Source organism: Capricornis sumatraensis, chromosome 3 (genome assembly GCF_032405125.1).
Source record: "Capricornis sumatraensis isolate serow.1 chromosome 3, serow.2, whole genome shotgun sequence".
Lineage (NCBI taxonomy): Eukaryota > Metazoa > Chordata > Mammalia > Artiodactyla > Bovidae > Capricornis > Capricornis sumatraensis.
In genome coordinates, this window is record NC_091071.1 from 169,863,451 (window position 1) to 170,007,629 (window position 144,179).

Below are 144,179 nucleotides of genomic sequence, written 5' to 3' on the forward strand. Positions count from 1 at the left end.
GGTGAAGACTTTGTCAGCAACCTCCAGCCAAAGACCACCAGGAAGACAGGAAAATTATCACCTTGGGTTTCTGACTCATAGTGAGGGACAGCGCCCTCCATGGGGAGCATGGGGACCATGGGGCCACTCAGAGAGCGATAGAAAGGCCTTACTCTAGGATTTGGACTTGGGTTAGATGATTTAGGAGGGCTCCAGGAAGCAGGACTTTCCTATGGATTGGATGCTGTCTAGAGCAGGGGCAATTCTATGACTGGGGATCTTAATGAACCTTAATGAGGAGGGAAAACCAGACCCAGGCTACCGCTGTTATTAGCATGACACAAGTTTTCCTTATGAACTGTAGGGGGATAGCTGTAACAGATTACCACAAACTTGGTGGCTTAACAGAAATTTACTCTCACGGTTCCAGAGGCCAGAAGTTTGCTGTCAAGATGTTGGCAGGGTTGGTTCTTCTGGAGGCTCTGTTTCATGCCTCACTCCTTACTTCTGGTGGCTGATGGCAGCCCCTCGTGTTCCTGGGCTTCCAGATGCTCTTCGCAAGTTTCCCCTGTGTCTCGATGTCTTTCCCTGTCTCTTACAAGGACATTTATCATTGGACCTAGGGCCCACTCTTATCTAAGATTGCATATCAAGATGCTTACTATAATTACATCTGCAAAGGCTCTTATTCCAAATAAGGTCACATTCTGAGTTCCAAGTGGACGTACCTTTTGGGGTCACGAGTCAACCCACTACAGGGATGGCTGGTCCTTTTAGTGGTTTGGATGCAATGTTCTGAAAGTATCAATTAAGTCTAACCGATCTATTGTCTCATTTAGCATCTCTGTCGCCTTATTGATTTTCTGTCCAGAAGATCTGTCCATTGATGTGAGGTGTTAAAGTATCCTACTATCACTGTTTTCCCATCAGTTTCAACCTTTATGTCTTAGTATTTGTTTTAGATATTTGGGTGCTTCTGTATTAGGTGCCTGTATGTTGATGAGTATAAAATCCTTTTCTTGTATTGATCCTTTTACCATTATATACTGTCCTTCCTTATCTTTCCTTAACAGCCTTTGCTTCAAAGTCTGTTTTGTCTGACTTGAGTATTGCAACTTCAGCTTTCATTTGTTTACATGAAATATCCTTTTCCATCCCCTCACTTTTGATCTGTGTGGGTCCTTTGCCCTAAGGTGGGTCTCCTGTAGGTAGCATATTCCTAGGCTCTTGTTTTTTCATCCTGTCTGCCACTTTGTTCTTTGATTGGAGAATTCAGTCCATTGACATTTAAGGTAATTATTCCTTTTCGTAGTTTGGATAACGTTCACATTTTTTCTGTGTTCAGACATGATTGTCTTGACCCAACATGGTCACAGAGCGGTCTTGTCTGGACACTGATGTTCTGTGAAACTTTATGTGCAGGAGGAGAATACCAAGGCCCAGCTGTGGGAGCCAGGCCAGCCACTGGAGGCCAGGGCCTGCTGTCCTCTTGTTCAACTTGAAGGCAGTGAGGGAGGGAGCCATCTCCAGCCACAAGGGCAGGATGGGAGTGTGCCTTTAAGGGCCAGCCAGTCCCTGGGGTGGCTGTGGCCAAGGGAGCAAGGGGGAGAGAAGCAGCGGCACAGAGAGGCAATGGGAGGGGCTGCAGAGCAGTGTACACAGTGGCTCTTAACACTGCAGGAAATAAGGGGCCTCGGGAATGCTCTGAGCAGAGCAGTGAACACCAGGACTGGAGTCATCAGCAGGCATGGTTTTGATAAGAGTGTTAGGACAAAAGCCTGACTGAAGTGGATTTGCGTGCGAGTGGGAAGGTGAAGACACAAGACGAGACAATTCTTTCCAGAAGTTGTACTGAAAAGCGGAGCAGAGAAACAGGAAGTCGCTGGTGAGAAAGTGGAATCGAGAGGTTTTTCACTTTGTTTCTCTTTGAAAGCAGTGACGGTGCATTTGAACGCTGCTGGGGAAAGTCTGGAGGAGAAACCGTCTTGACGGCGTCAGTTGGAGAGGGCATAACCGGAGGGGAGGGAAGACAGGCTCCAAGTGCAGGTGGTGGCCTGGCTGTGGAGGAAGGCCATGGTAATGAGGAGAGGGTCGGGCTGTGGGGCTGAGGCAGGCCGGCCGGCTGGGAGACTTCATCAGCAGAGGCTCTCTGTGGAAAGCCTCCCTCCACATCTCAGCTGCACTTCCTGTCAGTAACCTTGCCCCCAGGCCACGAGTGTAGTAATAGTGTCTGCAGGGGCCCCTTTAGACACCCTGCCTGGCCCAGGTGTGGAGACAGCACTTGAAGCTCCACAGACCCCAAAGGGGACCAGAGATGGAGACAGAAGGGTAGGAAACTGAGAAAGAGAAAAACCAGAAAGGGATCAAAATTCAACCCAGTCTCCCAGACCCCAGGCACAGGCAGGGGCCGCAACCTAAGTCAGAAGCTACCTTGTGCTGTTCACAGCCCTAAGCATCAGGGCCAGGTTTGAATTGCTGAGAAATTCACTTGTCAAGCTGAGCACTCTCTGTGAGCCTCAAGTTCCCAGCTATAAAGGGGGGAACACCACCAACCTCCTCTTGGGTCTTCTGGGAGAATTTAGGGGTTATAAAACACACAAAAGTACCATCAGGGTGCCTGACAAGGAGCCAGATTTGTTTTCCTTCTCCCCGTTCATCTCCCGCCCCGGGGGACCATCCTACATCTTCACACCGGTTCCTACAGCAGCTCGGAGAATGGGAGCAGGGCCCCGCCTGCTGGCTGACTCTGGAACTGCTCCTCTGCCCCCGTCCAGAGGTAGAAGATTGCATGCACGTCCAATTCTTCCAGCAATCTCATTCCATGGCAGCAGATACCATGCAAATTCGGTAGGTGAGCACTCAGGCCTTCTTACCACCTCCATCGTCACGGGGCAGGGGCTTTAATACACTCTGACCCCCTTTATTCCTGCAGCTGCCCCTGCCTGGAGTGCCCCCACCTCCATCTGGAAATGTCAGAGGTCCGGGGCTTTCCACGATCCTCACCTCTTAGCGCCCCCTCACTCTCACAGACAACTACTGGGGAACTTTCCCCCATTCTCTCAACATTTGGACTTAACCTCTAGATTGGCTAAACCGTGTGGAGAGAACTGAAACACCTGTCTCCCCTGCTTTGAGACTCACCCGAGGGCAGGAACTGCCTCATTCATCTGTTATTTTCTGACACCAGAATCCCATCAATCACTGCCCTGCCTGAAACCTCCCCACTCTGGGTGGGGAGGGTGCATGTCTGTGTGTGATGTGTATGTCTCTAGATTTTCCCCATATTTATGTCTTCACACATATGTCCTTCACTGACTTCCTTATACCTTCAAATTCCCCAGCAAAGCTCACAGCATAGGACCTGGCCTCTGTCTTCCTGATTCCTCCCTCCTGCCGAGTAGTCATCCCCTCATCCATCTTCCATGCATCTCTCACTGGTTCCTCTCCCTGGAGAGCTACAGCTCACACTCCTCCATGCAGCAAATCCCGACTTGATCATCAATGCTCAGCGCAAATGTCATCTCCCTAGAGGCCTCCCTGACACCCCAGTCTCGCTCATCTCTGCTGTCCTCATCCCGTCTATCCCTCAGCTGAAGCCTTCAGCATCTGAGCAGCAGCACTGTAAGTGTGCCTGTTTCCCTCTAGAAGGCAGGCCTCTAGCGGGCAGGGGTAGTGCCCTTCCGTACGCCCAACTCACACGTGTTCAATCCATGTTAGCTGAAGTCCCCACTGCCATTGTTCACTCACAAGCAAAATGAGGGATCCAGCCAGGATCTCACAAACCCTTCTGACTCTAAAAATTCTGAGTTGATAACGACAAGCATATTTTAGGCAAGCAGTTACCAAACAGTTGCTCTTGAGCTGTGATCAACCTGTTGTTTTCTGCCAAAAAGTCCTTCTCCATGGGGTTCACCACCCTCTCCCGTCCTGGGGAGGTAAACAGGAGTCATCCCCTCCCTTCTCAGCAGAGGGCCCATCAGGGGCATAGGACGCTGGGGAACCAACAGTCGCTTCTCATCTCTGCATCCCTCACCAGCGATGTGCTCACCGGAGCAATGGAGACCATCTGCCAATCCTGGTGAACAGGAGGGGTTTACCTCCCAGTCATCGGCTAGAGCTGTGTTAGGGGCGAGAGGCAGCTAAGCCCCTTCCTGCAGTATTCCCCTTAGAGGGGCACTAAAACAGGGTTGGAATAAATCAGAAATCTGGGTGCCAGGGATGCCAGGTTTCCATACCATGCCTCTATTTGCTGTGTAAGCACCAAATTCAGCCATTCCAGCTTCCACTAAAGTCAAACGAACCTTTGAAAAGAAAGAGCTTTGCAGGCTCGGATATTCCCTACTGAGCCTTCTTTGAGACACAAATTGAAGTTTTACTCTGCAACTCAAATTCTGAAACCAAATAACACATGGCATAATTTCTTACCAGAAGGATTTTATTACCTAAAATACATCTAAATCCTTTATTATACCTTCTAGTAAGTTGTCCAGTTTGGGAAAAACTTTTCTTTCAATTTCCAAACATCTAGCTCCAATCTATAAAGCCCGATGACAAGCCAACTACGGCTCGTACACTCCTCCCCTTACTTCATCCCGGAGGCTGTGTTAACCTGTGCTCAGGCTCTGGAGTCAGAATCCAGTTCCAATCCTGACTTCACTACATGAAAATCGTAAGGAAGTTTATCTCTGAGCCTGTTTCCTCATCTGTAAAATAGGGATAAAAACAGTATTCCCTAGGGCTATTAAAATTAAATAAATGCTGCAGATGGTTGCTTGACAGTAGGCAGGTACTCAACGAATGATTTTGAACCAGCACTAATAGTAACCTTTGCTATGACGACAGGAAGGTGTCCTCAGAAGATGAGGACAGTCATCATTACAGAAGCCAGCAGAGAAGTTAAACTTCCGTCTAGCTGTGATTTTATAGATCTCTGTTCCTTTTACCAGGCTGCTCCTGCTGTGAGTCCACACTCTCGTCCTAAGGGATTTGGAGCCTCGTTGGCATTTTAGCCACAGTCACGTGCGTTGTCTCACCATGCACAGTGCGCTTCCTGCACAGTGTCCTAGCATGCAAGACACATCCACCCAGCTCAAACTCCAGCTGAGATCCCCTCTAAACGTCCTCAACTTCGCTTGCTCTCACTCCCGTGCTTCCTGAGCTGTAGCTCAAACGCACGCAGCTGCAGCCAGACAGTGGTGGTTACACTGGGACAAGGGCACCCGTCTCTCTGCCTTAACCCACTTTGCTCAGTGAGGCTTCATCAGGGGACTGGAATCTTTAATTAGAATTTCCAATTCATCAGGGGGCATCTTTATTTGTGGTAATAAAATGGGGACACAGCGTCACCTCCCAAGCCTGACAGCTGTACCTCTGACAAATAGTCCCTCATGGCAGCGGAAGTAGGTGATGGCAACTGAATCACAAACTGCACCCAAATGACAAAAGTTACATTTAATTTACAATGTAATAAAGGTTACAGGTAAAAAGCTACACATAAAGCGTGAAAAGGCCTATTACACAAATGTACAAATCTCTGTACAAAGCTCTTATCAATGTGTCCTACCTTCGTCTCCTATGTTTGTTAGCCAGGTCTTCTAGTCTTGGAGCTCTGGGTCGAGTGGGGGAAAGAGCCTCCGAACCATCATCTAAAAATGTCCTCTTAGAGACATCCGTTACTTCAAAGTAAAAATCTTTTCCTTTTTAATTAGAATTGCTCTAACTGGTCATATCCTTTAAAAATTGCCTTCATAACACACTCAAAAAGGAAAGTAATACCTTAGAGAGTAGAGGACAGTACCCTGAAATCAAGTGAGAAACTTCCGCAAGTACTCAGATTTCACAAGAAAAACAGGTAGAGTTCAAACAATACTGTAAGTTTAAAACTATCAACCTGTGTCTATGGCACTGGTCAGATGAAGAAAAATAAAAATGTTCTCATTCGAACAGAAAGGACAAAAGAGAAAAGCCAAACTGCTGGACCTCAAAACCACTGACCCAGGAAAACACTTTTGAGTTTAAATCTTAGCTTAACTGGAGAATTTTAAACCCTCCTGTTAAGCAACCTGGAATCCGCGGCAACTCCTCTGCTACCTGGACTTCCAGGGATAGTAGGTATAAATTAGGCTACTGGGCCCACGAGGCTGGCGGCGCTTCTGTCACCCCCACAGCTCTGGATTCAACCTGAGGGCCTAGAGTTTCTCCCTGGGGTATGTGACCTTAAATAAAAATGACCCTAGAAAGAGGGAGGAAAAAAAAAAGGAGAAAAGGAAAGCCTGGGGAAAAGCCAGGGCAATCTATTTAAAAGGATATATGAAACAGTTCTCCGCAATGAAAGTTTTCTGAAGACAGGTCTTTCTGGGATATTTCAACCTCACCCCCCGTTTTAATATTACATGGTTAGGACCCCAGGAGACATTCTGAAATACGATACTGCACACATGAAAAGTTTTTCTCCCTAATTCATTAGCTCCCCCCAGCACCCTTCCACCCTATTCCCACCCAATCCCACCCTACTCCATTACCAAAAGTATCAAATCAGTAAGGAAGGTGTGGGCTTCTTGCCCGGCCACGCCTCTTTTGCGTATTTCTTCTTCTTGGGTTCGTTGACAGCTTCGGGGTTATAGACGGCAGGGTTTGGTGCAGGGTTCATGTTCACTGCTGACGGCACAACAGGGGTCAAGTCCACATCAGGAGCGAGGTTCGGGTATGGCATGGGCAAGCCACCAATGAGCGCTGTCCCATGGATGCCATGTGGCTGGGAGCCAGCTTCACTGTGCGTGGGGGGCAGGCCCCCGTAGAGTCCTCCACTGAAGGCAAAGTTCTGTATGCGCCTGCTCCCCGATTCCTCCAGGCCCAGCGAGCCAGGGCCCTCCACCCGCTTCTTCTGTGGTTTACAGAGGAGACACAAGTGAGACAGAAGAGTGCTGTTAGGTTCCTCTACTGCAGTCCTAGAAAAGCTGGGGAAGGCCCCTGAACCTCTAACTCGTTTGTTTCCCAAACAACCTATCTCACTGTCCTCAAATCTCAGGGCCTGAAGAGGCCTTACAGTGGTCCTCTAACACGTGGCTCCCAAACACTGCTCCACACACAGTGCTCATCATCCTATACCAAACCAAGAAAAATGAGGCCAGTGTGTGAACTTTTCATAAAGTAAGACTTATCCAGTTTAAGGGACTATTCTTTACCCTAAGGTCATGCCTCTCTCTCTGTTTTTGATGTTAAAATGCCCTTTTAGGAAACAAAGGTGATTAATAGATGGTTGCAAGTATTCTAATTTTTATTTTCTTGGGGGAAACAGACAGCAGAAAATTCCAAAGGAAGAAGAAAGAAGAGAAAGGTGCTCAAGGGGAAATGTGACACAAATTCTATGGAGTTGTATGAAAAAATTTCATCTTGTAGTTTTTCACACTGGACTAAAGTTCAACGAAAGATCTTCCTGAAACAAAGACTAAGCGGAAACTTGACACATTTCTTGATCTAATATATTCTGAAGATTAGGAAAAAAACCAACTCTCTCTAGCAGCTCTGACCAGCATCTTCCAATCACCATTTGAACACCTCTGCCAACAGGGATCTGCTTCCAGGGGCCACTTGTTCCCTTTTGGAGCCCTAGCTGTCAGGTAGTTCTCCATGAGCACTCAGAACATCTCTGTAGCTTCCACTTCTTGGTTCAATAGAGCTATCTTTAAACCTAACCTAATGTGGGCTGGCTTTCCTATCTGTGTCATTCTTGTTCACAAAACAAATCCATGGCAAAAGCCAGAGGTGCCATGCAGAAGGCAACTATGCCTCCTCTTTGCCTAACAGCTTACTCTGAGTTAAGAAGGGAAGGCTAAAGAAACATGGGTCTCTCTGCACCCTACCCTGCTGAGAGGTAAATTTACAGACTTGCATCACATCATAATTTACATGCAGCATTAAGCTGGCTCGTCACCTGCAGTTTCTCTATGGCACTCCAGGATCCCAACACACAGGTCAGGTAAAAGTATTCCCACAGTATGAAAAACAAGAAAGGAGCAAAGAATGTGTTTTAAAATTAAGCCTACATATGGAAGAGTGGGTTTTTAACCCAGATTATATAACATTCCAAACATGCTTCCTACCTTGACTGGGACCACTGCAGTCTGCACCATGTTCCGAAAGCGACCAACCGAGGGATCCACATCCTCTGCAAAAAGACACGAGAGCAGGGTTAATTCAGTAATCAACTGGGCGGATTAATGTCACATGGCTCAGTGTGAACAAAGTCATCACAATAACTCATATTACAACAGTAAAATACAGCTAACACTTCAAGTGTTTTCTGGGTATGCGTTCAATCCTCACAACAACCCTATGAGCTAAGTACCACTGGAGTAAACATGTAATAGATGAGAAAACAAACTCAGGCTTGGAGGAGGAAAAAGACAGGCCCAGTCACCTCGCTGGAGAGGAGCCAGGATATGAAGCTCAGCAGCCTGTGCTCTAGACTACTTTCCCATTCCACATACTTCCCTCTTTTGAGGGGAGATTAAAAAAAAGTAGACATCATCAATCTCATGTTAGTAATAAAAGAGGGACACCTCAAGAGGTCACACACCACGTACTTTGCTAACACCTGCTCATAAGCAAAAAACAAAATCAGGATCCACACCCAGGGCTTCTAGCTTAACTTTGCCTTTTGAACTGAACACAGGCATACCTCGCTTTACTGTGTTTCACTTTATTGTGCTTTGCAGATATTGCAGGGTTTTTTTAAAAACAAAAACAAGTTGAAGGTTGGTGGCAACCCTGCATTGTCAGATGATAGTTTGCATTTTTTAGCAATAAAGTATTTAATTAAAGCACTGTAAAGAAACAAGGACATGGGTTTTTTTAGATATAATGCTATTTTTTAGACATAATGCTACTGTACACTTGTAAATGTAAATTATATATGCACTGGCAAACCAAACAAATCTGCGTGACTTGCTTTGACATTTACTTTATTGAAGTGGTCTGTTATGGAACCCATAATATCTCCAATGCATGCCTGTACAAGGAAGACTCACTAAAAGATCTGAAGGCCCTGCCCAGGCAGGGTGGGAGAGCTTTTCACAGCTTACACACACTCTACTGCACCCTACAAAGCTTCTAGCTTCATTCATTCACTCTGCCAGGAGAAAGCACTAAGATCAAGTAACATCCTTGCCATCAGTCTCTCATTTATTGGACAGAAGTCATGGAAATAAAGAGCAAGACATGGTCCTGCCTTTAAGGAGCTCACAGCTATAAAGCCAGATGGGTCACAATACAATGGAGGTGCTTCAAGGGAAGTATGAAAGTAGTCATCTTGGAGCACAGAGGGGAGACTGGGTTGGATGACCTAGAATGAACAGTTTCCTCACTGAAGACGAAGTGTGGGGAGACAGGCAAGCACAGACTTACTATCAGTACTAGGAAAACCAACTCCCTGGCCCTTTTACCTTAATACAGTGGTAGGAAAGGAGTTGTTTCCCGAGCAGACATTGTACACCTTATTTTAATGTACTGAAGGTGTTTGCGAATCCCTCCTGTGAATCCCTTTGGGATATAAAGTATTCCTTATTTAATTGAAGAGCCCCTGGTTTATTTAAGTCTGGCTTTTCACATATTAGGATGCCTCTAAAGAATATATCCTGGAATTACGTACACAAACAATTGTTGTTCAATGAACGAACGAATGAACAGCTTCTATACGGAAAAAGAAAGAGGAAAAGGTAGCCAGGCTCATCAGGAAGGAGACAAGGTCTCTAAAAACAGGCACCCTTATTTTCTCTCATTACCGCAGGAGCCCTGTTCCAATCAGCCCTTCAGGAAAGCTAAATGAAGCGCAAGAGCAACTGGAGCCCGAGAGGCGTGGCTACAGGGTATGTGCCCCACGAACACAACAGGCCTGTGGAAGTGAGGACGAGGCCATCAAGGAGACCCTGTCCTGTGCTGGCTGCACAGTGTTCGGTCCCCTCACCCTTTCCTCATTCTCGAGCCATTTGACTCCTGAAGAGGGAGTCTACCCACTGCAGGACATCTCTGCTCCTGGAAGATCTACCAAGAAGTTCCTTGCCAGGTCTACTTCTGGTATAGGAAAGTCTGCACAGGTAAGTGTGACAGGGCTGGCAGATGATGACTGGGATAATGGCTAACATTCATCAAGAGCTACTGAGTGCCTGGATGAAGCACAAACTAGAATCAAGATTGCTGGGAGAAATATCAGTAACCTCACATATGCAGATGACACCACCTTATGGCAGAAAGCAAAGAGGAACTAAACAGCCTCTTGATGAAAGTGAAAGAAGAGTGAAAAAGCTGGATTTAAAACTCTACATTCAAAAAAGGAAGGTCACGGCATCCAGTCCCATCACTTCATGGCAAATAGATGGGGAAACAATGGAAACAGTGACAGACTTTATTTTCTTGGGCTCCAAAAATCACTGCAGATGGCGACTGCAGCCATGAAATTAAAAGAAACTTGCTCCTTGGAAGAAAAGCTATGACAAACCTAGACAGCATATTAAAAAGCAGAGACATTTACTTTACCAACAAAAGTCAAAGCTATGGTTTTTCCAGTAGTCATGTATGGATGTGAGAGTTAGAGTATAAAGAAAGCTGAGTGCCAAAGAATTGATGCTTTTGAACTGTGGTGGTGAAGACTCTTGAGAGTCCCTTGGACTACAAGATCAAACCAGTCCATCCTAAAGGAGATCAGTCCTGAATATTCATTGATGCTGAAGTTGAAGCTCCAATACTTCAGCCACCTGATGTGAAGAACTGACTCATTGGAAAAGATCCTGATGCTGGGAAAGATTGAAGGCAGGAGAAGGGGATGCCAGAGGATGAGATGGTTGGATGGCATCATCAACTCGATGGACCTAAGTTTGGGCAAGCTCTGGGAGTTGGTGACAGACAGGAAAGCCTGGTGTGCTGCAGTCCATGGGATCGCAAAGAGTCAGACATGACTGAGTGACTGAACTGAACTGAGTGCCAAGCACATATCGGAGGTATTTTCACTTAATCATTTAATCTCTCCATCAATCCTATGGGGCCATAAGTCTGATAAGTCACTTGACCAGAGGGTCACAGAGCTACCAAGCAGAGATGTGAATTTCATACCCAAGCCCTCTGATCAGAGTCCACGCTCTTAAACACTGCCATACTCTCCCTGAACACACTGCCTTCATAAAGTTCCAGGACAATAATTTTCTTCTTTTTCTTTTTAGCTGCCCCATGTGGCATGTGGGATCTTAGTTCCCTGACCAGATACTGAACCCATGGCCCCTGCATTAGGAGCAGAGTCATAACCACTGGACCACCAGAGAAGTTCCACAATAATTTTCAAGAGAAAAAACAGAACATATCAGACCCTAGGTCTTGAAGGGAGACTTAATGAATTATCTAGTTCAGTCATTCCCATACTGTAGGCTGTTCATCAGTACAAATAAGAGCTTAGTAAAACTACAGATTTCTATGTCCAACCCCTAGAAACTCTTATCTGGCATCCAGAAATAAACTTTCTAGATTAGTCATTCAGCTCCTGACTGAACATTTCCCTTGGACATTCACTACTTTGACAAGTAATTCATTCCACTTCACACATCATCAGAAAGTGAACAAAAGTCACTAGAATGAATGCTTCAATCTCTTTCACAGGAATTCTTTTAATTTTTCTTCTAAATATAAGGATTTGTTGTTGCTTTTAATGCTGAGCCAAATACTTGCTACTCACAGGCTCTGGTTTCGCCCACTCCTTCCTCCCGAAGGTCAGCCTTGCAAACATCTATTCTCAGGGTGCCTCCCCCCAATCTGCTCTCCTTCATGCGCATTTCCCAGCATTCAAGGACCACTGTCCATAGCTGGGAGTCTCCTTCTCCCTTAAGACTACAAAACACATTTAGTATTTTAGTAGAAGTTAGAGCCTTAATGGGCTTCCCTGGTGGCTCAGAGGTTAAAGCGTCTGCCTCTAATACAGGAGACCTGGGTTCAATCCCTGGGTTGGGAAGATCCCCTGGAGAAGGAAATGGCAACCCATTCCAGTATTCTTGCCTGGAGAACCCCATGGACGTAGGAGCCTGGGAGGCTGCAGTCCATGGGGTAGCAAAGAGTTGGACACGACTGAACGACTTAACTTAACCAACTTAGAGCCTTAAAGAGGCAAGTCTTCAATGCAGTTAATAGTGGCAGAAAGTTGTCCAATTTTAAGTTACCAGTCATACACAGATCCCCATGAAGACAACAGTGTCTGCTCTAACCTATACTTAAACTCCACTATGATACAGACATACTGCATCAGCAAAGGAGAACCACAGCCATGCTCTGTATACTGAATGGTATGGGCCCTTCCTCTAGCTACTTCTTTCACACTGCAACTGGATAATGCTTGAGTGTTCAGGGCACTCCATCAATGAAAAGGCATAGCTTGTTTTATTGTACTTCACAGACACTGAGTTTTTTATTTCAGTAAATTTGAAGGTTTGTGGCAACCCTGCATTGAGTAAGTATTTCAGTGCAATTTTCCCAACAGGCTTTACTCACTTCCTAGCTCTGTGTTACATTTTGGTAATTCTCACGTTTCAAACTTTTCCATTATTGTTACAGTTGTTATAGTCGGAGAAGGCAATGGCACCCCACACCAGTACTCTTGCCTGGAAAATCCCATGGACGGAGGAGCCTGGTAGGCTGCAGTCCATGGGGTCGCGAAGAGTTAGACACGACTGAGCAACTTCCCTACAGTGGTATATGACCAGTGATCCTTGTTGTCACTATTGTAAAAAGATTACAACTTGCTGAAGGTTCAGATCATGGCTGGTGTTTTTTAGTAATAAAGTATTTTTTAATTAAGGTATGTACACTGTCTTTTTAGACATAACGCTACCACACACTTAACAGACTACAGCGTAGTACCGGGAAACCAAAAAATGTGTGTGACTTGCTTTACTGAAATTCTTGAACCAAACCCACAATATCTCCAAAGTATGCCTGTAGTGTACAAAAATATCTCCCCTGAATATAGCACTTGTTATTCTAAACCTTGTTGAGAAACAACTGACCTACAGGTTGTGTAAACTACTCTCTAGGATCATAGCCTTTTCATCAGAAAAAACCAGGAGGACACCTCACCTGGGTTGATGATCTCATCATCCTCACTAAAGGTCACCCGTGAGTTCTTCCTCTTCCTCTTTGGTCTCTGAATGTCCAGATTCCCCTCCTCAATGGTGAGAGTGGAAATCCGCTTGTTGTGGGCAGTGTTGAATTCTGTCAGGTTCTGGGCCAGAGTTCACACAGGAAAGACAGGAATGAGTACACAAGGAATTTGAAGGAGAATATTACCAAAGAGCAGGAAGGGATTAGGAGCTAACCTTGACCTCTTCACACAGATGAAGTTCTCCTTGCATCCAGAAAAGATTACTGTCCCTAAATAGCTAAGATCAGCAAGGCTCATTTGACAGGGTGTGGAACATCTTCAGTGACCAGTGATATTCAAAAGGGGCTGAAGGACCTTGAGCTGAAAACAAGTCATCTGTGCAAAAACCCTTGAGTTGAGGTTTGGGGGTTTTTTGAAGAAGGTTATCATGTCTTCATGCTGAGAATTAAACGAATGCGACTGGGAAGAAATTCAAGAACTGTTTAAAGTAACAAAACAGATGAGAAAGAAAAACTGACAGTTTCTTTCCCAGTGGCTCTCTCCTTTAAAACTAGTTAGGACGCTGCCAGTGCACGGAATATTTAGCATTAATATTTTGTCACTCCCCATCCCTGTCTGGCCCCATTTCTATTCATAACTATCCATCCATCTCAGTGATTAACTTGGCCTCAGCACTGCTGCCTGCCTCTTTTCAATCCCTTGGACTTATTCCAATCTGCGCTGCAGTTTGAGACATCCCAGATGTCTTGAGAACAAGACCTAGAGATGACAGGAGGAGGCATGGAAGCAGTCTGGAAAAGAATGGGCAAGAGGGACTGCCAACCAGGCCCCTGGCTATGAGGCTACTTATTTACAACCAAGTAACTTCTGAGTTGTAAGATTTCTACTGTGCTTTTTTCTTCCTACGATCTGGGAAACTGACTCTGTATACAAGAAGAGTAAATGTATGTGGGTGGTTAAGGACAGGCTGCCATTTGATCTACCTGGATAGACTAGTCACACCAATACAGTGACAGGCATGTGAAGACAAAAGCTACGTCACAAACTACTGGGGTCAACTCTAGACAAGGAAAACCTTAACACATTAAAGTTAAATCCTGTAAAATTCAGGGCAGCCAGGTCCAGAGCAAAAGCAGTCTAGTTCTACTCAGAAGATTCTTGGGCTGATTGGACAGTATCAAAAAAAGCTACATAAATGAATGAAAGCTCCAATCTCTGTAAGTCCATGCTGTTCAAACAAACTTTCTGGATGATAGAAATGTTTTCTATCAGAGCTATTTAGTTTGGTCAGTCACTAGCTCCATGTGACTACTGAGCACTTGCAATGTGGCTGGTGGCTACTGCACTGGATGGTAGAGCTCTTAAGAAAGGTAACTCCCTTTGGCTTCTAACATGCAGCAAAGGTGCACAAGACAGCCATAAGGGTCTACTGGCTAGTCAGCCCTGGTTATATATAACCAAACCCACACAGTGCAGACTTCCAAGGGCCACACCACACTGCCAAAGTGGCAAAGGCTTACCACTCTATTCAAGAAAACCTCCAGCTGCTAAGTCATTGGCATTTCAAGCTACACAGAACAGCTACTGCAAAAACCAAAGTCTCCAAGACATAACAATGACATAGACAATAGAATTACATCAAGTTCTGTTTCCTCCTCTGGAAGCCCCAGTAAGCCCTTGAGTTCATCATCCTCTCCACCCATCTTCTCATCTCCTTTCACAGCTGATGGCAATGTCTGAGGCTTCTCACGTAGAGTGTATGCCCTTGTGGATGCACCAAATGAGACCGTGGAGTCGATGGGAATTTGCTGAGGCTTGTGTGGCTCCAACCGAATGTGACCCAAGAAAGTGCCGTGTGCTGGGAATAACCAAATCAGAAATGTAAGAGAGGAAAAGAAAAAAACAAACAAAAACCAAACCTGAGTTGCAGAAGAGAAGCTTCTGCCAGCACATCAGTTTTGCTTTTTAAAACAGAAATGGCATTGGGTCTACTTTGCATCCCTTGTCATGAGTCACACTGAAAAGGAAACTCCTTCACTGAATCCTGAATCACTACAGTGGATTTCTTACACATCTTCAGACCTGGTGTTAGCCCACATAACAAGTACCTCTGCTGTCAGACTGACTCCATTCTGGGTCCAGCAGGAAAGGCTCCAACCCGGCAAAAGCCATGCCCCGCAAGAAGGAGGACAGGAACTGCTGAGGTCTGACCTCTCCCGCCCCAAGCCTAAGGAATACAGGAACTGCTGGATGGGTAGCAGTTATACCTGGGGTTTCCCCAGGATAAGAAATGAGGCTGGCTGAAACACGTGCAATACCAATGGCAAGGTAGGCCAAAAATCCTACTGCAGAGTCTGGATACTTTTCCATGTCTACATTCTGCATATTACAAAATGGAGAGAAAAGATGAGATAAATTTTCAAGTAAGTACTTATGAGACAAGGCTCTCCAAAACCACCATATAACCATACTGGGGTAACGTGTGCATGTGTATGCAGAGGGGGAAAAAAGGAGTAAAACACGATCAACCCAGGAAGGAGATCCTTTACGTTCCATGCTGCAATTAATTATACACAGGTGAAAACGAACAAACTTCAAGGCCCCATGTAGTCAAGTTTCAATTGCATTTCTGAGATTATCTCTGACAAACTTGAAAATCTTATAGTCGGAGTGTGCTCATAGAATTAAAATTGATATTAGTAGTAGTAGTAGTCAAAGCAAAATGTAGCTGAGATAAAAAACCTATTATAAAAAATGAACTTGCTCAAAATAAGGATTTTTTTTTAATGTCCTGTACCCACAACTCTACTACATTAATGGAGCTAACCAAAGCTTCTGCTTAAACTGGATCACAATCTCTCAGGGGCCTATAAACACATTCCCTAGTTCCTAGGTGTTTTTTTGTTCTCTCTATATACCTATTACTCTCTTCAGGAAAGCACTCCCTAAAATCTTCTTCTCTCTCCACTCCTTAATTATTTCAGTAAAATAGGAAATAACACAGGAATGGAGAAGGACTGATTCAAAAACCAAACATAAACTTCCTTGATGAGCAATAAAACACAATTTCAAATCTGAAGAACCCAAAGAGCATCTCCACACTGCCCAAAAGGGAATGTGTAAAATGGGATGGGATATGAGTTACTTACTACTGTTGAGATCTATCAGGAAAACTCTCTTCAGATGCTTGTGGTAGACCAAGGCAGCATGGACCCGAGAGCAAGACTGGTGGTCTATTGTGAAGTCACACAAATCAGGGTTTCGCCCAAATAAGTAATACTTCTTCTCATCGATAATCAGTTTCTAAATAAATATAAAATACTACTTAAAGCTGGTTTCAACAGGGTTTAGCAAAAATTCTTCCAATAAAAGTAGAGCATATTAACGTAAAATTCCTTGTCAAAGTAAATACATATATATATATATATATGTATATATATTTCCTATTATTCTTCAAGATAGAGACCTCAGAAAAATTTACTAACATTTTTGGGGAATGGCAATTTTAATCCCCAAATATAGTGGTCAAATGTTGAGTGCCAATATGAAAAGAACTTTCCCTAATCCTATTAGATGTAAATGGCCTGCAAGAGAGGCTGTCTTCTTTTCATTGTAAATTTAAGATTTCACTTAACTTGAGGTTGAGCAGCAAATAAAAACATAAGGCATGCCTATAAAGGAATAAGACCTCTTTTCAGAAAAATACATATTGAAATGGAGACTATCAACTGGTTTGCAAAGGAAGGGAGGTATAAACACTTACCTATATTCTAATCATGCTGCCAGAGCCCCAAAATATTTTTGGAAGCCCCTTGAAATCAGAATTATGTTAGACATCACCGTATGAGCCTCTAGATCTAACTTTATGGTCTCATTTCATTTTGGCCACAAAAAAGCATTACTCAGAGTTAACTCTAAATGAGTACTTGCTTTGTCCAAATATGGTATGACCTCACAGGGGAAAGATTTTCCAGGTTTGAGGGAAGAGAATGTAGAGATTCACATTTATTGAAGGGCTATTTTTTGCTAGGCATTTTAAGCATTATCTCATCTAATCCTCAAAACAGGTCTGTGAACTAAGTATCACCTTTATTATTGAAAGTGAAAGTGTTAGTTGCTCAGCTGTATCCAACTCTTTGCAACCCCATGGACTGTAACCCGCCAGGCTCCTCTGTCCATGGAATTCTCCAGGCAAGAATACTGGAGTGGGTTGCCATTACCTGCTCCAGGGAATCTTCCTGACCCAGGGACTGAACTGGGGTCTCCTGCATTGCAGGCAGATTCTTTACCGTCTGAGCCACCAGGGAAGCCTATCACCTTTGTTATTAAACATAAGAAAATGAATTCAGAGAGATGAATCTAGTCATTCAAGGCAGTCAGGCTGGTTAAGCAGCAGATGTGGGATTTAAATTCAGGTATGAATAACTTGCAAGGCTACTATTCTCAACAACAGTGCCATAGGTCTGAACCAATTCTAAGAACTCCAAAATGTTTCTAACCACTCCTGTGGAACTGGAAAAAATAGAACTATATGTCTCAATATAATAGTAGAAAAGAGGATTTTGCAGAGCAGCAAACTGTTATTTTAAAAATTGTAGGGGCTGATGTAGCACCGTTAACTTTCATTTTGCCAAAAAAGAACTTTCTTTTAAAATTGTCACCAATCATTTTATAAAAGAAAGGTCATTTTAACAAAAAAGCAGGGAGGACAAGGATAAAAGGCCACTCTGAGTTGAATTTAGCTTTATGAAAAACTCACTACCCTGTCTTTTTCTTTTAATCCTTGATCAGTAAAGCTTTTGCCACATATTGGTTGTGGACTGGGCTGTCACAGATGAAGGACCCTAGGTTAAATTTTTGCTAACACTTAATTCAGTTCTTAAGGTCTACAATTTGAGCCTTTGAAGAATAACCCTCATTCATATACATTATGTTGTTCCTTTACAGTTTTTATTTTTATCTGCACCACGTGGCTTATAGGATCTTAGTTCCCAGATCAGTGACTGAACCCATGCCCTTAGCAGTGAAAGCGCTGCTCCCTAACCACTGGAATCCCAGGGAATTCCGTCTTTTTCTTTAAACAGAATGTCTCACTAAGCTCTAGTTCACATTTCACACTATGCTCCTTCTAAAATCCCTGAAAGAAGACAGCACAAAGCTGAGTAAGGAAGTAGAGTCAAATTAGGATTGTACCAGGCTAGGATTCAAGAGGCTTATTTTTCGTTCCTGGCTATGTCACTGAACTCACAGTGGGCTACTATTCTCCCCTGTGCTTCAGTGTTCTTACAAAACCAGACATGTACCTCACATACTGGTAACAGTTAACAACTGCTGAGTACTTAAGTGCACACACTGTGCTATGAGTTTTATGCTATGTCATTTCATCTTTACAGCCACTCTGTGAGCTAAGTAGGTACTATTACTCCTATTTTTATAGATAGCAACAGTGAGGCATAAAGAAATTAATTAATATATGCAAGTTCACACTGCTAGATATTTATAAACTAGATTAGAAATTCAGGTCTGATTTCACAGAATCTAAGCTTTTATAACCACTATATATTTTTTTCACTCTTCCTGCATCAAAAAATCTACCATATGGCAAAAAACATTTAAGGAGTGAACAAGTAGTATAGGTCACACTCTTAATTTTTTTTTAAACACTTACCCAGTTACTTGCCAGCTTATACTTTAAGGCTCAAAGGGATGGGGGTCACCTTTGGGAAACTGTCCAGCAGAGCCCACTTGCTTCTGGGAGAGCTTGTCCCAGGCCCCTAGTGCTAGGGGGCCTCAAGATTCAACAACAGTCTGACAGCTCAATGCCACAATTGTCCCATGCCTGCTCAGACCCAAATATTAAGACGTGGGTTAAAAATAAGATATTGCTTTAGAATTGAGAGAGCCCTAAAATGTCATCATGTTATTTTCTCTAGGTAATATCTATGCAAGTTGAATCTCATAGATGCATTTTCCATTCGTATCTATATATACATACATGATGTCTTCACAAACTTAAATTTGCTAACCACAGAGCTCATAGGCTGGACTTAAAACAAATCCTAAGACCACCAGCTCTTGGGTTCTAATACAAAATTGATCACCTTTCTATGATTCCAGGCTTCCCTGGTGGCTCAGCAGTAAAGAATCCACCTACCAATGCAGGAGACACAAGTCTGATCCCTGGGTTGGGAAGATTGCTAGAGAAGGAAATGGCAACCCACTCCAGTATTCTTGCCTGTGAAATGCCAAGGACACAGGAGCCTGGTGGGCTACAATCCATGGAGTCACAAAAGAGTTGGACACAACTTAGTGACTAAACACCACCACAAGGTGTCAATACCAGAGATTTAGGTGTTTAGAGAAGAAAGAGAAAAGGCCTCAAAATTAAATATGCACATTCACAATTAAAGGTATCTCAATTATAGAAGTGTGAAAATGTAGAGGAAAAAACAGTATGTCTCAGAAGCAAGAAAATGAGTGAATTCTTAGACAATTTGCTTCTTCTGTCCATGTGAATGAAATAATGCACTGGCCCTTCAGTAGTTACTAAACCACAATTGCTTAACTAGCTATGGCTAATAACATTATCCAGTTGTGCCTCTGAGTTATAACTCAGAGTGTATCTTTACACCCCGGGCTTAAAAGACTCATGGCTTTTGTTTTAATATTGCACTTCTTAAACCCAGCTATCACAACACATCACAGGCCTCTGACATAAGGCTTGGACATAGATAGCTCGGTTAGTATCAAGTGCTGCCTAAATCCTTAAATAATAAGCAGATCTGGAGTCTATTTCTCTCAGAAACAACACAGTGATGCCTAAGGATTGTAACATGACACCTTTGTGGCAACTCAGCACACCTAAGAGCACTGAAAGACAACATTACCAGTTAATGGAAACCAGTAATCAGAGGGATGTTTGACAAGTTAAGAGTGCTTTGAAAATATATATTATTTCTCAAAAGAATTATGATATTATCTTTAAAGCTAGGCTCCTTATCTTTTTCTCCCTACTGCAAATTAAAGATTTATTAAATTCTGGTTAGAAAAATAGACTTCTATATGTCTATTCAGCAACATTTTATATATGTGGGACAGTTTATAGTTAAAGAAAAAAAAGACATTTTAGCTAAATTATTCCCTTGAATAATCCTGATACTTTGTAACCTTTAAGACAGAAGAACCCATGACAAAGTGGTTCTGACTGACTGGCTAAGGGCTTGATGAATTCATCACAACTTCTGCCTTAATGTTTTACAAAATACATGTATCACTACAACATCCTGAAAGTGAAAACAATGTATTTATAGAACATCCTTCAGGAGATCTCACAGACAGTTTTCATTACGGAGTGCAATGTTTTTACTATATACACCAAAGAAAAATAACTGCACTCAATAATAGGGCCTTGAACTTAAATGTCATCTGAGCAAACAAACCTAAAGTTGGTTAAAGACATGGAGACTCACAACTCGATGGCCACAGTGGGCTTAATCCCCATTTCTTGGTAAATAAATGGTACAAAAGAATTTTAAAAAAATCCACACAACCTAAGAGCTAAACAAAATTCGTGTTCTCTTGCAGTTCTATGCGGTTTTCATTCTAGAAACTTGCAGAAAAGCTAGAATTCTGCTACATTTGTTCTTTATAGTACTTACTTCGATTATAATCATGTAAATTTTTGTTTGGTTCTGTCTTTCCCACCAGATGATTCTTTTGAAGACAGGAACCATGTTCGTTTTTTTCACTGCTGTATTCCCTATGCCAAGCACAAAGACTGGCACATAATAAGCACTCAGTACATGTTTTAAATGAGTGAATGAATTTCATCACCATTTCCATTCTCTTTTTTGAACATGTGTCTTAGTTTATGATCTTCTATGAAGGGTTTTAGCTTGAATGTCATAAAAGCAACTTAAAAGTTGAATTCAATCTATATCATTCACTTTCTTCTTCAATTATTGCAGATCTTGCATCTTCCACACAACTCCACATACTCAGAGAGAAGGAATTCACCAAGTTATAGGGCATCCAGTTTCACTGAGGCCTACAGGCCCACAATCTATTAAAACCCTTCATTTGGAAGGTAAGAAAAGTCACAAGAAGAACTGAGTATCTGTAGAGATACACATTGGCATGTGTTTTATCACTATGTGCTTTTAATAGAAAAAAAAATCAGGATGAACAAAAGTAGCATTGCTGGAAAACAAAGCACAGGAGAGGGGGTGGAAAAGTGAGTCACTGACAAGAATCTTTAGTGTGGTGGGGAAAAAAGGGAAGATGTGTATTTCCATACCTCAATTAGCTTGTCTCCTTTGACTACATCCAGATGTAAACCAGGAGGGGGCTTACCTGCCCTGAAAAGTAACAGTGAAAAAATATTTTCAGGATGAGTTTGTAAATGCCATTTACAATCATTATCCCATTGAACACTGCAGCTCTCTTACCAGCCTATAATTAGTTCATGTTCAAGCAGAAATGTCATCTACTTTACTATTATAGCTCCTTTCTGCATTTGACACTTACCTCCCCAGTGATTCAACTGCTCTAAAACATATTTCAGGGGATCTGTATTTAGAGCAGCACCAAAGAAACCTGTATTTTAACACTGAATTATCTACCTTGGAGAGAAAGCAGGACAGAGAATGCAAGTACTATAGTCGGAGTTGTCTGGTCACTTGGAGTTTGAGTCTAAGATTTGCCACTACCAATAATTACCATACAAAGGTAGAATAAATCAGTTGGTGTCTGGGGCTGATCAAGGTAGACTCATCACAGAAGAAAGAGAGGGCATTGTCCTGAGCTCTGAGGTCAAACCAGATACGTAATTTAGGCAGTGAGGGCAATCCAAAAGTATGCCATGAAACCAGGTACCAATAAATACAAGAGATATTTGTTAACTTTGAACAGGTCATTCTACAATGGCATGTATAAGGGAACTTTTCTCTATACTCCTATAATCATGCCATCCAAGGGAGACACATATATGTCAAAGCACCTAACACAATGTCTGGTGCACACCAGAAGTTAAGGAAATGGTAAGTGATCTTATACAGTCTCTTCTAACTATAAATTTACTATCCTGGCCCAGTAAACTTATAGTTAGAAGACATAAGTAAATATTCTGAAATCAATGCGGCAAGGAACTGAAATGGACAAAATTTGCAGACTGGAGCAACTATGTGTTGCAGAAGTGCAGAGAGACCCAGACAACAGCTACACATTCACTTGTTTCCTGTCTTTGCTCGTCTGAAGTCTGAAGAACAATTACCAGAGTCCCAACATCTATGCACGCGCGCGTGCACACACACACAAACACAAATGCATTCATTTACATCTAACTGAAGATACAACACAGTCATCTCACAAGCCTGACCCAACTCCTCTATGGTGGTTGCTGGGAGGACAGTGCATTGGACAAAAGCCCATTTTGTCTGGAAACCAGGGAAAGCCAAGTTACATCCAGAATATGCTTTCTGAACTCCTACTCTGTGTCTGGCTCAGGCCTAGGAACTGTGACTCTAGAGAAACATTAGGCAGCCCTTGCCCTTGAAGGGTTCAATATAACGGCGAACACACACAAACACCACACTGTGATGAGCAGAAATAGCTCTAACTCGGATGGGTCGCCTTGCCAGGCAATTCATATAATTCATCGTGTACTCCACTCAAAGACTAAAATTATTCCATTATTCCCAAGAACTTGCGAAGGCAGGTTAGGAGTTCATCCTAACAAGCAAGGATGCCCTCTGGTGCCCGACTTCGCGCTGGTGGCTAAGAGCACAGGAGTAGGTCAGAGCCGTTCCTGCCCTCAGGGAGCTCCCAGTCAGCGAGAGACAGGCAAGGGCCGCACCAGGCTGCAGTAACAACCGCGGGATGCGAAGCTCTGAGGGGGGATCGGGGCCAGGAAGCTAGCTCGCGCGCGCTCGGGACAGAGAGCGGGGGGCAGGTACCGGGCTCCACAAGAGCACCAGGCACTCAGGCAGGAGGCACTCAGTCAGGAGTTGGGGTAAGTTCGAGACCAAGGCCCCGAAGCGCCCCGGCAGCCGGCTGACTGCCCGAGGGGCTGCCTAAGCCAGCGCCTCGAGCCCCCAACTCTGGGTTTCCTCGGTTTCTGGGCCCGGGCTCCGAGCTCCGGGCTCCTCCACACGCCGCCCGGCCCGACGGACACTTCTCCCTCAGTCAGTCCCAAGATGTTTGAGCCGTCCGGCTCGCTGCGAGAAATCAGCCGCCCGGCCGGCACAGGCCACCGCAGCCAGGCCACTCCAGCGCTGGTCGCCCCGCCACTCACCAGGTCGGGCAGTCGAACAGCGGTAGGCTGGAGCCGGAGTTCGCGGCTGCCGCCATCTTGCGTCTCCCCCTCCCATTTGGCGGGCCCGAAGCACGCTGGGAAACTGGAAGACCCAGAGGGGGAGAGGCGGCTTCCCAGCGACCTGTGCGTCTGCGCGCGCACACACACACACTCCCACGCACGCACGCACGCACGCACAGGGCGCTGTAGTAGCGGTGGAGAGTGGGTTCCCGTTTAGGGGTGTTTATCAGGGTTTGAGAGGGTTGACCTTCTCCAGAGGCCAGAGCTTTCCTCGGCCGGCAGTTGTCTGAGGAAAATGGGCTCGGTTTCCCTGTGCGTTCTTTTTGCAAAGACGCTCCCAGGCTCTAAACTCTTGTGATGCCACCCTTGCTCTGGGCTCGCACCGTCAGCCTTTTGACTCCCAAGATGGAGATAAGCTAGAGGGTATAGGGCTTAGGGATTGGAAAAACACCAGTCTGTTGTGTCTCCTCTAACGGTCCTGAGAAGCTACCTTTCGGGGTCGTATAAACTCTAGACAAACAGGAGCCAGGGACGGATCCAACTAGATGGCAGGCGTCCAGATCATCAAAATGCATGACTGAAAAAGGTTATTTAATCAAGTGGAGGCCTCTTTGGATTTTAAAATTTTGGTCATAGTGACTAGATTGTATAACGAAGACAGGATTCAGGTCTGCTTTTGTCCAACAGCTGGGTGAAAGATCATCAGCAGGGCTTCTGGTTGTAATGGCTTATTGTCTGCTGCTGCTGCTGCTAAGTCGCTTCAGTCGTGTCTGACTCTGTGCGACCCCATAGACGGCAGCCCACCAGGCTCCCCCGTCCCTGGGATCCTCCAGGCAAGAACACTGGAGTGGGTTGCCATTTCCTTCTCCAATGCATGAAAGTGAAAAGTGAAAGTGAAGTCGCTCAGTCGTTTCCAACTTTTAGCGACTCCATGGACTGTAGCTCACCAGGCTCCTCCATCCATGGGATTCTCCAGGCAAGAGTACTGGCTTATGTCTACTGAGTGCTTATTTGGGCAAGAATGTAGTTTATATGGATCATCTCATTTAATCCTTAAAACTCTCTTTGAAATAGGTATTATAGATCCCTGAGGGGAGGCTCAGAGAGACTGAGTTGCCCAGCCTCACGCTAGAAGGAGTGGGATTCAAACCTAAATCTGTATGATGCCAAAGCCCATGCTCTTTAATCATCACTCTCTCTCACACTTTGATGTTGATATGATCATATTTATTATTAGCATGCAACTGAAACCCAACACTTTCTCAGTTCTGTAGAAAACATGAGAGGATTATCCAACCTGTTTTTTTCTTTTAAGGAAACCAAATGCAAAATTACTGTCCACCTATAAAGAGGCATTGCACAGCAGATTATCTCTTTCTGTAGTGGAGCTCTTGTCTTGACTCCCTACTACTGGTCCTTTAGATTTTAAATCTAACATCAACCTGTTCAAAAGATTTTGCCCTGGGTGACATCTCCAGGCATCAAGATTTAACTGTAGCATATTAACTTAGAATTTAAAATTATCAACTGTTAGGAGAATCACATTTTCCACTGGTCTTCAAAAGCATAATAAACTCATCCAGCAAGGATGTTAACTGGTCAGTTTTTTTTTTTTTTTTTTTTTTTGGCTGCATGTGTGGCTTTAAGGATCTTAGTTTCCTCACCAGGGATTGAACCTGGGGCCACAGCAGTGGAAGCACCAAGTCCTAACCACTGGACTGCTAGGGAATTCCCTGAGGTCACTTATCAAATGAAAGGGTTAATATACCCCCTTTTCCAGCCCTGTGATTCCAAAGATAGACTAGGCCAATAGTTCTAAACTTGCTTTCAGGAAAACAGGCTATAGCTTCCTCCTTTGAGCACAAGGACTTGATTCTTAAAAAAAATTAAATCATCTCAAGTGTTTTGAGTATAACAGAAAAGAGAAGGTACTTTTATCTGGAGAGATTGTGTGGGCCTTTGAGGTCCTATGCCCTTTTCAGGCATGAGGTGGTATTGAAGGCATTTCTAGCTGTCAGTGACCTTAATAACATGTCAGCTTTGTCTTTCAATTTCTCAGCTTCCACGGGTGGTCCATTATTTAATCCTTTATAATGCTGAATATACACCCAAGAAACCTAAAATATATTCTTACCCTTATAATTCTTTATTCCTTGGCCATTTCCCCTGTTTTCAGCACAGCTAATATTCACACTGACCGCAGATGTAATGTAATGGCACACTTACCTAGGCCTTATAAAGCAAAATGCTCTTTGTTTGGGTACCAATGATGTCAGTACAGATATGCAAACTAGAGGACAGCAGTCTAGGAGGTGAACCTTTTGAAATGTAAAGACTGCTGGACTAGCTGCCAATGGGTTTTGGTATCTCAAAAAAGATTAGTTTCTTAGACTTTGAGACTTTAGAATAGAATCTAAAGATATAAGGAATATATTGATATTAAAAAAACTTCCTTAGAACATCTTTGATATGAATGATCAGATGGAGACACTGAAAAACAAATGTTTGTATACAGATGGTAGATACATCAGGAAACTTCATTTAGCCGGGTGGTGAACAAAAAATTGACAAGGTGCTAAGGTCCGTCTAGCCTGGTTTTTCCTGTGGTCATGTATGGATGTGAGGGAGGCCTGGCGTGCTGCGATTCATGGGGTCGCAAAGAGTTGGACATAACTGAGCGACTGAACTGAACTGAAGAAAAGATGTTCATGAAAAGTGAATAGAAATTGCCATTACTCTGGATTGTTAAAGCTTTATGAAAGAGGTGGTGGAAGGACAGTTGTATTAGTGATGAACGGAGACAGTGCATAGGTCTAAAGGTATGGTTTTGAAGTCTGTGTGCTTGAGATCAAAGCCTGACTCCACTGCTCCTAAACTGTGTGCCCTTGGCCAGGTCACTTACTATGCCTCAGTTTCCTAATCCATAAAAAGAGGACAAGAAAAATACATCTCTTCAATGGTTTTGTGGCTATAAGATGATAAATGTAAAACGTTTAACATAGTGAATTGTTTGTAGTAAGGGCTTTAATATCACCCCACAAATGACCAATGAGAGCACTTCCACAAGCCTTTAAATTCCTACAGTAGACCACCATCCTTGGCCTCAGCTTCTTCTGCTGTAAAGCGATGGGGCTAGTCTAGATGAGTGATTCAGACATTAGAGATGTCATGGACTAGGGGAAAAAGAAAATACTACAGTGGCATCAACTTTTATTTTGCCAACTAAGGAGATTTTAAATGAAGACTGTGACCTAACATCACCACCTTTTCATTTTCATAATCTTTTTATTTTTTTATTTTTATTTTTTTTAAGAAGTTGAATATTTTATTATTAAATTGTTTATTCTCCTGCAAGGCTGTTACTTCACTGTATAAAAATAGCACCAGCAAACACAGTATACTGCAAAATTAAGATAGTAATATTCTTCATTGGACACTATACAACTAACAAACTTTTCTCCACTGGCAGTTATTTCTAGTGGGAAGATAATTTTGACCCAAATCCAAGGATAGCTGTAAGCAAGTTACAGTGTCATATAAGGTTTAAGATAACCATGTTATCCTTAAATTACATAATTTTTGTAATTAGTTTTACCAGAGATAATTTCAGGAATTCTGAATATTATAACTGGAGCCTAGCCTAAAAATCACAGGATGCTGTGGAAAAGATGCACAGTGTTTATCTGAAGTCATTAGAAAGTTAAATGGTATTTTCTTCAGGAAACATTGTTACAAGTAGTTTCTTTTGCTAAAAGTTGCTTTTTAAATATCTATCCACCACTAATTTAAGACAACTATGCTAGATTAAGTTGTTTCAAAGTAGTTTATTTAGGGGTTCCATTTTCACTCCTCAATAGATTTTATGTATTTCTCACATGCTTCTTCACTCATTAGTTCATCTAGTTCTGAAGGGTTACTGAATGTCATCTTGATCAGCCAACCATCTTCATAACAAGACTTGTTGACAAGTCCTGGATTTTCTGCTAGAGCTTTATTAATTTCAGTTACTTCTCCTGATAGAGGAGAATAGAGTTCACTAGCAGCTTTCACACTTTCCAAAGCACCAAACTCCTCTTGTTTGTTCAACTTTGTCCCAACTTCAGGCAGACTACAATAAACAACATCTCCCAAAGCTTCCTGTGCAAAATTGCTGATTCCCACTGTTCCAACACCATTTTCTGTTGTTACCCATTCGTGTTTTTCTGTGAATTTCCGCACCGACAGCAGAGCAGGGCCGGTGCGCAGCGCCCGGACGGCACCCGCTCGCAGTCCCCAGGGCCGCAGCGAGCAGGGCGCGCTGGGTGCTGAGATGGCGCGGAGGCTGCCGACCGCGGCCCGCATGCTCCGCACCGTGCGCAGCGCCATGTTCGCACGGGTGCAGAGGGTCTCCGCGCGGCACCTAGAGCACCCCGGCCGGCGGGGGCGGGGCGGGACCTCATTTTCATAATCTTTTTAAAAAGTGAGGAAGCCATTAGCTCAAAGATGGCACTTTAAAAAGCCCACTAACATTATTTTTCTCATTTCTTCACGGACTGTAAAAAATTGGTCCTCAATCAGAGTCCCACATTAAAAATTCTATCATTTCAAGTTTATCTCTTAAAATTAAGTACTATTTTGTCAATCAAATTTCATTTTGGATAAGGATTCAAATGAACTCCTCAGTTGACCTAAAAGCAGAAAGGGTTAGAATCAAAATCTTTCAAGCTATTCCCTGGCAAGGTGGAGATTCTGAAGTAGTTGTAATTCATAGTGCTGGAAAGCAATACTGAAAAATTCTTTGAAACCTAGGGATACCCTAAACATGCTTAGAAAAGCAGGGAGGAAGCAGGTGATTCCCACTCCTAGAAACATGATAGAATTGAGTTCTGTCTAACACTGAGTTGAGTTCTGGTCTGCATTTAGTGAAAGTTTCACTCCCATGACTGAGAACTGCCTCTGAACAGAAGAAGGGGAAAAAAAAAAAAAACACACACACAAAAACCAAAAACTGAAGGGAGAAGGCTCAAGGTGTTTTAATTTGCACTGACTGAAGCATAATTTCATTTTGACATTTTTGCTAGTGGTACAAGGGAGTGTATCTCCACTCCTTAACAAAACAAAACCTGTTCAGGGAGCACAGATCTAGCAGCTAACAAGTTCCTGTTCTTGAATATTCACAGAGGAAGTGGCCCGCATGACACTTCTAGTCTACCCTATACTACAGTACTACAGTTTTAATTCACTTGAAGAGAAAATTTTCCATAAAGAAAGGAGAAAGGGAGAAAGAGAAAAGGAAAGGAATAAAGAGAAAAACAGAATTTGTATGTTCAGACTAAACCCTGGTGATCCTTATAATCAGAGAATTTAAAGTTATAAAAGAGCAACTGAGGACACTTGGGGCCTATGGGTTAAGTAACTTGTTCAAATACCTATAGTGAGTAAATAAGAGAGTTAAGATTCTCCAGGCCTTCTGTACCCCAGTCTAGTTTTTGACCTCCAAACCAATGGTTTTCAACCATGGTTATACCTGAGAATTATCTGGAGCTTTAAAAGTCCCTATATCCAAGCTATAACCCCCACTAACTAAATTAGAATCTTGTGGTAGGGGTACCAAGATATCAGTATTTTTTTGTTTCTAATGTGAAGACATAGTTAAGAATATCACTGCCCTAAACCATGGTGCCCTCAAGGTGGGCAAAGCACAGATAAGGATAATTCTGTGAACAGGTTTGTTAGGCCCATTTAGCAGAACCTCTTGGTAACTATTACAAGTCCTAGGCCATTGCAATTCTAGGCCAAGGTCATATTTATGGCCCATGATTACTATTACCACACCACCATGGGATTATATAGTATAACAGAACAGAACTATGGTGGCTTCATTTAACCCAAACTGAAAAGTGTTTTGTTTTGTTTTTTACAATCAAGCCTTTTTTTTCTTGCCTGGAGTATTATAAATGATGTATTCAGGTCCAAGTATAATTTAGAGCTGAAGGGGCAGTGATTGTAGAACCAATGAATTACCTCTGAAGCTGCTGCCTGGGCCTCTGTGACACCCCAACAGCTCTATTCTGTTCTTCAAGGAAAGGGCCTCTTCCACCCCCAAACCAATCCTCACCTGATCTCCAGTTTTCTTGCAGGTCTCAGTTTTTCTCTGGACAGCACATCATCTGATATCTACTGCATTAGGATGTTAACGCATAGAAACTTATAATAGAAGGTTTTAAAATGTTTATTTGTATTATGAGGGTGAAATGATGCAAGAGTGCAAAGAAACTTAAGTATTTAGCCCTTGTTTCCCTGCTGTTCACATTATTTTAGGAAAAGAAGATTAAGGAACATTAAAAGGAATGGAAGAAGTAAATATAAATATACCTAGCCAAATCCTCTAATTCACTAAAGGATGAACTGAAATTGTTGGCCCAATTCACATTTATTGAGAACCTAAAAAAATTACTTCCCCTGTAACTTCCCTAAACCTGCGAAAAAGGGGAGTGGACAACATTTATATTACAAGACAGCAATCTTTTATTGAAACATTTTTTTTGGTCTAAAACTATGCATGGAGAGATTAACCTCTTGTTCATAAATTAGGATAATTCTAACATCACTATTCCAAACCAATATTATTTACAAAAAAAGTACCTTTTCTTTGTTTTCTTGCCAGTTCACAGGACTAAATTCTAAATTTTAAACCAACTTGAGTCTAGCTTTTAAAATTTCCCTGCCACCAAATGCCCAGCAAACCTTATTAGGGTAGGGGGCAGCCTTTTGATGGCAACAGTCATCATTTACCAGGAATGTAGAACCACAACTGAGCAACAACAACAGAAGATTAAATCATTCCAAACAATTTCTGTTTGCTTTCCAAAAGCATGCTTTGTCTAATTCTCCCATTCTATACAGACAGGTGGGAGAGGAACGCCACAGAGCATCGTAATGTTGATTCAATTAACCTCTTCAAAAAGTGGACAAGATGGTTTAGCATATATATGGATGAACTGCAGTCAATGACACGAACAAGTAATAAACTTTAAACCCAGATTAACACATATTCCCCAATAGCTGGCCAGCTCAGATCATTACTTCTCATTTAATCTGGATCACATGTGCAATTTTTTACTCTCTAGTTAAATACATTGCCAAAATTTTTCAAAGCATATAGGGAACAGGCTTCTTAGAAATTCAAATTAAAATGTTAAATAATAAAAATTGCTGGCTTATTATACAGTTTCTGACAAACTCCAATGTGCTGGGTGACCGAAAGTAATTCTATCTCAGTTGCTAGTAAAAAGGTAAATCTTGTATATACATAAAAAGACAATATTACAAGACTGTAGTGTTAGCCTACTGAAATAAGAATATCTAGAATGGAATTTTAAGTAAACACTTGGGATGATGAGCAATCAGAATACAAGAGAAAAGAAAATCCACATAAATTAATTCTTAATTTGAGAAATCAATAAAATGTATACACAAATTGATAAATACTGTCTCCATAGGTCACTAATTCCAAGGACTAGTTAGTAGGTAGTTTCTAACTAAATTATTACAAGACATTCTGGTGTATTCTCTCTTCGTATGATCAGTTTGTTCTGGCAAGACTCCAACAAGCACTTGCCCTTGAAAACAGCTCAGCGGGAGAAGGCTGGAGGCAATCACTTCATTTATTAACTAGCCACAAAATAAATCCCAAGATTACAATAATCACTGACAGGACAAGCACCAGGATACAGATCTTCTTGCGAGATTTTTTCTGAGGAGAGAAATATGTAAAGAAGATACTCATGAAACAAGTAAAAAATGTTTATAAAACTCCAGGAGTGCTTCATCAGTCGGCCTCCTGGTAATGCAAAATTAAACTGTGTATGATTATGCAGACACCTTCTCAAAAATCTCAAGGTACCAGTGCTAGACAGCAGTGCAAGTCCTCATTCAATGCTCCCAAATACAGTTTTGCAAAGGAACTGTTTATGTTGCAAGGTGTTATTTGCCATAAAATAAGTTATTTGTACATGTATATTTGAATAAAGGTTTTATACCTCTTATAAAGTTTTATGTTTACTGTAAAAAATACAGACAAGCAGAAGAGAAAATAATCACCCACAGATAAAACAGCTGACATTTTAATTGTATTTCCTTCTGATCTTTTATCCAGGCACATTTATCTGACAAAACTGGGACCATACTGTATCATGTCTGATGGTTTTCTCACTCAATATTTTAGAATAAAATTTGTGATATTATAAACTCTTCATAAACATCTTTTAATTCCCACATAAAATAACATGAAGTGGATGTAGATAATTTACTTGACTGTTCTTTACTGTTGGATATTAAAGTCATCACTCACTTTTTAAAAGGAAACTACTGTTAAATACGATTTCTTTAAGAACAGTCCCAGGGGAAGTACAATTATCTTAGGAACATGGTAAATGACTAAATGCTATTTGTTTCTAAAAACCCATGCAACACCAGGTTGAGGAGAAATGAGAAGGACCTCATTCACAACATGTGTAAACTGAGGTGAAGACCCAGATAAAGTTCGTAAAATCAGAGTTTCAAATAATATGTAGAAAAATACCACTTTACAGAAAGTAGAACAATTAACCCCTATTTGTTCACAGCAAAATAACCCTCATATGATAAGCCAACTAATTCATACATAAACAGCAGTCCAAGTTGAGCCTCTGTCCATTTTCTGTGGCAACAGTCAACATAAATTATCTGCAAAGTCCTACTTTGTACCTATTACTATCCTAACTGAAACAAATTTCATCTGTTTAGGTTAGAAAATAAGCCTTACCCCAAATTAGGTATCATGCTAGCTTATGGGGATAGCTTTCTAGCTAAGAGGTTTTTATGTCAGTTTATTCAAAGTTTGATGCCTTTTTTCTAGATCTCTCTGCAAAGGAAAATACTAAAAATGGGGCTGGGATGGCAATTATGACTGCCTGCCTCCAGCTTAAGACCAAACAGACGGCTGCAGCTGTTCTCCATGTGTCAGTGACTCTGATGGCCCCTAGAGTCTACAGCAGAGTGACTTTCTTTTGTACCTGCTTTTACCTGATAGTAAGCAGCTCGCTGTAGCTGGTCAGTGGCTCTTTCTACATGCACCTCTGAGCTTTCCACGTTGGCTTCTATGCTGTCTGCAAAAGAGAAGGGCAGAGGATGTTTTACCACAGTCGGATGTTTCAAGACTGCAAACTGAAGAGCATTCTGATGCTAAGGGTCCTGTTCCACCATCACTCCAACTATCTAGCCATGAGATCAAAAGTTACCAGCCCCATAAGAGAACAGCCCTCTTCTTTGGAAATAAACACTGAAGAATTGTTTAGAGGTAGAGGGTTATGAAGTATGCAAATCATCCACAAACAGTTCAGAAAAAAATCAGGTAAATACATAGAAAGAGTGCAAATAAAAAGCAAATGGGGTAAAATGTTAACAAGAAGTAAATCTAAGTAAAGCTTATAGAGGAATTCCTTGTTATTTTCATTTTTGCAACTTTTTGTGAACTTGAAATTATTTCCAAATAAAAAGTTTTTTTTAAAAAGGGTTTCGAATCCCATAGCTGTGCAAGTTTCTGGAGATAAAAACTGAGAAGCTGACAGCTATTTCTCTAAACAGCCAAAGACTTAACATGAGGCTACGGCAAGTGAATAGGCTATTCATGGAAGCCTTATTTTAATTTCCACATTTGACAAGGTAAGAAAATTGCTAAGAAAATGAATTTAGTGATTTTAAATGGTATTCCTAGATTCCTAAGACACAGCTTACTGACTTCTTTGCATACAAAAACTATCCACTCACCTTTATGTTAAAGGTATCAATAATACATACCAATGATATCACCTTGGTCATGGATCATCATGGCCAAATCTTTAAATATCTGATTGACATCCAAAATATCAGCCTAAGGAACACACACACACAAAAATTAACCAATATTAAGTAACATGTTGGAAGATTCATTTCCTCTACTTACCTAAAGTTCTGGCTATTAACATAACACATGTGTTTTTAAAGCTTATAAATCATGCTTTCTCTATAAACAGAAAATGAAAATAAAGTTAACTATTAACACTTACTAAGTGACTTCTCTATGCAGAGTACTATGCTGGTAGGTAATTAGAAGCACAGTCTCTTGAGCCTGACTATCAGTTACAGAGGACTGTTAACCCTCCACAGTCTTGTTCAACCCTAAATTAAGAACTTCTTTGGACCTCCCTACTAAAATGTGGACAATGACAGTACCCATCTCATAGCATTTTCAGAAGTACTAGATAAAAAGTTCTTCAGTCCAGTTCAGTTTAGTTCAGTTGCTCAGTCGTGTCTGACTCTTTGCGACCCCATGAATCGCAGCACGCCAGGCCTCCCTGTCCATCACCATCTCCCGGAGTTCACTCAGACTCACGTCCATCGAGTCTGTGATGCCATCCAGCCATCTCATCCTCTGTCGTCCCCTTCTCCCCCTGCCCCCAATCCCTCCCAGCATCAGAGTCTTTTCCAATGAGTCAACTCTTCACATGAGGTGACCAAAGTACTGGAGTTTCAGCTTTAGCATCATTCCTTCCAAAGAAATCCCAGGGCTGATCTCCTTCAGAATGGACTGGTTGGATCTCCTTGCAGTCCAAGGGACTCTCAAGAGTCTTCTCCAACACCACAGTTCAAACGCATCAATTCTTTGGTGCTCAGCCTTCTTCACAGTCCAACTCTCACATCCATACGTGACTACTGGAAAAATCATAGCCTTGACTAGATGGACCTTAGTCGGTAAAGTAATGTCTCTGCTTTTGAATATGCTGTCTAGGTTGGTCATAACTTTTCTTCCAAGGAGTAAGCGTCTTTTAATTTCATGGCTGCAGTCACCATCTGCAGTGATTTTGGAGCCCCAAAAAATAAAGTCTGACACTGTTTCCACTGTTTCCCCATCTATTTCCCATGAAGTGATGGGACCGGATGCCATGATCTTCATTTTCTGAATGTTGAGCTTTAAGCCAACTTTTTCGCTCTCCTCTTTCACTTTCATCAAGAGGCTTTTTAGTTTCTCTTCACTTTCTGCCATAAGGGTGATGTCATCTGCATATCTCAGGTTATTGATATTTCTCCCGGCAATCTTGATTCCAGTTTGTGCTTCTTCCAGCCCAGCGTTTCTCATGATGTACTCTGCATAGTAGTTAAATAAGCATGGTGACAATATACAGCCTTGATGTACTCCTTTTCCTATTTGGAACCAGTCTGTTGTTCCATGTCCAGTCCTAACTGTTGCTTCCTGACCTGCATATAGGTTTCTCAAGATGCCGGTCAGGTGGTCTGGTATTCCCGTCTCTTTCAAAATTTTCTACAGTTTATTGTGATCCACACAGTCAAAGGCTTTGGCATAGTCAATAAAACAGCTGCTGCCGCTGCTGCTGCTGCTAAGTCGCTTCAGTCGTGTCCGACTCTGTGCGACCCCATAGACAGCAGCCCACCAGGCTCCCCTGTCCCTGGGATTCTCCAGGCAAGAACACTGGAGTAGGTTGCCATTTCCTTCTCCAATGCATGAAAGTGAAAAGTGAAAGTGAAGTCGCTCAGTCGTGTCTGACTCTTAGCGACCCCATGGACTGCAGCCTACCAGGCTCCTCCGTTCATGGGATTTTCCAGACAAGAGTACTGGAGTGGGGTACCATTGCCTTCTCCGCAATAAAGCAGAAATAGATGTTTTTCTGGAACTCTCTTGCTTTTTCAATGATCCAGAGGATGTTGGCAATTTGATCTCTGGTTCCTCTGCCTTTTCTAAAACCAGCTTGAACATCAGGAAGTTCACGGTTCACGTATTGCTGAAGCCTGGCTTGGAGAGTTTTGAGCATTACTTTACTAGAATGTGAGATGAGTGCAATTGTGCAGTAGTTTGACCATTCTTTGGCACTGTCTTTCTTTGGGACTGGAATGAAAACTGACCTTTTCCAGTCCTGTGGCCACTGCTGAGTTTTCCAAATTTGCTGACATTATTGAGTGCAGCACTTAAAAGAAAGGGTATTATATGGTAAATGACTAATAAGTGGTATAGCATTTACCTCAAGCAAAGAAGGAAGACTATTGCAGAAGAGGCAGGACTTAAGAAGCCATATACATAGAAAGGTAACTTGGTTAAAGAACAAACAGCCCAGTTTGGCTATAACATGGATGTGATATTATGATTCATAATAAGAAATATGTATTTGATCTTTGTCTCAATCGGAGCACAGAGCTCCTAAAATTTTTTTCTAAGTGATAAAAGAGATAAAGATGTCCTTTTTAATTCAAAACAAACCCTTTCAATCACTCCTGAGTATGTTAATAGCTTGGCTTTTGTAAAAACCCCTAAGGATGGGGGCTAGTTGCCAGGGGAACCAACCTGGTGTTTAGTTGATTGGAACTTTCAGCCCCAATTCCAACCTCTGGGGAGGGGTGGAGGGCTCAAGGTTAGATCAATCACCAAAGGCCAATTATTTAATTAATCATGCTCATGTAACCAGAAGTTCAAAGAGCTTCTTGGTTAGTGAACACATGGAGATATGGGGAGTGTAGTAGGCCTGGAGAGGGCATGGAAGCCATGCACGCGTGCATGCTCAATCATTTCAGTCATGTCTGACTCTTTGCAACCCTATGGACTATAGCCCATCAGGCTCCTCTGTGCATGGGATTCTCCAGGCAAGAATACTGGAGTGGGTTGCCATGTCCTCCTCCAGGGGATCTTCCTGACCCAGGGATAGAACCCATGTCTCCTGAATCTCCTGCACTGCAGGAGGATTCTTTGCCACTGCACCACTGGAGAAGCCCCATGGAAGCCATGTACCCCTGGCCATATACTTTGCCCTATGCATCTCTTCCGTCTGGCTCTTCCTGAGCTGTATCCTCTTATAATAAACCAGTAACCTAATGAGTAAACTGTTTTCTTGAGTTCTGTGAACTGCTCCAGCTAATTAATCAAACCCAAGGAGGGGATCATGAGAACTTCCAATTTCCAACCTGTTGGTCAGAAGCACAGGTCAGAAGCACCTGGATTTGCGACTGGCACCTGAAGTCGCAGAAACAGGGGTCAGTCTTGTGGGACTGAACCTTCAATCTGTGGGATCTGAGGCTAACTCCAGGAAGACAGTATTAGAACTAAGTTGCACTGTAGTGTATCTTGATGATGTGGCAGAATTGCTTGATGTGGGGGGAAAAAACACGTATTTGGTGACCAGAGTGTGGGAAGGATAGAGTGGGAGTAGAAGAGAAGCACACCGGAGTGTGTTGCTGCACTGTTAGAGCAGGGTTTGCATGTTAGATGCAGGAAATGACTGGACACGAAAGTGCAACAGCTAAGGAATTAGACCTTGATTCTGTTGAACGTGAAGTGCCCATGACACTCCTCTCCTCAGCTCCACACATCTCATTCTACTCTCGGCTGGATGGGATTTCTCATGTTAGAGAATCAATTAGATGATTAGTAGCAATAGATGAAAAAGAAAACACATGACATCTTTGAAGTCAAACTTCAGGCTTTCCCTGATGGCTCAGCCGGTAAAGAATCCACCTGTAATCCAGGAGACACAGGAGGTATGTGTTCAATCCCTGGGTTGGGAAGATCCCATAGAGTAGGAAATGGCAACCCACTCCAGTATTCTTGCTTGGAGATTCCCTTGGACAGAGGAGTCTGGCAGGCTACGGTCCATGGGGTCACAAAGAGTCAGACATGACTAAGTACGAGCACAAGGATGAACTGTTTCATCAAAAAACAGAGGGCAACAACAAAATTCTGTAAAGCAATTATCCTTCAATAAAAAAAATTAAAAAAAAAAAGTATCAAGAAAAAAAAACAGAGGGCTCTAGGGCAGTGTGTCTCAATCTTGACTGCACTTTGTAATCACCTGGGAAGTTTGTAAGATAAAAAATGCCCTCACCCAGGGCTTCCTGTGGATGTTTGTCCATTTTTAACCTACAAAAAAATAAGAAAATCACATGCAGTTCAAACTAGTAATTGGTGGGTGGATGAGAAGAGGTGGGGCATTAAAAAAAAAAAAATCTCCAAGTGATTCTAAAAGTACAGTCAGGGTTCAGAACCACTGCCACAGATGAAGGTCAAGGAGGAGATCAAAGTTTCTCCTCTCTACAACCCTCCTCCCCGCACTGCCCCAAGATGGCAGTCTTCCATCTCCATGGAGAAAAGTACTCAGGTTTAAGGATGTTTTACTGGTCATCATGCAAAAAATTAAAGTTGGAAACTCAGGTAAGAAAGGCCTTGAGACTTCTCTCTCAACCCTCACCTCAAAAATTGTTCCTGTTTCTCTGACTCACAGATGGGATACCCAAAATTTGTGATTGGACTTTCAGATGCACAAAAATGGAGCAAACTTTTTGGCCTGTCTTTACTCTGGGTTATTCAGACTAAGCAAAGGGCTTTCCGTAGAGCCCCACCGAACCTAAAGACTGGCACTGAGGTTTAGGGACAAGGTCTTAATAAAATATTTGTTGGCCTTGTTCTGTTCTCCATGGGTATTCTCATGGAGACCTTATAAAACATGGTGACTGAAGAGGGGGTCCAGGTGTCCTCAGGCACTATGACCAGTACCATCCTAGTGAAGTGTGAAAGTTGCTCAGTCATGTCCAACTCTTTGTGACCCTGAATCCTCTTTGTGGCCTGATTCTCCAGGCCAGAATACTAGAATGGGTAGCCGTTCCCTTCTCCAGGGGATCTTCCCAACCCAAGGATCGAACCTAGGTCTCCCGCATTGCAGACGGATTCTTTACCAGCTGAGCCATCAGTGAAGCCCAAGAGTACTGGAAAGGGTAGCCTATCCCTTCTCCAGCGGATCTTCCCAACCCAGGAATCAAACCAGGGTCTCCTACATTGCAAGTGGATTCTTTACCAGCTGAGGTACCAGGGAATCCTGATATGGTCATAAGAGTAGGTCAAATTCACCATGATTACACTGACACATAATATGCAAACTGTACAACTCATTTCATCCTTTTTCATAATCACTGAGAGAAAAACCAGATTGCAGATACACTGAGTCAAACAAAAAACATGACCTGGCCCTCACCTCCAGCTGCCGAATTGCTGTCTCCCTCTCTTTAATAAGCTCCAGGTCCTGTTCGGTGATGGCCACCTCATCCTCCTGTCTCTGCATCTGGTTCCACTCTTCATGGCTGCAGGGAGACAAGCACATGGGCTGATTCCTCCCCGCAAAGGTGTACCTAAGACATATCATCTCTGCTGTCAGCAGAGCCTGTCCAAAGACGGTACCAGGCCTCCAACTCCTCTGGTAACAATACAAGTCCCTGGGGGTTACATTCTTCACATCCAGAGGCAAAGAACTGGTAACACCAAGAAAACCAAGTCTCAGCTTTCATGGGCAAAACTAAGAGGAGGCAGAATTACAAGGGATGGGACTCCTTGCTGTTTCCATCCAGGGATACACTCTATAAAGTTGCTAGACAAGAAGCGGGCAGAGATTTGAAATCTCTGGCCCATTCTCTCCCAGGACACTCTCAAAGTGCAAGCTGTGTTGGCATCTCAGGTACTAAATGGGTAGAGAAGAGCAGGTTAAGTGACCTGTCAGTGCCTCACCAATTAGTCTGCCAGAATCATATCTCCTGGTTTTCAAGGATTTCTTTGAGGCTATTAAATGTCTCTTAACAGAAAAGCAAAGTGAAAAAGCTGATGAAATGTTACAACTCTTCTTTTCTGGTACCATATTTAGAAGAAAGGCATATGACTTATGAGACATGGCACTTTGAAAATTCAGCATTAAATGTACCTTTCCAGTAGTACGCATAGATCACATGTCATCTCCACAATACTTAGAGAACTTTCTCCACGTGCTGGAGATATAAAACTGAGTGAGAGGGCACTCCAGGCCTCTGAGGCACTCAGAGTATAGGGGTGGCAAGATAGATGCACACCTGTGACAAAACACTTTATGTTCTGAACTAGTACCATCAATACATCTCTATGGAATTAGTTAATTCAGTTTGGAGGAGGAAGGAGATGTCTTGTAGATACAAATCATTTGCTTTTTCTAGGGTTGCCTCCATTTTAGGGATGAGTAAACAGAAACCCAGGAACTTTGAAGAACTAATATCCGAATTATAGGTAAAAATCTCAGCCCTCCTAAATTGTAGGTTTTGGGGGTTTCTATTTATTCCTCTTGAGCCAAACCCTCTCCTCAACACACAGACATTAGAGATTTCTTGAAAGTTTTTTATTCACTTTGAAATTATCCCTTTCATAATTCAAAGATCATGGAAAAGCCCACTGTTTTGACTTTTTTTAATTTGATGGATTATAAATTACCTACCCCAGGGCTCTTGAGAGTCCCTTGGACTGCAAGGAGATCAAACCAGTCAATCTTAAAGGAAATCAGTCCTGAATATTCATTGGAAGGACTGATGCTGAAGCTGAAGCTCCAATACTTTGGCCACCTGATGCGAAGAACTGACTCACTGGAAAAGACCCTGATGCTGGGAAAGATTGAAGGCAGGAGAAGGGGACGACAGAGGATGAGATGGTTGGATGGCATCATCAACTCGATGGACATGAGTCTGAGCAAGCTCTGGGAGTTGGTGATGGACAGGGAAGCCAGGTGTGCTGCAGTCCATCAGGTCACAGAGTCAGACACAACTGAACGACTGAACTGAACTGACCCCAGGGGTCCCTTTATTTTTCCTCCTTTTTTCTCACTGATTTTTAAAATTAAAAGGAAGTATAAAGTATAAAATCCCATCTCAACTATCTACCTTAGAACAATTCCTTTACCTGTCAAAGGAGACGAGCTGTTCCTCTCTCTGCCTCTCCTCCGCCTAGAAAGTAGATGGCATTATTGCTGCTGTTATTCACAAACATGTCACAGACACAGACACAGACACACACATACTCACATACACACAATGACCTCCTTTAGCTACAGTATAAAGAAGCAACATCCTTTGGCTCTGATAGGATCTATAAGATGACACAGGGCTCTGGCAATCTGTCTTGACTGGGAATGGGTGTGAAATAGTCAAAAGCCAATCTGCACTCCACTTTGGGTTCAGAGTCAAAACTATACTAAGTAGGATGGAAAGAACATGGTAGGAGAAAGGAATAAAAACTAATAACAGTGATAACATTTTTAAATTTGGAGAGAGGTGGGTTAAGGGAAAGAATGGAAAACGTGCAAGCAAACACATTTTCAGAACTTGTAAAGATTTCTTTTAAAAATAGACCTTTAAAGCGTATCGGGTTCTAAAGTGACAAACTGACTTCAAAAATCAGTCTAATGATACATTACTTTTGTAATTTAACAACTAAGAAAAAAAGTTAAAAGAGCAGTCTATTTTTTAAAAAATTCCCTTTTTTTATAACAGTAATCAAAAAGTTAAGCAACATAAAGAAAATTTCAAAATTCTACCCACCCAGAGGAATACAGTGGAGTTTTTTAAATTATTATTAGTTTTCACTCTCTCCCCAGATCAAGAAACGAAACACTGCTTGTGTCCTAAAGCCTACCTCTGTGCTCTTCTCCAATAACCACCACCTCCCTCTCCTCCACAGTAACCATTATCCTGACTTTTTGGCCACCATTTTCTTGTATTCTTAAAATATTGATACATATCAATATTTAATATTTTATCTGATTTTGAATTTTACATGAATGGAATTATAATGTTTGTATTCTTTCATGCTTTGATTGGATCAGATTAGATATGCCAGATCCATCCCTGATGCTAAATATAACTATGGTTCATTTTCTCTGTTGTAATATATTATAGTACCACCATGTATTTATCTCTTCTATTGTTAATTGACATTGGAATGTTTCTGATTGAACGTTGCTATGAACACTCCTGTACTTATATCTTTGTACAAACATACAAAGTTCTCTGGGGTAGAATGGCTGGGTCATAAGGTGTTTTGAAGTTACAGCCAAATGTTTTCCAGTGGTTGTTCCAACTCATACTACCACTGGTCAGGTAGGAAAGCTCCTGTTGCATTACATCCTTTGTGTTCCCTGGGCTGTTTATTACACTGCAAAAATTATTTGCCAGTATTCTTTAGGGGCTAGGATAAAAGATGTGTGAACAGAGACGATTTATATTTGCTTTTGTTTGCGTGAAGGTACTCAACCAGACCAGGACTTCTAGAAGCTTCAGGCTTTTGGACCATTCAAGTAGTATGAATTTGGACAGCAAATCTGCCTGAAGGTTACTCTGTGGTATAATTTACCGTCTGGATTTCCCCTCCCTCCTGCCGTCTTCAGTGTTAATGCAATCTTTTTAACAGTCTGCTAAGGAACAGGAGGGCTTACTTTTCATTTTTTTTAGGGCCCAGTTTAATTTGCAAGCACCTTCTTTTACAATATCCATCTTGCATGGACCCATTACTTTGACTTCATGCCATAAGGACATCAAAACTGAATTCACGTTTGCCCTCAGTAAATGTAATCGGTGGAAAAGTAGTTTTTTTCGGTGCTCTGGTTATCTCTTTGGGTTCACACCTTCTCTTAGGCTTTGATCTTAATATTTTCATGGCTCTTCAATATTTTTGAGACATTGAGTTGTTAAAATCTAGTATCTGTTAATTCTTTTCAAAGAGAAGGCTAGTCCAAATAACCTGGCCTTCTACATTCTAGGAAACGGATTTAACCTTTCTTTTTAAAAAGCTTTTAACATAAGATCAATATGACAATGAGAGAGAAAAAAGAAAATTACACATGATTCTACCTGTCATTTTTGTAAATCTTTGTGCATATTCCTTTCCAGTCTTTGACTGTATGTACACTTTTTTAACAAAGGTTATACCAATCTGACATTTTCATAGCAGCTAATGTCCATGTTTATTATTCGCAGGGATAGTAAGCAAAGACAAATGGTCAAAAAATTTTTTTAAACTTAGGAAAGAACATCCTGAAATTTGCAGAGGCCTTCTTTTGGAAATAAACTCACAGAAAGACGAGATCCAGCTCTTGCTCGGGCAATGCTCTCCTTCTCCTTTTCAGACACCCTTCTCTGCACAGCCTGGAAACTGTTTAAGGCTGCAGAGAAGTCATTCATGAGACGTTCCTTCTGAAGTTTCTGCTGGCGCTGGGAAATTAAACAAGAACTTAAAATTTCATATTAACCCAGAATCATTTGGTTTTAATTCCCTTTAAAAGCAAAAGTACACCCCCTAAAAATTCCCAACTAGGAAAAGAACTATGAAATAGGCTCTTCCTTAAATGAATGAACTTGTCTTTTCTAACTCAAATCTCTGGTTAATACTATAGGCCAAGTCAGAGTTCTTCTTTCATTCTTACAAACCTGTGAACTAGGTGTCTTTTACCATGTAAGGGAATCTCAGAGGGAACCACAGTTCAGAATTTTAGTTCCCAGGAGAATCTAAAAGCAGAATAAACACCTATGGATTTAGACTGGACTCAAATAGAGACTGTTTCCTTGCTAACATGTTAAACTGTATTCATCTATAGTTAGTTCACAGCTTCCCTGAACACCATAGAATCGTTTGCCTTTACACTGTAGTGAGGTTCAAAATCTTTGAGAACCTAAAAGCTTATTCTGCAGAGTTACAGGCTATGTTTATTTAGCTTACTGATACTATGTCTCAAAAAGCACATGCTGAGAGCACTTGCTATAGTCAATTGGTTCTATAGGTTATACAGAGGCAAGTATAATCAGTAAGAATCCAAGGGGTCAAGGCCTCAAGAGGTGGTGGACACTAAGGGAAGAGTAAGGCATGAATAGTAGAGAGAAGGAGAAAGGCAAAGCCATGCAAGGTAACTGTGTGAGCAAAGGCATGGTGGCAGAAATTTGCAGAGGATTTATAAAAAGATAGTTTGACTGGAACCAAAGGTTTTTTTCATGAGAATAGCTAAAAGATAAAATTGAAAACATAGGGAAGGGGCTGGCCACTGCAGGTTTTATATTTATTCTTTAAAGATTTGCTTACTTGGCCATACTGGGTCTTAGTGGCACACGCAGGATTTTTGATCTTCGTTGTGGCATGCAGGGCTTCCCAGGTGGCGCTAGTGATAAAGAACTCGCATGCCAACGCAGGAGACTAAGAGACGGGGTTCCACTCCTAGTCTGGAAGATCCCCTGGAGTAGGGCAGGGCAATCCACTCCAGTATTCTTGCCTGGAGAATCCCATGAACAGAGAAGCCTGGCAGTCTACAGTCCATAGGGTCACAAAGAGTTAGATATGATGGGAGCAACTTACCACCCATGCACTCAGGCATGCAGGTTCTTTAGCTGTGGCCTGTGGAGTTTTTAGTTGTGGAATGTGAACTATTAGTTGTGGCATGTAGGATCTAGTTTCCTAAGGATTGAACTTGGACCCCCTGCATTGGGAGGGCGGAGTCTTGGCCACTGGACCACCAGGGAAGTCCCCACAGCAGGTTTTATTTTATTTTTTAAATTTATTTTTGGCTGTCCAAGTCTTTGTTGCTTCACACAGGCCTCCTCTAGAGCGGGGGTTACTCTTTGTTGCAGTGCGAAGGCTTCTCAATGCAGTGACATCTCTCATTGCGGAACACAGGCTTTAGAGCTCAGGCTCAGTATTTGTGGCTCACAGACTTAGTTGCTCTGTGGCATGCAGGATCTTCCCAGATGAGGGACTGAACCCGCATCCTCTGCATTGGCAGGCGGACTCTTAAACACCGGACCCCCAAGGAAGCCCACCCGCTGCAGGTTTTAAATGCCAAGCTAATGAGTTTGGGATTCAACCTCTAAAGAACAAAGAGCAATGAGGATTTCTATGAGGGGACCATGATGTGTACAAAATGATAACTTAGAAAGATGAGTCCACGATGGTGAACACAATGGAATGCAAAAATGAAATAAGTCAAAAAGATGACCACAATAATCAAGGTTTAAGGTTAGGAAGACATGGTATCAGTAATGAGAACACAAAGAAATGAGTCTAAAAAACATTATGCGACTGGCTGTGGGGAAAGGAGGATAAAGTCAAAGGATGACTCATATTTCACACCTGGGAGAGAGATGGTAACACTGAAAGCAAATTTAGTTGACGGACTTTTTAACCCATTCCTGAGATTTTAATTTTTACATAAACATTAAATAATAGAGGGGAAAAAACATCATTCCTCAATCTCACTATCCAAAAATATTATCTTTTAAGTATATCATAAACATTTTCCATGTTAACATACTCTTCACAATTTGGTCTTTGCTATATAATACTCCATTAAGTTGATCTAGTAAATTTTATGTAAGCATTCCTTCTAGATTGTTCTATTTTTAACTATTACAAATAAATAAAGCTAAAGTAAGCCCTATTGTAACAGCTAATATTTATACAATGCTTATCACATATCATATTGTTATAACCACTTTATATAATAACTCATTTAATCCATCTATCAACCTATACTATTAAAGTACCTATTTGACAGATCTGGAAAATGAGGCACAGAGAGGTTAAGCAATTTGCCTAGGATCATATAGTAAATGGCAAGGGTAGAATTTAAATCCAGGAAACCTGGATCCAGAGTGCATAGCTGGGTTTTTTTCCCTTAGAACTTAGAAACATTTGCATGAGTGGAAATATTAGGTCAAAAGGCACAAACTTTTTTTTATGACAATAAGTACTGTCAGTCAGCTTAGTGAGGGGTTTGGGTGAAACAGAAGGGATTCATTAGCATATCAAAGAGGTGATGTCAGAGCAGGAATCAGCAATATGGGGCAAGTACTTAGAGGTGCAGGGGCAAGGGATTGAAAAAGATTTGGGGACCATGTCATAAAAGTCACAGGAAATTCATAAAAGTAGAAAAGACTCCTGGGGGAGAAAGCATAAAATAACAAAATTAGAGGATCACTGGTAGCACCTCAGGGCACACCCACTTCCAAGAAGACACAGAGTCAGAGAAAGACGCTGAGACTCAACCTGGGGTAAGAGAGACAAAAGGCCAGAAAGGGGTCACCAGAGTCAGGGGACACGAAATCTACTTTGTTGTCTTTACTATGGAAATCATGGGAAGAAAAAGGAAGTTTCAGTAAAGACAGGATGAACAGGAGGATCAAATAAAACAAAGAGAAATGAATAAAAATGCAAAAAACCTCCACTGGATTTGGCAATTAGAAGATCACTGATAATAGTGCATAAGTATGAAAGAAATGTGAAAGTACGATGTATGGTTTGATATAGTCCAGTAGCAAAAAGATGAGTGACAGGGCTAAGGTTAATTAGATAAAGAAACAGTTGAAAAGGAAAAGAATATTCAGCACAATAGGAAGAAGGGAATCCAGGATTTATATTTCACCAGAGATAATACCTCTGTGGATTTGTTTTATGTTCTTAATGATTCAAACTTTGCCAACAAAGGTCCATCTAGTCAAGGCTATGGTTTTTCCAGTAGTCATGTATGGATGTGAGAGTTGGACTATAAAGAAAGCTGAGCACCGAAAAATTGATTCTTTTGAACTATGGTGTTGGAGAAGACTCTTGAGAGTCCCCTGGACTGCAAGGAGATCCAACCAGTCAATCCTAAAGGAAATCAGTCCTGAATATTCATTGGAAGAACTGATGCTGAAGCTGCAACTCCAATACTTTGGCCACCTGATGTGAAGAACTGACTCATTGGAAAAGACCCTGAGGCTGGGGAAGATTGAGGGCAGGAGAAGGGGACCACAGAGGATAAGATGGTTGGATGGCATCACTGACTCAATGGACATGAGTTTGAGTGAACTCCGGGAGTTGATGATGGACAAGGGAAGCCTGGCAAGCTGCAGTCCATGGGGTCACAAAGAGCCGGACATGACTGAGCAACTGAACTGAACTGAATGATCCAAGATAATGGAAGGAAACAAGAAGATGCATAATCCAAAAATAATTTCTATTTGATTTTGGAATACATTAGATTTTTTTTAAGCAGACTGAACTTTCTATTTTGCTTATGCTTCTATTTAACACTTTGCTACTGTTCATGTCCGACTCTGAGACCCTCGTGGACTGCAGCACATTCTGTTGACATCAGACTCTTAGATTCCCTTTTATTTTTTACTGCTAAATCTATCTACAAGTGTGTATTCCCTATGTGGACAGCTGGGAGAGGAAAGGGATGATTTGGGAACAATTTGAAAGAATGAATGGCAAGGGGAACTGGTCCAGTATGAGAAACAACCAACACAAACAGCACACAGGCAGTCAAAGGGTGATTATGTTAAGGTGACTACTTTGTAGCAGGATGACAAAGCACCTGGTTTTGGTTCTTTTCTTTTGTGCAAGGGGATGCCAAAAATCCAAAGACTGAACACATACTTCATTAAACGCCTTGCCAGGAATGAGTTAAACTGACAATATTCAAACTTTTTAAATGGAGATCCAGAATAAAAATGTGACATCTTGACCTAGCATCATATATACACATATGTGTGAAACAAAAGCTTCATGTAACAGTATTGCCCTTAATTACATGGTTACACACTCTGATGTTTCTATTCTGTTTCATTTCTTTTAAATGGTGATCATAATACACTAAAATTATATTATGTTCCAACAGTTACAATTCACAGACAACCCAGGAAGGGGAAATGGTAGGCTTCATCTTTGTAGCCATCAGAGACGAAATATTATTTTTTAAAATTCACTAATAAAAAACAATGTAAGTTCAGTGCTCCCATGAATGGTATAGAAACTAAAGCAAGATAAAATCACAATAGTCTAAGATAGAGAAGATTTTTGTCCTGGAAGAGACAGGATGTGAGGCAGACCATGAACAGTAGGTTAAAAAGTCAAGCTACAATGGAGGGGACACATTTGACTTCAAGAACAAGTGAAGGAAAGCCATGGCATATCAAGGGAACATTGAATTCCAATAGAAACTGTGTCTTTAAAGGATATAAATGGTCACTGAAGAAAATGACTTGAGTAGAGAAATCTTTCTCAGAGTATTTCCTTAACTGGAAACCTACAAAAACGTGACATGAAAGTGACTGCAAAGTAAAAAAAAACGTTTGCTTGAAATTTACAGATACTGGATACAAGCAAACTAGCATCAAGCCAGAAAGCATAAAGCTGCTAATCGAATCCCAACAAGATGCAAACACTGAGATTCTTCTTCAGTTAAGCCCATTTTACTAATATATTAATATATTATTGCTAATTATCACAGCAACTACCCATATTGAGTACCTACTAATACCTTGCAAGATCTGGTACATGCATTCTTTCTGTTGTCACAGTAGATACTTATCCATTTTATGGATAAGGAAATTGAGGTTCAGTTTGAAGGCCAAGTTTGTTTCACATACCGCCTCTCCAAAAAAACCAATATTTTCCTTATTCAAAATAAATAAATCAAAACCCAGAAAATACCAACCTGTTCTGAAGTAGATAAAGGAAGGGGCAAGGACCCCAGTTCCTTCAGTAATTCATTTGTTTCCTTGGCAAGCTGATTTGTAGAGTGTTGTAACTGTTGCCTAAGAGAGAAAAGATGTGCTTTAGGATATTCTCACTTCTTGAGAGCTGTTAGGATCAGTCTGGTCTCAGAGCATCTCAAGATGCAGGGAATGAACCTGAAGGAATGGGTTCCCAGATGCTCAGGTTCACAACAAAATTCCAAAAGTACCACCTAGTCAAACTCACTTCAAGTTGTCTTCACGTTACCGAGTAGAAAGAACCTACCTCAATGAAAACTGCTGATTAGGTATTTTAATTCTTTGGGGAGAAAAGAAAAGCATTCTCAGCAGTTCTGATAGAAATACAAAAGCAGCTACCCCCACACCTCAATCTAATAGTTTTAACATGCTGAACTCTCTCCGAAAATTCTCACGTTGATTTGCCCAAGTTCTGCATGGTTACTGTCTGTCACAGTCCACTGACTAGTGACAGAATCCACGCACTGGGGGTTGGATGAAATGTGCATTAGAAGCATAGCTTCTACCCTAGGGAACAACCTCCGAAGATTAACTCCCACGTTTGTGCTTAAAGCTGGTGCTTTTTCAGCTTTATCCTTGGCTCCCTACCTATGCTTTATGCTTGACTTTCTGGCTCTTTCCTCCAAAACAAAGAAGCCCTATACTGTGTTAAAAAAAAAAAAGTAAGCAGCAGAGCGGAAAGGAAATTAAAGAGGGAAAAATGTGTGGGATTGAAAGGTACTGGAAATACAAAAATGATTCCTTTCAGTCATGGTTTCTCCTACTATCTGGCCATTTCTGCAAAGGTTTTAAGGGAGGACAGAGAAACCACACTACTAATTACTAATATTTTTTCACTGCAAAGGGGTCTCCAAGATAGAAGGAAAAAAAAAAGCAAAACCAAAAAAAATTTTAAAAACCATGAGAGTCAAAACCAACAGGGAGTCAAAAAACCAAAAAACAAAAATGGGCATTTCCTGGTGGTTCAGTGGTCCCCTCTTCCACCAAAGAGGGCACGGGTTCAATCCCTGCTTGGTGAACTAAGATCCAACCAGCCATATGGTATAGCAAAAAAAAAATAACAATACTAAAATAAAAAACAAAAGCTCCCAAAAAGAGTCAATCCGAAGCTTGAGCATCATGGACAGTACTAACATACCCACAGCTACCTCACGTCTCCCTCAAAAAAGCTCAAAGTACTAACAGTAAGTGATTCTCTCACTTCCCAATGTCTAGGACAGGAAACAAAAATAGTGTTAAAGATGAAAACTAGAACTTCTAAGAGCAGAGATAGAGTCAAGGAGGACATAATAAAAAGAATCTATTCCACTATTCTCTCCTCGGGTCATTCCGAATATACTTCTTTAATATTATATACAGCTGGAAATCCAACAGATTAGACAAGCACTGTAGATCATCAGGAGGCCTGTGCCAACAAGGAAGCTCATGTAGGGAGAATGCAGTTTAAGAGTGGTAGGGATTCCCTCTCTACTTCCCTAAATTGTTCTGCTAAGCAGTCCAAGGGAGCAAGAAAAGCAGTCTAAGGACTCTGAGAGGCAAGGGAGATCACAACCCTTTAATGTATTCTGTTGCTCCTCTTCCAGATCCAGCTATGACCTCATGTCCCCACTGCCTCTTGTGCTGACTTCACAGGCCTGCAAACTAAGCCGCCAAGCAGCAAAAGCATTAAGTGTGTCCCCAAAAGGCCCTCACAAATCCCAACCTTGTTAGGAAGCTACTCACAGATTTTCCTGTAGCTTGCTTGAATCCTGCTTAGTTCCTAGTTGGCTCATCAAGTTCTTTATCTGAGCAGCTGGGAAGAGGAGGAAAAAAAAATTTATTAAAAAGAAAAATACATTCATCACAAGCACCCTGGGGAGAGGGGAAGGGATAAATTGGGAGACTTGAGACTGGTATATACATACTAACTATATATAAAGTAGATACCTAATAAGGACCTATTGTATAGCACAGGGAACTCTACTCAATACTCTGCAATGGTCTATAAGGGAAGAGAAACTAAAAAAGAGAGCATATATATACATATATATATATACACACATACATACATATATATATACATATATATATCTGATTCACTGTGCTGTACACCTAAAACTAACACAATATTGTAAATCAATTATACTCCAATAAAAATTAAAAAAAAAAAACAAGCACCCTAATTCTCAGATCACTGGTCTCTCCCCATATCCTGAATAAGTATGTACAACTAATAGGAAGCATGCTATGATCAAGACCCTGGTCTTGATCTTCTAAACTATTCTCTTCTAAATCTACCTGTGAGATCTACCTTTCTCCTAGAGAGTAACTATGCCACTAACCAGAAGGTGGTGGTTTTATTCGTCACTCCCAAAGAACTTCCACATTCTCCCAGATTTCCAGTGGCACTGGTTAAAATGTTTGTCTCTTTTGGAATGGCCTTGATACCAAGTATCAATTCACAACAATAAAAATTTAAATTCATGAATACAAAATAATTTTCTACAGCAAACATCTTTGGAAAGACAACGTACATTTATCATTGATAATAAGTTACCACTAGCGGAGCACTTCTATGTGCCAAGTACTATATTAGGAGCTTTGTATACATAATCTCATTCATTTTCATAGCAACAGTCTGAAGTAGATGTATGTTCATTTTGCAGATGAAGAAATAGATTGAGAACTTAAATATCTTATGTAAGCACACACACAAAAAGAAGTAGGGCAAAAAATTCAATCCCAGGGACATCATACTCCAATACCTATGTTCTTTTAACTATGCTGTCTGTAGACAAATAGTACATTGCTTTGTTCAGATTACTCTATCAAGATATTGTGCTAAGATTAGGAATGGTCATATTTGAATCCTAGATGTTTAAGCCCCTAGCCCTGGACTAGGAAAGCAGAGTTCTGGAGGAACTGACAGTCAGAAACAGACTGGCTGGGAATCTGAACACCCTTGTCGCTCACTGACTTCTACAACAGGAATAGAGCCCCTGATTTCCTATGTCCTACTTTCTATTTTCTTCTTCTGTTGGCAGAGAAGATGGGGGAGATTCATTCATTTATAGAGCCTGAAATTTTATTGTATGACTTTTCTGTTTGTTTGCATGCTTGCATTTTAAAAGCATTCACTGTCTTCTATAGGGCTTCCCTGGTGGCTCAGAGGGTAGAGCGTCTGCCTGCAATGCAGAAGGCCTGGGTTCGATCCCCCGGTCAGGAAGATCCCCTGGAGAAAGAAATGGCAACCCACTCCAGTACTCTTGCCTGGAAAATTCCACGGACGGAAGAGCCTGGGAGGCTACATATAGTCCATGGGATCGCAAAGAGTCACACATGAATGAGCAACTTCACAACTGTCTTCTATTGCAAGAAGCTGGAATACAGAACATAGTAACAAAGTACTTTTTGTCCAGGGGAAACATACTTATCTTCAAGTTTCACCAGAACTGCAAGAGATAATATATCACAATAGGCATAGGGCTCCTCTGGCCAAAAGACAGTTTCCTTTGTGAGGGCCTCTCCTATCCTCTCAGGTTTAACTCCAGTTTCACTTGTGAAACACCAGACTGCTAAATGACTAGCTTAGGGGAAGAAGATGAGGAAACCAGTGCTTACTGTAACAATTTGTATCTATCATAGGAACAGATTATATACAAGGCTTCAATGTCCAATAAAAATGAACTTCACTTATTAGAATTTTAAATTTTAAAAATTAATTGTTCCTTATGATAGGGTGCTTCTTAAATAACAAAATTTGGGGGTCACAGTCATAACCCTGACCTTAATTTGGTCACCAAGAGTAGTAAAAAGGCAAGCTTAGTAAGGACCAGTTACCTTACAAGAACACAGATGTGTTAATAGCTTCTAAGTCTGTTAAGAAATAATAACTAGCCAAAATCTTCTAGGTGATTGCTGAGTGACTCTACAGCTAAGGGAAACTGAACAACCTAGCCCTTAACAGCATCTAGGAGTTATTTCTCCTGCAAAAAACTAACAAACGGAAACCTCAATTAAATGGAGTTGGGAGATCCCAAGGGGGAGCTCTCACACCTACCAGATAGCAGAGCCCAGCAGAAGACTCCTCTACGCCAATGAAAAGCCATGGACTCTGGGTTTGCTGTATTATTACCAACTTTCTTTTACCCTTTCCTTGCTAGGAGGGGGCTTGCACTTGGCTTGCCCTGATTGCAGCCCCCAAACTGCAACTCTCTGGTAACTCTGAATAAAACTGTCTTTGCTGGAGAAATATCTGGCAGTCTATTTTAGGTCAACATCCGTAGCCCAGATCACTGTGCCATCATGGGTGTCACAAAGGAAAAGTTTCCACAGTCAAGAATATATATGTACACTTCAAATCATGATTTTATCTTAAAGACCATCTTTTAAGCAAAAATATAACTCCAATTTTATAACAGAAATATAGATTTCACATGATTAAAAAGTTGCCTTTTGACAAACTTTCCTAAAATATAACTATTCCATTAAACGGGGATTTTTTTAGCTTAATGGTTCCATAGGAAAATGTAAAGCACTATAAAAGATTACATTCTGCTAAAAAAGCATTATGTAAGATATAAATAACCATTTTTCATCACTAAGATGTATAATGTCCTTCTTACCTAAGTCTAATGGGAATCAGAATCAAAGCTATCAACTGACTGGCCAAACAAATAATTTAAGAAAGAGGACAGACATTAGCAGCTACAGAGTGTTCACCATGTGCCAGACACTGGGCTATGTACTTGATGTGGTATAATAAAAAGCATATTTGGTCTTTGTTCTCAGTTCCTGGCAAAGAGTTCCTAAAAGCCTTGGAATTTCCTGAGTGATAGGAGTGTCTTTTGTTATTCATAAAGGGCTCCTTTGGAGCATACAGAGCTTACCTACTGAGGTGACCTGAACCTCAGATATGCAGATGACACCAACCTTATGGCAGAAAGTGAAGAGGAACTAAAAACCCTCTTGATGAAAGTGAAAGTGGAGAGTGAAAAAGTTGGCTTAAAGCTCAACATTCAGAAAACGAAGATCATGGCATCCGGTCCCATCACTTCATGGGAAATAGATAGGGAAACAGTGGAAATAGTGTCAGACTTTGTTTTGGGGGGCTCCAGAATCACTGCAGATGGTGATCGCAGCCATGAAATTAAAAGACGCTTACTCCTTGGAAGAAAAGTTATGACCAACCTAGATAGTATATTCAAAAGCAGAGACATTACTTTGCCGACTAAGGTCCGTCTAGCCAAGGCTATGGTTTTTCCTGTGGTCATGTATGGATGTGAGAGTTAGACTGTGAAGAAGGCTGAGCACCGAAGAACTGATGCGTTTGAACTGTGGTGTTGGAGAAGACTCTTGAGAGTCCCTTGGACTGCAAGGAGATCCAACCAGTCCATTCTGAAGGAGATCAGCCCTGGGATTTCTTTGGAAGGAATGATGCTAAAGGTGAAGCTCCAGTACTTTGGCCACCTCATGCAAAGAGTTGACTCATTGGAAAAGACTCTGATGCTGGGAGGGATTGGGGGCAGGAAGAGAAGGGGACGACAGAGGAGATGGCTGGATGGCGTCATGGACTCGATGGACGTGAGTCTGAGTGAACTCCGGGAGTTGGTGATGGACAGGGAGGTCTGGTGTGCTGTGATTCATGGGGTCGCAAAGAGTCAGACACGACTGAACTGAACTGAACTGAGCCCTGACAGCCTTAGGGTGGGTAGGGTTTGTCACCAGAAAGACCAAGTAATTGGCAGGTTGGAAATTTCAGTTCCACCCACCAACCTCTGAGAAGGGAAACTGCGGGTAGGGAGAGGAAGTACAGATTAAACTCTATAAATTCTTGAACTAGATTTGATGAGCTTCCAGATTGGTGGACTCCCCAGGTGGTTCAGTGGTAAAGAACCCACCTGCCAATGCAGGAGACTCAGGAGACACAGGTCCGATCCCTGAGTCAGGAAGATCCCCTGGAGGAGGGCGTGCCAACCCACTCCAGTATTCTGGCCTGAGAAATCCCATGGACAGAGGAGCCTGGCACAGTCCATGGGGTCGCAAAGAATCAGATATGACTAAGTGACCACACGCACACAAGCATTGACTGGTGACCACACGCAGATGCAGGGAGGGTGTCAGTGCCCAGAGAGAGAACAGAAATTTGAGCTCTTCCTACATACCTTGTTCTAGGACTCTCTTCTATCTGGCTGCTCCTGAATTATATCCTTTTATAATAAACCAGTCCCTGCTGGGTCAGAGGGTAAAGCGTCTGCCTGCAATGAGGGAGACCCAGGTTCAATCCCTGGGTCAGGAAGATCCCCTGGAGAAGGCAATGGCAACCCACTCCAGTATTCTTTCCTGGAGAATCCCATGGACAGAGGAGCCTGGCAGGTTACAGTCCACAGAGTCGCAAAGAGTCGGACACGACTGAGTGACTTCACTTTCTTTCACTATAATAAACCAGTAAGTGAATGTTTTCCTGAGTTATGTGAGCTGGACTAGAAAACAAGCTGAACCTGGAGAGGGGCTCATGGAAACACCTCCAATACAGCTCACTGGTCAGAAAGACAGATAAGAACCTACACTTACAATTGGCATCTGAAGGGAGTGGGGTCGGGGGAGCCTTGTCGGACTAAGCCCTTAATTTGTGGAATCTGATGGTAACTCCAGGTAGTGTCAGAAATGAATTAAATTGTAGGACACCCAACTTAAGTCCAGAGAAACTGACCACTGGCGTGTGGTAAACCCACATACCTGGTGTCAGAAGTATTGAGAGTGGAGGAAACATCAGAAAAGCGCTTTCCCTTCACTCCTCATAAGCATTATCTTCCTGTTGTTGTGCTAGTTGCTCAGTCGTGTCCAACTCTTTGCGACCCCACGGACCATAGCCCGGTGGTTCCTCTGTCCATGGGATTCTCCAGGCAAGAATACTGGAGTGGGTTACCATTCCCCTCTCCAGGGGATCTTCCCAACCCAGGGATTGAATCCCAGTCTCCCGTACTGCAGGCAGATTCTTTACCTTCTGTCCCACCAGGGAAGCCCCTTATCTTATTAGATAAGCATTATTACTATGAAGACCTACAAGACCTTTTAGAACTAACACCCAAAAAAGATGTCCTTTTCATTATAGGGGACTGGAATGCAAAAGTAGGAAGTCAAGAAACACCTGGAGTAACAGGCAAATTTGGCCTTGGAATGCGGAATGAAGCAGGGCAAAGACTAATAGAGTTTTGCCAAGAAAATGCACTGGTCATAGCAAATACCCTCTTCCAACAACACAAGAGAAGACTCTACACATGGACATCACTAGATGGTCAACACTGAAATCAGATTGATTATATTCTATGCAGCAAAAGATGGAGAAGCTCCACACAGTCAACAAAAACAAGACCAGGAGCTGACTGTGGCTCAGATCATGAACTCATTATTACCAAATTCAGACTTAAATTGAAGAAAGTAGGGAAAACCGCTAGACCATTCAGGTATGACCTAAATCAAATCCCTTATGATTATACAGTATAAGTGAGAAATAGATTTAAGGGCCTAGATCTGATAGATAAGAGTGCCTGATGAACTATGGAATGAGGTTCGTGACATTGTACAGGAGACAGGGATCAAGACCATCCCCATGGAAAAGAAATGCAAAAAAGCAAAATGGCTGTCTGGAGAGGCCTTACAAATACCTGTGAAAAGAAGAGAAGAGACAAGCAAAGGAGAAAAGGAAAGATATAAGCATCTGAATGCAGAGTTCCAAAGAATAGCAAGAAGAGATAAGAAAGCCTTCTTCAGTGATCAATGCAAAGAAATAGAGGAAAAGAACAGAATGGGAAAGACTAGAGATCTTTTGAAGAAAATTAGAGATACCAAGGGAACATTTCATGCAAAGATGGGCTTGATAAAGGACAGAAATGGTATGGACGTAACAGAAGCAGAAGATATTAAGAAGCAGTGGCAAGAATACACAGAAGAACTGTACAAAAAAGATCTTCACGACCCAGATAATCATGATGGTGTGATCACTCATCTAGAGCCAGATATCCTGGAATGTGAAGTCAAGTGGGCCTCCAAAGCTAGTGGAGGTGATGGAATTCCAGCTGAGCTATTTCAAATCCTAAAAGATGATGCTGTGAAACTGCTGCACTCAATATGCCAGCAAATTTGGAAAACTCAGCAGTGCCCACAGCACTGGAAAAGGGCAGTTTTCATTCTGATCCCAAAGAAAGGCAATGCCAAAGAATGCTCAAACTACTGCACAATTACACTCATGTCACATGCTAGTAAAGTAATGCTCAAAACTCTCCAAGCCAGGCTTCAGCAATATGTGAACCGTGAACTTCCTGATGTTCAAGCTGGTTTTAGAAAAGGCAGAAGAACCAGAGATCAAATTGCCAACATCCGCTGGATGATGGAAAAAGCAAGAGAGTTCCAGAAAAACATCTATTTCTCCTTTATTGACTATGCCAAAGCCTTTGACTGTGTGGATCACAATAAACTGTGGAAAATTCTGAAAGAGATGGGAATACCAGACCACCTGACCTGCCTCTTGAGAAATCTGTATGCAGGTCAGGAAGCAACAGTTAGAACTGGACATGGAACAACAGACTGGTTCCAAATAGGAAAAGGAGTACATCAAGGCTGTATATTGTCACCATGCTTATTTAACTTGTATGCAGAGTACATCATGAGAAACGCTGGGCTGGAAGAAACACAAGCTGGAATCAAGATTGCCGGGAGAAATATCAATCACCTCAGATATGCAGATGACACCACCCTTATGGCAGAAAGTGAAGAGGAGCTAAAAAGCCTCTTGATGAAAGTGAAAGAGGAGAGTGAAAAAGTTGGCTTAAAGCTCAACATTCAGAAAACGAAGATCATGGCATCCGGTCCCATCACTTCATGGCAAATAGATGGGGAAACAGCATCAGACTTTACTTTTTTGGCCTCCAAAATCACTGCAGATAGTGATTACAGCCATGAAGTTAAAAGACGCTTTCCCCTTGGAAGAAAAGTTATGACCAACCTAGATAGTATATTCAAAAGCGGAAACATTACTTTGCCGACTAAGGTCCGTCTAGTCAAGGCTACGGTTTTTCCTGTGGTCATGTGTGGATGTGAGAGTTGGACTGTGAAGAAGGCTGAGCACCGAAGAACTGATGCTTTTGAACTGTGGTGTTGGAGAAGACTCTTGAGAGTCCCTTGGACTGCAAGGAGATCCAACCAGTCCATTCTGAAGGAGATCAGCCCTGGGATTTCTTTGGAAGGAATGATGCTAAAGCTGAAACTCCAGTACTTTGGTCACCTCATGCGAAGAGTTGACTCATTGGAAAAGACTCTGATGCTGGGAGGGATTGGGGGCAGGAGGAGAAGGGGACGACAGAGGATGAGATGGCTGGATGGCATCACTGACTCGATGGACATGAGTCTGAGTGAACTCCGGGAGTTGGTGATGGACAGGAAGGCCTGGCGTGCTGCAATTCATGGGGTCGCAAAGAGTCGGACATGACTGAGCGACTGAACTGAACTGAACTGACACTGAGGCTCACACTGTTCCAAAACTCATTCCTTCATTTAGAATATCTATTGTACAGTTATGTGCTCTAGAAGACATTGTTCTCAAGAAGCTTTCCTTTTTAGGAGAAGAGATAATAAGCATGTATCAGGTAGTGGTAAGTGCTATAAAGAAAAATAAAATCAGGTAAGGGTTGGAATAACAGGGTAGGGAGAGGGTACTAATTTACACAAGGTAGTCAAAGATGACCTCTCTGATAAGGTGACACAGAGTAGAGACCTAAAGGAAGTGAAAGATCAAACCATGAAAATATCTGGGGGAGAAGTTTTGAGCAGAGAGCATGAAGCACAAAGTCCCGAAGGCAAGAGCACTTGCTGTGATGGAGAAACAGGGGGCCAGTGTGACTAGAGAGAGATGAGAGAGACGGGGGGAGCCAGAATACATAGGGCCCTGTAAACTGGAGCAAGGCCTTCCAATTTGAATGAAATGGGAAGCCCCCGATGGTTTTAAGCAGTGTCATAAAAGTGAAAGTGAAGTCGCTCAGTTGTGTCTTTGCGACCCCATGGACTGTAGCCTACCAGGCTCCTCTGTCCATGGGGTTTTCCAGGCAATAGTACTCGAGTGGATTGCCATTTCCTTCTCCAGGGGAATCTTCCCGACTCAGGGATCAAACCATGGTCTCCCGCATAGTAGACAGACACTTTACCACCTGAGCCACCAAGGAAGTCCATAAAAACCAGAATTCAAATCCAGGGCTAATTCCAATAACTATATATATATTTTTTATGTCACGTTAGACTCTCTCACAGGCATAGGGACCTTTAGAGGAAATACACAGAATGTAGTGACTTAGGGCAGGCTTCCATTTGCCAGTGTTGCACTTTGCCCCACCCTGCTTATCTGACAGCTCCCTAACTTAACAGCTCTCTCCTCCATATAGGCTGATGCCCTTGCTCTAACCCGCTCCCTTCCCTAAGGCCCTGCTACCTTTGGGAAGGTTCCTGCATATTTACTGGAGGCCAGCAGAGTGCCAGCACCCAGGGAGCAGGAAGCAATTGCTGATTAATTCAGTTAGCCTCAGTTTTGAGACTTCCCTGGTGGCTCAGACAGTAAAGCATCTGCCTACAATGCAGGAGACCTGGGTTCGATCCCTATGGGGGTAAGATCCTCTGGAGAAGGAAATGGCAACTCACTCCAGTACTCTTGCCTGGAAAATCCCATGGGAGGAGCCTGGTAGGCTACAGTCCACGGGGTCCCAAAGAGTCAGACACAACTGAGCAACTTTACTTCACTTCCTCAGTTTTATGTTATGCCACTTTCAAGGCAGCAAATGTGAACAAACATGAGCTAGGCATAATGAGACCTAAATTCTAAGCCAAACAGGACCACTAACTATATGTACGGCACCAGATAAATCATTTCCTGTTGCTGGGTCTCTTTCACCAATTATATATGATATTCAGGTTTAACTAACACATATTGAGTACTTATTGTCTGTCACAGTACTTACTATTTGTGTGGGTGGGGCTTTCTTCCTCATTCAATTATTACGACTACATAAGGACTAAATGACCTCCAAGTACTCCCACTACTGCTCAATGATAAAAGTCAACAATAATGAAGAAGCTCTAATGCCAGAATGATGCTGTGTAACCAAGCAGTTTTTTTTGCAAGCCAGAGTTTGGCTGAGAGAGACTCTGCCTCTCTACAAATGGGACTGGACTGACTATACACCTCTGGAGAGGAGGGACCACATTCTACTCATTTTTGTATTTGCATAACCACACATGCATACACACTCCTCCAGAAAATAATTGGTTACAGGGTGACACATAAAGGTAAATGTTACTAGTCTGGCAGTTCAAGGAAACAGATCTCATCTTATTGACTGTCTTTAGATAGAGCATTCTCTTTAGAAACTCAATAGAGATTTCAAATTTTCAAGTTGTGAATCACTGATCAAAATGTATTAAATGCCCTAGACAGCAAAGGGGATTTTACAGACTATGGGGGAAAAGTCAATTTAAAATCAGCTGTTCTTGGTTTAAACTCAGCTGAGAACTTTTTTTACCTAGTCTTTTCTGACTTCTTTTGTTTGCTCAAATATGTAAATTGGGAAGCGTCACTTGTTAACTAAGCACCAGAATGAATCCAAGCTTTCATTAATTCTATTCAAATTCCTGAATATTGATATTTTCCTAAAAGTTTCCAGCAAGATGCCCCAAAACTCAAATGATAAGGACAGTAGCGTCTTTGTTTACTGGAAGTAGAATTCTTTGTATAATGCCCTCCATAACCCCCAACATCAGAGTTTATTTGAAAATAGTGACTCAATAACCCATCTGTTTCACAACCAAGAACTGTATCACTTGAGACTTCCCTGATGGTTGAGTGGTTAAGAAGCCACCTGCCAATGCGGGGGACATGGGTTTGATCCCTAGTCTGGAAAGATCCCACATGGTGGGGAACAACTCAGCCTGTGTGCCACAACTATTGAGCCTGAGAGCCTAGAACCTGTGCTCTACAAGAGAAGCCACCGCAAGGAGAAGCCCACACACCATGACTAGAGAACAGCCCCCGCTCTCTACAACTAGGGAAAGCTCCCGGCAGCAACAAAGCCCGAGCCCGGCTACAAAAATAAACAAATAACTCTTGTTAAACAGAGAAAAGAACTGTATCCCTTAAACCTAAAGCACAAAAAGAAACAGTCACACACACACTTATTTTTCCCTTGAATGCACTTAAGATGTTAAAAAGTAAAGTGATACTTTTTGGAATAATTTTTATCAAAATGGGTTAAATCTAAGAGTTTTCCGGTCAGCTTAGTTAATGAGAAAACTCCTTTTCTAAGCATTCTAGTAAATGAAAGTTTTACTTTTAGATTGATTTGTTATATTTGGGATGAAAACCACTGGATATCTATCCTCTATGAAATGCTACATAATCTGGAAACCAGATGACTAGGCCAAATGTAAAGAAAAGTTCTTCAGTTCTGTGTAAGCCATTTTGTTATTTTTAAAACTAGGCCTCAATTTCTCCTATCACGGACTGCTCATGTTTAAAAGCATGTCCTGGCTAAAACTTTTATAAGACTACAAAGCAAACTAATTTATTGCACATTACAGCTAACATCTACACTAGGAACTGCTCTAAACTGAACACTCGTCGTGGACTTTTAGCTGATATCAGCTTTTAGCAGAATCTGAATCTCCAAATGAACCTTAGTCCATATCAAAGTCTAGACACATTGAAAGCAACTACCATAAAGGTAAACAAGCAAACATATATTCAAGGAAAGAATCATATTTACATAAAATGAGAACATGATAGCTTATGTTAGCACATAAATCATGACAATGAAGCCATCTCAGCGTCTTACTCTGAAAATTAGGTGTGCGTCGTTTTTGCAAAGCTATCATGAAAATGACCTGACTTTTTAGCCACTATAATAGGAAAGCGCTAAACTAAACTAAACTGAACATGAACACTGAATATTGAAGGTATAATCTTCTATTTACCATACCCATGACAGAACACACAACGGGTTAAGAACATAGACTCTGAATTGAGACTGCCTGTGTGTTATTCCCAGTTCCACACTTCCTAGTAAAAGCCTCCACTCCTTTGCGCCTCAGTTTCCTCACCTAAAAAATGGGAATAACAAGAGAATCCTCATGTGGCTGCTGTGAGGCTGACATTAAGACAATATGAAGCTAAATTCAGAACAGTGTCTGGCACTTAAAAGAACTCAATCAAGGATAGCTATTATTATCAAACTCGAGACCAAGAAAAATGTACTTAGCAATGATAAAAATCAATTAAGTACATACTGAATGCCAACTATTAACACATATCCACTGCAGTGCCAGGCCCTGTAGTTAAAAGAGAGCCGTACAATGCATGGCTGCTCTCCTCACAAAACTAACAGTGGTCTCTCAGTTGGAATAACAAGGTCAAAAAGCATGAATTAATTACAGAATACAGAATAAAGTAAGTGCTAAGCTTGCGAATTCAAAAAGAAACACAAAATGACAGTTAACATTTCTTAAACAATGTTGCAGGCCTGCTTCAAGCACTTTACATAAATTTCCTCATTTAATTCTCATGATCCTATGAAGTAAAGACTGTACAGCAATATGCTTACATAGCTAGTTAGAAGCAGACCTAGGACTCAAACCCAGGCAGTCTGACTCCTGAGACTGCTCATTTAACTACTAAACTATAGTGGAGCAGGGGACTCAACCAATTATATTCCGGCCGGGCACTACACTAGGCACTTTCAAATAACCCATTTCACCAATAGCATTCATTTTACAGATGGGGTAACAGACAGAAAGGGGAACTGCTCCAGGCTAACAGTACAACATAGAGGAGCAAGAACTCTGTCACAGATCTGCTAAGCCTAACTCCCAGGCTCCTGGTGACTTCATTCTTTGAAAAGCAAGGGAAAGCTAAGTTACAAGGGGCAGGATTTAAGCACAACTCAAAGGATTTGTATAATTTAGGTGGTTTGCGAGGTAGGGAACGATTGAAGAAAGGAGGAATAGAATGAGCAAAAACTTGCTCCAGAAATCATTGTTTAGGGATGTTAAGAAAAATGGCCTGCCTGGAGCAAAGGGTGACGAATAGGAGAAAATATGGCTAATTTGGATTAAGATGACAAAGACAGTGGAAGCAAAGCAGAATGCTAAGACCTGATGCAGCAACAACAGTCAGCCACTGTAGGCTCTTGAGGAGGTAAGAGGGATTTTAGACATATTGCTGATAGCATTGTTAGGATGAACTAGAAAGGATGTTGAGATCATGAAGGCTTCACAAAGAGGGCAATGAAATAAACAGCAAAGGGAAACAATTTTAAAAGAACAGCCCACAGGATTTCACACAACAGTCAATTTTAAAAGTTTAGCTGCTTTTAATTTTTTAGTAAACAAAATCATATCAGTAAATTAGCAACATTAAAGAACAGACATGCTGTTCTTTAATCTCTTCAGAGATAACTTGGAGCCTGTTAGGTTATTGCCCTCTATCTGCCCAGACCCTTCGTTTCACAACAGGCGGAGTCAAGCATTTTTCTTCTGTTGCCCACACATACTGATAACAACCATCTGTGCCAGGCAGTCAACCTTAGCTGTACCTGTAACAACCCACACAGTGGCCTGCCGTATTTCAGCCTGAAAGGCTCAGCAATTCCAAACCCACAAATGCAGCTGAAAAGTTGAGAAAAAAGAACAAGCTATTCTCTCATATTTTCAATAAGTACAGGTCCTTGCAGGACTATATGGATGTGGGCATACGTCTGAGGTGGGGTGGGGAGGGTGGTGTCACATCCAGACTGTACACTTAGGTACACTGGCCAAGTTTGGGGAAGGGGTACCAGCCTGGTAACTGGGTAGAGACAATGTCACCCTACCCATTTCCAACTCCCAGAGCCTCACTAAACAATCCCAAAGGGAAAATTTCAACTCACACTGCCTAGGGTCACAAGATGTGGTAGGAACCACACAGCACAAGGTAAATGAGGCAGGGAGAGGTGGAAAAAATCTCATTCATTCAAATCTACTAAATACAATTTACTGAGCATCAAGACCCTAAATAATATGATCCCTGGCTATCTCCACGGCCTCTTTTCCTACTATGCTTCCTTCTCTAACTGCAGTCCAGACACATTAGTCTCCCTGCCATTCTTGAAGGCACTGAGGTCTTTGCTCTTGCAATTTCCTCTGCCTAGAATGCCTTCCCTCAGCTACTCACATGGCTCTCTCCCTCACTTCATTCAGGGCTCTACTCAGAGAGGCCCTCCTTGACCATCTGATGCAAGATAAACAGCACTTCTTTCTCTGGTTACTTTGTGTCTCCTTATCCTGCTTTATTTTTCCTTCATAGCACTTATTATTTCTCAACATTAGTTATATATGTATATGCATGCATATGTATGTATATACACACATTAATACACACATATATATACACACACTAACAGGGCAGGGTTTTGTTTATCTTGCTCATCACTCCATCCCCAGTGCATAGCAGGTGCTCAAAGAATATCTGTTGAACAGCGAATGAGTGAATCTATCATATGGATAGATCTGAGGTAAGTACTAGAAATATAAAGATGAATAAGTCATGCCTCATTTCTTCAAAGGCACTAACAATCTAGCAGGAGAGGTAGACAAACCACAAGAGGAGAAAGTTCCACAGCTCAGGTATTCCCCATAGCTTCCTACGAAGAGTTCAAAAAAAAAAGTCACTTCTCACCTGCTGAAGTGTTAACTGCTACAAAACTGTAATATTAATTAAAAATATAAGGCTAAATGTTGGTCATAAGAGACAGATCTGGTTTCAAATTTCTTAGCCTGTTTCCTAACCCATAAAAAGAAATAATACTGGTAATTACTTCAAAGGGTTGTTACAAAATCAAGTTAGATAATGCCTGTAAAGCACTTATATCGCCTGGCACACAATATGCACCAAAAATGTTAGCTGTTAATGTTATTAATGGCTGAATCCAACTATTACTTGAGCCTGATGCCTAACCAAGAGCTAAATCTTATGAATTCTATCGCCAAAGACACCTCTCCTATTTTTTCGTTCTTTTCATTTTCAGTTCCTAACTGGTATCTCTGATTCCAGTCTCTCCCTTCCAACTCGATTTACACATTTCTACAGAATTAAATCCAAACCCATTAGGTTAGCACTTAAAGCCCTTCATATCTGGGTCCCAGCTTAAACTTTCCAAGTCTACTTTGCACTGCGTTCTAGAATCCACCACGCTAGCCAAATTAAACAACTCTACTTTTCTATACACAGCACATGCTTTCCCCTACCATGCCTTGTTCATTTAATTCCCTCCTTAAATGCCCTTCTCTTATTTATCGTAAAAAGTTCAAATCCTTTCCACCATCTTTCCAGCCAGACCTAACTCAAATGCCATAATGCCTTCCCTGGTCCCTCCCACATGAAAAAGATGTCTCTCCTGACTACCTATAACTTTATTATATCTCTTCTATAGCACCAAATCCTTTCAGTTGCTATGTACGCCAAAGGCTCCCTGCCAGTTCTTATACACAGTACATGCATGATACTCAAATAAATGCATACAGAATGAACATTTCACAAATAGACATTAAAATTAGATTTGGTCTCAACAACAAATTTTTGGCTTTGAATCAGAATTTTCTGATCTAGCCTGTATTACAGCTCCCTCACAAAAGGAAACTGGAACACAAAGTACTATACTTCCTAACCAGTGGTCATATATTTTAAAAATATTTTTATTTTTTGGCTGCACCATGCAGCATATGGGATCTTAGTTCCCCAACCAGGGTTTGAACCTGTGCCCCATGCAGTGGAAGCATGGAGTCTTAACTTCCCTGGACCACCAGGACAATCCCACCAGTGGTCATATAAATTTTTGTTTCAAATTTCTGGATTTCACAGATGACATAGTCTTCTTTCCACTTCCAAGGCGCCAAGACTCAAATGATTTCCATCAGAAACTTTCCCTCTCTCAAATTCTACATTACATATTAAATTTAAAAGCTAAGTGGTATTTTTCTTTAAAATATAGAACACAATTGTGATTCAGGACCAACTAGTTCTACCTATTAACAAGGTACAGCCAAGCTCACAAAAACACAATAATAAACAACAAGGATGATGATACCATTCCTTCCAAGTAGTTGCTGCTGCTGCTGACCTCCTGTTTATAAGTCTCTGAGCTGATCTTCAGGCACAAGATTTAACTCATTCATCTACAGTCTCATTTAGACCCTAACAGTGGGGAAGCAGTTTTAAGACAAGCAATGACATTCTGAAATCCACCACCAATTCTACCATGTCTTACTTGCTATGTGATTGTGGCCATGTCCCTGAGCTTCTCTGTGTATCATGCTTGTTCAAAAGAGTAACTAGATGGGGAAGGAAAACAAAAGACTCATCAGCTTGAAATCCAAAAGCACGCAAATCTTCTGCTACAAAAGACAAAATACTGTAAACTGAAGTGTCTTTGGTGAATTCTCTTTTATTAAAATAGAAGTCATCTGACCCCTTGAATACAAGTCATTGTAACTGACTTCCAAACATTACAGGAAGAACTGTATTAAAGTCGCCAAAACACATGCATTCTCCACTCTGCTTAATTGAAAGCAGCTGACTTTCAAGAAGCCAGAAGCTGAGCAGAATGTAAAGTCTAAACCAGTAAACAACTCCCGATCCAAACTGGTCAAAGAGAAGTGGGTGGAGGGAAGCAGATGACAGGAAAAACTCGGCTGACCGCTGCATCAGGTCGACTCACTCACTGCTCTGGAGCAAACACACCCTCCCACCCTGGGGCTGTCAGGACTGCTGTCTTAGCCCCAAAACACCTTAAGGGCAGAACTCCTGAGAAGAAACTCGAGCTTCAGTTGAGGCGCCGGACCCTCAGGGTGCCTGGGCCTGGCAGATTAGGGGATGGCAGCCCACCGTGTCCAGAGCGGAGCGCCCGAGACGGCCTCAGGTGTGGCTTTGGCCGTAGCCCCGGCTGGGCTCCGCCGTCCCGGCAGCCTCTTCAGGACGGCCCCCGCCCCCCTCAGCCGCCGCGGTACCCCGGCTCACTGGCTTGGCTGATCCGCTGGATGTTGCCGCTGCACGTCTGGATGATGCTGTTGAAGTCCCGGAGCGGGGGCCCCGAGGCCCCCGGGTTCCGGTACATGTCTAAGGGACCGTAGGACATGACGAGGAGCAGACAGCGACTCGACCTGCACCGCGCTCCTACCGGAAACAGCCGCCAGACCCGACCCGCAGGCTGACAGGGAAACCGGGAAGAGAAAGGGCGGGGACGGGATGAAGCTGCGTGCGCACTAGCCCCGCCCCCTCGCGACGCGCTCGCGACCGCCCCGGCTCGACCCGCTCCGCATTTGCGCAGGCGCCGCCGGAGCTGGTGGCTGAAAGGTAGCTTAGAGACGCGACGCCCTGGAGTTTGCGGGGCGGAGCGATGACGTCATGCCGTTGGGACTTGGATGAGAGAATCTAGGGTGGCGGTGTTGTTTATTGTCAGGGCACGGCGACAGAAGGCAAGAATTTTTCGATTAGCATAAAATTGTACCAGATGATCTCAGCCCTAACATCCTATCCTGGTCTGTTCTGAGAACTCAGGCCCAAATATGGAGAATTCGACAACCTTGAAACCCAGATCCGTAACCAAACTCCTGAGATTCCTCACTGTTTTCATCCCCTAGGGTTTTGGGAGGATTTTTGAAGCACTTTTATGGTTTACAAATCACTTTCATTTCTCTCTCCACCCCTCTTCTAGTCTGCGTGCTTAGTCGCTCAGTCGTGTTCGACTCTTTGCGAACCTATGGGCTGTAGCCCGCCAGGTTCCTCTTGTCTCTGGAAGTTTCCAGGCAGGAATATGGGAGTGGGTTGTCATTTCCTTCTCCAGGGGATCTTTCCTCACCCAGGGATAGAACCAGCGTCTCTTGTGTCTCCTGGATTGGCAGGCGGATACTTAATCAGTGCGCCACCTGGGAAGCCTAAACAATAAAATAATAATAATGAAAAGATTTTTAAAGCACATATTATGTGTGACACACACACACACACACACACACACACACTGCAGTTCAGTTATTCATAAGCTGTTTCACGCCAAGGGACGATGTCCTAACTATTCTTACCTTCAGACTAGATAACGGACCCCATGGACTGTAGACTACCACGCCCCTCCATCCGTGGGATTTTCCAGGCAAGAGTACTGGAGTGGGTTGCCATTTCCTTCTCCAGAGGATCTTCCCAACCCGGCTTTCCCGCATTGTAGGCAGATGCTTTACCATCTGAGCCACCAGGGAAGTCATAGATAACGGACAATCGATTTTTAAATATTGAAGTAAAGTAACAACAGAACAAGCATGATCATTTTCCCTATTTCAGGTGAGAAAGTTAATGCCACAGAGGTTAATTTGCTTTTCTGAGATTTGACTGCAAAACCCAAGCACTAAGCTAATCGTATTGTCATCTTGCTATGTCCTTAAAATGCATTCTCATATTACCAAATTCATTCTCCATCTAAATCCCTCCAAATAGCTTCTTCATCTATATCCCAAACCAGGATTTCTTAGAGAACTAGATTCTCAAATTTTTTAAATCATTCCCTTAAGTAACTTGTAATATATGATGTCAGTGTTTCCATAGAAGACTGCATTTTGTGAGCTTATGGTAAATGGAAAGACAAGCGTAGATTTTGCTTTGGGGAAGATCAAGATAGACATAAGTGAGGGGAAACTGGCAGTGGTTTGGTTTTGTTTTTTTTTTTCCGTTTTCTCCACCCCACTTCACCCCAGTCTGCTTTGCAATCTCTGGGGAATGACCAAGAGAGGAAGCTTCTTGCCTGTGTGGGAGGGGGCCCTTAATGGGTGAATGAGCCTGCATTCAGCCTTAGAGCTTTTATAAGCAAATCTGTCTCTATTTTTTTGTTGTTGTTGGAGCATTTATAAGAGCATTTTTTTTCTCTTTAGAAAAGGACAGATGATATTCGGGGGCTCTCATTCTGGTTTTTAAAACCATATATATATTTTTAAAATCCATAGTTTTATATGTTTGCCGGCTAAGTCGCTTCAGTTGTGTCTGACTCTTTGCAACCCAGCGTCTCTTCTCTCTCCTGCATTGGCAAATGGGTTCTTTACCACTAGTGCCAACTGGGAAGTCCATAGTTTTATATATCTTGCCAGCAAAGATCCATATAGTCAAAGCTATGGTTTTTCCAGTAGTCAGGTATGGATGTGAAAGTTGGGCCATAAAGAAGGCTGAGCTGAAGAATTAATGGTTTTGAGTTGTGGTGCTGGAGAAGACTCTTCAGAGTCCCTTGGACAGCAAGGAGATCAAACCAGTCACTCCTAAAGGAAATCAACCCTGAATATTCATTGGAAGGACTGATGCTGAAGCTGAGGCTCCAGTACTTTGGCCACCTGACATGAGAGCCAACTCATTGGAAAAGACCCTGATGATGGGAAAGATTGAGGACAGGAGGAGAAGGGGGTGACAGAGGATGAGATGGTTGGATGACATTACCTACTCAATGAACATGAGTTTGAGCAAACCCTGGGAGATAGTGAAGGACAGGGAAGCCTAGTGTGCTGCAGTCCATGGGATCACAGAGTTGGACACAACTTAGCACCTAAACAACAATGGTAGTATTGTATGGACTTCCCAGGAGGCACTAGTGGTAAAGAATCCCCCTGCCAATGCAGGAGACCTAAGAGATGCCAGTTTGATCCCTGGGTGGGGAAGATCCCCTGGAGGACATCATGGCAACCCACTCCAGTATTCTTGCCTGGAGAATCCCATGGACAGAGGAGCCTGGCAAGCTACAGTCCATAGGGTCACAAGAAGTTGGACATGACTGAAGCGACTTAGCACACAGCACACATAGTAGAGTAAATCAGTATTCTTGTCTGGGAAATTCCATAGACAGAGGAGCCTGGCTGGCTACAGCCCATGACAAGAGTTGTACACGACTTAGCAACTAAAGCACCACCATAGTTGGGGAAGGAAATGGCAACCCACTCCAGTACTCTTGCCTGGGAAATCCCATGGACGGAGGAGCCTGGTGGGCTGCCATCTATGGGGTCGCACAGAGTCAGACACGACTGAAGCGATTTAGCAGCACCACCACCACAACCATAGTAAATCATGTACATTGTACTTTTTACCTAGAAAGTAGCCTTGGGAATGTTTTCATTTACATTTGACTCTGTTCAACGAAGTGAAGTTCAGTAAAGGTTTTCATCCTGGTTTGAAGTGGTGGTTGTTACTGTTGGTTTTTCTCTAACTAAAATAAAAAGTGGTTTTCCGTCTGTGCCACGGCTATCTTGTGCTGCCACTTGTAGCTATACATTTGTGCCTTGCAAACACTAGATGTCAAATGAGTATATATTGAATTTATACGTGAATAATAAATAATAAGTATCATTTCTTAAATGCCCATCCAGGCAATGTGAACACATTTTACAAAGTTATTGGTAATTCCCAAGATGAAACCCATCTGATAGAGACCACCTATGGTCTGACAGATTTATTAACTTAGTGCTGCAAAAGGGACTACAAACTAGAGGAATTATGGGGCATCTCACCAAGCACAGGGAGAGAGAGAATTATTCTAGAATTTTTAAGGAAGGACTGTAGGTAACATTTAAAAGAAGCAGTGTTTTTGATAGCCTCAAAGCATACCAGGCTATGTGTAAAGGGATTATCATCGGGCCTGAGCTAACAAGAGGACTCAGAATCCTGTTTCCTTGGAAACTAACAACGTGAAGATAAATGTGGAATGCTGTATCTAGAAACCCCTTATCTGAAGCTCTGCACCTGGGTTGGAAATTGAGGCTGCTTCTCTGTGTCAAAGTCACTCAGATGCTCCAGGCAAGAGTGGAATGTTCCGGTCTTACTGATATTTCAAATAGCAGATTTTCTGAAAAACACCGCTTTCAGAAAATGAGATTTCTCAGCATTATGTCTTTTTTGCTAATTGACAAAAACTGTTTCTCATAGTTTGAGCTCATCAAGGTGAGATTAGCTCCTTGGTAACAGATGAAGAAACTGGTGTTCTCCAGAGGTCTGGATGCTTGCCCACCATCATGCAGCTATTAAATTGCAGAGCCATGATTCATGCATATTCTATGACCCAGTAATTCTACTAACTATATACTCAACAGGTGTGCATCCATATGTGTTCCAAAAACCAAGTATTAGGAAGCTCATACCAGCACTTTTTATGACTAAGCAGAATTCATCTGTATTAATTTTTATTGTGTTGATTAACATACAATAGAATACACAGATATTACATGTTCATGTCAATGAATTTTGACATTTGTATATACCCACATACTGTGTTAGTTGCTCAGTCATGTCCAACTCTTTGTGACCCAGTGGACTGTAACCCGCCAGGCTCCTCTGTTCATGGAACTTTCCAGGCAAGAATAATGAGTGGGTTGCCATTTCCTTCTCCAGGGAATCTTCCCAACCCAGGGATCAAACTGGTGTCTCCTGCATTGCAGGCAGATTCTTTTCCATCTGAGCCACCAGCCACCAGGGAAGCCCATACACCCACATAACCACCACCCCAATTGAGAAACAACATTTTCATTGTTATCAAAGAAAGTTTCCTCAAACTGTGGTCCTTTTTTTGTGGGAGGGGCTGCACTGGGTCTTCATTGCTGCGTTTGGGCTTTCTCTAGTTGTGAGCAGGAGCTGTCTCTAGTTGAGATGCTTGCGCTTCTCAGTGTGGTGATTTTTCTTGTTGCAGAGCATGGGCTCTAGGGCACATGGACTTCAGTCATTAGTTAGGGCTGGGGGCTCAGTAGCTGTGGTACACGGGTTTGCCCCCGGGCATGTGGGATTTTAGTTCCTGGACCAGGAGACCAGGGACTGAACCTGTGTCCCCTGTATTGGCGGGTGGATTCTTAAACACTGGACCTCCAGGGAAGTCCCAGCTGCGCTCCATTCTAATCAATTCCCCTCATCCCCAGAAATCATTTTCTGATTTTTATCATCAGAGATTGGTTTTGTCTATTCTCAGGCTTCATCAAGAAGGGATCATACTTTATCCTTTTGTTTTTTGATCATACTTTGTCTCCAGTTCAAAGCTATTATGAAGAAGGCCAGAGAAGCTTTTTATTTCTTAGATCTATTTTGTTTTTATGTTTTAAATTATGAAAATATGATAACACATTTACAGGAGACTTGGAAAATACATAACAAGGTTACATATAGTTCTATTATATATTACAGTTATTTTTTAAGTAGATAAGATTTTTGGTTGGAGCTTCAATATCAAACTCTCAAAAATTAATAGAACGAATATACAGCGAGGTCGAAGGATATAGCAGACCTGAAAAGTACTATGAACCAATTCAACATAATTAAGATTTATACGATTTTCATGCAACGATAGGATACACATTTTATTTAAGTTCTCATACATTATAAACTAGGAGACCCTGGAACATATCTAGGGACATAAAACAAGGTGCAAAAATGTCATGGTCAAAGGTATTGAAATCACATAGATTCTGTTCTTTTATCACTGTGGAATTATGTTAGAAATCAATATCAGAAGACATTTGAAAATAATTTTCAAGTGCAATATGACATTTACCGAGAGAGATCTTTGACTTAGCCTTTGAAAGCCTCACTAAAGTTAGAACACTGAAAAAATGCAGAGGGTGATTGCAGAGAAGAGAGCATTGAAATGAGAAATTAATATCAAAGATACTTTTAAAATCTCATGTATTTGGAAATTAAATGTCCATTTTAAAGTGATGGGTGTATCTAAGTCATAACAAGGAAAATTAGAAAATATTTGCAAGGAATAAAAATGAAAGGAGAATTTATCAGTTTGTTGTATGGAGCTGAGGCTGCTCAATACAATTAAATACAATGTGGAGTCTTGAATAAGATATGAAAACAAATAATGGACACTAGCGTAAAATTTTATGAAATTTGAACAAAATCAATACTTTAGTTAATAATACCATTCAGTTCAGTTGCTCAGTCGTGTCTGGCTCTTTGCAACCCCATGAACCATAGCATGCCAGGCCTCCCTGTCCATCACCAACTCCTGGAGTTCACCCAAACCCATGTCCATTGTGTCGGTGATGCCAGGCAACCATTTCATCCTCCATCGTCCACTTCTCCTCCTGCCCTCAATCTTTCCCAGCATCAGGGTCCTTTCAAATGAGTCAGCTCTTCGCATCAGGTGGCCAAAGTATTGGAGTTTCAGCTTCAACATCAGTCCTTCCGATGAATATTCAAGACTGATTTCCTTTAAGATGGACTGGTTGGATCTCCTTGCAGTCCAAGGGACTCTCAAGAGTCTTCTCCAACACCACAGTTCAAAAGTATCAATTCTTCGGCACTCAGCTTTCTTTATAGTCCAACTCACATCCATACATGACCACTGGAAAATCCATAGCCTTGACTAGATGGACCTTTGTTGACAAAGTAATATCTCTGCTTTTCAATATGCTGTCTAGCTTGGTCATAACTTTCCTTCCAAGGAGTAAGTGTTTTTAATTTCATGGCTGCAATCACCATCTACAGTGATTTTGGAGCCCAGAAAAATAAAGTCAGCCGCTGTTTCCCCATCTATTTGCCATGAAGTGATGGGATCGGATGCCATGATCTTAATTTTCTGAATGTTGAGCTTTAAGCCAGCTTTTTCACTCTCCTCTTTTACTTTCATCAAGAGGCTTTTTAGTTTCTCTTCACTTTCTGCCATAAGGGTGGTGTCATCTGCATATCTGAGGTGATTGATATTTCTCCCAGCAATCTTGATTCCAGCTTGTGCTTCTTCCAGCCCAGCATTTCTCATGATGTACTCTGCATATAAGTTAAATAAGCAGGGTGACAATATACAGCCTTGATGTACTCCTTTTCCTATTTGGAACCAGTCTCTTGTTCCATGTCCAGTTCTAACTGTTGCTTCCTGACCTGCAAATAATACTGTGCTGCTGCTGCTGCTAAGCTGCTTCAGTCGTGTCCGACTCTGTGCGACCCCAGAGACAGCAGCCCACCAGGCTCCCCCATCCCTGGGATTCTCCAGGAAAGAACACTGGAGTGGGTTGCCATTTCCCTCTCCAATGCATGAAAGTGAAAAGTGAAAGTGAAGTCGCTCAGTCGTGTCTGACTCCTAGCAACCCCATGGACTGCAGCCTACCAGGCTCCTCCGCCCATGGGATTTTCCAGGCAAGAGTACTGGAGTGGGGTGCCATTGTATCACATGTTAATTTCCTATTTTTTTAAACAACATAGTATTTCTTTATATTCTCAGAACTGGATGAGAAGTTTAAAGTTTCAAGCCTTATTCAAATTTTCTTTTTTTAAATCACTAAGATAATAAATATTCTAGACTTTTAGCAGTAATACTAGATGCCAAAATACATGAAACTATATCAAAGTTTTGAGTGAATATAAATTAGAAATGTAGTATTTCTATCATAGTAAGTCAAACAAGTAGAATCAAATGGCAAAAATTCACAAGTTTTCTAAAATATATATAATACATGACTATATATGTATACATATTTTACATACTAGTTATATGTATATTATATATATGCATAAAAAAGTTTTTCTACTATGCTTAATAAAATCTTGATAAAGAACAACGGTAACCAAAAAAGAGGGACAGGAAGCAACAGTTAGAACTGGACATGGAAAAGACGCTTCACAATAAACTGTGGAAAATTCTGAAAGAGATGGGAATACCAGACCACCTAATCTGCCTCTTGAGAAATCTGTATGCAGGTCAGGAAGCAACAGTTAGAACTGGACATGGAACAAGAGACTGGTTCCAAATAGGAAAAGGAGTACATCAAGGCTGTATATTGTCACCCTGCTTATTTAACTTATATGCAGAGTACATCATGAGAAATGCTGGGCTGGAAGAAGCACAAGCTGGAATCAAGATGGCCGGGAGAAATATCAATCACCTCAGATATGCAGATGACACCACCCTTATGGCAGAAAGTGAAGAGAAACTAAAAAGCCTCTTGATCAAAGTGAAAGAGGAGAGTGAAAAAGTTGGCTTACAGCTCAATATTCAGAAAACAAAGATCATGGCATCTGGTCCCATCACTTCATGGGAAATAGATGGGGAAACAGTAGAAACAGTTGTCAGACTTTATTTTTGGGCTCCAAAATCACTGCAGATGGTGACTGCAGCCATGAAATTAAAAGACGCTTACTCCTTGGAAGAAAAGTTATAACCAACCGAGATAGCATATTCAAAAGCAGAGACATTACTTTGCCGACTAAGGTCTGTCTAGTCAAGGCTATGGTTTTTCCAGTGGTCATGTATGGATGTGAGAGTTGGACTGTGAAGAAAGCTGAGCGCCGAAGAATTAATGCTTTTGAACTGTGGTGTTGGAGAAGACTCTTGAGAGTCCCTTGGACTGCAAGGAGATCCAACCAGTCCATTCCGAAAGAGATCAGCCCTGGGATTTCTTTGGAAGGAATGATGCTCAAGCTGAAGCTCCAGTACTTTGGCCACCTGATGCAAAGAGTTGACTCATTGGAAAAGACCCTGATGCTGGGAGGGATTGAGGGCAGGAGGAGAAGGGGACAACAGAGGATGAGATGGCTGGATGGTATCACGGACTCGATGGATGTGAGTCTGAGTGAACTCCGGGAGATGGTGATGGACAGGGAGGCCTGGTGTGCTGCGATTCATGGGGTTGCAAAGAGTTGGACATAACTGAGCGACTGAACTGACTGAACTGATTCACTGGAAGGACTGATACTAAAGTTGAAACTTCAATACTTTGGCCACTTCATGCGAAGAGTTGACCCATTGGAAAAGACCCTGATGCTAGGAGGGATTAGGGGCAGGAGGAGAAGGGGATGACAGAGGGTAAGATTGCTGAATGGCATCATCAACTCAATGAACATGAGTTTGAGTAAACTCCGGGAGTTGGTGATGGACAGGGAGGCCTGGTGTGCTGCAATTCATGGGGTCACAAAGAGTCAGACACGACTGAGCGACTGAACTGAACTGAACTAAACCAAAAAAGAGGTGGAGAAATTGAAAAACATAAACTAAATGAAGTGAGAGCACTGAATATGAAATAGGAAAAGTGAAACAACCGGATAAAAGCAAAAAATCATTATATAGTCCAGTTGTTTTTAAACGTGGTTGCTCACCAGAAACACTTCTGAAGCTTTGGAGAAAAAAAGCAATACCTGGGCATTTGTATTTTTCAAATAATCGGAAGATAATTCTGATATGCATCTGGATTTTAAAAAGTAATTACAGGTTTTTCAATTAAAAAATGTAAATGTAGTGTTAATTATGTAGAATTCTATTATTATCTGTTGCAGAGCAGCATTTATTTCTACAGGTTCCAAACTGGAGACAACCTAAATGTCCATCAGCAGTCAGATGGATAAACTGTAGGATCACAGAGCATGAAAATTAATGGCCTATTACTATGTGAACAACATGGGTGATTTTGTCCAAACATAATGTCTGGCCAAAGAAGCAGACAAAAATGAGTACATTCTGTATTATCATCCTCTGCTGTCCCCTACTTGTTTTGCCTTCAGTCTTTCCCAGCATCAAGGTCTTTTCCAATGAATTGCCTCTCCGCATTAGATGGTCAAAGTATTGGAGTTTCAGCTTCAGCATCAGTCCTTCCAGTGAATATTCAGGGTTGATTTCCTTAAGGATTGACTGATTTGATCTCCTTCCAATCCAAGGGACTGTCAAGAGTCTTCTCCAGCACCACAGTTCAAAAGCACCTATTCTTTGGTGCTCAGCCTTCTTTTATTGGACCATAATGAATAGTGAAGGTCAGGGAAACCTGGTGTGCTCCAGTTCATGGGGTCGCAAAGAGTCGCATACAACTTAGCGACTGAACAACAACAGCCTTCTTTACAGCCCGACTCTCACATCCACACGTGACTATTGGAAAAAGCATAACTCTGACTGTATGAGCATTTGTCAGCAAAGTAATGTCTCTGCTTTCTGATATGCTGTCTAGGTTTGTCATAGCTTTCCTCCCAAGGAGCAAGTGTCTTTTAATTTTGTGGCTGCAGTCACCATCTGCAGTGATTTTGGAGCCCAAGAAAATAACATCTGTCCTTGCTTCCATTTTTTCCCTTTCTATTTGCCTTGAAGTGATGGGACTAGATGCCATGATCTTATTTTTTTGTTGAGTTTCAAGCCAGCTTTTTCACGCTCCTCTTTCACCCTCATCAAGAGGCTCTTTAGTTCCTCTTTACTTTCTGCCATTAAAGTGGTATCATCTGTGTTTCTGAGGTTGATGATATTTCTCCCAGCAATCTTGATTCCAGTTTGTGATTCTTCCAGTGCAGCATTTTGCATGATGTACTTTGCATATAAGTTAAATAAGCAGGATGACAAAATACAGCCTTGTCGTTCTCCTTTCCCAATTTGAACCAGTCAGTTGTTCCATGTCCTGTTCTAACTGTTGCTTCTTGATCTGCCTACAGGCTTCTTAAGAGACAGGGAAGGTGATCTGTTACTCCCATCTCTAATAATTTTCCATTTGTTGTGATCCACACAGTCAAAGGCTTTAACACAGTCAATAAACCAGATGTTTTTCGGAAACTCCCTTGCTTTCTACATGATCCAACAAATGTTAGTAATTTGATCACGCAATCTCAGGCATGTATGTGCTAAGTTGTTTCAGTCATGTTCAACTCTTCATGACCCTATGGACTGTAAGCCACCAGGCTCCTCTGTCCATGGGATTCTCCAGGCAAGAATACTGGAATGGGTTGCCAGGTCCTCCTCCAGGGGATCATCCCAGAGATTGAACCCAGATCTTCTGCATTGCAGGTGGATTCTTTACCCACTGAGTCACCTGGGAAGCTCTCACAGCTTTGTACATCCATCAAAATCCTTTGATCTATACACTAAGGAGGATAAATTTTGCTATATGTAAATTATATCTTATTAAAGTTAAAAATGGCACTCTAAAGATCAGTGAAATGAAGGTGCACATATGAAGTGGGTAATATGGAGTTGAAAAAAAAAGACATATTAATTGTGGTTTTGGTGAACGTTCTGGTGACCTAAAAGTGATCTTGGAACCAAGTAACTTTGGGAACAAAAAACAAGTGAACATACGTGTTCATTCTATTTTGTCACTGTTGTTTTCCCTCTCAAGAAACAGAAAATATAGATTCTGTGGGAGTCTTGCATAATAATAACTTACCTAGGGCATACTATGTGTCAAGCACTGTTCTAGAGACTTCTCAGTTCAGTTCAGTTGCTCAGTCGTGCCTGACTCTTTGCGACCCCATGGACTGCAGCCCACCAGGCTTCCCTGTTCATCTCCAACTCCCAGAGCTTGCTCAAACTCATGTCCATTGAGTTGATGATGCCATCCAACCATCTCATCCTCTGGTGTCCCCTTCTCTTCCTGCCTTTAATCTTCCCCAGCATCGGGGTCTTTTCCAATGAGTCAGTTCTTTGCATCATGTGGCCAAAGTATTGGAGTTTCAGCTTCAGCATCAGTCCTTCCAATGAATATTCAGGACTGATTTCTTTTGGGATTGACTGGTTGGATCTCCTTCCAGCGCAAGGGACTCTGAAGAGTCTTTTCCAACATCACAGCTCAAAAGTATCAATTCTTCGGCACTCAGCTTTATGGTTCTACATACATTATTTAATGTATGTAGGATCATACATACATTGTGTAGAAGGAGACTTCCGTATACATTATTTAATACAGCAACCCTAAGGTAAGTAGAGATAGAATTCAAACACAGGCAGTCCAACTTCAGAGCTAACCACAGCCTGACACAATCTCACTTTTCAAGTAGAGTCGATAACCTGCTTCAATGCCAGTCTGACAAGCACTAGCAGGCTAAGTAGTTATTGGTTCCAGTCATAAGTAAGAAATATGAACTCCTTCCCCCCAAAAGGTAACTTTAATTCCTGCCTTCAAAACCCAGAGATTCACATAGCTGTTACTCCGTCTTATAGATCAAAGGCCAATGTAGCAGCCAGCCTCCCAGGTGGAGCCCAGTGGTCTGCCTGCCGATGTGAACGCACCTGGGTAGTCTCCTTCCACACTGAAGGGTCAGTGATTTGTCCTCTGTAACCAGCAGGCTGTGGAAACGTTGAGGTGTGACAGTCAAACATAGGCCATGAGAGACACTGCAGCTTCTGCCTTGCTCTCTTGGTTTGGTTCTAAAATCCATTCCCTACGTGGCAGTTTCTGTTTTTAAAAATTGCCACCATGGTGGTTTCCATCCCGCATGCTCTTCTACTTTGTCACCTTCTCATCAAGAGAAGGGATCTATGTCCCTTCCCCTTGAGTCTGGGTGGACTTCTGCTTTGACTAATAAAATGCTGCAGAAGTGAGGTACTGTGACCTCAGAGGCCAGGTCAGAAGATGAAACACAGCTTCAGATTTGTTCATTGGATCACTTGTGCAATGGAGTCCTGAGCCACCATGGAAGAAATCTGATTACCTAAAGGCTGGGGAAGGCCAAGCTCTATATGGAGGGGCCCATTCCATAGGTGCTTCAGTCAGCATTACTAGACTTTACCATCTCAGTCCAGGCACTAGATACACAAACGAGCCTTCAGAGAGATGATTCCAGCTCCAGTAAGTGTCCTTCAGCTCTTCAATCTGCCCAGCTGAGGACCCAGAACTTAAGCAACAAAGACAAGTCATCCCCACAGTGCCCTGTCCAAATTCTTGATCAACCGGGTCTGGGGGCATATTAAAATGGGTGTTTTATAAAACTAAATTTTGGGAAGTTCTCTGGTGGTCCAGTGGTTAGGACTCACTGCTCTCATTACCATGACCCAGGTTCCATCCCTGGTCAGAAAAAAAAGACCCACTAAATTTTGGGGTAATTTGTTGTGTAGGAATAATAACCGCAACACTCGTCAGCTCCTGACAAAAATGGCCCCTCCTCCAAGAATCTAGATGACCATTAGCTGAGGATAGTTATACTGCAGGTAACATATGGTCTTAAACTGCAAAGGATGGGACCAAAAGTCTGCTAAGTTACTTTAAGGTCTTTTGTTGAAGAGCTTCACTTTCACTTTCCTGAAGAACAGATATCTTTCTCTCTTTATATTATACTCTTCCCCTCTAGCGGCTTTTAAGGCTGAGTAAATGAGTAAATTAAAAAGCAGAGACACCACTTTGCCAACAAAGGCACATATAGTCAAAGCTATGGTTTTTCCAGTAGTCATGTATGGATGTGAGTTGGACTATGAAGAAGGCTGAGTGCCAAAGAATTGATGCTTTTGAATCACGGTGCTGGAGAAAACTCTTGAGTTTCTTGGACAGCAAGGAGATCCAACCAGTCCATCCTAAAGGAAATCAACCCTGAATATTCATTGGAAGGACTGATGCTGAAGCTGAGGCTCCAATACTTTGGCCACTTGACATGAAGAGCCGACTCATTGGAAAAACCCTGATGCTGGGAAAGACTGAGGGCAAGAGAAGGGGGTGACATAGGATGAGACGGTTGGTTGACATCACCAATTAATTCAGTGAACATGAGTTTGAGCAAACTCCAGGAGATACTGAAGGACAGGGAAGCCTAGTGTGCTGCAGTCCTTGGGGTAGCAAAGATTCAGACACAAGTTAGCATCTAGACAACAAATGGGCAAATTAAGAGAATTCACACAATAAAGATGGTCATAAACATAGTCTACTGTCTTAGTCTGTTTGGACTTCTATAACAAAATATCACAGACTGGGTGGCTTATTAAACAACAGAATCTCTCAAAGGCCCCACCTTCTAATACTACCATCTCTAGGCATTAAGATCTCAACATACGAATCTAGCAGGGTGCATGTGTTAGTCACTCAGTCCTGAGTCTTTGCAACACCATGGGCTGTAGCCTGCCAGGCTCATCTGTCCATGGAATTCTCCAGGCAAGAATACTGGAGTGGGTAGCCATTCCCTTCCCCAGAGGATCTTACCCACAAAGGGATCAACCTCCGGTCTCCTGCATTGCAAGCAGATTCTTTACCATCTGAGCCACCGGGGAAGCCCCTGGCAAGGAGGGAGAGCAGGAATAAACATTCAGACCAGAGCACCTATAAAACTGTCTTTATTCAGAGAAATACACTGTCACTGAGCCTACAGAAGAGAATGACCAGGATGTGACAATGACGTCTGAAAGGCACTTCTTACTGATTTAGAAACCTACTAGCGCCAGGGTTTCAAACCAACACATTCCTGTCCTTGAGATGGCATATCAAAAACCTTTCATTCATACCGTATGAAGATCCATCCCATATTAATTGTGAATAATAATGGTAAATATAAAATCAAGGAACAATGCCATTGTCCAATATTCTATTAAATGGGGGTCTCATGAGGAGAGTAAGTTTGTCAATTGTCTTCCCTGCTGTATATTCAGTGCCCACCAGAACTTACAAGCAAGCAACTGAATTGAATAAATATAATCACAGAAGAAAGAAATCACTTTATTCTCTGATGGATATAAAACTCCCTATTAGCGCCGTTAGGCTTTTAATTGTTTAAAGTCTACAAGCAAGACAAACTGACTCTTTTCTAGGTTGAAGGGGATTATGGAATATGTCTATTGGTGAACCAGCAAGAAATAAATGAAAAAACAAAGAAAGCAATAATTATACTTGAGTCCATATGAATTTTTATTAACACACATTTTTCAAAGTCTGTACAAACCAAAACATTCCTGTGTTTTAAAATGTCCATTATTACAAACATACAAATAAACAAAAGGTGTTACCAAAAGTTAGCTACTCAATTTTATGGTAAAACAGTATCATGATTTTTAAAAACCAAAATTTCAAGACTGAGGTTTCTTCCTTCTCTTTTTGGAACTTGTGGAAAGTTAGAAAATGTATGGATTTGCTTTATATTAAATGCCAAGACCTTAAAAAAAGATTTAGTATAAAACTAAATATGTTTTTACATTGTCACTTCAGGCAACAGAATTTCTCAAGTCTTTAAAATTAAAAAAAAAAAAACCACGACTGCAACTTTTTTCACAATCTTTTCCCCATAGTCAATGTAAATGCATCTGAAAAATATTATCTGACAGTTTGTCTTTACCTAAAATTTTCTCATTCAAAAAGTTACAAAACTATTTAGCACTGCCATTTCCCTTGCTTAGAAGAGAAAATTACATCCCCTACCAGAGTGATAAGCAACATGATCCATTGTTCCTCTTATCTGAAGGAAGCCACTCATTTCCACGTCTCTGTCCAATTAAGTGCATGGCTCCACTCGTAAGAATGTTCACCAATTAGAAGCCTTTGCTCCTGGGAAATGCCTAGTAAGTTAAACTTACTGCTACACTTCTGGTAGTCTGAGGTACAAATGTCATCTGCCCTTATGATAACCTCTAACTCCAGTATCGACCCCTGCGTTAAAGGATTCCAAAGTAGCTGGTTTTACTGTTTCATGGCACACCACACATCTCTAACTTTCACAAACATCACAGAGGACCTGAGAGTATGGCTAGAAATGCAAATCTATCCTCTCACATGAAAAGTAAATCCATGTGCCTGCTGGGTCAAGAAGGGAAAACAGGACACAATTCAGGTTGGGGCCAAGCTGCTTTTGAGAAGCACCTGATTTCAACACATTTCCATTAAAAGCAGGGAGTGTACAGGCGGCAGTGGGTGAGGAAGAGTGGGGAGACAGTACATACAGGGATATCATTCTCGCAGTTACACTCAGAGTCCATACTTGAGCAGCTCATACTAACTTCCAAAATGCTCTGTAGTCCAAATCTTATCCCATTTTGAATCATTTAAAAAAAAGCTATCCAACAATGGCCCAGTATGACAGCTGATATAAGAGTGTTTTTTTGTTTAAAAAGAGGTGGCAGTGTGAGAAGTTAAAATCAGTCACATAAAACAATCAAGGAAGGAGAGGGAGAGGGAAGTGTCCAGTACAACCTGGACAACCTTTCTTTCTGCTCTTACTTAGAAAGACAGACTCTCCAAATCTTTGCTACCTCCCTTAAGCATCTTCTTACATGCTCTTCCAAGAAACCCTCCAAAAGGCACTTAACTCCATACTTATATATTGAATTGTTTCACCTTAGCAATCAGTTTTTAAGACTCCAAGGTAACAAGAAAGAAAAGATCTGATTCTTTCACTAAAAGCTAGAGAGTAGTACTTTTTTTTAAAAAAGAAGCATCACTTTTACAAGAAGAACAAGCTAGGCTACCATTATTCCTTTATCAAGAAAAAGTTCCTTTTTTTAAAAAATAAATAAAACTCTGGCTATACATAGTACAAAGTTCATACATAATATACCTGGAAAAAAACCCAAGGGTATACCCTGAAGCAAAAGGTTTATTGGAGAGAAAAAGTCTCTTCCATTGTACCAAGTCTTAAGGTGGCAGTTTTCAAAGTTCAGAGGGTGGCAGTGATATGTAATTAATGCCAAATTTCTTGCTCATGGGTATGGCAGGATGCAGTGATGGACCAAAAAAAAAATCATTCTGCACATAACACTGAGCAGTGACCACCACAAAAAGGAAAAAAAAAAAAAGTAGCAAAAGAGAGACAATAGTACTGAGAGAAGGGCTGGGGGTAGAGTAGAGAGAGGGGAGTGGGAGTGAGAGAGTAAGAGAGAGAAAGAGAGGGGAGCTTGAAACCCCAAACATTCAAGCATGCAGTCATAACACAGCACAAACCAGGTGTTTCCATTCAGCCCAACGCAGTCACACAAAGAAAGATAACTGTAATAATATAGAGATTTCTTAAGGAAGCTTGCAATTCCCAGAAAACAGCCAGGTTGCCACCCTAACCGAGGAATCCATTTGCTGTTGCCGGGAGCGTTCTTATGGTCTCTCATGGAGAGGTTATAGCTCCTGACTTCTCTGACTTCTTGCTCTTGGACAAGGCAGCTGCCTGCTTCAGGAGCTCCCGGTTTTTGGCCTTAAAAAAAAAAAAATCAGTGGGCAAAGGAAGTTTTAGCAGGATAGGATGTTTTTCATGCAGATGCTAAGGGAAACAATGTAGAGGTCAGGAAGAGGTGAACAAATTCTAGAGGCAGAAAACAATAGAAAAGCTCTAGGGTTTGGTTGAGAGGGAAGAAAGTATTTGCTGGAAGTTAATCAGAGTACTTGCATCTCCTGGGATCCACTATTATAAACGGATGCTCTCTGCAACACAAACAAACCATGGAGTGCCTTAGTGGGCTAGATAAACAGAATTTACAATTTCGACATCTGGAATCACATCTGGTTTATCCAAAAATCAAAGAACACATTTATTAATTCCACTGTTTTTTGACGTAAAAAGATTAGAACACATCCAAGAGAAAATAATAAAAGTCATCTATAAGGTGATTTAATGTTAACTGACATGTCAAATTTCTGAGAAAAAAAGGAATCTAAGAGATCACTTAAAATATCAAGATGGGCAAACAGTGGAAACAGTGTCAGACTTTAATTTTTTGGGCTCCAGAATCACTGCAGATGGTGATTGCAGCCATGAAATTAAAAGACACTTACTCCTTGGAAGGAAAATTATGACCAACCTAGATAGCATATTCAAAAGCAGAGACATTACTTTGCCAACAAAGGTCCATCTAGTCAAGGCTATGGTTTTTCCAGTGGTCATGTATGGATGTGAGAGTTGGACTGTGAAGAAAGCTGAGCGCCGAAGAATTGATACTTTTGAACTATGGTGTTGGAGAAGACTCTTGAGAGTCCCTTGGACTGCAAGGAGATCCAACCAGTCCATTCTGAAGGAGATCAGCCCTGGGATTTCTTTGGAAGGAATGATGCTAAAGCTGAAACTCCAGTACTTTAGCCACCTTATGTGAAGAGTTGACTCATTGGAAAAGACTCTGATGCTGGGAGGGATTGGGGGCAGGAGGAGAAGGGGACGACCGAGGATGAGATGGCTGGATGGCATCACCGACTCGATGGATGTGAGTCTGAGTGAACCCTGGAAACTGGTAATGGACAGGGAGGCCTGGCGTGCTGCGATTCATGGGGTCGCAAAGAGTCGGACAAGACTGAGCGACTGAAGTGAACTGAAATACACCAGAGTTACCATATTAAATAAACAGAGTTACCTGCAATTGTTCTGTGACTTCTTTGTGGGTTTTCTCCATCTGGTTCATTTTGGCTCTCATCTGAGATTCTTGGTATTGAAAATCAGCCTTCAATTCTGTGATCTGAGGGGGAAAAAAAGGCAGAGTGACCAGAAGAAATTTCTGTGCAATGAAAAATGTTTCGGTACCAGAGAGCTAAACAGTCCCCTAAATTAATGAAACCCAGGGCTCTCCTAAAGAGCCATACCTAAATCAAAGCCAGGGAACTGTGGCTTTGTATCCTATTTTTTTCTATTGATTTCCTGAAAATGATATAAAATTCTGCATTAGCATGTCTGCTACTAACCATTTGCTAGAAGGTTTTAGATATTTCATGTACTCGGCATAGGCAATAATCTTTCAAAATCTCAACTCCAAGTAAATCAATGATTATAACAAATATGACTGATAGTTTGAGAGAAGCCATGAAAATAACAGCTGCTGTCATTTACTGAATTTTTGCCCTGTTCCAGGCAAACTGTTTGATTATATTATTTTATCCAATCCTAAGATAACCCTGTGGGATAGTAACATTATTCTTCCCATTTTATGGATGGGAACATCAAGGCTTAGAAAGGACTAAGTAAAGTAGTTAGCAAGTAGCAGAGTCAGAATTCAAACTCCAGGCCTTCTTCTATTGACTATGCTATTTAAGGAGCACAGACAAGAGGTATTAAATCAGAGAAATGAGGTGTGAGCAAAGTTTTGAGATACAAGTAGCAACTAGCACATGAGGCACGGAAAAGGGCATCCAAGCGAAGGGAACAGCATGGGCACAAGCAGAGTGCAGGGTAATGGAGAACTTATTCAGATGGCTGATGAGTGTGTCGGGAGATGAGGCCACGGATAGGAAGGCATGATGCGGAAGAGCCTGTGTTCTAGCCAAGGAATGTGATCTTGATCCTGAAAGTTATGGGAAACAATCTACTATTTGTTTTTGCTCCTTTTAAAACCCTAACTTTGCGGGAATTCCCTGGAGATCCAGTGGTTAGAACTCGGTGCTTTCACTGCTGTAGGTAAGGGAATTAAGATCTTGTGACTGCAAAGCACTAGAGACGAGTATTGATTTTGTCTCTATTTTGCAAAAATCCTTTCTTTAATGTGCCATTCTGATCTAGTTCATAAAGGAAATATCCTTGGGTCTGCTTTCATCTGACAGTCATGTAGTAAACTGAAAAGAATACTGGTCTCTTCCCACGAACTTCCACCTTACTGGTAGAGTAGAAATGCAGCTCAGTAGAAAGAACTGGAGGGTCAGAAAGATTTGGGTTCATTCCTTTGTTCTGCCTTTCACCAGCTGTGTGATTTGGATGGGTCGTTTAATCCCTTTCGGTCCATTTCCTCATCTATAAGATGAGGTAGGAATCAGATACAAAGAATGCACATAAAGATTTTAACACTGCAGGACTTCCTTGGTGGCCCAGTAGATGGGAATCTGCCTGCCAACGCAGGGGACACGGTTCAATCCCTGATCCAGAAGATTACACATGTTGTGGAGCAACTAAGCCCTACCACCACAGCTTCTGAGCCCACGGGCAGTAACTACTGAGCTCATGTGCCACAACTACTGAAGCCCAGCACCTACAGATGCACTCTGCAACGAGAAACCACCAGAATGACAAAAAGCCCACGCACCACACCAAAGATCCAGTGCAACCAAAAATAAGGTAAAAAAATGTTTTAACATAAATGTCTTCGTTAGCACTCATCATAGCATTCCGAGCACAGTGCAAAACAACATACAGCCTCGGGGAGAAAACAGAGCTAGAGGAAGGAACCCTAAGGGGAAAAACATTGAAGGCACTGTTATCTATGAATGATGATAACAATTCCTACCTCAAAGTGATATGGGGATAAATGAGTTAGTACATATAAAGCACTTAGAATAGGGATAAGCAGATAGAGGTGTGTTAGTCACTCAGTCGTGTCCGAGTCTTTACAAGCCTCTGTACTCTTCTGTCCATGGGATTCTCCAGGCAAGAATACTGAAGTAGGTTGCCATTCCCTTCTCCAGGGGATCTTCCCGACATAGGAACCGAACCCCAGTTTTGTGCATAGCAGGCCAAAGCATCCAATAAAAGTTAACTATTATTATTAGTTTTTAGAATAATAAGGTAAAAACGAGACATTCTCTAAGAATCTGAAAGTAAGAAATAATAGAATGAATCAGAAAAAGGACATAAAAAAATTCCCCTAAAGAGGGGAATATGATTCTTAGACCAGAATAAGACTTCACTGAAGATAGTAACGAGCTTAGAGCATAGGTCACTCAGGAAGGGAGTTGTCACCAATGGAAACAAAGTGATGTAGTGACTACAGGAAGGCCTACCACAATGCTGTCTGGGGACGAGGCAGACCTGGTCTACATATTTTGAGTGCTACTGTCCCCTAGACACAGCCATCCCAATAATAGAGATGGAGGCATCAGGTTCCCTTAGCCCGAGAGCATTAAAAATTCCAACTATGTAACTACTTCCTCTTGTCCCAACTCCATGCTCACTCAGCACCCTCTGATTACAAGCTCCCTGAACAGCTTACGCTGAGAAGAGTAGGACTCCGCTATATGCCCCACTATGAAATAAGAGGTGGGCACTGTGGTTTTACACATCATCTCTGTAAGCTTAGTGAACTTCAGTCCTCCCTTAGAAGTGGAAGCTTCTTCCAAATGAAACAAAGAAAAATCAACCCTCTAAACCACTTGACGGAAGGGGACTGACAACAGTAATGCCATGTCACGATCCTGGCAGACAGCAAGCTGCTCCCTAGGACATCCCAACCTTGCCACTGGATATCTCTCTCAGAGCTTCAGTGGTATGTATCCAACAAATATCCATTAAACAGCTAGCATCGTGCCCTATACCACAGATCTTACCCGCTTGCCTCACTCTGACCTGAGAAGCGCTAACTAAGCAGTACCTTCTTCTCTTTCTCTAAAATCATTTGATCCTTTTGATGCAGCATCTTCTTCAGAGTGGCCACTTCTTCCTTCAGTTGGGCAATGATGACAAAGTGGTCAGTGCCTGGTGAGTCCAGAGCCAGATCTGGGGAAAAGCTGAGGGGGAAAATGGAGGGGGAAAATATCAGTCGGATGCATAAACTTTTTTCTACCTGAGGTCACATTACAGGCCACTTGACTGCAACTTCAAGAGCAGGAGCAACTAGTTGAATCCCAGCCATCAAGCACAATACACGCCTGACCTGAGAGTATTTGCTAAACTGCACAAGCAAGGTGGCCATCAGATAACTATACCAACCAAAGCCACAGCCTGCAGCATTCCTGCAGCATCTTTGCTCACATGCATGCTGTGCATGCATGCTAAGCCACTTCAGTCGTGTCCAACTCTGCGACCCTATGGACTGTAGACTGTCAAGTTCCCCATCCATGGGGATTCTCCAGGCAAGACTATCGGAGCTTGTGGCCATGCCCTCCTCCAGGGGATCTTCCAACCCAGGGATCGAACCCCTGTCTCCTACGTCTCCTGCACTGGCAAGTGGGCTCTTTACCACTAGTACCACCTGGAAAGCCCACCTTTGCTCACATTCGGGACTAAAATAAATGCCACCTCATAAGAGCCAAAGATATTTTGTTTCAGGTTCATTGAAGATCCCTAGTTATTGTAGGTGAGAGTTATAATTTTTTGTGATTAGATAATTTCCCTAGAATCTGGATAAATTGTAATTTCATGCATTTTTATTTAAAGATCCCCATAGAGATTTTGACTCTCTGTTTTCTGCTCCAAAGCCCATGCTGTGGTACAGCTGGGGAGAAGCTACTGCTTTCCACCTCAGGTACAATCTTTTTAAAAAGTGATAAAAAAAGAAGATGAAATTAACAGCAAAGAAGCCAACTTCCCCTACTACAATTGGCCTGTGCACTGTCACTTCTAGTATCAAGAATTCTGTGATATTTAGTTAGGAAAGGAACAAAAAGGTGGCAAACTGCAAAATAATATCACAACCTGGGTCTTCAACAGAGTCCTCCCTGTGATGGTCTCTGAGCACTATATTTTGTCAAAGTGCCAGGTGAACTCTGTCCTTTTAGTCGAGCGCCTTAACCAGGAAAGTTTCAGGGAAGTTGTAAGCCCCTGAGATTGTATATCCAATTTTATGTATACATACAACAGGGTGGTTTCTAGGATGGGGATCCAAGGCTCTCCTTAGTCTGGTCAGAGGTGTCTTAAAGTTAAGAAATCACTGCCAAGAGAGTTCAATCCTACCCTTCTCTAGAGACCTACCCAAAGGAAACTCTTTACTTTTCACAGGGCAACCTGTAAAGTAAAACACAAACCGGTTTTTCCTAGAAAACTGCAATACTGATTCCCAACACCCTATATCAATATAGCAACTACTCCAGATCCCCCTTGCTGTTGGATCTTTCCTACACCTTGAACAACATCTAATAACCATCAATTTTCTACACAGGTAGAAACTCCAAATAACGGGGAACTGCTGGACAAACCTCCTCATAGTTACCAAGTTAAGTGTTTCTATGGCTAGAATGGGAAGACAGTCCATTGATAAAAATATTCTGCCCTCAGTCTACACAAAACATATGAGAAGGATGTCAGAGGAACAATGGATCACTGCTTTGCTAACAAATAAATATGCAGAATTACTGGGTAACAAAAACAACATGTAAAATAATAAAACAAGGCATGCAGGAGAAAATATTAAAAGGATCCATCACGGTCTCCACCAGTTTCCAAACTTCCCGAGGGGCTGTCTTCCCTCAACCCAACAGAATCTATTTAAACCCATAACCAGAGTGACAAATGAAATGGAGTAATGGGCTAACATGCTCCACCTGCTTTTTAAACTGAAATATAATTGACATAAAATATTATGTTAGTTTCATACATAATTTGACATTTGCATATATCGCAATCACTCTAAGTCTAGTAAACGTCCGCCCATATATAATTATTATTGACTACATTCTTTATGTTGTATGTTACATCCCCATGACTTATTGATTACATAACTGGACATCTATAGCTCTTAATCTCCTTCACCTGTTTTGCCTATCCCCCCACCCCCAACCTTCCGGTAACTACCTGTTTGTTCTCTGCACCAGTGTTTCATTTTGCTTTGTATATTAGACTGACATATATGTGAGATCACGCAGTATTGGTCTTTCTCCAACTTATTTCTCTTAGCATAATATCCTCTAGGTTCATCCAGGTTGTTGCAAATAACAAGATTTTGTTTTTTGTGACTAATATTTCATTGTTTGTGTACACACACACACCCCCACACACGCCACAGCTTTTTTAGTCATTTGTCTATCAACAGTCACTTAGGTTGCTTTCATTATCTTGGCTCTTGTAACTAAAGCTACAGTGAACACTGGGATGTATATATCTTTTTCAAATAGTGTTTCTGTTTTCTTTGGATAAATAACTAGAAGTGAAATTTAATTGCAGGATTATATGGCAATTCTATTTTTATTTTTTTAAGGTACCTCCATACTAGTAGCTTCACCAACTTACAGTCCTACCAAGAGAGCACAAGGGTGCTACTGTCTCCACATCCTCGCCAACATTTATCCAATAGCCATTCTGATTGTGAGGTAGTAGCTCACTGCCATTTTGATTTGCATCTCCCTGATAATTAGTGATACTGAGCATCTTTTCAGGTGACTATAGGCCAGGTGGAGAAGGCAATGGCACCCCACTCCAGTACTCTTGCCTGGAAAATCCCATGGCTGGAGGAGCCTGGTAGGCTGCTGTCCATGGGGTTGCTAAGAGTTGGACATGACTGAGCAACTTCACTTCACTTTCACCTTTCACTTTCATGCATTGGAGAAGGAAATGGCAACCCACTCCAGTATTCTTGCCTGGAGAATCCCAGGGATGGGGGACCCTGGTGGGCTGCCGTCTATGGGGTCGCCCAGAGTCGGACACGACTGAAGTGACTTAGCATTAGCATAGGCCATCTGTATGTTTTCTTCAGGGAAAATGTCTATTCAGGTCCTTGGCCCATTTTTAAATAGAACTGTTTCTTTTTTTTTTTTTTTATGTTAAAATATATGAGTTTTTTGTAGATTTTGGATATTAACCCGTTATTGGATATATTATTTGCAAATATCTTCTCCCATTCAATGGGTTGCCTTTTCATCTTGTGGATCGTTTCCTTCATTGTGCAAAGGCTTTTGAGTTTGATATAGTCCTTTGTAAAAGCAAAAGTAAACAAACAGGACCATATACCCTGAGGATACATATCCAAAAAAAAACTGCTAAGACCAATGTCAAAGAGCCGATGTTTTCTTCCAGGAATTTAATGCTTTCACAGGTCTTACATTTACGTCTTTAGCCTACTTGGAGTTATTTTTGTCAGCAGTGTGAGAGAGTAGTCCAGTTTGAGTCTTTTGCACGTAGCTGTCTAGTTTTCCAACACCATTCAGTGAAGGGGCTGTCTTTTCCCCACTGTACACTCTTGCTTCTGGGCTGTTTATTCCCTTCCGTCAGTCTCTGTGTCTGTCTCTGTGCCAGTACCACACTGGTCTTCTTGTTTTGTTTTTGGCTGAGTCAGGTCCTAGCTGCGGCACATAGGGTCTTTCACTGTGGTGTGCAGGCTCTTCATTATGGCACACGGGTTCTCTAGTTGCAGTGCGTGGGCTCAGTAGCCCAGCAGCATGTGGGAATCTTAATTCCTCAGCCAGGGACTGAATTCATGTCCCCTGCATTGAAAGGCAGATTTTTAAATACTGCTCCACCAGGGAAGGCCCTAACCCCATACTGTTGACTACTGCAGCTTTGTAGTACAGTTTGCAATCAGAAAGCATGACACTTTCAGCTTTGTTCTTCATTCTCAAGATTGCTTTGACTCTACCTCCTTCTTGAGGGAAGATTCTTCCCATACCAATAGATTGTTGACAAATCTCATTGTGTCTTTCCTGTGTTAGGGACTGTACTGTCTAACTCTGTAACTACTGATGAATAAGAATTGCTGGGAATCAAAATGAAAAAAGATGGCTAGGTTACTAAGGCAGAAAATCAGATCTAATCTCTCTCTAAACACCACCAAAGACAGGGAACTTGCTATTTATCCACGAAGCTCAACATTCAGAAAACGAAGATCATGGCATCCGGTCCCATCACTTCAGGGGAAATAGATGGGGAAACAGTAGAAACAGTGTCAGACTTTATTTTGGGGGGCTCCAAAATCACTGCAGATGGTGACTGCAGCCATGAAATTAAAAGACGCTTACTCCTTGGAGAAAAGTTATGACCAACCTAGATAGTATATTCAAAAGCAGAGACATTACTTTGCCGATTAAGGTCCGTCTAGTCAAGGCTATGGTTTTTCCAGTGGTCATGTATGGATGTGAGAGTTGGGACTGTGAAGAAGGCTGAGCGTCTAAGAATTGATGCTTTTGAACTATGGTGTTGGCGAAGACTCTTGAGGGTCCCTTGGACTGCAAGGAGATCCAACCAATCCATTCTGAAGATCAACCCTGGGATTTCTTTGGAAGGAATGATGCTGAAGCTGAAGCTCCAGTACTTTGGCCACCTCATGCGAAGAGTTGACTCATTGGAAAAGACTCTGATGCTGGGAGGGATTGGGGGCAGGAGGAGAAGGGGATGAGATGGCTGGATGGCATCACGGACTCGATGGACGTGAGTCTGAGTGAACTCCAGGAGATGGTGATGGACAGGGAGGCCTGGCGTGCTGTGATTCATGGGGTCGCAAAGAGTCAGACACGACTGAGCGACTGAACTGAACTGTCTTTTCTGAAAACTTTATAGTTTTTCTTTTCCAAAAACTTTATAGTTTTTGGAATGTTTCCAAAAACATCTTTTCTCAGGTTGAGACAAAATCTGACTGTCAGTCTCATCCATTGGTCCTGGATCTGTCCTCAAAGGCCACCAAGAATTAAGTCTAATCTTTCAGGAAGAACACAATAAAATGATAAGGAAAGCAAAAGAATGTCTGTTAGAAACAATAAGCCACAAGGTGTGCCTGGAGGTCGCTCACTGTTCATTGCCCATCAAACAATAAACAAATATGATTAAAAAGTGCATTTCTCAGGGAAGGAAAGCTAGCAATGAACTTGGATTTTCTTCAAATTGAAGGATTTTTGTTATAATTTTGAAAAACTATAAAATATTGAGATGGAAGCTGTGAATTTTATAGGATACTAAAAAAGACTAAGGCATTTTCTAAGTATAAAACCATGAGAAAAAAATTTTTTTTTTAATTCTATAAAGTAATGGGTTCAATGTATGGCAAAACCAATACAGTATTGTAAAGTAAAATAAAGTAAAAATAAAAATTTAAAAATAAATAAATAAATAAAGTAATGGGTTCTCTCTGTATGATACAGAAGGCTAATAAATAAAGAAAAAGAGAAAAAATAAATCAAATATGCCTCAATATTTAAAAAATAAATAAAGAGGACTTTCCTAGAAGTCTGGTGGTTACGATTCTGCACTTCCACTGCAGGGCTCTCAGGTTTGATCCCTGAATAGGGAACTAAGATCCCACATGTCATGTGTGTGGCCAAAAAAAAAAAAACAACAACAAAAAAATATGATAGTCTATGGTCAATGGAAAACTGTTAGAGAACAATTTTTTGAAGACAGGAGAGGATAAAAATGAAAGAATAGAAGCATAAATTTAAAAGTGGATTGTGATTAAAAACTGAGAGGGAGTCACAATACATAGTAAAGAAACAAAATTGGTAATATTTACTCCAGAACTGAATTCAAAATAGATATTCAGCAAAAAAATTTTTTGGTTTCCATGACATTATAAAAAGGACTGTTCATGGCGAAGGAAATGGCAACCTACTCCAGTATTCTTGCCTGGAAAAGTCCATGGACAGAGGAGCTTGGCAGGCTGCGGTCCACGGGGTTACATGACTGAGCAAGCATGCATGAGGGTGGAGGGAGATGGGCTGGTAGCAATAAGCTGGTAGAACCAAAAGATATAAAGGACAGTTCAAAAAACGTCTTGGACCTCCTCAGGGGTCCTGCAGTTAAGATTCCATGCTTCCATTGCAGGGGGTGTGGGTTTGATCGCTGGTCAGCCAAAAGAGAAAAAAAAATAATTAAAAAAATGTTTTTCAAGTCCTGTCAGAATGTTCCCCAAGTGAAAGAAATGTAAGAAAAGAAGTTTTACCCTCTGAGCCACTAGGGAAGCTCCTAGTAAAAAGGGAAGAAAAAACGTAATTTACCTTGTATATAAATTTTTAAAAGAAATGTAAACAAGTGAAATAGATTAAGATTGCTAATGCAGGAGCAAAAAGCCTCCTGATGAAAGTGAAAGAGAAAAGTGAAAAAGTTGGCATAAAGCTCAACATTCAGAAAACTAAGATCATGGCATTTGGTCCCATCACTTCATGGGAAATAGATGGGGAAACAGTGGAAACAGTGTCAGACTTTATTTTGGGGGGCTCCAAAATCACTGCAGATGGTGACTGCAGCCATGAAATTAAAAGACAGTTACTCCTCGGAAGGAAAGTTAAGACCAACCTGGATAGCATATTAAAAAGCAGAGATATTACTTTACCAACAAAGGTTCGTCTAATCAAGGCTATGGTTTTTCCAGTGGTCATGTATGGATGTGAGAGTTGGACTGTGAAGAAAGCTGAGCACCAAAGAATTGATGCTTTTGAACTGTGGTGTTGGAGAAGACTCTTGAGAGTCCCTTGGACTGCAAGGAGATCCAACCAGTCCATCCTAAAGGAGACCAGTCCTGGGTGTTCATTGGAAGGACTGATGCTGAGGGTGAAACTCCAAAACTTTGGCCACCTCACGTAGAGTTGACCCACTGAAAAAGACTCTAATGCTGGGAGGGATTGGGGGCAGGAGGAGAAGGGGACGACAGAGGATGAGATGGCTGGATGGCATCACCGACTTGATGTACATGAGTTTGGGTAAACTCTGGGAGTTGGTGATGGACAGGGAGGCCTGGCGTGCTGCGATTCATGGGGTTGCAAAGAGTCAGACACGACTGAGTGACTGAACTGAACGGAATGCAGGAACAGTCAAATGCAACTTGCATATGTATGAAAATAATTTTCGTGGCTGCAGAAAAATTTTTTCCAAATTTTCAAATTATTAGGTTGCTTTTTTAATTATCATGCATATTTAAAGAGAAATTTATTTTTAAAGATCTTTCCCAGAGGACATTATGAAAGATCATGCATCTGAGTTAAGGATCAGCATCCTAATTGAGGAAAACAATCATGGCTGGTAACCAGATGCAATAAAACACTGAACAGACAGTTTAAAGTCTTTGGCTTGGTGAAGCCATAGCAATAGTCGGCAAAAACAGTGGCAGTATCTCAAAAACAAAATGACCTAACAGAAGGCAAACTTTAAGGCCTGTTGGTTAAACTAAAGGCTATGAATGAGATTTTTCGGGTCATTCAAACATAGCACACATCATCAACAGCACAAAGCAGAAATGATGAGTCTAAAGGCTGTGGGTCTTGGCTTAGGCCTTCATAAAGCAGGGCATTCAGAATGGTTCATTCCCTGAAAAAGTTTTTACAGGATCATGCATCCTGGCAGATGTGAGAAGACAATCAGCGCCACATCCATTTTCTTCAGAATGGTCAAACTAGCTGCTCAGAGAACAAACAATAACAGTAAAGCTAACCAGAAAGATGGTCTTTATGGTTCCTTCCCCTATGTAATCAGCATATCTAAATCAAGCATTTCTAGAAGGATCAATTCAAGAAGTTTTAGGCCAATGATACCAGAAATACAAAAAAAGTCTGCAGAGTCTCAAATCAAGTTAATGAAAAAGCCAACTTCATAGATGCTATGCATACCCCTAAATAAACAAAATTCAGCCCCAGTAAGCCTATATGCTGGTCTGCTCCCATATCTACCACTGTCTGGGAAAGAGAATGGAGAATGGGAGTTTTCAGAATGGAGATGATTCTAAGGATTTTAGGGATGAGTGTGCCAGGTGGTCTCACTTCAGAATGCCCAGCCTGGAGGAACAGGCCCCAAGACTCTGTTGAGAAGCAGCCCACTACACCAACATGGATGAGGCATCCTGGATATGAGGAGAAAATAGCTTGGAAGCATCACTAAGAAGGAAAGGGGAAAGTGAGGAATAAAAATGCATTCAGAAAGGCTTAAAACTAAACAGAAGTATTCAAATGCATCTCCTTCCCTCCTGATTCAGCATCTGCAATGGGTTATCTCCCTTAATGCTAAGGAAGCGTGGATTATCCCTCACAGACTGAGCAATACTGCTTTAATTCTAAGTTGTCAGGAATTCCCTGGTGGTCCAGTGGTTAAGACTGAGCACTTTCACTGCCACAGCCAGGGTTCAATCCCTGGTCAGGGAACTAACATTCCGAAAGCTGTGCGTTGTGGCCAAAAAAGAAAAATTTCCAATCTGTCTCTGTTTTGCCTCTGCAGACCAACTCCTGCCCTGCCTGGAGAAGGCTATAGGCACAGATCACAATAAAAAGCCTGTCTTTGAATTCTTGTGAGGAAGTTATTTGTGGACTGCATAAAATTCAACTGCTATTAAATCCAGTTATATGTTCTAGACAAGATTATATTTATAAACTAATAGGAGTATTGTTTATTTATCAGGTAAGTGGCTAGTGTAGTATCGCTGAGTTCACTGACAACCATAAACTAGCTCCATGACACACCCTAAAATGTATTCCTGCTTCAGGAACTGTGTATGCATTTCAAACAGGAACATGCACACACACTTGAACTGGCTTACCTATCTCCATTGGTTGTGATCGACTCAAACTTGGATTTTTTCTTTGGGATTTCATTTTGAATTGAAGACGTAGAAAGGGTTTTCTGACTTTTAATGGCAAAAAAGAAAAAAGAGAGAGAGAGAAAGAGAGATACACACACTTTAGAAATCAAAGATTAATAAAACATCACAAAATGAAAGTCCTGTCAAATGGGACCAACATAATATTGTACCTATTCTATGCAAGAGCTAATTATTTTTGATCATTAAAATTCACCCAAGTCTTAATTCCATAGATGCATGGATAGCTCGTTTCTGTAGTCCTTCCCCAATTTTTAGCTGTGATTAAATATTATCTGCTTTATTCATAACTATGAGAACAAGTCAATAAAACCTTAATCAGAAGCATAATCCATCTTACAATTTAAAAAGTACTTTCACATTCATTGTTCCCCACGCATCTTATAATACTGTAAGGCAGATACAAGGGATTATTTCTATTTTGCAGAAACTGAGGCTCATCAACACTAACTTACCTACCCAGGGATATACAGCTAGTTAGTAGTGAAGCTTTATGTATCTGAACACCAAGTCCAATTCTTCTTCCCTCTGTTTCTGTAAATCTTCTAGTAACTAAGAGTCTCATGACAACCCTAAAGATCAGTTTTAGTCTCTAAAACTCGTCTGCAACCCTTTTACTTTGATGGATATAAAATTGCCAAGCCCAAAGGATTTTTCAGACCTTTTCTTATTGGCCTCTTTTCAATATTTGACACCACTGATCATGCCTTCTCCCTATCACGTCCAACTTTATAACTGACAAATATAATTGTACATTAATTAAAATGTATGAGGTGACAATTTTATATATATTATAGAATGATTACTAACAAGATCAAGATAATTAATACACCCATCACCTTGCATACCTGATTTTATTTTTTGGCTGTGCCACGTGGCTTGTGGGATCTTAGTTACCCAACCAGGGACTGAACCTGTCTCCCCTGCAGTGGAAGTGCAGTGTCCTAACCACTGGACTGCCAAGGGAATTCCATTTTATTTATTTTAGTGAGCATGCTTGAGATAGCATCACCAACTCAATGGACATAAACTTGGGCAAACTCCGGGAGACAGTGAGAGCCAGGAAGGCCTGGCGTGCTGCAGTTCATGGGATCGCAGAGTCAGATATGACTTAGCGACTGAACAACAGGCTTAAGATCTACTCTCAGCAACTTCCAAGCATACAGTCACTGAGCTGTACATCAGAACTCAGAACTACTTCTAATGAAGTTTGTGCCCTCTAACCTACACCTCCCCACTTCCCTCTCCTGTTGCACCTGGCAACCACCATTCTATTCTCTATATCTATGAAATCAGTTTTTAAGATTCCACATAAAAGTGTGGTGTGTGTCTTTCTCTCTGCCTCATTTCACTTAGCACATGCCTTCCAGGCTTATCTGTGTTGTAGCAAATAGCAGCATTCCCTTCTTTTTTTATGGCTGGATATTCCAGTGAATGTATATACCATATTTTCTTCAACCATTCATCCCTCCAAGGACATTCAGGTTGCTACCATATATTAGGTACTGTGAATAAATGAATGGAAATGCTGATCTCAGTTCCTTCAGATATATACTAAGAGTGATTGCTGGGATCATATGATAGTTTTATTTTTAATTTTTTGAGCAAACACTATACTGTTGAGTTCTTTATATATTTTATTAACCCTGATTAGAGATTTGGTTTTCAAATACTCACTCCATCCTTGAGTGATTCTATAATCTGTTTTCAGTTTCCAGCCTAAGTTGTATCAGTCAAGAGTATGGTTTTAACAACTATTATAGTGGGTGGAAATGATGTTCCCCTGATCATCTCCATGAGAATCATCTGAGAGGTTTATAAAACGGATTCCTGGATTCCATCCTAGATCCTACCGAATTAAACTCTGGGGTAGGGTCACAGAAATCCACATTTTAAAATTAGCTCTGCTACCACCGACTCTTATATGCTACCAATGGCTCATGTTCAAACCTCTTCTGAATTATAGCCTAAGCTCCTACTAAATAATAATCTTTTTTAATATCAGATCTTAGTTTCTTGCTACTTCCAGAACATCTTATTTTTGACTGGGCACAGACACAGAGGTTGAAGCTCTCAGAGGATAGCTTCTGTTCTTGACAATCTGTTCCTTGCACTTTTCTTTGGCCTCCCTTGTTCTCTTGGCCAAAAGTTTAGCATATTCTGCAGCCTCTTCCTTATTTTCTTAGTACACTGTTTCTTCAGAGCAATATGCTGACATTTGTGCTGCAGAACACGTGGAGTAAAAAGACGCTGAATTTTGGGTGCTTTGGTCCTGGTTTTCTCATCATCTCTGCTGCAGGGCTTCCTCACAACATACTGGTGGACATTATCTTCAGTCAGTTCAGTTGCTCAGTCGTGTCTGACTCTTTGTGATCCCATGGACTGCAGGCTTCCTTGTCCATCACCAACTCCCGGAGCCTGCTCAAACTCATGTCCATCGAGTTGGTGATGCCATCCAGCCATCTCATCCTCTGTCATCCCCTTCTCCTCCTGTCTTCAATCTTGCTGAGCATCAGGGTCTTTTCCAGTGAGTCAGTTCTTTGCATCACGGGGCCACAGTATTGGAGTTTCAGCTTCAGCATTAGTCCTTCCAATGAATATTCAGGACTGATTTCTTTTCGGATTAACTGGTTTGATCTCCTTGTAGTCCAAGGGACTCTCAAAAGTCTTCTCCAACACCACAGTTCAAAAGCATCAATTCTTTGGCATTCAGCTTTCTTTATGGTCCAACTCTCACATCTATACATGACTACTAAAAAAAACATAGCTTTGACTAGACGGACCTTTGTTGGCAAAGTAATATCTCTGCTTTTTAATATGCTGTCTAGGTTGGTCATAGCTTTTCTTCCAGGGAACAAGCATCTTTTAATTTCATGGCTTCAGTCACCATCTGCAATGATTTTGGAGCCCAAGAAAATAAAGTCTGTCACTGCTTCCCCATCTATTTGCCATGAAATGACGGGACTAGATCTTCGTTTTTGAATGTTGAGTTTTAAGCCAGCTTTTTCACTCTCCTCTTTCACTTTCATCAGGAGGCTCTTTAGTTCCTCTTCACTTTCTGCCATAAAGGTGGTGTCATCTGCATATCTGAGGTTATTGATATTTCTCCCGGCAGTCTAGATTCCAGCTTGTGCTTCATCCAGCCTGGCATTTCGCATGATGTACACTGCATAAGATAAATAAGCAGGGTGACAATATACAGCCTTGATGTACTCCTTTCCCAATTTGGAACCAGTCTGTTGTTTCATGTCCATACGGTTTTAACTGTTGCTTCTTGATCTGCATACAGATTTTTCAGGAGGCAGGTAAAGTGGTCTGGTATTCCCATCTCCCTAAGAATTTTCCAGTTTGTTGTGATCCACACAAATGTTTTGGCATAGTTAATGAAACAGTAGATGTTTTTCTGGAACTCTCTTGCTTTTTCAACAGATGATCCAACAGACGTTGGCAATTTGATCTCTGGTTCCTTTGCCTTTTCTAAATCCAGCTTGAACATCTGGAAATTCTCAGTTCACATACTGTTGAAGCCTTGCTTGGAGAATTCTGAGCATTACTTTGCTAGTGTGAATGCACTGGTCATAACAAACACCCTCTTCCAAAAACACAAGAGATGACATAGATGCCACCAGATGGTCAATACCGAAATCAGATTGATTATATTCTTTGCAGCTGAAGATGGAGAAACTCTATGCAGTCAGCAAAAATAACACCAGGAGCTGACTGTGTGTGGCTCAGATCATGAACTCCTTACTGCAAACTTCAGACTTACATTGAAGAAAGTAGGGAAAAACACTATACCATTCAGGTATGACCTAAATCAAATCCCTTATGATTATACAGTGGAAGTGACAAATAGATTCAAGGGATTAGATCTGATAAGAGTGCCTGAAGAACTATGGACAGAGGTTTGTGACATTGTACAGGAGGCAGTAATCAAGATCTTTACTTCAGAGATTATAAAGTTTGCAGACTCTAGCTCTTGGGCCCCAGGTAGAGTCCCAATATCACCAGTAAATCTAGGAATATCCTCCTCTCCCTTTTTGACAATGACCAAATTGAGGACACTCAGACTGGCATTCACAGTGCAACCCATGCAGATTTGCTCTTTCCTTCTCCAGTCTTCCTTGGCCTGTAACAGGAATACTCTTTAACTCAGTAGTAGGTGAACACTGCCATGGGTCAACACCCTGCTTCGTGGTCCTTTGCCTGTCATTCCCACCACTGATTCGAACACATAATCCCTCCATTCTTTACCTGGAGCATCAGCAGCAACTTCCACGGCCACGAACTTCTCACAGACGGTACAAAGTCTGCGTTCACTGTCCACTGTAGTGAGTTTCTGGCAGCCAGTGGCTGCGAAAGATATTCTGCTTCACCTTGGAGCAGCTGATAGCCTCAAAGGTGCCACAAAAAAGAGCTAAATAGTTCTTGACACTTCAAATTCAACTTTCCAAAACTGAACTTCTTTTTTCCCCTTCTGATAGTCTCTCAGATAAGGATTCACTCACTCATCCCAGTAAGAAACCTGAGAATTATCCTTTATTCACCCAGCTCCTGCCCATCTACCTGTTCAACAGATTACCTAATTTACCCATAATTCTCCTTCTGAAATATTTCCTGAATCTACCTCTTCGATCTTTAGTGCCACTACCTGAGGGTCTCTAGTAACACCTCTTTCTGGACTCTTGCCAATAAAGCTTCTTAACTAGCCCCCAGCCTCTTTTTCCTCCAGTGCATTCTTCACAATAGTCTGGGTTAATCCTTTCTTTTAAGGTAGATTTGGTCCCTGCCCAACACAGGTCCTTTCAGTGGCTTCCTATTAATATTACTAATATCAAGATCATGTTACTTACCAGGTCTGCTGGATTCCTTTCCATCCCATTTTCCAGCTCCCAATCATAAGCTCCAGCAAAATAAAAGGATCTGCTGTTCCTAAGTGCCATGTGGTCTTATGCCCTCCATGTCTTTGCAATTGCTATTCCCTCAGCCTAGGATGTCTCCACCCATTCCTTATCTGGCGATTCTGACTTATCCTAAGATCTAGCTCCAATGTCACCTCTTCTCTGATCTCTCATTGCCTGACCTCCCCAGGCAGTTAATTACCACAACCTCTTATGCCTGTATCTTGACATGCTTTCACTGTGATATCCTCAGATCATCCTGCAATAATTTGATTACAGGTCTGTCTTCCCTACCAGGCTGCATACTCTTAGAAAACAGAGTGATTATTTTTACTCATCTCTGCATTCCTTGCAGAAAATCTGGTCCATGAAAGTAACTAACAATGAACAAACGAAATCATAAAGGTAATGATAACAATGCATAACCATCGTGTACTGAAGCTTCCTATATGCCGGTTATAAAACTAATCACTATGCACATACCATATAATTTATTTTCACAGCAACTCCATGGGTTAATATTTCCCTCATTTTACATGTGAAAAAACTTGCCCAAGATCCCATACAGAGAACTTGGCAGACCCAGGATTCAATCCAAAGCCAGAACTCTTAACAACACAACAGATTCTCTGAAAGGAAGCTTAAGACAACAATGAAGGGACATCACTTTGACTGGATCTTATAAGGACAAACCTAGAGTATCTATCAATCCCCTAGCCAAATATGTATAAGAAAAGTTGCATTTCCTCAGACTGTGGAATGTCCGGTCTTCTAGAGAGATAACCACTCTTAACGGTGGGGAGAACAAGACACAACACAACCAAGTCAGAAAACCCTAATGCCTTATGGAAGTCTCTCTGGTCCTTGGATGATATATGAATTATAAAATACATCAGAGGAGATTGCCTCTGTAGATTAGTAACTGGAGAGAAAATACGAAAATTTAGACAAAATAGTATCTTCCATGACTGCTTGTGTATTACATCTGACCTCCCAGAACCTCTTGTCATATCTCAGGCATCCTGGGGTTACCTGTTGTAATGGCTGCCGCCACTCAGTCGACTATACTGCTCCTTCTCTTGGTGGCTGGCACGGGAAGAGCTGCTCAGGTGCTTCCTCTGCTCTTTGGTCTTCTGAAGGACCCGTTTGTATGAAAGTGTGCATAGCCAGCATAGCAATTTCCCATCTACCTGAAAGATGAGGAGACAAAGATAAAGAAGGAATGTGCTAGTGCGGAGGCTAAGAACTTGGGTATTAGGAGCTAGAACCCCTGGTTAAGTCTGGATCTGCCACTCACGAGCTGCGTGACCTTATGTGTAAGTCACCTGGGCACTACTGGGATCAATTTCTTCATCTATAAAATGAAGGATAATAATATGTACCTCAGAGGGCTGGTGCAAGGATTCAGTGACATAATGGAGGTAAAGCATGGTGCAAGGTACATAAAAACTGCTTAATAAAATATCCACTGGAGAAGGGAATGGCAAGCCACTTCAGTATTCTTGCCTTGAGAACCCCATGAACAGTAGGAAAAGGCAAAATGATAGGATACCAAAAGAGGAACTCCCCAGGTCATTAGGTGCCCAATATGCTACTGGAGACCAGTGGAGAAATAACTCCATAAAGAATGAAAGGATGGAGCCAAAGTAAAACCAATACCCAGATGTGGATGTGACTGGTGATAGAAGCAAGGTCCAATGCTGTAAAGAGCAATATTGCATAGGAACCTGGAAAGTCAGGTCCATGAATCAAGGCAAATTGGAAGTGGTCAAACAGGAGATGGCAAGAGTGAACGTCGACATTCTAGGAATCAGTGAACTACAATGGACTGGAATGGGTGAATTTAACTCAGATGACCATTACATCTACTACTGCAGGCAGGAATCCCTCAGAAGAAATGGAGTAGCCATCATGGTCAACAGGTCCATGAATCAAGGCAAATTGGAAGTGGTCAAACAGGAGATGGCAAGAGTGAACGTCGACATTCTAGGAATCAGTGAACTACAATGGACTGGAATGGGTGAATTTAACTCAGATGACCATTACATCTACTACTGCAGGCAGGAATCCCTCAGAAGAAATGGAGTAGCCATCATGGTCAACAAAAGAGTCCGAAATGCAGTACTCGGATGCAATCTCAAAAACGACAGAATGATCTCTGTTCATCTCCAAGGCAAACCATTCAATATCACAGTTATCTAAGTCTATACCCCAACCAGTAACGCTGAAGAAGCTGAAGTTGAAGAGTTTTATGAAGACCTACAAGACCTTTTAGAACTAACACCCAAAAAAGATGTCCTTTTCATTATAGGGGACTGGAATGCAAAAGTAGGAAGTCAAGAAACACCTGGAGTAACAGGCAAATTTGGCCTTGGAATGAGGAATGAAGCAGGGCAAAGACTAATAAGAGTTTTGCCAAGAAAATGCACTGGTAATAGCAAATACCCTCTTCCAACAACACAAGAGAAGACTCTACACATGGACATCACCAGATGGTCAACACTGAAATCAGATTGATTATATTCTCTGCAGCCAAAGATGGAGAAGCTCTATGCAGTTAACAAAAACAAGACTAGGAGCTGACTGTGGCTCAGATCATGAACTCATTATTACCAAATTCAGACTTCTGGGAAAACTGCTAGACCATGCAGGTATGACCTAAATCAAATCCCTTATGATTATACAGTAGAAGTGAGAAATAGATTTAAGGGCCTAGATCTGATAGATAGAGTGCCTGATGAACTATGGAATGAGGTTCGTGACATTGTACAGGAGACAGGGATCAAGACCATCCCCATGGAAAAGAAATGCAAAAAAGCAAAATGGCTGTCTGGGGAGGCCTTACAAATAGCTGTGAAAAGAAGAGAGGCGAAAAGCAAAGGAGAAAAGGAAAGATATAAGCATCTGAATGCAGAGTTCCAAAGAATAGCAAGAAGAGATAAGAAAGCCTTCTTCAGTGATCAATGCAAAGAAATAGAGGGAAAGAACAGAATGGGAAAGACTAGAGATCTTTTGAAGAAAATTAGAGATACCAAGGGAACATTTCATGCAAAGATGGGCTCGATAAAGGACAGAAATGGTCTGGACTTAACAGAAGCAGAAGATATTAAGAGGTGGCAAGAATACACAGAAGAACTGTACAAAAAAGATCTTCACGACCCAGATAATCATGATGATGTGATCACTAATCTAGAGCCAGACATTCTGGAATGTGAAGTCAAGTGGGCCTTAGAAAGCATCGCTATGAACAAAGCTGTTTCAAATCCTGAAAGATGATGCTGTGAAAGTGCTGCACTCAATATGCCAGCAAATTTGGAAAACTCAGCAGTGGCCACAGGACTGGAAAAGGTCAGTTTTCATTCCAATCCCAAAGAAAGACAATGCCAAAGAATGGTCAAACTACTGCACAATTGCACTCATCTCACATTCTAGTAAAGTAATGCTCAAAACTCTCCAAGCCAGGCTTCAGCAATACATGAACCGTGAACTTCCTGATGTTCAAGCTGGTTTTAGAAAAGGCAGAGGAACCAGAGATCAAATTGCCAACATCCTCTGGATCATTGAAAAAGCAAGAGAGTTCCAGAAAAACATCTATTTCTGCTTTATTGCGGAGAAGGCAATGGTACCCCACTCCAGTACTCTTGTCTGGAAAATCCCATGAACGGAGGAGCCTGGTAGGCTGCAGTCCATGGGGTTGCTAAGAGTCAGACACGACTGAGCGACTTCACTTTCACTTTTCACTTTCATGCATTGGAGAAGGAAATGGCAACCTACTCCAGTGTTCTTGCCTGGAGAATCCCAGGGACGGGGGAGCCTGGTGGGCTGCTGTCTCTGGGGTCGCACAGAGTCGGACACGACTGAAGCGACTTAGCAGCAGCAGCAGCGGCAGCTGTTTTATTGACTATGCCAAAGCCTTTGACTGTGTGGATCACAATAAACTGTAGAAAATTTTGAAAGAGACAGGAATACCAGACCACCTGACCGGCATCTTGAGAAACCTATATGCAGGTCAGGAAGCAACAATTAGGACTGGACATGGAACAACAGACTGGTTCCAAATAGGAAAAGGAGTACATCAAGGCTGTATATTGTCACCATGCTTATTTAACTACTATGCAGAGTACATCATGAGAAACGCTGGGCTGGAAGAAGCACAAACTGGAATCAAGATTGCCGGGAGAAATATCAATAACCTGAGATATGCAGATGACATCACCCTTATGGCAGAAAGTGAAGAGAAACTAAAGAGCCTCTTGATGAAAGTGAAAGAGGAGAGTGAAAAAGTTGGCTTAAAGCTCAACATTCAGAAAATGAAGATCATGGCATCCGGTCCCATCACTTCATGGGAAATAGATGGGGAAACAGTGGAAACAGCGTCAGACTTTATTTTTCGGGGCTCCAAAATCACTGCAGATGGTGACTGCAGCCATGAAATTAAAAGACGCTTACTCCTTGGAAGAAAAGTTATGACCAACCGAGATAGTATATTCAAAAGCAGAGACATTACTTTGCCGACTAAGGTCCGTCTAGTCAAGGCTATGGTTTTTCCTGTGGTCATGTATGGATGTGAGAGTTGGACTGTGAAGAAGGCTGAGCGCTGAAGAATTGATGCTTTTGAACTATGGTGTTGGAGAAGACTCTTGAGAGTCCCTTGGACTGCAAGGAGATCCAACCAGTCCATCCTGAAGGAGATCAGCCCTGGGATTTCTTTGGAAGGAAGGATGCTAAAGCTGAAACTCCAGTACTTTGGCCACCTCATGAGAAGAGTTGACTCACTGGAAAAAACTCTGATGCTGGGAGGGATTGGGGGCAGGAGAAGGGGACGACCGAGGATGAGATGGCTGGATGGCATCACGGACTCGATGGACGTGAGTCTGAGTGAACTCCGGGAGATGGTGATGAACAGGGAGGCCTGGTGTGCTGCGATTCATGGGGTCGCGAAGAGTTGGACACGACTGAGTGACTGAACTGAACTGAACTGGGGACGTCCCCGGTGGTCCAGTGGTGAAGACTCTGTGCTTCCACTGCAGGGGGCACAAGCTCAATCCACTGTTGGGGAACAAAGACCCTACATGCCATGGGGCATGGCCAAATTTTAACAAGCTAATTATATTTATTTTTTTATTTTGTTTTTCTTCAACTTCACACACACCAGAGCAAAGTTCCCACAAGAATTTCAAAAGACACAAATATCTCCATAGTTCTCACCAAAGAAAATACAGCAGGGAGAAGATAAAACATAAAATTTGTACTTTAGCTTTCACACCTTATAGATGACTCATAAAGTGGTATGCTGGATATCTTTTCTCAGATGGAAAGAAGGTTTCCAGAAAAAGACTGATGGGCAAGTAGCTTCCAGGGCCCCAGTCCCTGGTGGTGACTACTATGGCACTTTGTTTGAATCAGAAAAAGTCGATCACTTTGGGCAGAAGCACCTCTACACCAAGGTGCAGAGCACAGGGCTAGGAAAGCAAAATGGGGCTTCCACAATCCTCTGAAGCTGGGGCCCCTCTGTACCACACTCAGATTGCAAGACTGAGTTTGTGCAGTGGACTAGTACAAGTGGTAGGGCAGCAGAGCTATTAGCTCACACTTGCGAGGGAATGTGCTGATATTTTACAGAATTTCAGTTTGGGGCATTTTAGTTTTAGTCTTGGCAGTTTAGTTTTTAATTTTGTCTTACCTCTAAATTGGACCTTCTGCCCTATTTTGAACATGGGTAGGTAAGCCACACCATTATTTATCTGAAGTATTTTTCAATCTTGTTAGCAAAAACCTCTTTGCCCCTCACTCTCCTAATCTATCACATTAGCAACTCATGGGTCTGATCTATCCACTTCTTTCCAACTCCACTGCTTCCACCCAAGCAAAGCCATTCTTATCTCTCACAACTACAAGACTCACCCAGGGACTTCGCTGGTGGTTCAGTGACTAAGACTCCACACTCCCAATGCAAGGGGCCCAGGTTTGATCCCTGGTGGGGGAACTAGATCCCACATGCCATGACTAATAGTTTGCACGTCTCAATTAAAAACATGCTGTAACTAAGACTTGGCATAACCAAATAAATATTTTTTAAAATGACTCACCCAAATGATCTCTCTGTTCTTCTCCCTATCAACCATTCCTACATAGGTGCCAGAGGACTTCTTAAACGTAAATCTGATTATAACTCTCCTCACCTTAAAATCATAGATTATCTTATATAAGAATTTAAATTTTTTACCATGGCCTAGGTTGACTTAAATGTAGCCCTTACTTGCCTTTATAATCTCATTCCCGTGCTCACTCTGCCTCCTTATTTATTTGGCTGCACTGGGTCTTAGTTGTGGCATGTGGGATCTTTGACCTTCACTGCTGCATGCAGGATCTTTGATTTTCTTTGCGGCATGTGTGATCTAGTTCCCTAACCAGGGATTGAGCCCTGACTCTCGCCCCAGCGTTGGGAGCTCGGAGTCTTAGCCACTGGAATGTCAGGGAAGTCCCCCAGGCTCATTACTCCTGCCACAGGGTCTTTCCATAGGTGGTCTCTCTTCCCAGGATCTTTGCCCTCCAGAGATTTTCACTGCAGCTTCCTTCTCGACAAGTTCAGTTTCAGGTCAAATGTGATCTCCCTGCAGGTCCTCCTGAATGCTCCACTGAAACTGGCCTCCCCAGTCACTCTCTACCAGAGACCCCGTTTCTTTATAGCACTTACATCTAAAACCTGTGTTCACTCAACTCCTTGTTTGTTCTCATCCATCTCTTACATATGTAGATAAAAGCTCTGAGAGAATAAAGTGTCTTTTGCTTAGTTCATTAGTGTATTTCCAATACCCAGAACAGTGTCTGATACTCGACAAGCATGTAATTATTTGTTAATGAATGCATAAATGAATTTTGAAACCAAACTTCAATGAGGTGCATTTCATGGTTATGGGATGTGGCTTAAAGGCCTGATTTTAAAATACTCGAGGAGACCTTGGCCAGGAAAGAGCTTTCATTGAAGACAGGTTTGAAAACAAAGCAACCACACTGAAAGAGAGCATTAAACATGAAAATCAAATACTGAACCACAGGTCATGTTATTTCAATCTTCCCTTCACAAGTAAACTTTAAAAATAGAAAATTACCCTCTGAGAATTAAACTATCATAAAGAAATCATCATAGATAACACTGAGTACTTATCAAGTGCCAGATTCCTTCTGAAGGCATTTACACCCGATAACTCAACCTTCCTAACAATGATGACGTCTGATCAGCCTCATTTACAGATGAGGAAACTGAGGCACTGATAGATTAACTTGACCAAAGTCACACAACAAATAAGTGACAGAACAAAGACCAACCCAGGCACTCTGAGTCCAGATTATGCATGCATGCACAGTCAGTCATTCAGACGTGTACAACTCTTTGAGACCCTATGAACTGTAGCCTGACAGGTTCCTCCATCCATGGGAGTCTCCAGGCAAAAAATACTGGAGTGGGTTGTCATTTCCTCCTTCAGGGGATCTTCCCAACCCAGGGAACAAACCCACGTCTCCAGAATTGGCAGGTGGATCCTCTACCACTGAGTCACCTGGCAAGCCCACTGAGTCCAGATTATCCACCCTTAATCCCTAAGATTAGTCTTCCTTAAATTTGTAAATAAGTGATTGACCATACCTATAATTATGCCAACTCTAATCATACGATTGTAACTAGAAAGTAGAAACTTAATGAATTCTAATGTAATCTAATTAATAATAATATAGGTACCATTTACTGAAGTACAGTATGTGCTAGGCTCAAAATTAAGTGTTTTATATGACATACCTATATCAATTAAATCTCCTTATGCCCTTGTGAAGTAGTTACTGTTATTCTCATTGTAAAGATGACAAAACTAAGGCATAACAGGAGTAAGAACTTTGCCCATGATGATCCAGCTAAGCCAGGAGTGGGATGGAACCTACATTTGTGGGACTGAAAACCCTGTGCTCGCTCCAACTACTATATGTTACCTTCTGATTACTAATTCAGCTTTTCCAGTATCTTGACTCAGGGAAGAAGTACCCTGGTTGGCAGGCAGGAGTACTCTAGTCACTGGCAAGTTACTTCCTCCAATTGTAAATTAATGAATTGGGTTACAAGAGTCAGCTCTTGAGAGACTAAGCCAACTATGAAAAGCATCTCTGGACACTGAGAATTTCCGTACAACACTCTTTCACTCAAACAATATTTATCAAGTACGTACTATCTATAATAGATGGGAATACCACACCACCTGACCTGCCTCTTGAGAAACCTATATGCAGGTCAGGAAGCAACAGTTAGAACTGGACATGGAACAACAGACTGGTTCCAAAGAGGAAAAGGAGCACATCAAGGCTGTGTATTGTCACCCTGTTTATTTAACTTATATGCAGAGTACATCATGAGAAACACTGGGCTGGAAGAAGCACAAGCTGGAATCAAGATTGCCAGGAGAAATATCAATAACCTCAGATATGCAGGTGACACCACCTTTATGGCAGAAAGTGAAGAGGAACTAAAAAGCCTCTTGATGAAAGTGAAAGAGGAGAGTGAAAAAGTTGGCATAAAGCTCAACATTCAGAAAACTAAGATCATGGCATTTGGTCCCATCACTTCATGGGAAATAGATGGGGAAACAGTGGAAACAGTGTCAGACTTTATTTTGGGGGGCTCCAAAATCACTGCAGATGGTGACTGCAGCCATGAAATTAAAAGATGCTTACTCCTTGGAAGGAAAGTTATGACCAACCTAGATAGCATATTCAAAAGCAGAGACATTACTTTGCCGACTAAGGTCCGTCTAGTCAAGGCTATGGTTTTTCCAGTGGTAATGTATGGATGTGAGAGTTGGACTGTGAAGAAAGCTGAGCACTGAAGAATTGATGCTTTTGAACTGTGGTGTTGGAGAAGACTCTTGAGAGTCTCTTGGACTGCAAGGAGATCCAACTAGCCCATTCTAAAGGAGATCAGTCCTGGGTGTTCTTTGGGAGGAATGATGCTTAAGCTGAAACTCCAGTACTTTGGCCACCTCATGCGAAGAGTTCCCTCATTGGAAAAGACTCTGATGCTGGGAGGGATTGGGGGCAGGAGGAGAAGGGGACAACAGAGGATGACATGGCTGGATGGTATCACCGACTCGATGGACGCTGAGTTTGAGTGAACCCCAGGAGTTGGTGATGGACAGGGAGGCCTGGCGTGCTGCAATTCATGGGGTCGCAAAGAGTTGGACATGACTGAGCGACTGAACTGAACTGAACTGAACTGAACTACTATGTGTCAGACTGCTGGGAACACAGCATGAAAACAAGATGGACAAAGAGCTCATAGTCCAGAGCGGGTAGAAAACATGTATGCAAATAAACAAGATAATTTCTCATAATGTTATGTGCTATTGAAGACAATGAGCAGAGTATATGATAGAGTGACTGAGCGTTAGTAAAGGTCTCTGTGAGAAGGCGGCAACTGGGCTGAGACCTGACATGAGGAACCAGTCATGATACTGTGGAGAAGGCTGTGTATCCAGCATACCCAGCCAGCACAAATGAGACGAGAACGTCTGAAGGACTCAAAGGTAGACAGTGCGGCTGGACCAAGGGGAAAGCGGGGAGAGTAATGGGTGATGAGACAGAGTCAGGTATCGGCCTTGCAGGCGATGGAAGGAGTTTGGGATTTATCCTAAGTGCAACTGGAAGCCACTGGAGGGTTTTAAACAGACCAAATCTATACCATTTTAATTCCACCAAGGTACCATCATTCCACATAGACCTTTATCTGTATCATTTTCTTGTGATCTTTAACTTCAACAGAGAGAAACATCTGAAGAGCTAATTGTAAAACTGGTAATACACTTACCTTGCTTAAGTCACAATCCCTACAGAGTTTTGTAGAATTTTGCCAATCACCATTTCACTTATAAGGGATATTGATCACTGTAATTTAGATTCTCGTGAAACACTAGCTAAATGTTAGAATATAAAGGTCCACATTTTATAAGTGAAGAAAACAAAGGCTGAAAAGCTTCCTCAAGGTCAATAACAATTTGGAGAGGAACTGAGAAATCAGTCTCTGTTACATGTCTTTTTAACACAGTTGGCCCATCTTAATTTCTCTGAAAGAAAAAAAGAAAAACACAGAGACTTACCTTCTTTCTATCATCTTTCCTGTCAAATGCACACTGCTGCTTGCACTGTTCACAAGAATACGGTGGTCCGTACTTCTTCTCTGAATTTGTGCAACGCTGACACTTGTTGCCAATAAAAGCTGCGATTATGTTGCAATACTGACAAGGTTTGGGCTTTAAGAGGAAAAAAAAGGTGTCAAGTAAGTACACTATAAAATACCAGTGCATTTTTTAATGCAATGATTTCTATTATACACATTCACTAATCAATGCAAAAATGCATTCCCAACTTTATAAATTTCCTTTTACATTGATCAAAGAAAGCCCAATTTCTCATACCATGTAAAGTGTTTTTATGCACAGGACCTATTGATTTTTAAATAAATAACAAAATCCCATTAGCATATATGCTGGAACTTCTCTAACAAATTCAATAGAACTAGCTCTTTAGAGAAACCAGCAAGCACTTCCAAATCTCTGAAAAGGCCTCTTTGCCATTATCAGTGTATAAACATGTTGGGAGAATGCCTGCAAGAACACAGTATGCTGAACCCTAACACTAGAAAAAAAAAATTATTCATCAAAATGAAAAGTCAACTGTTACCAAACAAAGAGCTCACACCATAGGATTCATCTTTCCCCTTCTCTTTACATACTGGTTACTGAAGCTTCTCAAGGAAAATTATATCACAAACTTGTCATAGTGACTATAAGCACAGACTCATTAATACTAAGTATTAGCTAACTTTGAAAGCTAAAATACTAGATACATTTTTCTGAGAAATTTTTACATAACTAGGTCTTCTAATTAAAAAAACTGTAATTATATTAACAGTTCGCAGAAGGTAAGATCCCAAGAGACCAGACTACTCACTGTTAGGTATGGAGAAACCCTACTTACCGTTCCATACAACTGCACGTTCTGAGCACATTTCTTGCATATAGTATTAGTTTTACTGTTAAGGAAGAAAGAGACACAAGGCTTCGTAAGGAGAAAAAGTCATTTGACTTAGAACATCTCAAAAGAGATTCTTCCTTAACTCCAAGGAATTTTTTCATTACTAAGTGCCAAGGTAAAAAACGGTTTGGATATTAGATTAACTGAAGGTTGAGTTATCTGGCCATGAACTCTTTTAATTCTTTTGTAGTTTCAGCTCAAATAAAAAGAGGCTTTGGTTTAAGTGGAGAGTGAGCTGTTTCTGATTATGAAATTTCCAAGTATCACCAAGTAAAATTATCAGATATGGAGAGGACAATCAAAAGAAATATTATGTCAGATGAAAAATGTACTCAGAAAAGAAATTAATCCTCCTTAAGTCAGATGACCAGGTGAGAAATTTGAGATGAGGAATAAAGTATTTGTGTTTGGGGTATAAACTCAGAAATTCTATTCATGTTGACCTCACTCTGTCTACATTCTCCTCTGTAAGCAAAAGTATATGAAAATCCCAGATGTGGAGAAATAGATGTGAACATTAAATATTTTTTCAACATTTCAAGTACTCTAGGAGCTAAGCACTGACAAAGATAAACACACCCTTTCCCTTGTGAGGGGACTTCCCTTGTAGCTCAGTGAAGATCCAGGTCACAGTATTTCCAACTTGCCTAAACTGATAAACTGCCTTGGAGAAAAGAAATCATCTTCAAATAAAGTCTAACCCTTCTCACAGGAAGGCACAAACAAATACCTGATGTTTAAGAACAGTTTAAACAATATTTGAGGGCTAAAAACAAAATCACATAAAAATCCAGTATATTCACTACTTTGATTTTTTTCCCCCTTCAATTCCTATCAAAGTGACTACAAAGTTAAAAGCCAGAAGAAATGCCTCAAAGTAGAAAAAATTAAGTTAAAATGAGATATTCAAACAAAATATTTCCCAGGGCAATTTTCTGCCATTAAAAAAAGGCAGTTCAGGGACTTCCCTGATGGTCCAGTGGGTTAAAAAAAAAAGGCAGTTCAGGAAGTGAAGTACATTGAAAAAGACCTCTAGAAAGAGGATTAGCATCAGTGATGCTGTGATGTTGAACATTTGGTTTATCTTAGATTACTCAAGGAGTGGGACATATATATCAATATATATAAATCTTCTTGACCCCTCAGAAAAAAATGCAAAAAAACCTATAATCCATCTTGAATTAATTTCTATGTATGGTATGAATTAAGGGTTAAACTTCATATCTCACCCTACACACAAAAACTAATTCAAAAGGGAATCACAGGCCTAATGTAAGCTAAAATATAAAGCTTCCAGAGCATATTCTATATGTTTCCATTTATATGAAGTTCTTGAGCAGGTAAAACTAATCTACGGTAGAAAGGAAAATCAGAACAGTAGTTGCTTGGAAAAAAGCAAGGAGGGTGGGGACTGACTAGGTTGGAGTTATAATCTCTGGGGTGACAGTAATGTTTTATATTTTGATGGGGTTTGGGGTAAAACAGATGTATACTCTTTTTAAAACTCATCGAATGATGCAAATAGGATGTGAGCATTTCACTGTGTGCGGATTTTACCTCTAAAAAAACATGTTAAAACAATAAACAAAAATTGAACTGTAGTTAATGATACGCATGCTGAAGTGTTTAGGGTCAAGTACACTAATGTTCACAACTTTAAACTGCATCACAAATAAGATGTATCAATAAACTGATGGACAGAGAGATGGACAGATGCAAATATAGTAAACTAAACGTAAATTGTAGAATTTAAGTAGTGGATAGATGAGTGTTTACAGTCTAGTGTTTTTTTGGGTTTTGTTTGAAAATACACATAACAAAATGTCAGGGGAAATAGTCCCAAAATTGAAATGACGCTGACTGAACTCAGGCTTCTAGGTCGGTGTATAAGCTAGCAAATAAGACCCCATTCTGCTTAAGGTAATATTACCTACAGCTACAGTTCCACAAAAAAGTTGAACTTGCTATACCACTAAACCACTCTGCTGCCATTAAAAAGTCCCCCATAGATGTGTGCTCCATTCACACCCAGGTATTTTTCACACTTCTCAAAATGAGATTCACACAAGGTAAGTGTAAAGGCAAGTGAGTTTTTTCAAATGTGACTAGGGCTAACAAACCCTTTATCAGGATTGTCACATTTCCAAAAGTATCTTCTTTGAGCTTATAATTTCTTCAAACTCTATGTATAACCGTACTAGAATGCAAGACTCATGTTTTCTGTTGTGGGATTGCTTTCTTAGTGTCAAAAATATCCAAACCACAATATGAAATTATCGAGGATGAAAAACAAGTAACTTGTAAGCAATTAATGAATAACTAGATAACAATGAGTATTTTGCATCCATTGCTTTATAACCGGAAATGGCAGCGCCCGTGTCTGATACAATTGATTACCTCTCCTGCTGGTATTCAGTCCTACAGTAGGTACACTTCACAACAGGGTGTGCAATCCGACATTCCTGAAATGAAACGAGGATACAGCTTTAACAGGCAGTCAGAAATGGAAACAGTCTTCAGGAGGAGGCAGAAGATGGGAGTACTATTCCAAGCACAAGCACTGTGCTTGACTGAGTCACTTTAACTTTCTGGGACTAATTTTCTTCGTCTGTAATACTGGCATCACCACCCTGCATTGATGTGGGAGTTAAGTAAGAATTTACATGGAACTAGTCATAAATTGTAAAACAAAGGTATGAATAAGCCTCAGACATGAGGAATAAAAAGCCCTGAATTCTAGTCCAGTTCTGCCTCTGCCACTGTGTGATTTTTCAGCAGGTTCATATGTGAAATCAGAGTACTGGATAAAAATTGCTTACATACATAAAACTCCCTTAAAAGCAAATACACACGTACACACAAATATGTATTTAAGGCCAAAAAGGCACTCAACTATTTGAGTTTTGAGATCTCTCATACCTAGTTAACAAAAAAGTGTCAAATTTGTGGCCATTTGAGGCAATAACGATTGCCTCAACACAATTATGAGTTATCCATAATAGACACACAAACTCTGGATTAATCTGGAGATATCTCGACATCACTCTACAGTCGGCTTAGTGACTTTTAACTGTCACCTCATTGGAGAAGGAAATGGCAACCCACTCCAGTGTTCTTGCCTGGAGAATCCCAGGGACAGCAGAGCCTGGTGGGCTGCCGTCTATGGGGTCGCACAGAGTCGGACACGACTGAAGCGACTTAGCAGCAGTAGCAGCACAGCATCTCTATTCATTTAAATAGGCAAAGGAAGATGAAGCAACTTAAACGAAAAAGAGAACTTGGACCTTCAAGGGTAAAAACTGAACAGCAGCTGGTTAAGGGGAGGACCGACGGTCAATAACTAGACGCTGAAAAAAATCATCCTTTTGCTTTATGCGCTTGATTGCGGGGCTTTATTATGAAGCCTGTCTACCTCTGACTCTGAAATTGACTGAAAAGTGCCCATGAGGCGCCCGAGTTCGAGGCAATCTTCCCAGGCAGCACCCGACTCTGGAGTTTAGTCCCAGGTGGGGTAGGAGGTCCCTAAGTCTGAAGCCCATCAGATCAGGGCGGGGGCTGGGAGAAGCCAGCCCAAGAAGAATCTCCGGCGCCGCTGGTCCAGGGCGAGCCGGGGACCAGGTGTCCCCTCCCCCGACCTCACGGGGTCCGAGAACAATCCCTCACGGTTGCTAAGCACCCGGACACGCCGGCCGCAGGGACCTGGACGGGGCCTGGGTCTCCCCCACGTGCCCCGCCGTTTCCCGGCGGGGCGGGTGCGGCTCCTCAGCTAGGCGGGCCTGCCACGCCCTGGCCAGGGGACCCCGCCGGGCGTCCCCGCAGAACCGGGAGATCCGGGCCGCGCCTCGAGCGTCCCAGTTCCCGGCCGCCGCCCCAGCCCGCGCACCTTGCACAGCTGCTGCCCCTGAGACAGCGCCTCGAAGGGGAAGCGCTGGTGGCACTTGGTGCAGGCGTAGAGCGCCGCCATGTCCGGCCCGGGCCGCGCTCACCGCCCCGCCGGCCCGGCCCGCCGCTTTATCTGACAGTCTGAGGCACAACCTGGCGGCGGCAGGCTGCGGGCTGCGGCAGGCAGGCGGGCCCTCGGGTGCGAGCGGACCAGGGCGGGCGCGGCAGCGCTAGATGCCCGTTCACTGGTTCATTTCGACGTCTATCAAGGAGAAAGGGCCGGAACACAGAGCTTCTTAGGACTCTGATTCGGTCTGGACTGGAGTACGCCACTTATGACGCGCGCGGCCTCGATTATGTAAAGCGCAGTCACGCGGGGGCGCCGCTGGGAGGGGCGGTCTCCCGCCTGGGACCTAGGAAGCGCCTAGGCTCCTCCCACTTCTCTCTCGGCTCCCGCCCTCGCTCCTCCTCTCTCCGCCGCAGGCGCAACAGCGCCTCTCGCGATATCTTCGCAGAGTTGTGATGTTTCAGTTTCCATGGAGTTGCCCTTCGGTAGCGTGTTGTGCCGAGTGCTGTGCATTGTTGAACTAGAACACGGTCGTCACTGCGAGCCTGAAGAAGATTGGGGGTGGGGGGAGCGGGCGGGGGCGGCGCTTGTGAGAAAACAACCCCAACCTCAGAGCCAGAGGGCCCTGCACAGCCCTCTAACTCGAAAAAGTAGCGGAAGCAGGAGAAACAACTTGGACGAATGTTCTCTGTCTGAGACTCCTAAAAAAGAGGGACCTGGTCTAGGGTCTCTGACCTCCAGAGAGAAAGAGAAGCCCCAGAGAAAGCACCCCTATTTTGTGGAAGAGGGGTGCTGACCCCTCAGAAAGGAAAAAGATACTAAAGCGAGGCTCTCCACTGCTGAGAGTTCTTGTACCCTCGAGGACGCCTCCAAGTGGGACGCAATTGGCCTGAGGCCTGCTCTGTACTGCGTCTTATCCAGTTGCACCCTCAGTTTATATCTCTCAAACAACCACTTGGCATTTCCTGGTTAGATCTGGCCACCGGAAAGCAAGCCCCATCCTTCCAGCTACTCTGCCTCTTTCCAGTCCCCACTTCCAGTTCCCAGCCTGGTGCGTCTAGGGGCTGTCCAAGGAACGACCAAGTTTTTATTCTTGAGACTGGCAAAGCTTCCTGCAGTGCTGACCTTTCCAAGTCTCTGCTTCATAGCTGCTCTGGGGCTATTACTTTTGACTCTGCCAACCACCTGAGCCATACTAATTGCATTTTTACCTCAATGTGCGGGTTTGTTTTCTAGTTTTAAACAACCGAGGGCACATTTATAGCTTATAAATCCCGCCTCCACCAAATTTTCTCTTTGACCCAAATCCAGCCCCCTACTTGTGATTTTGCCGAAAGTTGTGTATTTGTTTAAAACTATGTATTTTTTTTTGGTTGTGCTGGGTCTTGGTTCCTCTGCGCAGGCTTTGTCTGGTTGCACTGGTGGAGCCTCCTGTCGAGTTCTTCCCATTACGGAGGCTTCTTCTCTTCCAGGGCACTGGCCCTAGGGCACATGGTTTCAGTAGTTGCAACTGGTAAACTCTAGTAGTTGTGGTGTAGGGACTTTTAGTTGCTCCCCACCATATGGAATCTTCTTGGACCAGGGATCGAACCCATGTTCCCTGCATTGGCAGGTGAATTCTTAGGCATTGTACTATGAGGGAAGTCCCAAATATGTGTATTAATCAACGATTTAAACTCTGGAGTCAGTAAAACTAAGGTGCAAAATCAGTGCTCCATGTCTACTGGCTCTATAACCTTAACCTTCTAAACTTCTCACCATGGCTGAATTGCTCAGAGCCTTATTTTTCTCAGTTGTAGAATCAGGTCGTTGTGGGGATCAAAAATTGCAGCTGAAGGGGAAGAGGGGAAGCTGCTTCATGGGTAAGTGGTTTTCCTTTGGAATGAGGGAAATGCTTTGGAACTAGATATGACAGGGACAGAGCAGGTGATTAAATAGTTAATCCCACCAGGGGATATTAAGTGGAAAAAATATCGGCAACCCCTGTAAGTTAATGATTACTCAAGAGAGCAGATTTGTTTAACAAGAGAACTGTGCAGCAGAAGCACAAGACCTGCCCTAAGCAATAAGATAATCGCGACATTAGACCCACCTACTTCCCAGTGAGCTCAGTAAGTTAATGATCTCTAAGACATGCTCTTTGCACACGTAAAAACAAATGTAGGGACAAGAAAACTTCCATGTTCAACCTGGAGGAGGAGCTGATGATGAAAACATGACGTGTACTCAAGAAAAACAAAAAAGCTCCCCCTCCCCATTTTTCCTTTGATTATAAAACTGTAGCCCAGTAAGTTCTCAGGGTGCAGCATTGGTAAGGCTACCCACTTGTAAGCCTTGCAAGTTTCCTATTCTAATAAATCACTTCTTATCTATCACTTTGTCCTTGCTGAATTCTTTTCTGTACCAAGACATAAAGGACTATGGTTCCAGAGGGCCCCTGAAACACTACCAAATGGAGCTCACCAAACATTTTCAGATAGAGATGTTGTTCATCACAACACATAACACTGTGAATGTATTAATTGCCAATGAATTCTTCACTGCTCACACACATACTTCACACTGGGTATGGGCCTCGCTGTGTTTCTATCGCCTCCAGTTCTGATCTCCACTGTATTATTTACAAGTTTTGCAACTACCTATTTACTTGTTATCCATCCATCAGACTATTGCATCTGGAACAGAAACACTATACCTGGGTCCTGTATCCTTTTCAACCAGTGCAAGGATAATCAATTCACTCAACAAATATTTAAGTATTTACTATATGCCAGGCTCTGGCTTAGGCACTGGAGATACACTGGTATATAAAACTGATATGATCCCTACACTTGTGAAGCCAACAGTCTAGAGGCAAAGACAGCTAAATGGCAAGGACTGTGGATGAAAAAAAAAAAAAACACAAACGCTGCAGGGATAAAGAACAAAATTGAGGGGGAAAGGAAGGAGGAGTCACATGGGTAGAGAAGAGGTCAGGGAAATTTTTTCTGAAGAGATGCCAAGGTCTGAAGTTTGAGGACTTAGACATATGACTTGGCCAAGAATGTTCTGGTCCGAAGGAAAGGTTATGATCTTGAGGTAGAATATTGCTTGGCATTTCCAAGAAGTGGAGGAGAGGCCAGTATAACTGGAGCTTAGTAGGACAGAAGGCAAGTAGAGAGGTCAGCAGGAGTCATCAGGGGCCAGATGTGTAAACCCTGTAGACCTTCATATGGATATGATTTTTTTCTCAGAACGCAGCATATGAAGTATAATACGAAAGAACTCATAGGCAGTTTTTAAGCAGAAAAGTGACAGAATTCTCCTTTTTGAAGATTTGCCTGGCTTCTGTGCTGAGACTAGACTGTGGGGGCCAGCGTAAAGGCACAGAGGTCACTGAGGAGGCTATGGCAGTCATCCAGGTAAGAGGTGATGATGACAGGTTTGAAGTGGAGATAAGTGAAAAGAGTCAAGATACATTTTGAAGATAGAGTCAACAGGACTTAGAGATGGACCGGATTTAGGAGGTGGTGAGAGAAAGGGAGAGATTATTGTCTATGTGCCCGGTTGTGTGTGGATGATAGAATCATTTCCAGCAAAAGGAAAGACCAGAAGAACAGGTTTCAGAGACAAAGCCAAGAGTTTTATATATAAATAATTAAAGTTATTTATTTTTAATTGAAGGATAATTGCTTTATTGTGTTGGTCTCTGCCACACATTAACATGAATCAGCCATAGGTATGTCCCCTCCCTCTTGAAACTACCTCCCACCTCCCTCCCCATCCCACCCTTCTAGGTGGTTACAGAGTCCCAGTTTGAGTCCCCCTATTATTATATTTCTTTGGCCACAATTTGCCTCTTGTGGGATCTTAGTTCCCCAACCACAGATCAAACCTGGGCACCTGGCTGTGGGAGCTAGAAGTCCTAACCACTGGACCACCAGGGAATTCCCAGGAGTTTTATTTTTGACATTCAGTTCAGTTCAGTTCAGTTGCTCAGTCTAGTCTGACTCTTTGCGACCCCATGAATTGCAGCACGCCAGGCCTCCCTGTCCATCACCATCTCCCGGAGTTCACTCAAACTCACATCCATCGAGTCAGTGATGCCATCCAGCCATCTCATCCTCGGTCGTCCCCTTCTCCTCCTGCCTCCAATCCCTCCCAGCATCAGAGTCTTTTCCAATAAGTCACCTGTTCGCATGAGGTGGCCAAAGTACTGGAGTTTCAGCTTTAGCATCTGTCCTTCCAAAGAACATCCAGGACTGATCTCCTTTAGAATGGACTGGTTGGATCTCCTTGCAGTCCAAGGGACTCTCAAGAGTCTTCTCCAACACCACAGTTCAAATGCGTCAATTCTTCGGCACTCAGCTTTCTTCAGAGTCCAACTCTCACATCCATCCATGACCACTGGAAAAACCATAGCCTTGATTAGACAGACCTTTGTTAGCAAAGTAGTATCTCTGCTTTTGAATATGCTATCTAGGTTGGTCATAACTTTCCTTCCAAGGAGTAAGTGTCTTTTAATTTCATGGCTGCAATCACCATCTGCAGTGATTTTGGAGCCCCAAAAAATAAAGTCTGACACTGTTTCCCCATCTGTTTGCCATGAAGTGATGGGACCAAATGCCATGATCTTCGTTTTCTGAATGGTGAATGTTATGTTTTTAACATAGTGAGTTCTAAATGTCAATGGGACATCCAGAGGGGGACATTGTGTAGGCAGTGGCTCTAGTCTGTATATCTCTAGAGGGGAGACCTGAGATGACCACAGCTTGGGGGAAAATGATCCACATATATGTGGTATTGAATGCCTGGAGACTGGATGGTATTACCTTGGAAGCCTAGAGAGAGAAGATAGCAGTGCTCCTTCCTTAGTCAAGAGGAAGGTCATCCAACAGAGCTCTGGTCAGGAGGAGATATCTGCAAAGGAGCCATGAGCAAGAGAGTTCAGAGATGAGAGTGGTTTCACCAAAGCCCAGAGGAAAGCAGGGAGACCTCACTCAACAGTGTCATCAGCTGTTGTTGTGCTTAGACACTCAGTCGTGTCTGACTCTGTAACCCCGTGGACTGTAACCCTCCAGGCACCTCTTTGCAACCCCGTGGACTGTAACCCTCCAGGCACCTTGGTCCGTGGGGATTCTCCAGGCAGGAATACTGGAGCGGGTTGCCATGCCCTTCTCCAGGAGATCTTTCCAACCCAGGGATTGAACCCAGGTGTCCCTCGTTGCAGATGGATTCTTTACCAGCTGAGCCACCAGGGAAGCGAGGGCAATGACTAATGCTTCCTGAACTAATCTGAACACACACCTGTGTTTGCTGAATGTCTAGCTGGTCAAACCTTATCCCTTCTTTCCTTTATTGAGTCTCCCTCCTTGTGTCTTTGGATTTGTCCCTGTGGGAGCAGTAAGAAAAGAGACTATTTCTAGCAGGATTGTTCACACTAACAGAAGAAAAGGGTGGGGGGAATAACCATAAACAGAATAATGGATGTCTGAATTGTGCTGTGCTTAGGGTATTATGGAAGTACACGAGAGGGGACACTTAGCTTCAATGAGGTCAGCTCTCCTAGAATGTCACTGCTTGCCTCCTATTCACAGTCTCCTGAAAATCTTCATGCTAAGGAGGTGGTGTAGGTCCAGGCTGGAAGAGGGGGAGTTGATAAAAGTTGAAACTGGCTTCTGTTATCAGGCGTAAATTCTTGATCCACAAACTCAGAAATAAAACTTTTCTAAAAACTGAATTTTAATTTTTTTAAAGCTAATTTTAAAAATTTATTGAGATATAATTGACATGTAACATAATTTAATTTCTATATTCAGTTCAGTTCAGTCACTCAGTCATGTCCGACTCTTTGTGACCTCATGAACTGCAGCACACCAGGGCTCCCTGCCGGGGTCCAGCCCCGGTGGATCCAGGGTAGTTCGAAGCGGGGACGGCATCGGCATCTAAAGATTAATTGTTTAATTAATTAAAGGTATAGAGAGAGATTAGGAAGAAATAGTGTAGTAGGAAAATAAGTGGAGAAAAGAGGCTGAATAACTTGGTTTACGCAGAGAACCAATAAAACCCCAAGACAAGGGGTTTGCACCACCTACGTAGGCCACAGGCATCTTCCCGGTCTTCTGAAGGAGTGGAGACACAAAGTATCCCCCCGTTCAGATCTTAGAAGCCCAGGCAAAGTTAGTAGGCTTGGCGAGCCTCCGCGTTCCAGATAGGAATTCAGCCAGAAAAGAAGAGAATGAGAAAAGTCCACACGGGGGAAACCAGTCTTTCCAGGAACTGGTCCGTTTCTTTATTTTCCAGGTCTGCTTTTATACTTTTTGTTATACATAGAGATAAATGGAAAATACAAAGTCACGCAGGGTCAGCAGTCCTGACCCTTATTGAAACCACGCTTTCTTTCTGCATTCCTTCCGATATACAAAGTTCTCAGGTGATTTACATCATCTTCTGTCCAAGAGGCCTGCTAACATTTTGCGATCCTTTCTGATGATGATTAGTCAACCAGAAAACTTATTTTCTCCAAAGGTGATTTTTCTTAAGTCAGGCACCACCCTCCGAAGGCACCAGATAAAGTTGCATTCCTACAGGGTAAAGGTGCAATGGGCTATAATCAAAGAATTTAGCCTAAGGTCTAATGTGATTAATATCAAGGTTAATACTTATTTCTCCTATATGCTAGTTATATTCATGTGTATAAGGGGCAAGGGATATGGAGGCTTAGCAGCAAATATTGGCTCAACAATGAAACCCTCCACTGGTATATAATTTCTAACTAACTCGCTAATACTATACAAATAATTTTCTAACTTCTCAAAAGAATCTGTTTTTAGGAAGTTTAAAGCATCTCGTGCCTATCACAGTTGGGAGGCTGTGAACAATCACATGTGGCCGGACAAACCTGTCAGGTAGGCTAAAGAACCATCAGAGGAGTTTTTGGACTGAAACACTCTTGTCACGCCCAGGAGATTTATTAACTGGAGTCCTAAGTTAACTCCTTTTCAGAGAGAGGTGGTGGGGGATAGCCCCCTGTAATGTCAGCAGTGTTAGTGAAAGCATAATGCAGTAAGGTAGGCAGACTCTGGTTTTGGGGGTAGATGCTTGAGAATCTCCAGGAGGACCCCTGAGGCTTGATCCCGCCTTTGCGTATTGTCAGGCCTCCTTCCTCATGACCTTTGCATGGACAGAAGAGCCTGGTGGGCTACAGTCCATGGGGTTGCAAAGAGTCAGTCACAGCTGAGCAACTAACACTTGGACTTTCGATTCCTAACCTGGCCCTTCCCATCTGGTGTCATCGTCCATGTGGCTTGCTGCCATGTCCTCCTCTTCATGTTTGCCAACAACATTGCCACGCCTACTCTGCTCAAGGCTACCACAGAAAATGTGCCACCGTCCCGTGTGCCACCCTCAAGCACAGGGAGTCACATCCATCAGCTATTCCTTTTCTACTGCTCCCGGCTTGGATTGGGTGTAGGGACCTAGGGTAAGCCTGGGCTGCTGTTACAAGGAGAATGAACAATCACTCAGCACGTTGAACAAGATGGCAGTTCCTTTTTCTCTTATATAATTGTAATGGACTGAATATGTCCTCCCAAAAGTCACATGTTGAAACCTGATCTGGAATGTGATAGTTATTTGCAAGTGGAGGCTTTGACAGGTGGTTAGCTCAAGAGGCTACCCCATCACCAAAGGGATTAGTGCCCCTTTAAGAGAGGCCCTGGAGCGCTCCCTGGCTCCTTTCACCGTGTAAGGACCCAGAAAGCACATGTCCTCATCAGGCACTGAATCTGCCAGCCCCTTGTTGTGGACTCCCCAGCCTACAGAACTGGGAGAAATAAATCTCTCTTGTTGACTAGCCACCCAGTCTATGGCCTTCTGCTGTAGCAGCCTGGACTAACTAAGACAGTCGTGGTCAAAGGACTCACACTCCAGGTCATCTGGTGGCCATGCTCCGTGTTGTCACTCAGGCACCCAGGTTCCTTCTCCTGTCTGTGTGCTTGAGGCTGGTGCGCGTGGGGTTCAACCAGCAGGAAAAGGATAGAGTCCTGGGAGTCTTCCCCCTTTCAGTTAACAGCAGTTCAATTTTCCCAGTTGTTTGGGTCAAAAATGTCATCCTTGACTCCTCTTTTTCTCATATCTCACAGCTGGTCTGTCAGTAAATGCTAGCTATCCCTCACTAGTTGCATTCCTATTCTCCAAACTCAGAAACCAAAAAGACACAGATAAATATTTAGAAGTGTCCTTCAGTATCTGAGCCTTTACAACTACAGCCATCCTTAGACCTAGGTCCTATGTTTTAGGAGGCCCTACATATATACCAGGTTTCCCCAGGGGCTCAGCAGTAAAGAATCCACCTGCACTGCAGGAGCTGCAGGAGATCCAGGTTCGACCCCTGAGTGGGGAAGATCCCTTGGAGGAGGGCATGGCAACCCAGTCCAGTATTCTTGACTGGAGAATCCCATGGACAGAGGAGCCTGGTGGGCTACAGTCCACAGGGTCACAGAGTCAGATGCGACTGAAGCGACTCAGCATGCATGCATGCATATATCACACACACACATCAAATAAAGAACATACAAGTGCCTCTGATTGTCAGGTTCTGAAGTTCAGCACTGGCACAGGACAACTTATAATCATAAATATCTGCTCTAGGACTAGCGCCATTCAGTCCCCAGGGAACGCTTCTAAAATCCCTTGCCCTATGTCCTCAAAATAAAAGTTGACGGTGTTGATTGCTGTAAGGTTTACAACTTGTGTTCCTGCCAACATCAGAGACAGACACTGCTTCAAAGTCTGGGGAAGACTGAGAGTTAGAAGAACTTATGCAAGAGAAACACCAAATCGGTTGACTTGCCAGATCCTTTCTCTCTGATAGCATGAATGTAGTCATAAATCCTTGCATGACAAAACATTATTTACCAGCAGTGCCCAAGTGTCCATTTTCTTGCTTCTCTTCCAGTTTCGATTCCAAACGAGAGGTCCTCATAAATAACCTCAGCAAGCACAACAGCTGCGCATGGCAGCAAAGGGAAGTTTTCCAACTAAACAAGTCATATTACTCATCTGGGCTTCCCTCATAGCTCAGCTGGTAAAGAATCCACCTGCAGTGAGGGAGACCTGGGTTCAATCCCTGGTTTGGGAAGATCCCCTGGAGAAAGGAAAGGCTACCCACTCCAGTATTCTGGCCTGGAGAATGCCATGGTCTGTATAGTCCACGGGGTGGCAAAGAGTCAGACACGACTTTTACTTTATTAGTCATCTGTATATATAGATAGATCTAGATCATATGTGAAGCATAGTACCAGTTCTTTCTATTAGCATTTTCACAGATACTGCACAGTAAAATGGTAGAAATTTTCTTAAAAAGAAAAAGATTTGATAAAAATCTTCCAAAACAAAATGTATCAGCTTTCAATTTTGATTTAAAATGTTATATTAATAGGTACAGCTTGCTTTTTTATTTGTATTTATGATTTAAATCTTCTGGAGTAATTTTTTAAAAGTTAAATATATAAGAAAATTTTAATTTAAAGTTTTCATATTTATTTTAGTTATTTTAATGAAAATATATGCAAATTTGTGTGTTCTGAAAATAATTACATTTTAATTTAATTATTTTATATTTTCTTTTTAAAATTTATTTATTTTTAATTGGAGGATAGTTACTTTACAATATTGTATTGGTTTCTGCCATACATCAACATGGATCAGCCATAGGTACATATATGTCCCCTCTTTCTTAAACCTCCCACCCCATCCCACCCTCCCAGGTTGTCACAGAGCATCAGATTTGAGCTCTGTGGGTCATCCAGCAAATTCCCACTGGCCATTTTATACCTAGTAATGTATACGTTTCAATGCTATTCTCCATTTGTCCCACCATCTCCTTCCCCAGCTGTGTCCGCAGGCCTGTTCTTTATGTCTGTGTCTCTGCTGCCCTGCACATAGGTTCATCGGTGCCATCTTTGTAGATTCCACACATATACATTAATATATAATATTTGTTTTTCTCTTTCTGATATACTTCACTCTGTATAATAGGCTCTAGGTTCATCCACCCCATTGGAAGTGACTTAAGTGGATTCCTTTTTATAGCTGAGTAATATTCCATTATATATATATGCCACAACTATTTTACCCATTCATCTGTCAATGGACATTTAGGTTGCTTCTATGTCCTAGCTATTGTAAATAGTGCTACAATGAACACTGGTGTACCTGCATCCTTTTCGATTACATTTGAAAATAGTGGCTGTTCTCCATAGTAGCTATATCAATTTATATTCCCACCAACAGTGCAGGAGGGTTGCCTTTTCTCCATGCCCTCTCCAGCATTTATGTGAAAACAATTACATTTTAACTTTAATTCTTTAGCTTAGAAGTTAGTAAACTTTCCTATATAGGGACAGAGAGTAAATACTTTAGGCCTTGTTGGTCGTTACAGTCTTTGTCGTAATGACTCTGCACTGTAGCAAGAAAGCCCCCAAAGACAATACATAAATGAATTAGTGTGGCTGTGATCTGAAAAAACTTTATTTACAAAAACAGGCAACAGGTTTGATTTGGCCCGCAGGTTATAGTTTCCAAATGCTGTCGGCAAAACACAGATCATGTGAAAAAGAGTTTGAAAGGTTTACTTAGTTATTTTTGGCTGAACTGGGTCTTCATCGCTGTGCTCCAGCTTTTTCTAGTTACAGCAAGCAGGGGGTGCTCTTCACTGTGGTGCCGTGGCTTCTCTTGCTTTGGACCACAGCCTGAGGCTTGCAAACTTCAGTAGTTGCCTCAGGTGGGCTCAGTAGTTGTGCTGTATGGGCTTGGTTGCTTCTCAACATTTGGGATCTTCCTGGACCAGGGATCAAACTCATGTCCTCTGCACTGGCAGGTGGATTCTTAACCGCTAGACCACCAGGGAAGTCCTATGTGAAAATTTTGACTGTGAAAAATTGTTAGTAATTTTGCTGAAATAAAATCAAGAAAAACACATTCTAGGTGCACCGGTACCCTTCAGTACCCCAGAAACAGATCTGTAGTTAAACAAGTTGGATTTATAACTCCCAGCAGTGAGGGAGAACACATACCACTGGAAATCACGGGACGTTTCAGAGAGTGTTAGGATCCTGTTATAGGATCCCGGGTTGAATGACTTGGGGGAAGGTCTGAGAAAGTGAGGGATTGCTTCAGATTAGATGTCAGAAAGCAAAGGCAATTCTGTGGTTGGGGGTATAAATTTGACCTATAGAAGGAGGAGACTAGTACAAGGGTAAAACTAGTTGGTAAGAAGTATACTCGGACTTCCCTGGTGGATCAGCAGTAAAGACTCTGCCTGCAATGCAGAGACCCAGGTTCGATCCTTAGCTTGGGAAGATCCCCTGGAGGAGGGCATGGCAACACATTCTGGTATTCTTTCCTGGAGAATCCCCATGGACAGAGGAGTGTGGTGGGCTACAGTCCACAGGGTCGCACAGTCAGACACGACTGAAGAGACCAAGCAGCAGCAGCAGTCACTCATTGTAGCTAAGGGGGTTGTTTGATATTTTATGGATGGCACAGTGACTTTGTTGGCTATGCTTAGACAAAACATAAAGTGGCCTTGTTTTGTCTCATTTAATCATGGTCTCAGAGTAACTTCGTCTGAGACTGGTATTCAGTGTGGTCACTTATGTTCAATACCATGACCTAGCTGTGAGGGCTAAGCCCTCCTTCTCTTTCTTTTTTTCTTTCTTATATGTGCTATGCGCTTAGTCGCTCAGTCGTGTCTGACTCTTTGCGACCAAATGGACTGTAACCCGCCAGGCTCCTCTGTCAATGTAGATTCTCCAGGCAAGAATACTGGAGTGGGTTGCCATGCCCCCCGCCAGGGTATCTTCCTAACCCAGGGATTGATCCCAGGTCTCCCACATTGCAGGTAGATTCTTTACCAGCTGAGCTACCAGGGAAGCCTTTCTCATATGGAATAAATACATAATAACTTATTAATTGTGTATATATATATATTTTTTATTTCTCATCTAAGTGTTTCCAGTCCATCAATAGAACACCCAGATATGTACTATGATAATTTAGTCATTTTAATAAGCTATTGGTCATATAAAAAACATAGTTTTTCCATTTTTTTTCATTTTTTCATTATGAAACTATGTTTGTTAAAGTATGAAGATAGAAGATGCCTTAAATAATAGATTTTTGTCTTGATTTAGAGTTTTTAAATATTTAGACATCAGGTAGGTGAGCTTCCATTTACAGCATTGTCCCAGGCCCTGTAGAAGTGGGTGGTGAACCTTTTTATTTCTCCCTCATCAGACTCAAGGTGACATGACTACTATCACATCAGAACTTACCATCCAAGCTCAGAAACCAAATAGATTCGGACAGTGAGGGATAGTCAGGATACTTTCAGAATTCAAGCACTTCTCACACCCCTGTTGTCAAAACTCTGGCCCAGTTAGACTCAGTTCAGTTGCTCACTCCTGTTCAACTCTTTACAACCCCATAGACTGCAGCACACCAGGCTTCCCTGTCCATCACCAACTCCCAGAGCTTGCTCTAACTCATGTCTATAGAGTCAGTGATGCTATCCAACCGACTGTGACCCCAGCGATTTGCATTTCTCCTCTGGGGTGGTGGGTATTATGTCAACTCAGCTAAGCTGCAACTATGTTTCCCAGAGTTCCTTTCCTTGTATAGTTTTGGGTGACAATTAGCCCCAGAGGGAGATTTAGGCAGGCTCTAGAAGGTGAAATGAAGCTGCGGCCATGCTTATGTTTGGACGGCTAGTACAGGGTCAAGTGCTGCGCAGCTCATGCATGTTTTCACTGATCTGCTGCCCACCTCCCCCAACGGTGTGAGGCTGCAGCCGGACCACAGCTCCTGCAGCACGCCCTTCCTGCCCCAATCTCTGCCTTCAGCTTCTCCAACTCCAGGAAGTGTTGATGAAGGGCACCAGTTTCTCTTGCTGGTCATCATCAAAATTGGAGACGTAGAGGTAAGGAGAGAGAGATGGGGGGAGGGGGGTCTACAGATTCCATTCATCTTCATGGTGCCAGTTTGACCTTGCCCTCCACCATTTTATGTCCACCTTTCAGAACACCCATCATTTAGGACTTACCTGCTAACTCCTAGCCCACGATCAGATACGCAAGCAACAGCTGTACGTAAACTGTGTAACCAGCACCCATAATTGCACATGGTCAAATACCTCTAACAAATGCCTTCTTTTTATCATTCCTAATGGTTCTGCTTCTCTGATGGAACTCTAATGGATACATCTGGATTATTGCAACTGACTCCTAACTGGTCCCTTCGTGTCTGTCCCTGCCTTCCTGGGCAGCCAGAGTGATCCTGTTAAAAACTTTTCAGACATGTCACTTCTCTGCTCAAATCCCTCCAATAGCTTCCCATCTCTAAGTAAATGCCAGTCTTTCCTGTAGCGGCACAGATTCAGTTTAGATGTCTCCCAGAAGACTGTATCCTTGCCTCATCTCCAAACCTGATGGGCTGCCTCAGCATCATCAGGAGGCAAGCGCTAGCCTTTGGCATGAGCTCAGTTAAGCCTGCTGCAGTAGGAACACCAGAAGCTTTGGCACTCACGACTGACCCAGCTGGACTTATGAAGGCTCTGGCTTTCCCAGCAATGGGCTGATGGAAGGAGTTAATACAATTCCAAAGCACAGACTGTTAAGACCCTGTTGGCAAGCATGAGGCTAGACAATGAAACGTTGCCGACATATAAACTCCTCACACTTTTTCCTTACTATAGACTATTCCAAGACACACTGGTTTCATGTGACCTCACTGAAGAGATTCGTGTGACCGAGCAACTGACCTTGATTTTTGTGGAGCTCGGGCTAGCTAAGTAAAGCACTTAGCTTGTATTTCTTTCCTTCCTTCTCTGTTTCACATCTCTTTTCGCCCCTTGCTTTTGCTTCCTCGGGATTACAAACCCCAAGGAAGCATTAACATACAATCTTTGATTCAGGCTCCATTTTCTAAGGAATGCAGGCTGATATTTACTGCCAGAAGAGGTTCTAGAAAACAGACCTCTGGGTGTGATTTTGTAGTTGAATTTCTCACCCATGTGAAAGCAAGAGGGATCTCATTGCTGGTAGCAAATGGAGTGATAATACCTTTGCCCTTCAGTTGGCATCACAATTAGTAAAGCTTTCACTTGTGGTGAAGGGAAGGCTACATGGGGAAAAAGCACAGCCAATCACGTTTTAAGTGGCAGAGTTGCAAATGTCTCTACAGGTACAGTGTCAGTAGATGTCCTATATCAGTGTCAAAGTCCTGATAGGGAAAAAGTAAGGCCCTGAGACCTGGGTTAGGAACATCAGGGTAGATTAACCTAAGACGCTTTACCTCATAAGTTCTCCTGGGTGGCAGAAGCAGCTCCTGCCCTCTTGCTAAGGAATAACAGCTTCTCCTTATCTTGAGACTATACAATAGTCTCACATGAAGCAGATCCCTCATAAGATATTTGTTCTCTTCAATACAAATGTCATTCCCATCACACACTCAAATAACTGGAGTCAGTTCCTAGCAACTCCTAAGTGGAGAGATTTAAGTGCTGACCCAGGAAAAATAAGCTACAAATCAAAGGAACCAAAAGGTCTAGCAAAAACATATGTGGGAGTGGCCTTGGGAGTTTTAGACATGGCAGTAGGAGGCAGGCATAGCAGAATATCAGACTGGCTAATGGGGAATCCATCATCATGGACCATGTTGTTCACTCGCCCAGTCATGTCTGACTCTTTGTGACCCCAGGGACTGCAGCACTACACATGCTGCTAAGTCGCTTCAGTCGCGTCCAACTCTGTGTGACCCTATGGACTGTAGCCTGCCAGGCTCCTCTGTCCATGGGGACTCTCCAGGCAAGAATACTGGAGTGGGTTGCCGTGCTCTCCTTCAGCGAATCTTCCCGATCCAGAGATCAAACCCCATCCCTTACATCTCCTATATTGGCAGGTGCGTTCTTTACCACTAGCGCCATCTGGGAAGCCCTCAGCATGGACCAGTCTCAAGTAAATCAGGCTTTAATTTGCAGGCAAGGATGCCTGAGCTGGTCTCTGGTAGTTTCCAAAGCTGGTAACCATTGGGACTTCCCTAGTGGTCCAATGGATAAGACTCCATACTCCCAGTGAGGGAGGCTGGGATTGGATTCTTGGTCAGGGAACTAGATTCCATATGCCACAACTAAGATCCTGTATGCCAACCAAAGAGACCCCACATGCCACGATGAAGGTGGAAGATGTCATGTGCCACAGCTAAGACCTGGCCCAGACAAATCAATAAATAAGCAAATGTTTAAAAAAATCCAACAAAGGCAGTCATCATCAATTCCTTCCCTCCCTTTATGTACACGCCACCCCTCACATCAGAAAATGGCATCTATTTCTCTGCCTCCTTGAATCTGGACTGGCCTTATGACCTGCCGTAACCCACAGAATATGGCAGAAGTGGCACTGATCCAGTTTCAGACCTGGCCTTTGAGAAGACGGGCAGCTTCCATGTCCTCCCTCTTGGATGCCAGCTGCCATGTAAGAAATCCAGCCACATGGAGACACTCACACTGTGAGGAGGTATGAGCTAGCCATGCAGAGACACCATACTGAGAAAGAAAGATGCCTAACCAGCCAAGATGTTCCATCCATTCCAACTGAGCTGCCATTTCTGTGAATGAAAAGGACACCCTGAACATTCTACCTCCAGCAACACCTGCAAACAACAGATGAACCATTCACCTGAGCCTAACCCAGATTGCAGAATTGTCAGAAATAATAAATTGTTGTCATTTTAACCCTTTAAGTTTTGGGTGGTTTGTTACTCAGCAATAGATGATTAAAATATTATCTTAATAGGTTGCAAGTGTGCTTGATTAAAACAGGGTGATGACCTACAATAAATGAGGTCAAGATGCTAGAACGTCCTTGGTAGAATATTTAGGAAGAGGTCGGAAAGTTTAAGGAGGTGGGAATGTAAGATCTAAGAACTCAGCACCAACATTCTCTAGGAGGGCCCACAGGACACTCTCCACTAAGTCATTAAAGGATTCATGATAAAAGGGGGCACCAGAATTATGAGTAGCTCAGTGGTGACTGTTTTGGGTACCCTACGGTCAAGAGTAAGAGATGCTGCTGTAGAATTGGGATCATTAACGTCAATAGTAATGTTGGGATTCCAGAATGGCAGAGGCGGCATCCAAGATCAGGTGAATATAACTGCTGTCAAGGGCAGCAAGGCCAGAGTGAAAGTAAGGATGCCTCAATCTGCAGGAATCTATGGCAAGTTGATTATGGGGATGGGATGGATGGATAGCTCAATGAATGATCCTCTATTTTTGCTTTTATTTTTTAGCAAGAGCTGGTAAGCAGAAGAGTGCTGCTACATCAGCTGCTACAATAGAAAACCACCACAGTCCACCATCTAGATTCTAGATCTAAATTCAGACCCAGAACCCCTTGGCTACAGGAGAGGCCATTTCCCTTCAGAAACAACTCTACAGTGAGGCCATAATTATATATAGTAAATATTCCTCCACTCCCTCCCCAAAGGAATCTGGTGCCATTTGCCAGGATAACTGTGTGTTGGAAAAAGGACAATATTCAGAATTTTAAAAGATTGTTAAAGAAATGGAGTCTAACTTGACACAAAACACCATCACAGTTCTCTGGCTAGAGTGGGGAGTAAAGGAGGCCAAGTGATGCAGATGGGGTTTGGTCTAAGTCCAGTGGGTCCCATAGAAGCTGACAGAATCCTGTCATTGGTTCCATGATCTATGGAGTAATGGCTATTATGACAGGAAGAGCCAAGCAGAAGCTCCTGAAACTCCCTGCTTTAGTCAGGGTTCTCCAAAGAAACAGAACCAATAGGAAGTGTACATATATAGAAAGGGAGTGATTTATTTTAAGGAATTAGCTCATGCAATTATGGAGGCTGGCACGCCCACGATCTGCAGGATAGACTAGCCACCCGGACAGTCAGGAAAGAATTGATGTTACAGCTGGGCCCAAAGGCAGACTGCTGGCAGAATTCCCCCTTCCGAGGAGGAGTCAGTCTTTTTTTTCCTCCTAAGGCTTTTAACTGATTGAATGAGGCTCACCCACATTATAGAAGACAATCTGCTTTACTCGAAGTACACTGATTAAATGTAAATCTCATGTAAAAACTACCTTCACAGCAACACCTAGAGTAGCGTTTGACCAAATATCTGGGTACTGTGGCCTAGCCAAGTTGACACATAAAATTGACCACACACTGCCCTACAGATGATTTGTGCAGTATTATTTCTGATCTAAAACTCTGGCTGAGCTTGGATTCCCCATCATATCCCCATTCAATTCACCTGTCTGGCCTCCAGGAAAACAGATGGATCATGGCAGATGATGAATAGACTACTGTGAATTTAATCTTGTGATAGCCCCCATCAGAGCTGCTCTTCAGGATGTGGTACCTTTACTGGAGCATATCAGCACAACTCCAGCACTTGTGTGTGTGGTTGTTGATTTAGCAAAAGCTTTCATTTCAATACTCAGAGAAGAGATGATCAAAGGCAGTTAGTTTGCCTTTACATCACAATACTACAATAAGCACCTTTACTCTCTCCCCTGAGGGCTTTGTTAGCTTACCGGCTCTCTGTTATCTACAGTCTTCAGGAACTTTGATCACCTTGAGATCCCACAGAACATCATAGTGGTCCACTATACGGGTGACATCATGCTCACTCACTGGATATGAACAGGAAATGGAAAGCACCATATTCGCCAGAGAGTAGAAGAAAAATTGCATGAAAATTCATGGTCCTGCTACAACTGGGAATATTTTTAGGGGTTCAGTGTTTTCTGAGGCCTGCCAGGGCCAGTTATCTAACCCCACACATCTCTTAGAAAAATGCAGTTTTGGGCCAAAGCAGTGGAGAGCTCTTTGGATTTTGGAGTCGGAATATACACCCTTAGAAGTACTTCTCCAACCCTTTATTAGGTGACCTGGAAAGCTGCCAATTTTGAGTGGCGCCCAGACCAAGAGAGGGCTTTATAGCAGGTTCAGATCATAAAACAGCCAATGCTGCCACTTTGGATTATATGATCCTGCAGAGACAGTGTTGCTGGAGGAATCTGTGGTGGATATAGTTTCTGTGGGGAGTCTCTGAAAGCTCAGATAGAAGGGCTGGAATGAGGACCCCTAGGATTCTGGAGCAAGGCCATAATTACCGTGGTCCATTTGAACAAAAAGGTTCTTCTGTGTCTCTGGGTCCCAGTAGTGACTGAGCATGTGACCACCAGAGGTCAGGTGGCTATATATCTAAAGCTAGATGTTATCAGATGAGCACAGCAGCAATCCAACATGATGGAAGTGGTACATTCAGGGCTATGCTCAAAGGATCCAGAGGCATGAGTAAATCAAATGAACAGACATCTCAGACTCCCATGACATCTAACTCTATGGATTTAACACTTCTTTAACTCATACCTATGGCCTCATGGAGGATTCCCTGCAACCAACTGATAAAGGAAGAGAGTAGAATATATTTTACAGATAGATCATTGTAGGCAGAAGACGCTTGCTCCTTGGAAGGAAAGCTATGACAAACCTAGTCAGAGTATTAAAAAGCAAAGATATCACTTTGCTGACAAGGGTCCGTCTAGTCAAAGCTATGGCTTTTCCAGTAGTCATGTATAGATGTGAGAGTTGGACCATAAATAAGGCTAAGGGCTGAAGAAACCAGTTAATCCTAAAGGAAATCAACCCTAAATATTCACTGAAGCTCCAGTACTTAGGCCACCTGATGCAAACAGCAGTCTCATTGGAAAAGACCCCGATGCTGGGAAAGATTGAAGGCGAAAGGAGAAGACGGTGGCAGAGGATGAGATGGTTAGATAGCATCACTAACTCAATGGACATGAACTTGAACAAACTCTGGGAGATAGTGAAGGACAGGAAAGCCTGGAGTGCTGCAGTCCATGAGGGTCAAAAAGAGTTGGACATGCCTTAGTGACTGAACAACAGCAACAGAATAGGCACCAGCTGGAAATGGACCACTCTATTATAATCCCAGGTAGGGGCAGCCCCAAAGGACAGCAGTCAATCCTCCCTGGGAGCAAAACTCCAAGCAGTATGCTTTGTCATTCCCTTTGTGTGTGGGAAGCGGTGGGCTGAAGCGCAAACACACACTAACTCCTACTGACTAGCAAATGGTTTGGCTAGTTGGTCAAGAGCACAGATCAGGAAGGGTGGGATTTCGGAGATAAGCAGGTCAGGGTAAGGGGCATGTAGATGGACTTATGGGAGTGGGTGCAAGGCATGCAGATCTCTGCGTCCCACACTAACACTCACCAAAGACCATCAAGGCTCTCCAGCCAAAGGGTCAGATGTCCCATCTTGTGGATGTCAGCCATCCTCTAAACTTAGCCACCCTGCTGTTTTGCAAAAGACCCATAAAAGGATGGCCCAGGTGGCAAGGATGGAGGCTATGAATACACCTGACAACTTGGGCTCCCTTTCATCAAGGCTGACCTAACAACAGCCAACAACTAGCCAACCAGGCAGCAGCAGGCAGCTGCACAGAAATGTTGGTTAGGGAGAGCAGCCAGTCACCTGGGCACAGGTCAATTACATCAACCCCTTTCCAGCTTGGAGAGGAAATGATTCATCCTTACTGGAATTGTTCAGTTCAGTTCAGTCGCTCAGTCGTGTCCAACTCTTTGTGACCCCATGGACTGAAACACACCAGGCCTCCCTGTCCATCACCAACTCATGAGTTTACTCAAATTCATGTCAATTGAGTCGATGATGCCATCCAATCATCTCATCCTCTGTCGTCCCTTCTCCTCCCACCTTCAATCTTTCCCAACATCAGGGTCTTTTCCAATGAGTCAGTTCTTCACATCAGGTGGCCAAAGTTTCGGAGTTTCAGCTACAGCATCAGTCCTTCCAATGAATATTCAGGACTGATTTCATTTAGGATGGACTGGTTGGATCTTGCAGTCCAAGGGACTCTCAAAAGTCTTCTCCAACACCACAGTTCAAAAGCATCAATTCTTCCGCGCTCAGCTTTCTTTATAGTCCAACTCTCACATCCATACGTGACTACTGGAAAAACCATAGCTTTGACTAGACAGACCTTTGTTGGCAAAGTAATGTCTCTGCTTTTTAATATGCTGTCTGGGTTGGTCATAGCTTTTCTTCCAAGGAGCAAGCGTCTTTTAATTTCATGGCTGCAGTGATTTAATTTCATTTGCAGTGATTTTGGAGCCCAAAAAAAAACTGGAAAAAAACCTGGAATTGTTATTTACTCCAAATATGGGTTGCATTCTAGTTCTTCAGTCATCACCATCCAAAGGTTGAAAGAATGCTCAATCCAATACCCAGGGCAGGAAGACCCATTTTATGGCAAAGGATCTGAGACAATGGCCTCATGAACATGGGCTTCACTAGTGTTACTACATACCCATCAGCCAGAAGCAGTCAGGTTAAGAGAACAATGGAATGATTTCATTTCCACAAGCTTTAATCTCCTCATCTGCAAAACACGATTATAAATAGTGACAGTACTTCTCAAGACTGTTGTGAGATTGGATATCTTTCCTGGACCCTTGTGTGCAGCAAGTGCTCAATATATGACTTGCTGTTTAGTCACTGTCCATGGGGTCTCAAAGAATCGGAAACAATTGAAGCCACTGAGCACACACGCATGCAAGTCATGCCTGACTCTTTTGTGATCCCATGGACTGTAGCCCACCAGGCTCCTCTGTCCATGGGATTTCCCAGGATTCCCAGAATACTGGAGGGGGTTGTGATTTCCTTCTCCAGGGGATCTTCCCGATCCAGGGATCAAACCCAAGTCTCCTGCATTTCAGGTGGATTCTTTACCTCTGAGCCACCAGGGAAGCTCTTCAACAAATGGTAGGCATTATTATTAATTCAGTTGAATTGTGAGAGACTTTCTGCCTTAGGAGGAACTGGTGGTCTAAGTGGCTAAGCCCAGTAGGACTGTGGATCCCAGTCTAGTTTGACCTGCTTTGAATACTTTGAGCTGTTCAGAAAGTCTCCAGCTTGAATTACGTCTTTTAGCCACTAGGCAGCTCAGTAGAGATGCTGTCCGTGAGCAGAACTGGAAGGGAGGAGAAAAGATGCTGCAGGGCGCGAGAAACTGAAAAGGGAAAACGAAACTGGAAACTCTGATGCTGATTGGCCACTTAGAGGCAATCTGAAAGGGCTATAAAAAAAACCAGCCTGAGGACTGTTACTTCACTGCTGTTCCCTTCTAGCAGCAGGCTCCATCCAGGCAGGAAGATTCCTTCTCTGCTCTCCTCCAAGGTAAACCCAGAAGCTCTAAGGTGTGGGTGTCAAGCTGCCAACCTCTGCCAGGCTGCCTGCCTGGGAGCCTCATTCCATAAGAGCTAGAATGCCCATTCCTCAGGGAGGCTACACTCCTGAGTGCCTTGGACCAAGACTGGTCTGAAGGGATGGGTTGGTGGGCTTTTAGGGGCTTGGGTTGCAAGCCCCTAAAGAGTCATGAGACTTAGCTTATAGGTGCCGTGTCAGCGATCTGTGGCCTTAACCCTGTCACTTCATTTCTCTGGGCTTCAGTTCTGTAAAAATGAGGATCAAGCTACTTTACCTGCCCAAAGGACTGGATGATTTCTGAAACCCCTTTATTATAGGATCTAATGTGATGGTGAGTTTATCTTGGAGGATAGATGAAGTGATCGGAAGCAGATGTTCAAAGTGTGGGTGTGGCATCAGTTAACTGTGGCTTTAAATCTTGACTCTGCTTCTTCCTAGCTGGGTAGGTTCGGAAGTATCCCCTTTCTGAGCTTCAGTGTCCTTATTTATAACATGTGGTTAAGTACAATGGTACCTATTTCATGAGGTTGTTATAGGTATAATTAACCTTGTGCCATAAAGTGCTGAGTAAGTGTTCAGTCCAGGGGAAGTTTTGGGGGAATTTCTGCTTGTTTGTTTTTATTTCAAGGAAAACACATTGAATGAACAAAGATCATATTAAAGGTAAACTGTGGTGGGGGCAGGGAACTGTGTTTCTATTTTGTGGTATAATGGAAAGAGCATAGGTTTTGGATTCTGACAGTCTTGAGTGTGTGTCTAGGCTGCAGGATTTGGGTGTGACCTTGGGCAAGTTCCTTTACCCCTTTCTGCTTTCTGAAAAATAAAGTTAATCTGAGGCAGTATGTTGTGCCTATAAATATTCAATGCATTGGAAGAATAAATCTATCAACAACCATTGTTTAGAAAATCCTATGTGACAGGTACTGTTCTAAACGCTAGGGATACAGCGGTGCACAGTTGCAAAAACCCACAGCCACCCCCTAAAATAGGCTCTATTAACACCCCCACATTAGGGTTAAGGAAACTGAGGCTCAAAGAAGTCCCAGGTATCCTGCTTAAGGTCACACAGCCAGAAAAAAAGCCAATTACAAAAACCACAGTAAGGATACTAGCTGACTTCTGGTGAAGTACATGCCAGGCATAGTACCAGAAGAGGATTCTCTCCTGTAATTCTCACGACTAATAGAGTGGCAGAAACATCAGCGCCGCTGGGGCAGCGAGGAAACGAAAAGCCTGTGGCTCCTTAGAGGGTGTCCTGGGCTCAGTTCAGAGGATCCTGCTGCTTTTTGTGGACTCATCCTCCAATTGAAAGGGAATTACCACCGAACGGGCGTGGTTCCAATAAGGGGACCGTGTCTTTCCTCTGCCCCTAACCCAGATACGGTGACAAAGCCTTGAGCTGCGCCACCATGCGGCAGAAGGCGGTATCGCTGTTCCTGTGCTACCTGCTACTGTACACCTGCGGCTGCTGCGGGGAGGAAGGTAAGGATCTTGGGGCACCCAAGGATTAAAAAGCGGAGAGTTTCAGGATCCCTCGTTTAGAGACCCAGGCATGCTTCTGAATGTGAGGAGCTATTCCAATGGACAGCGCGGGGCGGCGGCGGCGGGGGGCGGGGCTCCCTGGGGGCGGGGCTCCCTGTAGCCAAAGTCCCAGGTTCGAATCTCTTCTCTGTCCGTTGGTCCGTTCTCTCGAAATGAATTCAAGCCAGTTCTGTGCCAGGCCCGGCGACCTAGGAAAAGCCGCTATCCTTCATTGAGGAGCTCCAAAATGGGAGGATGGTGGTCCTACCTGTCCGGGTGGTCTGGAGCTTCGGGCACCGAATAGGGGACCTTGCTCCCCACTGGAATTTGTCCATTCTCCTTCCAGACGGAAAAAGACGCTCAGAGGAAAACAGCGACTCGAGCTTCTGGGGCATGGTGACTTACATGGCCGTCGGAGGCGGTAGGTCTGCAGCGAGGGGAGCGTGGGAAGATGCGGACGGGCCCTGCAGCCGGCGTCCCTCACCCACCGCCCCCCTCTTCCTCCAGGACTCATGGCCGCGGCACTGCCCGTGCTGGGCTTCGCGAGCACCGGCATCGCCGCCAACTCGGTGGCCTCCTCACTGATGAGCTGGTCGGCCGTGGCGAACGGAGGCGGAGTGCCGGCCGGGGGGCTGGTGGCCACGCTGCAGAGCCTGGGTGAGTCCGGGCAGGGTTCCTGGAGGCGGGAACACCCAGGCCAGGGGCCTCCTTTACTGCCCTGAGCCCTTTCCACAGCCTAACTCGGCTCTACACACCGTGGGGAAACTGAGGCACCCTCCTGGGGATTAAGGAATTGACTCAAATTCTCCCATATAGTTAGTACCACTGCCAGTATTCAAGCCCAGTGAATAGGCCTTCTTGCTTTCAGCCTGTAACGCCAGAGGCCTCACTGATGCTCTGGCCAAGTCACAAGTCTCAGTTTCCCCGTTAACCAGGATAGGCATCCTCAGTTTATCACTTTATGAATCTCATCCATCCCAGAAAATCAGAGTGGCAACGAACCGGGGAGAGGTGACCCAATTCAATCTCATGCTCAGCCTGGTCTTGCATTTCTTGAGCATCGTGAAGGGGACAGACACAGAGCACAGGGTGGTGCTTCTGGAGAACATGCTTTCACTTCTCTCTCTGTCTTCCCATCCAGCTCTGTCTTTTCTTTTTCCCTCTCTCCCTCTCTTTGAGGCCTCCCACATCCTTCAGAAAAACCACCCCTCACAGACTGCCCCTCTGCCTTCCCTTCCATCTTCCCCTGAGTTCTGGATGACAAAAGCCCAAAGAAGCAGCCCAAGAAGATGGCCCTTCTCGGAGCGGGCATCGGGAAGACAGCCCGAGCCACACCCCCAACGGTGGGAGAGGAAGGGTGTGGGCAAGCCCAGCAACAGTCCTGTGCTGTGAGACGGCTGCCCTCTCACGCGTCACAGGGTTGTGACAGGTTGTCCTGTCACACATGGCACTGGCAAGGTTGACATGTCTCACTTGCAAACCACCAGCTCCCACCGAGGCCTCCACCAAGGAGGCGGTCAGCATTACTAATAGCACAGCGTGTCCACCGCAGACGTGAAGAGAATGCGCTCTTATTTTTGTCATTTTCATCTCGGATTTGAGATGGCAAGTTGGGAGGGTGGCGACGGGAGTCTCTTCGCAGGAGTCCTGTCCCCTCTGGGCCTCTGTTCCTCTAGCTGGAAATAAAAAGGGTACACTTGACCCGTTGTTTCCCGACATTTGGATTCCCGGGCCTGGTGCCTGGGCTCCAAGGGACTCGGCTGTCGTTTGCATTACAGGCGCTAGCGGTGGCAGTGCCCTCATGGCCAAGATCGGGGCCTTTCTGGGCTATACTGTCCACAAGCAAGTCGAAAGCAGACAGAGAAGAGAAGAGAAAGAAGAAGAGTAAGCAGAGAGAAAGGAGAAGAAGTAGCCAGCAGCTCCCTGGAAGCCCCGCCTTCCTCCCTGTCTTCCTTTTCCAGCTGCAGTCCAGAGCTTCCTCTGTCACACTTGGCAATGACTGAGGTAAAAAAAAAAAACAAAAACACATACACACAGAATAAACGTCTCTCAGAAAACACTCAGTCCTGCTGTGAGTCGTGGTTGCTATGAGAAGCCCAACAAGATCTGGCTCTGGTCTGCCTCATCCACACACCCCACCCCCATTTCCCTCCCTAGAGCCCATCACAGCTCCTGGAGCACGACCAGCTGCTTTTGCCTCTGAGCCTTGGTGTGTTCTGGTCTCTTGGCCTAGGACGTCCTTCTGAAGCTTACAACCCACCTCAGACATACCTCGTCCTCTGGGACTCCTTCCTGGCAGAGCCTTCCTGCTACCCCTGTCACAGCCTGGGCGCCCAGGCTGCATTTCACAGGGTGCCTGGGGAGGCAGATTCTGTTCTCAGTGAGCGAAGCTTCCAGCTACGTCCCTGATCAGGCAGAGATGGAGAAGCCAGATCTCTAGTCCCCAAAGAAGCGCTAGAGGGGTCTCCCTCAGATAAGGCCAGACCTTTGTCATGGGGAAACGGTTTAAGAGCAGCTTTTGGGGGGTAGGGGTGGTCAGCAAGGCCTCCCTTCCTTTAGAGAGCTCTGGGGACAGGGTGGGGACTTTGCAGCTGGAGCCCACACGCCTTCTGAGGGGGAAGGGGAGGCCCAGCCCTTGGGAGGATCTGAGGTTCGGGAGGCCTGTCCAGGGAACTAGAGTGCCAGGACCTCAGCAGGGGGGAGAAGGGCAAAGAGGCCTCAGAAACCACTCTTCAGTAAAGCTCCAGCTGGTTCTGGCACTAATGCAGAGACAGACTCTGGTTCCGGCCTGAGTGGGTGTGCCAGCCTCGATTCCAGACCAGCCTTCTAGAGAGATCCGCATCCCCAGGGAAGTGGCCGTGTGTGAACCACAAACGCTGGTCACTAAAGGGCCCAGCCAGCTGTCCTCAGGCCTCCCCCACCCCGCCCCACTTCTAACCCAGAACTTCCCCTTCGATTGCCAGCATGCAGAGGCAGCTAAGAGGCTATATCGTGCTCGCTCCTGTCTCCAGGTCCAACGCCACCCTGCGGGTGGCAAACGGTTGGCCCCAGCTGGCTCGCCCCAGGGCACCAGAGAAGCTGGGTTTGTGAAAGAGGGGGCACAGGTGCTGGAGGCCCCACTGGCACCTCAAACACCATCTCCACAGTTTGTTCCAGGAGCGGAAGCTGAGCTGAGTGCCCTGCCCTGAGAGTCAGCACAGGGCATCAGCTGAGCCCCGCCTCGGTGGACTTCTGCCCATGTCTCAGGCGTCACACTCCCCCAGGCATGCTAATTGCACCCCAGTTTGTCCACAGAGTCGATATCCCAGAGACGGAAGTGTGTTCCCTAAGCCCCTTCACAGAGGGCACTGCATCTCACTCATTTCGCCTCCCCAGTGCCTGGCATACAGCAGGTGCTCAATATATGTGCATAGAATTGAACTTGAGGCCAGTCTCCTTCCATCCACCTGTCCCTTCACCTCCCTCAACCTTCATGGGAGGCAGGGGCTGGACCACTTGTTCTTTTCCTGGGGAGCTCTTGATAATACCCGCTGTCACTGCCATGCAGGCCTCAACCCCCTTTAATGCTGTGGTCAGGTAAACACAGGCCCCTAACTTTTGCTCAATATTCTCTAGCACAGGTGAGGCTGAGTTTTCCATGAAGCAGTGGAGCAGAGTGGTTAGGGGTGTCCCTCTGGAGTCCCACAGACCTGGGTTCAAAGCTGCCCTGCCCTCTCCTACCATGCTTCGTGCCCTGCACAAGTTCCCTCACTGCCCTGTGCTGCATTTCCCTTCCCTGTAAACTGAGAACAATAATAGCCTCTGTGTGTTAGTTGCTCAGTCGTGTCTGACTCTTTGTGACCCACGGACAGTAGCCCACCAGGCTCCTCTGTCCATAGGATTCTCCAGGCAAGAATACTGGAGTGGATTGCCATTTCTTATGAGATTAGATGAAATCATGAACAGAGTTTAGCACGATGCCTGACAAATGCTAAACACTCAGTAAATGTCCATTATTATGACTAGGGACCTGCATAAAGCAAAGAGGAAATAGCAAAATAAAACCAAGAATTAGATAATCTAACTTTGGAGCCTAGGTTTACTTTCTAGTGCTCACAGCCCTGGATCTTCTTTCTTCCTAAGGGTGGGCATCCTGCCCCCAGGGGCATATACCGTCCTTAGATATCATATTGTCCTGAACAGCATTTAAGGCCAGAGAGAGGTGGACCACTCTGGCCCCAGATTTTAGACCTGAGACCTCAGCAGTTCTCAAGCTGAGTGACACTGGCCATGACCCGTCTTTAAGGTTATCCTGTGCCTATCACAGGATCCCTTTGGGCCGGTACAGGATAACTCTTGACTTTCATTCCACAGCATTTACTGGGCACTGACTCTGTGTCTGGCACTGTGCCAAATATTAAGGACACCGCAGTGGAAGAGACCCAGTTCCTACCTACTTGGAGCCCCCTGCATACAAATTAGAAGCCCCTCAGAATATTCATGACCTCCCCCCCTTTCTCCTTCCCTGTCACCACCTCCTTGCCCCCATCTCCTTTCACCCATCCTTGTCAACTTTCATGGACCACAATCATCTTGTCTATAAAGTATGAGACAGAATGATGAGCGTAAACCCAGAATTCACTAGTGCACCAAGTCAGGAGTCGCTAATCACCTTTGGACTCCTCCTTGGCAATGGTCTTCAGAAAGACACAACACCAAATCCTGGTCCAGCTCCAGAGTGGGGCACTCAGGCAGGTTACTTGCCTTCCTTGAGTCCCAGCTTCCTCATTTTTAAAACAAGGGGAGGTTGGACATCAGAGTCTCTGGGCACTTCCTGCTCTAAAACTGCCGAGCCTGAAGCACAGCCTTCTGAATCCCCTATGTCTGTCAGGTCCCAGCCCTCTGAGATTTTATTTTTGGAAGTGGCCAAAAGCCACCTTGTGGTGCCAACTTCGGTGACTAAGGTGGGTGATGGTGCTGAGAGATGCCTATTTGGTCACAAAGAAGGGTGGCTAGAAACTAGCAGGGCCGTTCCTCACTCTGGGACCGCACCCTAACACAAATCCAAAAATAGATCCCATCTGCATGGCTGACTTGATGGAAAACAACGTTGAGGTCCTCTGACATCATCATTTCTCTCTGGACCTCAAGATCCTAGGCTATAAAACAGAGGAAGGGGAGAGCTGGACTCTCATTTAGACCTAGAATGTCTTTCCAAAGAGCTCAAGTTAGAGGTGTCTTGCTCTTTGATAAAAACCCCTTTATCTAGAGATTTATTTTATTCTTTAAGGAGCCCCCTGGCCCCCAAGACCCTTGAAAGTCCACTCACTCCCTCTCCGGGCAGGCTTCCCACAGTCCCATTGTGCTATGCACGAGTATGACCACCAGGTGTCAGTGCCGTCTCAGCCTGAAAGCCGCCTCAGCCTGACTCATCCTCCCGCAGCTCCACTGTGATCAACAGCTCTCCCTGGGGCCAGCCCCACCAAGGATGCTAGAGACTAAAATGATTCAGGCTCTGCGCCGGCTCTGCGGCAAGAGCTCCTGAAGCTCACAGGAGTGGTCAACTCTGAGGATGCCTGCAGGGCTGCCCTCTCCTCTCCTTCCAGGCCCTCGGTCCTGCAATGCTGGGATTTCCAAACTCCTGACCACAGCAATCAGGACACCCTGCGACCAGGTTTCACTTCCAGGCTCACAGCCTGTGCTCCCAGACTTGAGTCATGGGGGATTTAAAGACAATGAGAGGAGCACTCCACACAGACCCTTCTTGTCTGGGCGGGAGATGGTGATGCCCGGAAGAGGGCATCTCTGGACCCAGCCTTGAAGGGGGCCTGGGCCA

General features: G+C 42.8%; 4 protein-coding genes, 2 non-coding genes and 1 pseudogene across 8 annotated transcripts; 2 read left to right on the forward strand and 5 right to left on the reverse strand.

Moving 5' to 3' along the window:
• Positions 1-6,508: 6,508 nt before the first annotated feature.
• On the reverse strand, positions 6,509-23,464 carry PPP1R8 (protein phosphatase 1 regulatory subunit 8). The gene is made up of 7 exons (XM_068968816.1): positions 23,406-23,464; positions 21,411-21,471; positions 16,264-16,417; positions 14,752-14,972; positions 13,090-13,234; positions 8,082-8,146; positions 6,509-6,862 (listed from the first exon to the last, which is right to left on the reverse strand). The coding sequence occupies exons 1-7, from the start codon at positions 23,459-23,461 to the stop codon at positions 6,509-6,511; spliced, it is 1,056 nt and encodes a 351-aa protein (XP_068824917.1). The 5' UTR covers positions 23,462-23,464.
• Positions 19,705-19,870, reverse strand: LOC138077317 (small Cajal body-specific RNA 1). The gene has a single exon (XR_011144765.1). It is a non-coding gene; the product is annotated as a small Cajal body-specific RNA 1 (non-coding RNA).
• A 3,805-nt stretch (positions 23,465-27,269) lies between the features above and the next one.
• Positions 27,270-27,791, reverse strand: LOC138077159 (glycine cleavage system H protein, mitochondrial pseudogene; annotated as a pseudogene).
• A 1,634-nt stretch (positions 27,792-29,425) lies between these two features.
• STX12 (syntaxin 12) lies at positions 29,426-66,030 on the reverse strand. Its single transcript, XM_068967764.1, has 9 exons — positions 65,851-66,030; positions 49,509-49,578; positions 47,729-47,828; positions 42,339-42,476; positions 40,171-40,214; positions 38,456-38,561; positions 33,246-33,318; positions 32,472-32,554; positions 29,426-31,161 (listed from the first exon to the last, which is right to left on the reverse strand). Exons 1-9 carry the CDS (start codon positions 65,966-65,968, stop codon positions 31,069-31,071), a joined length of 825 nt encoding a protein of 274 aa, XP_068823865.1. The 5' UTR covers positions 65,969-66,030; the 3' UTR covers positions 29,426-31,068.
• Positions 50,920-50,992, forward strand: TRNAC-GCA (transfer RNA cysteine (anticodon GCA)). The gene has a single exon. It is a non-coding gene; the product is annotated as a tRNA-Cys (tRNA).
• Positions 66,031-80,446: 14,416 nt separating the features above from the next.
• Positions 80,447-115,583, reverse strand: FAM76A (family with sequence similarity 76 member A). Of its 3 annotated transcripts, XM_068967381.1 has the most exons (9): positions 115,460-115,583; positions 113,974-114,038; positions 111,520-111,574; positions 110,640-110,792; positions 101,536-101,693; positions 95,543-95,629; positions 86,756-86,891; positions 83,822-83,923; positions 80,447-82,674 (listed from the first exon to the last, which is right to left on the reverse strand). In XM_068967381.1, the coding sequence occupies exons 1-9, from the start codon at positions 115,538-115,540 to the stop codon at positions 82,588-82,590; spliced, it is 924 nt and encodes a 307-aa protein (XP_068823482.1). In that variant the 5' UTR covers positions 115,541-115,583; the 3' UTR covers positions 80,447-82,587. The 3 variants fall into 3 exon arrangements, with proteins under 3 accessions (XP_068823482.1, XP_068823483.1, XP_068823484.1); XM_068967382.1 differs by lacking the exon at positions 95,543-95,629; XM_068967383.1 differs by lacking the exons at positions 95,543-95,629; positions 110,640-110,792.
• Positions 115,584-136,701: 21,118 nt separating this feature from the next.
• Positions 136,702-140,388, forward strand: IFI6 (interferon alpha inducible protein 6). The gene is made up of 5 exons (XM_068968300.1): positions 136,702-136,813; positions 138,222-138,325; positions 138,711-138,785; positions 138,872-139,021; positions 140,143-140,388. Exons 2-5 carry the CDS (start codon positions 138,253-138,255, stop codon positions 140,250-140,252), a joined length of 408 nt encoding a protein of 135 aa, XP_068824401.1. The 5' UTR covers positions 136,702-136,813; positions 138,222-138,252; the 3' UTR covers positions 140,253-140,388.
• The last annotated feature ends 3,791 nt before the right edge of the window (positions 140,389-144,179 follow it).

Bases quoted from the DNA above. Each gene is read 5' to 3' on its own strand.
- PPP1R8 (XM_068968816.1), bottom strand. From the start codon at position 23,461: ATGGCGGCAGCCGCGAACTCCGGCTCCAGCCTACCGCTGTTCGACTGC. The intron at 16,418-21,410 runs GTATGGAAATAC...ATATTTATTTAG, and splicing joins AAGGAGACAAGCTAATTGAG to AAACTGATTATCGATGAGAA. The intron at 13,235-14,751 runs GTAATTCTATTG...ACTCTGGCCCAG, and splicing joins AGGAGGAAACAGAACTTGAT to AACCTGACAGAATTCAACAC.
- STX12 (XM_068967764.1), bottom strand. From the start codon at position 65,968: ATGTCCTACGGTCCCTTAGACATGTACCGGAACCCGGGGGCCTCGGGG. The intron at 49,579-65,850 runs GTGAGCCGGGGT...TCCTCTTCCCAG, and splicing joins CCAGCGGATCAGCCAAGCCA to CTGCTCAGATAAAGAACTTG. The intron at 47,829-49,508 runs GTGAGTAGCTTC...TTTCTCTCTTAG, and splicing joins AGCAAGCTACAGGAAAATCT to GCAACAGTTACAACACTCTA.
- FAM76A (XM_068967381.1), bottom strand. From the start codon at position 115,540: ATGGCGGCGCTCTACGCCTGCACCAAGTGCCACCAGCGCTTCCCCTTC. The intron at 101,694-110,639 runs GTAAGTCTCTGT...CTCATCTTTCAG, and splicing joins GGAAAGATGATAGAAAGAAG to GTAGATGGGAAATTGCTATG. The intron at 83,924-86,755 runs GTACTGCTTAGT...TTTCCCCCTCAG, and splicing joins TTTTAGAGAAAGAGAAGAAG to ATCACAGAATTGAAGGCTGA.
- IFI6 (XM_068968300.1), top strand. From the start codon at position 138,253: ATGCGGCAGAAGGCGGTATCGCTGTTCCTGTGCTACCTGCTACTGTAC. The intron at 138,326-138,710 runs GTAAGGATCTTG...TTCTCCTTCCAG, and splicing joins CGGCTGCTGCGGGGAGGAAG to ACGGAAAAAGACGCTCAGAG. The intron at 138,786-138,871 runs GTAGGTCTGCAG...CTCTTCCTCCAG, and splicing joins TTACATGGCCGTCGGAGGCG to GACTCATGGCCGCGGCACTG.